This window comes from Ahaetulla prasina, chromosome 8 (genome assembly GCF_028640845.1).
Source record: "Ahaetulla prasina isolate Xishuangbanna chromosome 8, ASM2864084v1, whole genome shotgun sequence".
Lineage (NCBI taxonomy): Eukaryota > Metazoa > Chordata > Lepidosauria > Squamata > Colubridae > Ahaetulla > Ahaetulla prasina.
In genome coordinates this window covers 66,578,689-66,722,867 of record NC_080546.1, presented here as the reverse complement: position 1 = coordinate 66,722,867, position 144,179 = coordinate 66,578,689, and the positions used below count along the sequence as shown (strand labels likewise).

The window sequence follows — 144,179 nt, the reverse complement described above, 5'->3', positions numbered from 1 at the left end:
AACTCCACCCGCTTTTATCCCCTGTGGGGTGTGGCTCAGTGACTCAGCACTCTCTGGGCCTGCCACACCTTTTCCTTTGCTGCGCACGCTTCTCCTTCCGACGCTGCCTGGGATCAATCCAGGATTGATCCTCCTCACCCTCTGTCGGTGAGGGCTCCAACACGCCTTCTTCCTGGCCTTCAGCTGGCACCTGAGGCGTTGCCAGAAAGCAGGGACCTGGAGAGAAAGGCCTTGTCGGCTCCTCCCCCTCACTCTCAGAATCATCCTCCTCCATGAGGACAGGCTCGGGAGCCGGAGTCACAACAGAACCAAAATAAAAAGTCCTTTGAGATGTTGTTTGCCTTTCACTATTTCCTTTGTTCTCTTTAATTTACTTGTATTATCACTTAATCGTCACTTTCATGGTCATTTCCCACCATGTTCTAGTATAATATCTTCTTTCACCAGTAGGTGGCACCCACACTCAAGATTCCAGCATTAAACAGCTTACTGTCAAAAAAAATTCAAGGGAAAAAAAACAACATTCCTTTTTCTTATACAATTTCTTCTGATAACTGTGTTTCCACAATTTAAGACACTTTTCATATACTACCAGTTCCAGTCCAGACTTTCTATATTTTAAAGCTTCAGAATAAAAAAAAAATGTTTCACTTTTGGGTATAATCTTTTTCCGTGTGTTAAATCTCTGCTTTATTAGTTTTGGAGAATCTTTTTTTTAAAATGCTTTTATTCGGTTTAATTCTCGTATAGAAGTTGAAAGTCATCTCACCCAGTTTCAATCCTCTGTCCACAAACTGCTCCTGCTCATAATCTTCTTGTCCCAGTTGTCACAGCTTTGGTCTTGCCAAAATGGCCATCATCTCTGTTGCTGATCTGGAGGGTTTCTTTGGATCAAACAAGGAAATTGCTGTTTCCTTGTCATCTACAAAGTGTCCCTCCTTTCTTCATCACCCCTTCAGGGTAGTTTTGGCCCCATAGGGTCTCCTGGCAAGCAGGTATCGGCTGAGTTTTGTGATCTATTTTTTTCTGCTTGATTTGGTGACCTATAGTATACACCTATGGTCATGTCATTCTTTTTTTCTTTTATATTGACCCATATGCATTCTAGGAGGTTTCCCTTTTTGGTTTCATGCATTTCTGTAGCAATATAGTGGTCCTTTACATACAGTGCAACTCCACCTCCTCTTTTACAAGGTCTGGTTTTTTGACCAGTTTGTATCCTTCTATCAGTATGTATCCTTCTATAAGTATGCTCCAGTCCCACCAAACTTCTCTTATTCCAACTATATTATATTTACCTTCATGTATTACTAGTTTGTTTGTTCCTCCTTTGTACATTTGTATATAGGCGCTTGAGATCTTTATGTCTGACTCTCGGTATGCTTCCTATGTCTCCTATTTGGTGTTTGAGTTTGTCTTCCTTCTCATCTCTCCTTATTTCATTATTTCACTTGCTTTCTAGGGGTTTTTGCTTGGAATTAGGTTTTATATATTCTTTTCTTCCCTATATTTTTAAAAAGTTTTTGACTTCCTATTCTTCTTACCTTATTATTTAAGATTTGCCTCATTTATTTGATTGAACTTTATTAATCTTATTCTCCCTTGATTTCTAATGTTCCACTATTGTCCTTATTGTTTGCCTATTTATTTGTCTTTTATTTTTTGTTCTATGTTTATTTTTATTCTCTACTGGGGTCTTCCCTCCCTTTCTATTGGCACCTCAAGCTTAATTGTTGCCTTTACTTGCGTTGTTCACTGCTCCGGCCTCTTGTCATTTTCTCTGTCAGCTTCTGTCTGTCTTTTGGTGCTCGGGTTTGTTCAGCCTCATCTCTTCTCTGGTTTTTTTTTTTTTTACATTTATATCCCGCCCTTCTCCAAAGACTCAGGGCGGCTTACATTGTGTAAGGCAATAGTCTCATTCTATTTGTATATTTATATACAAAGTCAACTTATTGCCCCCCCAACAATCTGGGTCCTCCTTTTACCTACCTTATAAAGGATGGAAGGCTGAGTCAACCTTGGGCCTGATGGGACTCGAGCCTGCAGTAATTGCAGGCAGCTGTGTTTTAATAACAGGCTATCTTACAGCCTGAGCCACACCACAGCCCTTTGCTGTTTAGGTTTGCTGTTTAGTTATCCAGTTGGACTTCTGGTCTGCTCTTCTTAGCTCGCCATTCAGCTTTAGAGATCAGATCTCTCCAACTCCATATGCTTCTCCTGCTGTGCTGTTTGATTCTGTGTTGTGACTCCAGCTGCTACGATCCCCCTCCGATGATTCTGCTGCTGCTGCATTTCTCGCCTCCTCCGATTCTGCCCCCTCCCAATTTCTCACAGCCACCAGTTCCCTATGCTGGATGAATTGTGCAAGACCTTTTGTCCTTCTCCAGGCGAGTTGCTGGGAAGGGCTGCCAGGCTAGCAGGAGGTGGGAGAACTGCTGGTCTCACTGGGGAGGGAATGTTGATCATCCACCTGGGGCAGGTCACTGGGGAAGGCTGCCAGGTTGGAAGGATGCTGGGGGAGGGCTGTGGTAGTCGGCTACCTCATGTTTTCTAGGCTCTGGGGCCTGCAATGTCTGGCTGCCCTTCAAGCTGGGCTGCCCAGATTAGAATCTGGGTCTAGGCAATTAATATATTGTGACCCACTGGTTTGCTGCCTTGTTCAGCCTTCCTTCTTGTGCGCTGATCAGCTACTGGTTTGCTGCTGTCAGTTGCCTCTTTTCCAGCATTGGGCTCCTGAGCTGGGTCTATTGTTCTGTTGCCAGCTGCCTCTGATTCAATGTGCAGCCATTCATTTGTTGTGCTGCTGCTTTGCTGATGTTTTCCTCCTTAATTCAATTTCTTTCTTTCCTTTATCCTTTCTGTCTTCCTTATCTAACTTTCTGCTCTTTTTCCTCCCTTTTTTCCTTTCCTTATATTTTCCTACTTAATTTAGTAACTTCTCTCCCTGTGATCTGATACTGCTTCCTCCGCTGCTGCCATCTTGGAATAATCTTGGAATAATGTAATAAAGTCTGCCCATTTTGGTGGCTCTTTCATTATCAGATAGGTTTGTCACATGTTAGTCACTCTTCCATTTCACTTCCTTGTAGTATGTTGTTAAACTGTTTGGCAACTAATGGGTATAAACAAGTTGGATGTTTCAGCCAGAAACCATGCAGTTCATCCTCACCTGGTGCTGACCAATTCTTGATCTTCCTTGCTCTTTTCTCTATCATTTCTGTTGTCATTACTACTTCAACTTCTTTTTTATTCTTATCTACTTCTTTTAACCAAGCTGCATCTTTGTTATATTTCTTTGGGTTCTCCAATATCTGCTTCTAGAATTGTACTGTTTCTTCTGTGTTAGGTATTGACTGATTTACTGCAATCTCTCCATTTATGGATTGGTAGAAACATTTCTGATTGGTTTGAAATTGGAGATTCTGCCTATAATTTGCAGTTCAAGCTTCATATCTGCTGATCTTCTTGGCTATAGCTATTATTTGTTATTATTTCCAGTGCTTTCTTGATCTTCCTTGTTTCTAAGTGGTATTTCTTGATTAAGTATTCTTTGGTTTTTTTGTTCTTCAGCTTCTTTTCTTTCATATGTTCTAGCTGGCTTGCATTTGATCTCAACTTGCTGATCTTGTTTTCCAATTTAATCTTTCATTTTGGTGGAGCACTGTTTCACTTTTTTTCTTCTCTGTTGATTTTGCATCTTCCTCAAAACACACAAGCCCCACAACCACATCAAGATAGTGCCTCACTGTGACTTCTGATTGCAGCCACGGTGAGAATGGCTGGAAAATAATGGGCTCTGCTGAGCCCCATGAAAATCCAGCCAGTAACCAGTGCCAGGAGACCCTTGGGGGTCATAGCCTCCTTGTAGGAGAGGTGACAGAAGGAGAGGCACTTCACTGGCCACGAGGAACTCACAAATTCCTTGTTAGGTCCGAAGCAAGCTCTCCTGAATGGCAGCAGGCATGACCACCATTGCTGGCTGTCACAAAGCTAGGACAATTGGGACCCAAGTTTGTGCAGGAGCAGGGTATGGACAGAACATTGAAACTGGATGAAATAATTACCAACTTTTACTCTAATGACTTGAATATGAAAAGAAAACTCCCAAGCTTAAAATAGTGGCAAATTAATACACGGAGAAAAAAAAACAGAAACAAAAAGGCAAAAAAAGTCCAAGAGAAGCTACAGAAATACAGAAAGCTTGGAAAAAAGCCCAAATAATTTGAAAGTGACATTAGGGAGAAACTACTTGTTTATTTGAATTTTTAAACCCCCTGGATTTATTAGATTATCAGCTGTTTTTGACCGATTACTTAATGTTGGATTTGGGAATAAGAGCGCCATCTACTGGAAAAAGAAAAGTATTGCAAGACTATAGCCGCAGTATATTCAATGAAAGCTAACCTAATACATGCAAAGTCTAATACACAGAATAGAAGCAACAACATCTGGTGAACGGTCTGACCTTGACTCTATTGTTAGAAGATGACTGGAAAATCTGAGAACATTTAACTACCCTCTGGATATTGATCCAAGGGATCCTGTTACTGTTGGTACAACCATTGATTTCTCCTTTCACAATCACTCAAGTTCAATTTGCAGATCGCAGTATTTCGTTATTTTTTTCTAGTTATTTTTCTTCAATTTGTACATCATCCAGTATTGCAATCTCAATGAACCACACTTTTATCTTTTCACAATAGTGATGTCAGGCATGTTGTGGGCCTGATGTCTGTCTGTTTGGTTTTGAAAGTCCCTCAAGATCTTGACCTGTTCATTTTCAAGAACTTTGTCAATTTGGTGTTCCCAGTAATTTTTGCTGCATTCAAAATCAAACTTCTAACAAAACTTCCAATGTACGATTTTGGCAATTTGATCTTGACAGTGTAGATAATCTGTGATATTTTTTTTGCAGCCACTGATAAGATGATCCACTGTTTCATCTTTCTCATTGCATCAGCAACATTTGCTGTTGTTACTGACATATTTAATTTTTGCTTTCATGGATTTGGTCTGCAAGGCTTGTTCTTGGGAAGCCAAAATGAATCCTTCAGTTTCTTTCTTCAGCACCCCTGATCTCAACTAGTGCCATGTTAGCTTTGTATCTACCTTTCCTTTAATGTCCTTCAGGTATTGACTGTGCATGGGCTTCTTTTTCCAGTTAAAAGCTCGATGCTCAATTGTTTTCTTTCAATATTCTGCTTTCAATTTTGTTTTCAAGAGGTTTTCCTTATTCACTTCCTTCAGCAGAGGCTCTTTTGACATTTTTATTAGTCATTTAAGCCCTGTTTTTCCACTTCCACAGTTTATTATTATTAGTATGGTTAATCTTCAGTTTGATTCCTGGGACTGGTAAAAATGGGCATTGGCTTACCTGAGACCCCCCTTCTTGGAGAGGGGAAACGCCTGTCAGGTCTGGGAATTCCTCGTCTTGCTGGAGGACCGAATCTGCTGTTTCTTTGATTGTAGTAAGCCCCGCCTCCTGCTGTCACTCTCCAGCTTTTGGCAAGGGAAGGTATGCAGACTGACGTGTCGTACTGTAATGAGAAAGAATTAGTGCTCTCCCACCCCGATGACCCTCGGACCCCCGGTCGGCCTTAGGAAGGGTGGGACTGACTGGCATTTCCCCCTCTCCAAGAAGGGGGGTCTCAGGTAAGCCAACGCCCATTCTCCATGTCGGGGGAAACGCCAGTCAGGTCTGGGACATACCAAAGCTTGATGTCCTATCGGGAGGGAGAAGGCCGACAATGTTCCATTGGCTCCAGGTGTGCAGCCTGAAGCACCCTCCATCCAAACGCAGCATCAGTGAGGCGTAGGAGTCCAGTTTATAATGGCGTATGAACGCCGTTGTGTCAAGGTTCCAGAAAAACCTCTTCTACATAAAAAAAACTCAGAAGCCATTGTCTTTCAGAGTTCTTTACTAGCATGAGGAAACTGGCACATGATGAGTGAAATTCCAAAACTGAAACTTCTGGATTCTTTTCCCAGTTATACAAACCCCAAGAGTCCCACCCCCCTAACCCCTTTGCTGGTCACATGGTCCCACGTTCTCCCAGTTCATTCGAATATCTTCTCGACACTCCTCCTGCAGATGTGAACACCATCCGACCTTGACCGCTTGAAGAATGTTACCATACCCCTCAACCCCCCTTCTTCCCCTCAGGGGAAAAATATGGCAGCGTCTGGAACCCTAAAGTCTAGTATGATTTCCAGGCCTGACAGGCGTCCCTCCTTGGAAAAGAAGCTATATCCTAGGAAAGAAAACAAAGAATTAATAAAGAAGAGTGTCAGTGGTCCACACTTCCCTTCTACCCCCCTCTCCCCCCTCCAAGAGGTTTTTTAGGTTTGTCAGGGAAAGTGTCGTGAAATTGTTTAATCATATTATCCGCATTTACTTTCCAACTTTTGACCCAAGTAGATTCAGATAATGGATATCCCTTCCAGTGGACTAAATATTGTAATTGACCTCTGTATAGTCTAGAGTCAAGGATTTTCTTGATTTCATAGTGGGTTTCACCTTGGATTATCAAGGGTGGTGGGGGAGCGGCAGGTTGAGGTCTCAGACCAGACTGTCTAGCAGGTTTTAATAAGCTGGTATGGAATACCAGGTGTATTTTCCCCAACATTCGAGGGAGCTTGAGTTGGACAGTAACGGGATTAATAATTTTTACAATGGGGAAAGGACCCAAAAATTTTGGACCGAATTTTCTGCTGGGTATTCTCAACCTCAGATACTTAGTAGATAAAAAGACTTTATCTCCAATGCGAAAAGGGGTTTGAAGGGAATGGTGTTTGTCAGTTTGGGCTTTGTAATTCCGAGCTGTCACAGCTAAGGCCTTTTTTGTATTTTCCCAACCTTTTTTCAACGAATTCATCCAGTCCGTTAGGGAAACGGAAGTGGGGGGTTGCACGGGGAGTTCAGGCATTGGAACGAAGTCCATGCCGGTGGTTACTTGAAAAGGGGTTAACCCCGTGCTGCTGTGTACAGCATTATTATATGCAACCTCTGCAAATGGTAACAAATTTGACCAGTTTTCTTGTTGGTAATTTACATAACACCGTATGTATTGTTCCACCATCAAGTTCAATTTTTCAGCCGCCCCATTGGTCTCCGGATGGAACCCAGAACTAAGTCCTTGAGATGACCCAATGGAGCGGCTGAAAAATTGAATTCGATGGTGGAACAATACATACGGTGTTATGTAAATAATGTCAAGGTTCCAGAAAAACCTCTTCTGCATAAAAAAAACTCAGAAGCCATTGTCTTTCAGAGTTCTTTACTAGCATGAGGAAACTGGCACACGATGAGTGAAATTCCAAAACTGAACTTCCGGATTCTTTTCCCAGTTATACAAACCCCAAGAGTCCCACCCCCCTAACCCCTTTGCTGGTCATATGGTCCCACGTTCTCCCAGTTCATTCGAATATCTTCTCGACACTCCTCCTGCAGATGTGAACACCATCCGACCTTGACCGCTTGAAGAATGTTACCATACCCCTCAACCCCCCTTCTTCCCCTCAGGGGAAAAATGTGGCAGCGTCTGGAACCCTAAAGTCTAGTATGGTTTCCAGGCCTGACACGTTGGAGTGGACCAGACCGCAGCCCGACACACCTCCTCCAAGGAGGTGTCCGCAGCCCAGGCAGCTGATGTTGCCGCACTCCTGGTAGAGTGGGCCATGATAGGGTGAGGCACTGGAAGTGTCAGCCGTTCGTATGCAGTGATAATGGTGTTTCGAATCCATCGTGCCAAAACTGACTTGGTAACCCTGGTGCCAATGGAAGCCAGTTGAAAGGAAATGAATAAAGCTTCCATTTTACGGATCGATGAAGTGTGACTGATATAGATTTTTAGAGTGCAATGCACATCAAAAGTGTGCCAAACATATTCCTGGCAATGTTGAGGGTCTGGACAAAATTTTGGAAGCACAAGCTCATGTGTACGATGGAACAGAGAGTTGACCTTAATAAGGAAGGTTGGGTCAAGACGGAGTACTACCCTGTCGCGATGAAACATGCACAAGTCCTGCCGTATCAAGAGTGCTGAGATCTCGGATATCCTGCATGCCGAAGTGATTGCCATGAAGAACACCACTTTGAAGGAAAGAAATCGTAAAGAGACTTCTCTGAGGGGTTCGAAAGGAGCTTTGGTAAGTGCAGCCAGAACCTTATTCAGCTTCTAAGATGGAAACCTGTGAACAACTGGTGGTCTGAGGTTGGAGGCCCCTCGAAGGAAGTCTCGGAGTAAAGGGTTCCTGGACAAGGAATCCGCTGATCCACAGGTGAGTGTTGAAGAGAGGGCTGCCAGCTGCCTTCGTAGCATGTTTGGAGCAAGGCCCGATTCAAACCCGTTCTGGAGAAACTCCAAAATATGTCCAATAGTAGCCGCAGTAGCAACCCTGCCACGTGCATTGCACCAAGATACGAAAATGCGCCACGTAGCCCCGTATATACAGGTGGTGGAGTCTCTGCGAGCTGCTTGAATAGTAGGTATGGCACTAGGGGAACGGCTGCCCATGTTAAGAGGAGCCGCTCAACCTCCAAACGGTTAGACGCAGCCACTGCAGGTCTGGGTGATGAAAGGGGCCCTTGAAGAAATTTGACTTTGGCTGCCGGTATCTTCCATGGTTTTGCCACTGAAAGGGACAGTAGGTCCGCAAACCAAGGCCTCCTGGGCCAAAATGGTGCTACGAGGATCAATTCCGCTTGCTCCTCCATGAGTTTTCTGATCACTCTGGGAATGAGTGGTAAGGGAGGAAAAGCATAAAGAAGACCCCGAGGTCACCTGCTGCGGAGGGCATCTACTGCCTCCGCACCTTGTGTTGGAAATCTGGCAAAGAACCTCCGCACCTGGTGGTTCGTCCCTGATGCAAATAGATCCACCTGTGGTTTCCTGAATCAACTGGAAAGATCTGCGAAGAGAGCCGGAGCCAAAGCCCATTCCAACTGGTCGATTGTGTTGCGACTGAGAGAGTCTGCACACACATTGGAGGTCCCCGCCATGTGGTCTGCTTTCAACGACCGCAGATTGCATTCTGCCCAGTGGCCTAGGTGAAGCATCTCTCAGAGGAGTGCTTGAGAATGTGTGCCCCTCATTCAATTCACATGGGCTTTTGCTGTGGTGTTGTCCGTGAGGACTAAGATGTCTTGCCCTGACACATGTTGCAGAAAAGCTTTTAGTGCAAGGAATATTGCCCAGAGCTCTAGAACATTGATGCTGTGGCAGGATTCTCTGTCTGTCCACTGACCCTGCGCCAGATGTGGTTCTAGGTGTGCCCTCCATCCAAAGAGGCTGGCATCCGTGGTGAGGATCAGATGGGAAGGCTCCCTGAAGTAAGATCCCTTCAAAATAGCATTGGAAGTCCACCAATCTAGAGACGTCCTCATGTCCTGAGGCAGGGTTATTTGAGAGAGGGATGCACTGATGCATTTTTGTTGGTATGGAAGCAGGAACCATTGGAGGGGTCTGCTATGTAATTGAAACCAGGGAACAATATCGTAGGTAGAGATCATTTTCCCCAGTAGTTGGGATAGTTGTAATAACTCCTTGCGACATTGAACGGTCATATCAGAGAGACTGGCCTGTCTTTCTTGTGATAAGGAGACTATAGACTGAATGTGCCCGCAGATGGACTATATGCGTAGAGGGAAACAAGTGGCTTTTGGCCCAATTTACTGAAAAACCATGATCCTGTAGGATTCGAATGGTGATAGAGATCTCCCTGTTGGCCACTTCAGCGGAGGATGACATGATTAAGATGTCATCCAAATAAGCTTGGAGTCTGATCGGTGTGCTACAAATGTGTGCCAATAAAACTGAAAGGACCTTGGTAAATACCAGAGGAGCTGAAGACAGCCCCAAAGGGTAAGGCTCTATATTCATAATCCTTGCCATTATAGTAAAACCATAGAAATTTACAGTGGTCCGGAAGGATAGGGATATGGAGATAAGCCTCCGTCAAATCTATAGAGGAAAGAAAATCCCCTGGGTGAATGCATTCCAGGATGGAACGGAGGAAATGCATTTTGAACCGGTGATAGGCTATGTGTCGGTTCAGCGCCTTCAAGTCAAGAATCGCTCTCCAGCCCCCCCAATGATTTGCTCACCACAAAAAGGCGGGAGTAAAACCCTTGGCCATTTTGGTCGAGGGGAACTGGCTCAACGGCTCTTATGGCAATCAAATGTTGAATGGCTAAAGTCACCAGAGATCGTTTTACCGGATCCTGGGATACTGGGCAATGTAGGAAAACTGTCAGAGGGCTGGAGAGAAATTCAAGCGAAAGGCCATGATGTTTCTGACCCAAAGATCTGATGTAGATTCTTCCCATTGGGCATAAAAAAGACTTAAATGCGCTCCAATGGGGGATTCCTGTATTGAACTACTTGGAACGTCTAAACCCTCTGCCCTGTCCCCCCCGAAAGGGCTTGCAGCCGGGGAAGGAGGAGACTGATCTGACCTGCCCATCTTGTGGTTGACCTGGTCTGGCAGCAAAGTAGCATTGACTGCGAGATGAATCCGTGTTCCGAAAGGACTGCGGGTGAGAATAAGGGTGGTGACGAAACTCTCCCCATCTGGAAAGCGATGGAAGTACCTTCCTCTTGTCTCTGGTCTCAATGACTATGAGGCCCAGAGAAGACCCAAACAGGTTGGACCCTGAGAAAGGGGAAGAAGTTAAGCGCTATTTACTTCTGTTGTCCGCTTCCCAGTGTCACAACCAGAGAAGCCGTCTGGATGACACTGATGAACCATAGCCTTTGCAGAGAACCTTGCCACGTTCAGGGTGGCATCCGCCGAGAATTCCAATGCGGCTATGATTTTATTCAGGTCTTGATGTGATCTAACATCTGACGATGGTAGTCTGCCTTGAAGCTGTTTCAATCATAGTAAGGATGCTCGGTTGAAAAAGGAAGCTGCCATTGATGCGCGGACTGCCCAAGCTGCAGCTTGATGGCCTTTAACTAGGGTACGTTCAGCCCTCCTGTCTTCTGGGCGGAAATATTCATCTGCAGGCCCCGCCAGGTGTGAAGGCGTTGTGAAAGCGGTGACAGGAGGGTCAACTGTTGGTGTCTGTAGTAGTTTGTCAATATCCGGAGCCACATTATAAAAATTTTTATCCAATGTGTTTGGATTGGAGCCCAAGCTTGCAAACTGCCACTGCCTCTGCACCACGTCTAGAAAGAGCTTAGGTGCAGGAATGGCGTCTGAGACCACAGTTGGTTCTGCAAATAAGGTGCCCGAAGGGTTCTGGTCATTCGTGGTGGGCACTGTTACTGAAGAAGTCACTCCCAATCTGGTAGAGGTTTGGGCCTTGTACAGGAGTGACCTGAAAAGGTGCAGTTTAAAAAGGCCCACAAATGAGGGTTGGTCTGGGGCCAGACGCTCATCATCAAAGAGAGCCGCCTCTCTTTCAAATTTATCATCAGAAATGGAGCTCTCCGAATCTATAGACTGCTCCTTTCTGTCCCCCTGACCATAGTCCCTTTGCAGATTAGTAAGGCGATCCTTGTAACATGAAGTCTGAGGACCCTCCAAGGATGCCTGTTGTTGAAAACATTGTGTCACCCCCTGTCTAATTGCTTCAGAGAGCATGACACCAAAGGATTCAGGCAGTTGGATGATAGGTTGTTGTATGTTAGGAATATTGGTCTGAGTGAGAGAGATCATAGTCACCTGAGGACCACTTATATCAGACTGTCCTGCAGAGGGAGATATATTAGAGGGAGGAACTTCCCGTGAAGCCTGAAAGTCTGAATCAGACAGGGTTCTGAATAAAGGTGTGGTCTCAGTTAAAGGAGGAACCACTGTAGGTCGGTCTGGGACCAAGAACCCGGTTCTGGACCTGAGGATGCCCGGTGTTCTGGGCTTCTGGGTTGATCGGTGACTGACCGGCCTGCCTTTACTAAGGCCTTGTCAATGGCCTTCTCCAGGGCTCTGTGGCGACAAACCTCCGCCTTGTCCTTTTTTGATAAGTTGGACTTAGATTTTGCCTTGGAGGGGCTTTGTGAGTGTGCCCACAAGGTTCCTTCCCCGGGGTCACTAAGCTCCCTGTAACTCATTCCCTGAGAGTGAGAGGAATTATCGTTGTCCACCATTTTGGAGGAACCGTTACTTTTCCCGCCAAAATTCTCTCAACTAACTGTCAGGGAAGAAAAAAACGTTTAAAATTTCAAGCAATTAAAACTGCTACTTACTGAGCCTGTCTGGTAGGGCTCTCCGACGGTCAATTCCTTTTTCTGTCCAGTAGGAAAGGTGATCGCTAGCCGCAGCGTCACAGCGATTACAGCCTTTTATTTTTAGCCAAGGCACTGTGGGTGGCCCGCTCACCAACTGGTTGCTTGCACATGCAATTCAATCAGTGGAAATGAGGCGAAACAGGCTGAGAATCCTTCAGCGAACCGAAAAAAGGTGAGCCTCGCTGGTCGTTAGCCCAAAGCCTTCAAGCGCAACTTTTTTTTTTTTTTTTTGAAGCCGGAGAGGCTTGGCGGCCGATACAAACGGCTATTTCACTTCAAGCCATGTCCGCTTGTCCATTGCAGCAATCGGCAGCGGACCTTCTGGGAGCACGTCAGGGCGAGCCCATGATCGTTTCCCAGGATGATACCGGTCAATCCGATGTCCAGGGACCGGTCTTCAGCGGGCTCAGGTTAAAAACCCTTCTCATTGGAATTGAGCTGGCTGTAGAAAGAAAGTAACCTGAGGAAAAAAGGGGAGAAATTCCCGACACATCTGGTCCTAGCAGGACCGAGTCGAAAGCTGGAGAGTGGCAGCAGGAGGCAGGGCTTACTACAATCAAAGAAACAGCAGACTCTGTCCTCCAGCAAGACAAGAGGAACTGAAGAGGTACTGAAGAGTCCAATGGTGCCAAAATGAACAGATGTGGTTTATATCCATATTTGGCCATGAATGGGAACATTCACATGGATACATGCTGCATGTTGTTGTACACAAACTTTGCTACAGCCAGAAAATCCACCCAATTTTCCTGTTGGAAGTCACAGAGCAGAGAATGTACTCCAGCACTGCATTCATTCATTCTATGCCTCCATCTGTCTTCAGATGGTGCTCTGACAAAAGGCACACCTATACCTCCAATAGTTTAAGAAGGGCCTGCCAAAATTGGGCCATGAATTGCACTCTATAATCTGTTATGACATGCTCAGGAAGGCTATGCAACTGAAAAATATGCTGAATGAACAGTTAGACCATTTCTTACAACATGAGAAGACCAGCACATGGGACGAAATGCGCCATATTGGAGAGCATGTACACCACAATCATCATGATCTCTTGGGATTTTGGGAAGTCAATGATAAAATCCATGGATGTGCTTCCTCATGGCCTCTCCGACATTGGCAGGGACTGCAACAGACCTGGCAGGGACTTAATTTGATGACAATTTGGACAGGAAGCTACATCGTGGCACATGCAGGGCCACCAAAACACCCACCCCAACAAGTGGAGAGTCTTGAACAGTCCAAAATGTCCATCAGCCATGACATTAATGCAAATCCAAGCCCCATGAAGGTCCCTTAGGCATATAAATCCATCCCTGGTAACACAGCAGGTCACTGGACCAAGACCAAGGGCTCGGTTGCCTTGCAAGTAACTGGTCCACTTCATTTTTGCAGGCTGTCACAAAGAGGTCTTGCCATTGCTCCCCCCAGATCTGCTCCTCGAGATCTACCAGCATCTTGGTCACAGCGAACTTCTCCAGAGGGATCATCATCCAGATCAACACCTTATTCTCTGAATATACCTGGGCTTGCAGGAGCGTGCATTGGTATACTGCTTCCAACCCCCAGGAGTGTATGTCATCCAGAAATCAAAACAAGCAAAAAAAATAAGAACCATCAGATCTGCTTGTCCAGTTGTGGCTGCTCCACCTCACCTGAACTTACAGACCCTGCTCTGGAACATTGGCCGCCTCCTTCCTGATTTGCCTGGGATCATCTCATCCTCCTCTGAACTAACATCTGGAGAGGCATCGAGGAAGCATACAAGGGACTCATCACATGGGCTGCTCAACCTTACCAGGGATTCCTGGTAGTCTTCCATCCCATTCTTAACTCCATTGCACTCAAAATCAGCTAGGATATACTTTATAACTATGGAGGTGGATATTTTGGCATGGATGAATTCTGAAAGGTGGCTTATAGAATCATCAATAAAATATAAAAACAAGCTACCACAAGAAAGCTATGAATGGTTCCTGAAGTTCTTGAACTTTAATCAGAAAAAAGTCCCACTGAGTTTAATAGAACATATTCCCAAGTAAAGCCATATCAGATTGCAAGCTGCTCTCTCTTCCTCTTGAAACTGACAAAACAAATGTTTTACTTCAATCCATTCAGAACAATCAGAAAGTTCCCTGTTATTTCTGTCATATTTCTCTCTCATAGTCACTCTCATTCTCTCTCATGGTCATTCTCACTCTTTCTCTCATATGCTCTCATATGTCTCCATGTGATTAAAAGGAGAACAATTCTTACTGTATAAAGCTGGATAGAACAGGATAGATCACTCTTCTTCAGTAAATGCTTCGTGGGAAGCTCCTCTTGAACTGATCAAATATATTCTGCTAATCGAAACAAGATTTGGAAGAACAGGGGATTGAGTAACATTGGTATATGTATTTGCAAATACAAGCAAGATATCAGAAAGATGTTAAACTCTATGGTTTTTATTTAGAAAAGACTGAGCTGGATAGGATTCTCACAGGAACGGAGGACAAATTAATCAAAAAAATGTATAATTTTTTGTTGGGGGTTGAGTTAGAAGAGGAACAAGTAAAGGAAACTATGGTAGCTTGGGCTAAAAATTTTGGATATTCAATAGACTTAGACAAATGGCAACATCTATGGGAGAGGAATTATAAATTAATAATGTCCACTGCATATAAAGAAAATAAATATAAAATGTTTTATAGATGGTATATGCCACCTGAGAATCTGGCAAAAATGTTTAAAGATAAATCAGCTAAATTTTGGAAATGTCACCAGTTACCAGGATCTTATTATCTTATGTGGTAGACATGTCTGGAAGCCAAAAACTATTGAGAAAATAAAAGGTTGGTTAGAGGAAATGACCCAACAACATATTGATTTAAAACCGGAGTTGTTTTTATTGGGGATCCTACCAGAGAAAATTAGTAAAGAAAATATTTATTTGATTATACATGTAATTACAGCAGCAAGAATTGTTTTTGCACAAAATTGGAAAGCGGAGAAAATACCCTTGGAAGGAGAAATTATTAGAAAAATTTTAGATTGTGAAGAAATGAACAGATTAATGATGATTAAAGAGAGAGGATTCAGAATATTTTAAGATATGGGATAAATTTTACCATTGGTTAGAAGAAAGGTACAGCTAAGCAATGGATAATTATGATAATAATTAAAGAAAATGATAATAATGTATTTGTGGAAAAATGGTAGTAGTTTAAATTGAAGTGAAGAAAGAAGAAACAATAAAATGATGGAGCCAGGAAGAAAACACTGAGACGTCACACGGAAGGAACTGATGATGTTTTAAATGCATGTTTGTCTATAAAATAAAAAACTTTTTTAAAAAAAATTCTGCTAATCAAATCTTGTGTCAGGAAATAAATATATCCTGATTAAATCCCATCCCTCCATTTCTCTCTGTCTTGTTTCATTCCTTTTGCTGGTTTTCCAGATAGTATGGGTGCCACAATCCACTTCCACCTGGCTATGCCTATTAAAAATTGTATGCTTAAAAAAATTGGAGTGTGTTTTATAGCATTGACTGTTTATAATATTATCCAGTGGTGGGTTTCTACCGGTTTGCCCTAGTTTGGGCGAAGTAGTGGCAGTGGTGGGAGGCTCTGCCCACCACCTGGACATCATCATGGATGCTCTGAAGCGTCGCACACGAGCAAAGCAAGCACGCACTCACAGTTCCAAACCAGTAGCGAAGGTAAGTGGTACCCATTACTGATATTATCCTCAAGAAACTTCCTTCATATCAGTTAAGAAAATATGAAATAGAACAGAATAAATTTTTGAAACAAAAGAATGGGGAAAAAAATTACCCTCCAAACATATGGAAAGTTTTTCATTAAGAATTGAAATTGAATTTGGGGAAAATGTTTTAATATTATACTAATTATCTTGTCAGCTCACTTTCATAGTTTACATGATTCATACATTCAACAGCTTTGCATCAGAGGTGTTCTGTTCAGGAGTGGTCTTTAATTGGATTCTACTGAAAGCTGCAGCCAAGGCTAATAATGGTAATAATTTAGCAGACAACTCAGAGCAATCTTCTACAGTCACAGACAGGTCTGAGCTACAGCAGTTTCTCTGTTCAAAGCTCATAAATTCAAAGTAAAACCTTTGTATTTCTAAGAATGTACTGTTGTGTTAACAAAATAGAGGGAAAAATCCTACTTCCAAAATGTTCACTGTGTTTGAGGTATTGAAACTGGCATGAGAAATGGGACTGTTCAATAAGCCTATCTTAAATTACGTGTTTGTCAGTCTTTTTGAGCAATTATTTTTGGCTGGAGCATGTTAACAAAAGACTCCAGATTCAGTCATAGAATGTGTCTGAAGAACTTTCTGTCCTGCTCAATAATCTAATCTTGTAGATGGAAATAAATGTCACATTAATCTGATTTGTTGGAAGAGGAGCCCTTTTCTATTACAGTGGCCTACTTCAGTTTAGGCACTGTCTCTCTGAATGTAGATAAAGTTGAATGTTCTTATCTGCTTCCAAAGTTTTGAATGACCTCTGTAGATGTGGTAGGATCTAAACTAAGTTATGGTTCAAGGAACTGGGTGCTTTGAGAAAACTGATGAGAGATAAGACAGCCATCTTCAGTTACTTAAGGAGCAGCCAAACAAGGAAGGGATCAAACTTATTCTCTGCTGCCCCAGTGGAATAGAGCCAGTGGGGTGAAAATACAAGGAAGTAGATTCAGTTAAATATTAGGAGAAATTTCCCATCAATAAAAGCTATCAGGCATTAAGCAGTCTGTTCTCCTTCACTGGAAGTCTTCAAACAGAGCCTGGCTAGTCATCTGGCTGGAATGCATTAGCATATCCTGCACTGAGCAGAGCTTGGATGGCCTTGTGATCTCTTACAAATCTCTGATTATATGAGATTAAAAAAACAGGGGACAAGATGAAATTCTGTAACACCTCATTAATCAAACACCATGCTTAGACGTGTTTCTTTCTTTCTTTTTTACCTTTATTGTTAAAAAAAATTGGACATGGTGGAACTGTGTATATTTCCGCCATACAAAGTATAATACAAGTCTCTTATGTATTCAATATACATTACTACTTAATAATTATATACACATACTTAACTTCTTCTACATGCTTACAATTACATAATATATTACATATATTGCCTCTTGTTTCAATCTACGCATCCTTGTTCTTATCCGTTCTGACTTCCTTAAGTCTAACCATTGATAAAATCTATTCCAAATCTCATAGTATTCTGCCTCTTCTTTATTTTTCAGTTCTACCATCAGTCTATCATATTCTGCACAGTCAAGTATTTTCTTTATTATTTCCATTTCTTTAGGTATGTTTCCACTCTTTCATTGTTAGGCATAAACTATTCACAGCTATTAAATATGCAGTATTAAATATGTTAACCCTTTACTTATATCTTCTTTAATAATTCCTAATAGGAATAGTTCTGGTTTGAGTTCCGATCTCTGTCTGGTCATTTCTTCCAACCACATTCAAATCCTTTGCCAGTATTCTTTTGCTTTTCTATATGTCCACCTCATGTGGTAGTAGGTGCCCAGTAGCTTGGAAATGCTTCTGTAGCAAGGAATACATGGAATTCTTACCATGACATAAACCCCAAGTTTAGGTACTGCAGATAAATAAACAGAAAAATGAGCAGGCTGGATTTTCAGGAACTGAAGTCAAATGAAAAAAAACCTTCCCCTCTTCAAATGTCTGTCATTCACTTCTATAGGGAACCAGTGAGAAGTGCTTCTTTTGGAATCCCTGTGGTACAGAAAATAGTTTGCCTGCTTCAGACAGAAAATAACTCTCATTGAGAAATCATAGTATTTAGATATTGTATCTCACAGAGAGTTGCAATACATATTTCACATCCCTTGGAAATCTTTGTGCAGTAGCATCATCCACAAACACACAACATAGTATGGGAAATTACTGCAAGGCACAACCTTGCAGAGCTTGCCAAAATACGTATTTGCTAATTAGTTATTAGTTTATCATTTTTCCTTTCTTTTCTCCATTATTTCTTAGCCTTATTGCTCAGCATTTTTCCAAGGTTGTTCATTTCGGTGGTAACCAAGGGACTGTCAGCCTCCGCTTTAATTAAGTTTATTTCTCCTACTAGACTGTTTTACTGTTTTATTACCTTGTTAAAAGTTTGCTCTACTGTGTGTCTTACATGATTTATGGAGGAGGGGAGAGGCTTTTACTGTTCCCAGCGTTCGGCTTGACATTGCATGTGTGGGGGAGGTAGATGCCTTTTTAAACAGATGTTTGAACTGTTTTGGCGTGTGAATGTAACGGCAGCTGCTTGCTTCACATTCCATCCAGAAGATTGACAGAGGGAGAATATTGGAAGTGATAGGAGGAAGACGACATTGGATTATTACTGTATGACCTCTAGTAGGGGGAGGGTTCAGGAGAGGATATGTCTCTGTGGTTTTGATTTACTTCCAGTTCTGGCTTTGCTTGTACAGCATATAGACTTGTTTAGTATAAATTACCAATTTCTTCAAAATGATGGAGTTCGGTCTTTATTTTCTTAAACACTGATCTGAGGCAGGTTGACAGGGGCCTTTTAGTTGTGGAACTTGTGCCTTCAAAGAGTCTACCAGATTGCTGCATGGGTGAAGGGTTCATTCATTGTCATTATTTTTCTAGTCTTCCTATTTGGAGCTTTTAATTGTTCTTGAGTTCAGTCCACTATTCCATTATTATGTAATGTCTGGAATTGTCAGGTCTTAATTGTCTTGATGGTATTTCCTTATTACCTACTCACAACAATATGAAATCACAGCTGCCAGTTCTTTAGCTGGTGTTGACCTTCATATGCATCAAGTTCTTCCCAAGAACCTAGAATGTCATAATGTATCTGTTGCAGTATATATATATATGGATCCAAGCAGTGTGATCTTTTGCAATTGACAGATGGAAATTCTATCAATGTGCAAATTTTGTAAATGCCATCCAAATTTTTTTGGGTATGGTACATAGTGTATAGGCAACCACTGGGAATACCAAACCGATTTATCTTTCAGTTTTGATTTTCAAATCTTGATACTCTGTGATCTCTAATTTTTTTGTCTTCTATTCTATTATCCCCTGGTATTGCCACATCAATTAGCCACATTCTTCATTTCAACCAGTTATATCTGGTGTAGAGCCAAGACTTTATCAGCTTGTATTTGGAAATTCCCACAATATTTAATATGCTCATTTTTACTACTTTCTCAACTATGATCCTGCAACAGTAATTTTTATTACTGTTGCAGGAAAATATTTACTGAAGTTCCAATGAATCATTTTGGAGACTGTGTTATGTTGCTTATATGTCTTCTATCATGAGCTGAGTATTTGATCTACTGTTTTTTCTGCTTCTTTGTACAATGTACAATATGAATCATTTGATAATTTTTCAATTCTGACCTTGATTATTATTATTAAACAATTATGTATGTTATGAATGAAACAGGATGTTGGTGCCCTTTTTACTTAAGAACAAATGGCAGTCTGAACAAATTACTTTTTAAGAAATAGGAAGAAGCTGCAGCTGTCTCCAATACCCCTCCCACCCCAGGCCCCTTCTAACCTTCCCTCCCAATAATTATGTAGGCAGAGGTGTGGTTGGATCTTCACTTTCTGCTTGCCACCTTTGCTTGAGTGTTGTCTGCATTGTCATTCTCCATCTACTCCCAGTTCACCATAAATTCTTCACCCATGTTTTGAAGCTTGCATTATTTTCCATCCTAAACCATTTACTGCCCTTTTCAGATCCCTATTGTAATGCTGCCATTCTTCTGGGGAAGTGGGGGGCCATGGATGTATTTTTTAGTTTATTGCTTTCTTCCTCACACCCTCACAACCTGTAACCTTTTGTTTTATAACCTTTATTCTGGCGCCTAGCCGTCTTGAGATTTTCTCACCTTTGGGGGAATGTAAGGGGAGGGAGGGCCATGTGGATTGTATCACTCTGAAAGCCAACATTTACCATGTTCTCAGGACAGCCATTACAGTAACATCTCCACACCTGCAGATTGGCTGAATCCACATCAGACTTAATCTGCTTTTCTTTTGTCTTGCTATCACTCCTGTTCAATAAAAGGTTCCTTTTGAAATGCTAAAGTTTCAAGAGTTTTTACTTTCTTGAACATGGAGAGGCTGGACCTTACAGCCCTTCTGCTATATTTTATTCTAGTCTGGGGATGTCCCCAGGTCCAATTAGCACCCCTCCCCTTCAATAACTGGTCACTGTCCCTTATGACCAATTTTGTTCTGGGCTGCTAAGTTCTTACTTAATCAGCAGCTTTCTGGTTTGTTTATTTCTTTGTTTCCTTGCAGTCAGTCCAGTGACAGCCCATAAAGACCTTGGAATTCAGTAACTTGAGTGTCTCCTATGTGAGATGGGTAGGCACATAAATTGATCCAATAAATAATAAAATGTCTCCTGGCCATGTTTTCCTCACTGCTTCTCCATCCCATCCTTCCATCTCCGTGCAGTGGATGAGATGAGAGTTTATTTCTTCCTGACACTGTAACCAGGGCCAGGTTCAATTCCCCATTTGACATAATCCTGCTAGACCCAAAGGAACCATTACTGCACCTAAACAAAGAAGCCTTCTCCCCCCCCCCCCGCCAATTAATCCTTTATCTACTGAAAAGAAAAAAAGCTTTGCTCATCCTTAACTAGAGCAGGTTGACTAGAGCCAAATGTTTGAGAGTAAATCAGAGCCCTAGAATTTCCTGCTCTACATTTTTAATACAAAGTCTTGGATTTCTATTGTTCCCTGTTCTCTTATGTATATTTTAATAGTTTGATCTCTCAGAATTTCATCTTTCACACCTATGACACCCTTTTATATCTTCCCAGACAATTTTTCAGGGAAATTAAATATTTATTTGTAATAATTTGTAAATTTTCAGACAAGAGAATTCCTATATGAATCATCTTCTGGATCTGAAACCATTCAGTAGCCAAATTTTGTGTGGCTGCAATGAAAATAAGGCATAACTGATCTCAGGAATAACCTCTTCTGTTTTATTCAACCCTTCAGGTTTAATATATGGATTCTACAATTATTTATGAATTCATCATTTAGTGATGGAAATTCTGATATCAATAGTCATCATAAGTGGACAACCCCTTTTGGCTAATGGTTATTTACTGCATTGCTTAGTGCACACTAGCACACTAGCTAGCACATACAATTTTATACTCTGCTAATCTTCATGTGTGCAAAATGGAGAAAAGAAGGTTCTCTCAGAGAGAGACAATGTAAAATTTTAAAACAGAGGCTTCTCATTTACATATGATACAACTGAAAGAAGTTAAATAGGATATGTTGGAATGCCTAAATCTATGATAGAGTTGTGTTTATGTTGCTTTCTAGAATTATTCTGTAACTTTATTAACCATAAATTTAAATTATTAGTATATGCTTTTTATCCTTTACTGTAACATTTCATAGAATAACAGAGTTGAAAGGGATCTTGGAAATTTCTAGTCCAACCCCCTGCTCAAGCTGGAGACCCCATACCATTTCAGACAAATGACTAACCAGTCTTTTTTTGAAAGCATCCAGTCATGGAGCATCCACAACTTCTGAAGGGAAGCCATTCCATTGGTTGATTACTCTCACTGTTGCGAAATTTCTACTTAGTTCTAGGCTGCTTCTCTCCTTGATTAGTTTCCATCCATTGTTTCTTGTCTTGCTTTCTAGTGCTTTGGAAAATAATTTCATCCCCATATCTTTGTAGAAGCCACCTCAACTATTGGAACACTGCTATCATGTCTCCCCTAGTCTTCTTTTCACTAGAATAGACATACATATAAAAATTCATGTTTAAAATTTTCATTACCTACTTGTCAAGCTGGAACCAATTATCTTTTTTCCATAGAAATATTAGTTTCAATAGTGCAAATCTGAATACTACAACCATTTCATGGGATACATTAACAGTGCAAAATGAGAACTATCTATATTGATTAGGGTGACAAACAGCAACAAAATCCCTAATGCTTTGCTGCCATCTAGTGGCACTCTTGCAGCCACAACCTGATTCCATGTACTTCTTGCTTCACCTCAAACCTCTAAAGCAGGAGTTGCCAATGATCTCAGGGACCACTAAATTCATATTTTAAATCCCACAGACCACTAATACGAATTTTTTAAAAAGATAAATAGTATTTAGTACAATATAAAAAAATGCAAGTAACTTTTCTGCAGACCACCAACATTTTCTCATGGACCACCAGTTGGTGACTGCTGCTCTAAAGCATCTTTATTACAGCTCCAGCTGTAATAAGCATAAGGTCTGGTCTGCTGCACAATTGTAACCATTGCTTTCTTTGAGTAATGCTTTGCTGGGGACTTCACCCAAGACATTTGTCGTGGTGCCTCAAAATCTCTTAATATTTGTGTTTGGAATCCCAAAAGTGCTTTTTTCAAGAGGCAACTGGACTTTCTGTTTTTTCTTTGAAGACATTTCACATCTCATCCAAGAAGCTTCTTCAGCTCTGCCTGGATGGTGGGGAATGGAGGGATTTACACTCTTTGCAGACAGCTGGTCATTTGCATTCTTTTAGCAGGTCATTAAGGTTACCTGGAGGATATTTGTATGATCAGGATTATCTGAGTGGTGCAAATTGGTATGGAGCCTTCTTGGAACCCTTGAAAGGACTGTTGTAGGTTGGAGATCGATGATGTCATATCCCTCCCCCTCTGTTTAATTTTGACATAAATGACCTCTTTAACCCGTCAAATCAGTGATCTTCTCTGTCCAAAATGAGTCCTTCGGGAGAAGGGCGGTATACAAATTAAATTATTATTATTATTATTATTATTATTATTATTATTATTATTATTATTATTATTATTATTATTATTATTAAAATATACTTTGTTGTCTTCAAAAGAGTGGCCTCGGCCTTTTAAATGCAGATGGATGGCTGAAACTAGTCCTGATGTGTTTGTTCTCCTATGTTGTGCCATGTGTTTATGTGTTTAGTGGTTGTTTCGTTTCTGCAATGTACAGATCTGCACGTGGCTCACTGCATTGTACTGCATATACCACATTACTCAGTTTCTGTCAGTTTCTGTCTGGGTGTTTTATTCTTGGGGAGGATAAGCTTCTGTCTTAGTGTATTCTTGGGTTTGAAGTCTGCACGTATGTTATGTTGGCTGAAGAACCTTCTGAGCTTTTCTGATATATCTGCAACGTACAGAATGACAATGTTGCCTCATTTATTATTCTCGTCATTGTCTGTTATAGAGGAGCTCCTGTAGGGTCTTATAAGATTTGATGAAGTCCCACTTGGGATAGCCACACATTCTGAGGGCTCTCTTGATGTGTTTATGTTCTTTTTCTTTCCCATCTTTGCTGGCAGGCAGGCCTTCAGCTCAATGATGTAAGATTCTGATAACTCCCATTTTGTGCTCCAGTGGGTGGTGGTAATCAAAATGTAAATATTGATCTGTGAATGGGTTTTCTGTAAACTTCAATGTTAAGGCTTCTGTCTTCCTTAATGTGTACTGCACAGTCCAGGAAGGCTAGACTATTTTCTTTTAACTTAATCTTCCCCTATGAATTTGATGTATCTGTCCACAGTTGATATGTTTGGTGAACACTTACAATTCCTGTGTTTTGATCTTGACCAATATATCGTCCACATATCTATACCAGTGAGTGGGTGGAATTCCTGTAAAGGAGTCTAGAACTTTGGTTTCTACCTCTTCCATGTAGAGATTGGGTACAATGGGGGAAACCAGTGAACCCATGGCGCAGCCATGTTTTTGTCTGTAGAAACCTTCATTGTATTTAAAATAGGTAGTGGTTAAACAGAGGTCCAGCATGGCACATATGTGGTCTGGGCTGAGGTGGGTTCTGTCACCTAAAGTGCTGTCTTATAGCAATCATTTTTTCACTACCGTGACAGCTTCGGTAGTTGGAATGCAGGTGAAGAAAGAAGTCACATCATAGGATGAGACACAGGACTATGTCTCATCTGGGTCGTTCTGATTTCCAAACCTTGCTGGCAAAGTCCTGTGAATTGTTGATGTGATATGTGGTGTTGCCAACTAGAGGAGCTAATAAGGCAGTTAGATGTTTTGTAACCACCTTATTAACTCCTCTAGTTGGCAACACCAACCATCAAACATAACAACTCTGTGGACAGATACATCAATTTGTCCACAGGAAGATTTTTTTTTTTTTATTACTTTTTTTACAACAAACAAACAAAAAAAAATACATTATTACACCCTTGTGCTATACATAAAAGGAAGATTTGGGTCTTCGGATATATCCTCATGATTGCCAAAATCCACGTTCTCGAGGTACAGGTACTGAAGCGTCCAATGTTCCAAGCGCAAAGTCCACAAATGGTTTCCAAGTCTTCCAGAAAATATCTTCTTTATACACACCACTTCTAATTTTAATATCACATGTCATTTTATCATTTAAAGCTAATTTCCACATTTCAGAATTCCACTCTTCTATTCTAAAAATCACATCTAGTTTCCAATATCTAGCTATTATAATTCTACCTATTATAATCATAATTCTAATCAATTCTTTTTCATATTTTGTTAATTCTATTTCCTTAATTACCAACAATAATATAGTTTCCACTCTCAATGTTATTACTTTCCCCATCATTTCAAATATCATTTTCTCCAATTGTTGCCAAAACTTTTTAACCTTATCACAATTATACCACATATGTTCATAAGTCCCCAATTCCATCTCACATCTCCAACATTTTTTACTAGTTTTTTTATCCATTTGTGACAATCTTACTGGAGTCAAATACCATTTCCCCCGTTATCATTTAATCTCCAACTTTCCTCCAGTTTTTTAAGTATCCATTTTTTATCCTTTTCATTTTTATACAATTTCTCGTCATATCTCCAATAGCTTCTTTTTTTCTCAAAATTAAAATCTAAGTCCACCATAACTTCTGCATGATCAGAATCTTTAAAAATTCCCACATCTACCTTATCCACATTATTCAACAAATCTTTAGAAAGAAAAATATAATCAATTCTAGAATATGTATTATATATCTTAGAGAAAAAAGTGTATACTCTCTCAATTCCTTTAACCTCTCTCCACACATCGACCACGCCGTTTCGAAGCATCCACATATTTAAAATCCCCATTTTATTTGCTCCTCCACAGCGGGTGGGATTAGTACTATCTATTTTATCTCTGATTAAATTAAAATCCCCAGCCACAATTACTTTCCCTACACTTTCATTCTCCAAAATTTTTGTTATTTTTTCAAGAAATTCTCTTTGTTTTTCATTCGGTAAATATAAATTAACAAGTGTCACTTTTTCCTCATTAAGATTTCCAACAATTATTACATATCTTCCATCTTCATCCAAAATTACCTTATGTTTTCAAAGTACACCCTATCTGATATCAGTGTTGCAACTCCTCTAGCTTTTGAAGTTCCAAATGCTTTTTCATATATTTGCATACCTTTTATATACATTCTATTTGAATCTTCAGATTTCTGATGGGTTTCTTGTAAAAATAAAATGTCTGGCAAATCCCTTTTAATCTTAAGCTCCAATCTTCTTCTTTTAATCTGGTTCCCTGTACCCTTCACATTCCATGACATTATTTTTATAACTCCCATTTAAAATATAAATTTTTTAATCCTATCCCCGCATCTTCCTTTCTGTGCCCACCACCCGACATTAAACTACCATATTTAACATATAAACAACAATAAGAAAACAGAAAAAAAACAAAAAACAAAACAAACAATAAAGTACAAACAATCTTCTTCCCCCACATCCTCATCGATTTCGCCTCTATAAAGAGAATGGGGGAGAGGGGACGTGCCAATGCCGGGCCACTTCTTTCGGGCTGTCTATTTAAATTCATCACTCAAAAAAAAAGATAACGATGACCCGCATTCAGCTTCGTATTTTCCAAGACTCTTATCTGCTTCTTCTCTTACTGTATCCTCACGACTCTTCTTCTGTTCAACCAACACAGGTGATATTTCTTTCCTCTTTAACCCTTTGGAGTCTTGCCCTCCAATAGCCCCTTTTTCTTCTTCTGGGATTGATGTTTTCCCCTATGGTCCACCCATCTGAAGCATTTGATCTTTTATCTCCATTAAATCCTCCATCTCAATCAGTCCAAGCTCCGTAAATATAATAATGCATCTATATCTGGGGTGATTGTACGCATCCTTCCTTTATAAAAAAATTTCAATTGTTGTGGTGGCCTCCAATTGTATTTAATTCCATTATCCCTCAAAACTTTTGTGATTGGTTTTAAAAAAAATCTCCATGCCCTTTCTTCTCTTGATATATCCGGGAAGACTTGAATAGTCTTCCCTTCGAACTTCAAAGCATCTCCCAACTCTCTCACCTTGGCCATAACTTCCAACTTATCACCAAGATTTGCGAACCTGACAAGCACATTTCTGTTAGAACCATTTTGCCTTCTATATCCAATTCTAAAAACACTTGCCAGGTCTGCTATTGTGAGCGTAAGTTGCGTATCAAATCATTAATCCATTTCAAAACCCGCTGTTTCAATTTATCCTCCTTTTCTTCTGAGATTCCTCTGATAACTAAATTATATTTCCTCATCTCTTCTTCCAAAAGACAGATTCTCTTATCTTGCTGCTCATTTTATAAAATATTTTACCAATTTGCCGATCTACTTTTACTTCATGCACATGCATCTGCTCCATTTCATCTTTAATCATTATCATTTCCTCTTTTGTTTTGCAAAGTTTTCATTCATCTCTTGCTTTAAATTCTGCATTTCAGATGTCAGTTTCAATGTCAAATTATCTATACGCTCTGATAGTCCTGCTATTTTTCCCCAATTTTATTTAAAGCTGCAGCAAGTTGCTGCGTTTCTGAAAGTTGTTGAGTCATTTTGAAAAAACCAAAAATTTCCCAAACTAGGATTCCAAACCAATTTTACAGAGGGTCTTAGTGAAGATCAAAGGACGACTGTCTTTTAATTGAAGCGAGCGGCTTATTTGCACTGTTATCTCTCAAGTTCAAGGATTCTCCACAAAGAAACACAAAACTTCACAGCTAACATTAATCAGCGCCATTTTTCCTCCACGTCAGCAAAGCAGAAAGGAAGACAAACCAACTTAAACGAAGCAAAATCCTTTTTTTTTTTTTGTAATATAAACAAGCTATCAATTTGCTCTCCAGAGAAAAAAAAAATAAAGAAAAAATTAGCTCAGTAAAATCCTCTTACTACCAAACAATCCAATAAAAAATCAGTTTCTCTTCTCTTCAATTAAATTCTTCTTGGCTGAACTTCCGGAAGGCTCAAAAAAAAAAAAATCTTCTCATTATCAAATTCAGTCCTTCACTTAGCCTCAGCAATAGAAAAAAATTTTTTTTAACACAGAACAGGATAGTTAATTTTGGAAAAACAAAACACAGCAATTTATTCCAACTTACTTATCTTGTCTGCCGGCTTCGGTCAACCCACGCTGTAGAAACTCCTTAATTCAAGCCGTTTCAGATGACCTACCAGTTTTAAATTCAATCTGCTGGGCTGTTAACACTTTCAGTTCATGATTTATTACTCCACAAAGAAACACAAAACTTCACAGCTAACATTAATCAGCGCCATTTTTCCTCCACGACAGCAAAGCAGATAAATTCTTCTTGGCTGAACTTCCGGAAGGCTCAAAAAAAAAAAAATCTTCTCATTATCAAATTCAGTCCTTCACTTAGCCTCAGCAGTAAAATAAAATTTTTTTAACACAGAACAAGATAGTTAATTTTGAAAAAACAGAACACAGTAATTTATTCCAACTTATCCTGTCTGCCGGCTCGGTCAATCCACGCTGTAGAAACTCCTTAATTCAAGCCGTTTCAAATGACCTACCAGTTTTAAATTCAATCTGCTGGGCTGTTAACACTTTCAGTTCATGATTTATTAACTTCGTCCATAACAGTGCATTCCAAACGGCATAAATTCTCATAAATCTTCATTAATAAGCCCTGTGAAGTGAAGGAAAGGTCCTTACCCCACCACGGTCATGGCCACGCCCCCCAATGTTAAGGCTTCTGTCTTCCTTAATGTGTACTGCACAGTCCAGGAAGGCTAGACTATTTTCTTTTAACTTAATCTTCCCCTATGAATTTGATGTATCTGTCCACAGTTGATATGTTTGGTGAACACTTACAATTCCTGTGTTTTGATCTTGACCAATATATCGTCCACATATCTATACCAGTGAGTGGGTGGAGTCTAGAACTTTGGTTTCTACCTCTTCCATGTAGAGATTGGGTACAATGGGGGAAACCAGTGAACCCATGGCGCAGCCATGTTTTTGTCTGTAGAAACCTTCATTGTATTTAAAATAGGTAGTGGTTAAACAGAGGTCCAGCATGGCACATATGTGGTCTGGGCTGAGGTGGGTTCTGTCACCTAAAGTGCTGTCTTATAGCAATCATTTTTTCACTACCGTGACAGCTTCGGTAGTTGGAATGCAGGTGAAGAAAGAAGTCACATCATAGGATGAGACACAGGACTATGTCTCATCTGGGTCGTTCTGATTTCCAAACCTTGCTGGCAAAGTCCTGTGAATTGTTGATGTGATATGTGGTGTTGCCAACTAGAGGAGCTAATAAGGCAGTTAGATGTTTTGTAACCACCTTATTAACTCCTCTAGTTGGCAACACCAACCATCAAACATAACAACTCTGTGGACAGATACATCAATTTGTCCACAGGAAGATTTTAAGAAAAATAGTCTAGCCTTCCTGGACTGTGCAGTACACATTAAAAAAGACAGAAGCCTTAATACTGAAGTTTACAGAAAACCCACTCACACAGATCAATATTTATATTTTGATTCCCACCACCCACTGCAGCACAAAATGAGAGTCATCCGAATCTTACATCACCAAGCTGAAGGCCTGCCTACCAGCAAAGATGACAGAGAAAAAAAATAAATACATCAAGGTAGCCCTCAGAATGTGTGGCTTTCGCTAGTGGGCCTTTATCAAATCTCAAAAAAGACCCTATAGGAGACAAGACCCTCTGTAACAGACAATGACGAGAACAATAAATGAGGCAACATTGTCATTCCGTACGTGGCAGGAATATCAGAAAAGCTCAGGAGAATCTTCAGCCAACATAACATACGTGCAGACTTCAAACCCAAAAATATACTAAGACAGAAGCTTATCCACCCCAGGAATAAAACATCCAGACAGAAACTGAGCAACGTGGTATATGGAGTACAATGCAATGAGCCATGTGCAGATCTGTACATTGGGGAAACAAAACAACCACTTCATAAACCCATGGCACAACATAGAACACACACATCAGGACTAGATTCAGCAGCCCATCTGCATTTAAAAGGCCCAGGCCACTTTTGAAGGCAACGAAGTCCATATTTTGGACAGAGAGGATCACTGGTTTGAAAGAGGGGTTATGTCAAAATTGAACAGCCCTCTCTCAACGGGGAGGGGGGGGACATCTATCTCCAATCTACAGCACAGTCCTTTCAACAGTTCCAAGGCGGCTCCACATCACAAGTGTCAAATTTGCCGCATCAAATTACCATCACTTGACGTTTCACAATGTTTTTCCAAACACGGAGTTGGGGTGGGTGTGGCATGCATGTGACGCATCTGGCCTGTGGGTCACCAGTTTGACACCCCTTCTCCACACCAATTTTTGCACTACTCAGGTGACCCTGATGACACAGATAAATCTCCAGGTGAAAACCAAGAAAGTCCAGTTGCCTCTTGAAAAACACCTTTGGGACAACCATGACCTGGATGACTGAGAATCTCCATAGACATTCTGCTTGGAATGCTTTGGATACACAGAAACAACTGAGCATGTGCTTCTTCAGTGCCTGTACTCCTGAGATTCATTTTACTGTTGCTACAGCATAAATAGCATACAGGACAATTTGAAATCACCCTGTTGCTTTCAGATGCTAACTCTGCTACAACATAGACTTGACAGGTTTTATGCAGAAGCGGCCAGCATTTACTAGGTGAGGAGTTCTGACTTTTAAGAAAGTAAGAATAATCAGAGGACTAGAAATTCACTCTTACGACACATCACTAAAAGAATTGAAGAAGGTTAGTCTTCAGAAGAACTGCTAAAAAGAGGTCACATAGAAAATCAAAACTTGCTTCCTCTCCTTTTCACAATTCAGGACAGGCAATTATGGACTTAAAGCACCGAAAGACAGATTTTTATTGAATCTTAGGAAAATGCTCATGGTCAGAACAGTTGAAACATGGAACCAAGTTCATTGGAGATCTTAAGGGGGTGCAGGTACTTATTTGAGCAGCAGATTGGACTCCTTGACCCTTCCAGCTATGCTCTAAAGCTATAAAGAAGATCTGTATTGAGAACATGAATTTCGTAAGGTCATTCAATTTCACTGGGCTTGAATTGATCTTCGCAAAGAGAAGTTCAAAACAAAATAATGATTTGGTTTATTTTAATAATTAACAACAAAAATATTTTTTAATCCAAGTTTTCTTACATCAGCATCTTTCTCCTCATGAAAAATGTATATTTAAAGCTGATCTAGAAGCATTCTTTTTCCAAATAAATCATGATCAAATATTCTCATTTGTGCAAAACAGTAACAAGTGTCAATCTGAAAAAAAAATGCCTTTATCTTAAAAATAACTACAAATAAGCACAGGAAATACCAAAAACTTTATTATGGATGTACCCCACTGTTGTTGTTTTTTTGAAGGAAATCTGAGACCACAGTTTGGGGGATTACAGACAAGCCCATATACAGTAGCTGCACATCACAATTCATTTTTGTGGATCACAACAAGCATTCTTATGACTTAGTACAGAAATGTTCTGTAAGTAGAAAAAATGAGAGTTCTCTCATGCTGTACAAAGATCAGGTGAATATGTGTTTTACATATAGTATTAAAAATAGGGAACCAAATCAGTTCTATCATCCTGCTAAGGTTGCAAACTCTGGAATGTTCAGCACACAAAAGATTTTTTAAACTCCAAATATAATTTAAGTGCTTTTCATGTGCAAACTGTAACTGACTAAAGCTTTTCAACAGTTATGTAATTACAGATATAAACACTGCCTGCAAAGATAGTAGAATATGCTATAGAATCCCATTATACATTTGCTAAATTTTCAGAAAAAGAAATGCTTTATTTCACTCTAGTAGTCTCTCCTGATGAAGTTATTCTGATTGAAGGTATTTTATTTGTAGGAAATAGACCACTCTTTGACTGACGCATCATGTGATGTTGTTACCAAGGTATTTTCATCCAGCCATGCTAAACCGCTAATGTGATGTAACCTGTGTGCATCTTAGCAAAGAGAAAATGAAAGAGAAATGTGAGTAATTACAATATTATCCAATTGCATTCTGAAAAAAAGCTTAGCATTAATAAGATTTTCAGTCTGGCTAGCCATATAATTGCTTCCTTGGCGAATACTGTTTGCTCATCTGTTTGCACATCAATGTTCTAAAATATTGCATCTGGTATTTAATTCCTTTCCTGAAGCTCTTATGGTTCTTCTCTTTTAACATTAAATAGATTGCAGACTTTCCTTAAACATCAAGTCTCACGAAAAGAGCAGGATTTTAATTTGCCAGAAAGCAGCTTCCAAATGAAAAAAGGGAAAAAATTCCTTACAGAAACTGCTATTTCATAGCAGGACCAATGGCTCAAAAAAAAATGGCAGGAACTCCTTCCTTGGACATTTCAAAGCTGAAACTGTATGGCATCTATTATGGATTTCTATGCTGAGAAACAGCTCTACAAACTGAATGAATAAATGAGCATACTGAATAAAATGAATGAATGAAAGAAAGAATGAATGAATGAATGAATTACTCCTTTGGTCGCTCAAATTCTGCAATTCTTATGGGAGAAGACACAGGGTAGATAAAAATGCATGGACACTCCTCCAATTAAGTCTTGTAAAAACAATTGATTTTAGACTTTCCAACTAATTGCGGAAAATTTTATTTTCAAATTCTAAAATTTCTCCTGAAAACTTCAATATTGTCTATCAAATAGAATGTAACCCAGATAAGTAATATAGACTACCACACCTTCTTTTTCAATCAACTTCAGCATTAATTCTTTCAAAGGAAAAAAAGCCTGAATCACCTGGTATTTTTACTCGGGTTTCTGGGTCACTTAGGGTCCACACGTTCACCAACATGTCCATGCCACCAGTAGCAAAGTGCTCATTATCAGGGGACCAGGCAACACAAACTATTTTTGCATGATGGCCATAGAATACATTATGTTCCTATTCAGAAAAAATATTTATACAATATTTGTAATCCCCAAATTAAGTTAATTATTTTTATTATTATGGTTATCACACAATCAGCGAGATATTCATACTCGATTTGGCATTTTTGTCTACCTATCTAGTCCTTTCCAAGGACCTGGGATAAGCAGATGTGGATGTTTGATGGTGTTAAAGGTATATTGCAGGATGTAAGCTGTTCTGAATAAAGCTGCCTTTTGCAATTTACTGATGATTAATTATTTAATTATTCTAATAATTATTCAACCATTTATGTACTTTCATGTTCTAATTACACCAAAGCTATAAGTGAAATCAACATAGGGGAATAAACAATACAAGATTATATTTGATAACTACATTTAAATGGTTATGCATTTTTTTTTAAAATGGGGCAATAGGTTCCAACAATAAAGTTTTATTTGATCATTTCAACCTATCAATACTTTCATTAGGCAACATAGTTCTTCCAAAGTGCAACTTAATTACTAAAATTATAGGCTAGCAGCCTTTATACTATTAATAAACCTGCTTATGAGGACTGACCATAAACTACCAGATGCCACTGCAAACTGATTAGAATTGAGACATATATCAGAACTATTATTATGCTTTCTATTTAAGACATGAAACTAAAAACCAATAGGAGATGATTAACATAGTTCTTACCCCATAACCATCAGCAATGCTGAACACTGTGACTACTTTGTTTGCATCTGTCACAGCCAGGAAAGCTCCATCAGGAGAATATGCCAGGTCAGTTACTGGTCCTTTGGCTTCCAGAATCTTCTCTTCACTTTTTAAAGAAGCTCCATGAATTGCATATAAATGCACTTTCCCATCCTGGAGATACAAACGTAACAAGGATAAGTTTAAGCATGAACAAAAGAAACAGTGGCTTTTACTGCATTTCTGCATGTATCTCAAAAGCTTGAAAATTAGATGATTTCATGAGAAATATTCTTACTGTTCCTCCAACTGCTGCTGTCCCACCTCCAGGGTGAACTGCCACTGCCTCCGGTTCAAAACCAGGGTTATCAATTGCAAGACACTTCTTCTTATCCTTCATCAAAATAATCTATAATTGAAGAAATATATACATGAACTTTTGCTTATAGTTTTTTTCCCCCTAACATTTCCTCCAATCAACTTATTTCCAATCAACTGAGTGTTAATCCATTATTTGCAACAGAAAGTGATTGACCAGTTGTCAGGCCTGATCTCATGGTCTGGCCCAAGGTCACCTAACAAGCTTTCATGCCTGTGTCCTGTGACTAGAACTCATTGTCTCTCAGTTTCTAGCCTGGTGTCTTAACCCAGAATTCTCCAACCTTTCCGGCTTTGCAAACCAGACCGGGGGGGGGGGGGGAGAGGGCATGGTTCAATGCGAGCAGCATGCAAGTGCACACATCACTCACGCAAATGGAGCAGACTTGACCATGCTCACCTGCTGCTCATGCAAGTGCATGTGTGCTCATCCACCATTTCTGCAGCCCATTTCAAAGGGCTCAAGGCTCGATAGTGGACTACAGCCCAGGGGTTGAGGATCCCTGCCTTAACCGCTAGACCAAATTGGCTCTTGCTCTTTTGCCTAGAGTGCAATGTTCCAATCAGGGATTTCTGCAACAGATTTTTCCCCTCTGAGTTCAAAACAAGTGCCACAACCATTTTCCTTCACATGCTCATTGCATGTTCATACCTCTTTCCCTACTCTGTTATTAATTTGTGGGGAGGAACTCCCTAAATCACTATTGCTGCATTCTAACAACATCTAACAGCATCTAACAACATTGGCTTGGTTACTGAATTATGTTTTTACAGTTTACACAATACAATGAAATGTCAACTGCCCAGAATACTAAAAGCACAAAGCAACAGGATTAAAATAATTGAATAAAAGAATGCACTATGATTTGTTTTTCTGAATTTACTCACTTCTCCAATGCATGTGACCACTGCATATCCTCCAGGTCCAACTGCCACACATTTTGGTTGAACATCCATTTTTATAACATCTTGGCTGCTAAAAAAAAAAAAAAAGCTAATTTTCCCAACTGAAGAAATACAAGGAGGTGCATAGTATGAAGTATTCAAGCTGCTTACAAAAGCAGCCAGAACAATTATGGCACAGGTCTGCAGACGTTATAATAGCTTCTAAATATATTTTACAGGTTTATTGCCCACTCCAAATACCACTGACTCTGACCAGTACTTGTTCTTTAAGCATTGTTTGGATTAAAACAAACTAAATACAATCCACCAATCAGAACTATTAAACTGCACCTGAAGACCATAAAAAGGGTTGTGATCTATCCCTCTGTAATTAGAATTATTTCCATTGGTAGTGGATAAACATCTTATTCAAATTATAGATTTTCTAAATGTCAAAAGAAAAGAGACCATTCAAATGTTTGGGGTGTGCTTTTCCAAAAGAGGGGGCAGCAATAGAAAAGGCCATGTTTCTGTCGCCTCTTGAGCAAGTAGATGGACCTTCTCATCCAGGCAGATACCATTGGGAAAAGGGGGTCCCATAGACATGCAGATTCTGAACTGTACATGGGTTTAAAGGTGACAACTAGCACCTGGAATTCAAATGGTTAATCAGTTTCTTCTCCAGAAGTGCTACACAGAATGAAGAACCCCATGATTACTTGTAGTTTCTGAATACTTTTCAAGAACACTCATGTACAATATACTACAATAGCTCAATCAAGATGCATGAATGACTATGAGTAAAGCCTCCCACTCCAAACAAAGATGCAAGTGGTAAACGAGATGCAGATGTGGCAATAGTTTTCTGGGCCACAATTGCCACCTTCTACTTGTGGATCCAGAGTTATGGATTTAGAGACAACCTGCATTACAAGCCAGTTTGTCATGAGAAAAATATGACCAAAGCCAAAACTAAATAGAATAGAATAGAATAGAATAGAATAGAGTAGAATAGAATAGAACAGAATAGAATTTTTATTGGCCAAGTGCGATTGGATACACAAGGAATTTGTCTTGGTGCATATGCTCTTAGTGTACATAAAAGAAGATACCTTCATCAAGGTACAACACTTACAACACTTAATGATAGACATAGGTTAAAAATTTAACACTTAATGATACAACACTTAATGATAGTCATAGGCTACAAACAAGCAATCAGGAAACAATCAATATCAGTATAAATTGTAAGGATACAAGCAACAAAGTTACAGTCATACAGTCATAAGTGGAAGGAGATGGGTGATGGGAATGATGAGAAGATTAATAGTAGTACAGATTTAGTAAATAGTTTGATAGTGTTGAGGGAATTATTTGTTTAGCAGAGTGATGGTGTTTGGGAAAAAACTGTTCTTGTGTCTAGTTGTTCTGGCGTGCAATGTCTTATAGTGTCGTTTTGAGGGTAGGAGTTGAAAAAGTTTACGTCCAGGATGTGAGGGGTCTGTAAATATTTTCACAGCCCTCTTTTTGATTCGTGCAGTATACAGGTCCTCAATGGAAGGCAGGTTGGTAGCAATTGTTTTTTTTTTTGCAGTTCTAATTATCCTCTGAAGTCTGTGTCTGCCTTGTTGGGTTGCAGAACCAAACCAGACAGTTATAGAGGTGCAGAAGACAGACTCAATAATTCTTCTGTAGAACTGGATCAGCAGCTCCTTGGGCAGTTTGAGCTTTCCAAGTTGGCACAGAAAGAACATTCTTTGTTGTCCCTTTTTGATGACATTTTTGATGTTAGGTGTCTATTTTAGATCTTGCGATATGGTAGAACCTAAAAATTTGAAGGTCTCTACTGTTGATACTGTGTTGTCTAGTATTGTGAGAGGTGGAAGTATGGAAGGGTTTCTCCTAAAGTCTACCATCATTTCTATGGTTTTGAGTGTGTTCAGTTCCAGATTGTTCTGGTTGCACTACGAGGATAGTTGTTCAACCTCCCATCTGTATGCGGATTCATCATTGTCTCGAATGAGACAGATCACTGTTGTGTCATCTGCAAACTTCAGTAGTTTGACAGATGAATCGTTGGAGATGCAGTCATTGGTATACAGAGAGAAGTGAGGAGACCACACAGCCTTGGGGGACCCCTGTGCTAATTGTACAGGTATCTGATGTGATTCTGCTTAGTTTCACCTGCTGCTTCCTGTTTGTTAGGAAGCTTGTGATCTACTTACAAGTCTGTTCCGGTACCTGTAGCTGGTTTAACTTAGTTAGAAGAGCGTCTGGAATGATGGTATTAAATGCTGAACTAAAGTCTACAAAGAGGACCCTTGCATAGATTCAAGATGTTGTAGGATGTAGTGCAGAGCCATATTAACAGCATCATCTGTTGATCTATTTGCTCGGTATGCAAATTGCAAGCAGTCTAACAGCAGATCCGTGATGGTTTTCAAGTGGGATAGCACTAGCCTTTCATAGGTTTTCATGATTACAGATGTTAGAGCAATTGGTCTATAGTCATTCAGTTCCTTGATGGTGGGCTTCTTTGGCACTGGGATGATAGTAGAGCATTTGAAGCAAGAAGGAACATAGCACCTCTAGTGATTTATTGAAGATACGGGTGAAGATGGGGGCCAATTGGCCAGCACAGACTTTTAAGCAAGAAGGAGTTATCTTGTCTGGGCCTGGAGCTTTTCCTGGCTTTTGTCTGTGGAATAGATCTTGCACGTCCTTTTCTGTGATCACTAGGGGTTGTGAACCCAATGGGATGGAGTCAGTTGTAGGAGGCTTAGCTGTTGTTGGTGTGTCTGAGATGTGGGTTGTGGAGATAGGTGGCTGTAGTTTCCTTTCAAACCTGCAGTAAAACTCATTCAGGTCATATGCCAGTTGTTGATTTCCTTCAGCCTGGGAAGGAGGTTTGCCATAGCTGGTGATATTTTTAAGAGTTTTCCACATGTTGCTGGTTCATTTGTTGAGAACTGTTTCTTTAGCTTTTCAGAGTAGCCTCTTTTTGCTGCTCTGATCTCCCTTGTTAATACATTTCTGGCCTGATTGTACAGCATTTTATCACCTTTTCGGTAGGCTTCCTCTTTGGAACAATATAGCTGTTTAAGTTTAGCTGTGAACCAAGGTTTGTTGTTACTGTATATTCGCAAGTTCCTTGTCGGTACACATAGGTCTTCACAGAAGCTGACATATGATATTACAGTATCTGTGTTCATCCAGGTCTGCAGAGGTATCTTCAAAATATTCCTTGCAGTCAGAGCAAGCCTGTAGCTTTAAGTTTGCCTCCTCATTGTTGGTTTTGTGGTTTTAAGTCTTTGCCTATAAGCAAGTACAAGGTGAATCATGCAATGATCAGAGTGTCCTACAGCTGCACGTGGTAAAGACCAATAAGCATCTTTTAGTGTTGTGTAGCAATGGTCTAAAGTATTCTTGCCTCTAGTGGGACAATTGACATGCTGAAAGTATTTTGGTAGCTCTTTCCTTAAGTTTGCCTTGTTTAGATCTCCCAAAATAATGGCCAATAAATCAGGGTATTTGGCTTCAGCCTCCATAATTTGGTCAGCTAGAGTTCGTAATGCCTTGTTTACACAGGCTTGTGGTGGGACATAAACAGCAATTAGAAGAAATGAGGAAAATTCACGAGGCAAATAGTATGGTTTGCAGTTGATAATTAATATCTCTAAATTTTTGTCACAGAATTTGTAAATTACAGTTAAATCCTGACACCAGCTGTTGTTAATATATAGGCATAAGCCTCCCTTCTTTTTACCAGATGTTTCTGTAATTCTGTCTGATCGTTCAATCTGAAACCCTGGGATATGGAATCTTTCTCAGATTCAATAGCATATAAATTCAGAGCCAGTCTGCCTTGCTGGGATTGAACATCAACTTATTTTCCCCTATCCAGACTCAATCCAACTCAAGGTCAGGACTGAGTCCTGTAGTTCAGACTAGGATGTGCTATTTGGTATCTTACACTGATGTTATCTTCTAGTGATTTCATGTGAGTGTTGAATAAGAACTGGAAGATCATCAAGCCCTGCACCTGCAACTGTGCAACTGTGTAATCTAGAACCTGATCTGTGTAACACAGCCAACTGGAAACCCCTCTTTAAGAAAGAGAAGAAACACTGCAGATCTTGAAATATACCATGACTAGTGGTATCCAAAACCTCTAAAAGTTCAAGCATCACCACGGCTGTTGCACTCCCCAATCCCAGTCTCTCCAGGGTCATTGTCATTTTTACAGTGTGTCTTGACTTGAAACCTGACTAAAATGGATCCAGATAATCAATTTTCTCCACGGTTCTCTTCTACTGCAACCCCATCACTTTCTCAACCTTTTCCCAAAAAGGAATGATTTAAGTTAGTTAATAACTGCTCACATATCCTGTGATGGATATCAAATCACTGCCTCCTTTAAGGAGGACAGTAGAATCCCCTTATTGAAGGATGTATTTACTAGCATCCTAAACCAGGCCCTTTCACCTTTCATCAACCAAGAAGGGCAAAGATCGAGATTACACTTGGCAGAACCAAGGCTGTAGAGAACCCTGACCACTTCCCTCAGGGTTCACACAATCGAACTAGACAAGATATAACCAAGTTGCATTATTCTTCAGCAATTCTGGAATATGAAAACTGGTTTCAGAATCAATTTACTTTAACATAACAACAACAGTGTAGATTTTTTTCTATTCTTTTACCCTTAGAAATTTCTTCTTCAGTATTAATTATTTCATTTCATCTTCTAAAATGTGCTTACATTTGGATAAATACAATTGTTCATGAAATGGTTGTATTACATGACATGGTAACAAGGATGCTACTGAAACATTAATCACAGTATGGGAAAAATGCTATTGTTGCTTGTGAAAACTGCTTATCGGATACAGATTTTCATATAACACACTAAATTGTCTACAAATTGAAATAGATATTTTAATAGTATGATGACAGAAAAATTTGTGATGAAAGCTTAAAACACCAATACCTGTATTCCTTTTTGTTAAGACTAGTATAACGCACAGTATCATCCATACTACAGCTGACCAACTGCTCAAAGTCATCCACAGCCATTCGGGAAACTAAATTTGTGTGTCCTTTCCCACCAAATCCATCATTTTCTCCTGTTTCAGAATCCCAATAATGTACAAAAAAAAATTTAAGGAAATTCTATTCAGGACGAGGAGGAAAAGAAAATCCAAAACCTAATCCATGTAACAAGTTATATCAAAACTTCTGCCACATACATTTAGACAGTGAACAATAAACGCCTACACTAAATAATTATTATTCTCCTAAGGTTTTAAGAAACCAGTGCTGATATCAGCACTGTAAAACCTGGAACGTGGAACATGTCAAGTCAGACACTTTTTTGTAAGAAGGACTTTCATAAATTCAAATTACTGATAAAGAAATGCATAGAAAATACGTTAGTTGTTATTGCAAAGTGCTGGAGTGTTGATGAAAATATATTTGGATCTTGGGAGAGAAAGTCACTTGAAGTTTGAGAAGCTAGAAATGCTGCATGGAGGAGGTTCTATGCTAACTTTTATTCAACTTAAATAGAACAATTTTAAATTATATTGAATGTAGCAATCTCAAAAAAGGATTAGATTAGACTTTAAGATTTTCATTCAGTAATTAAAATACCATATATTTCTGTGTATAAGACGCACCTTAATTTTGGGAGAGGAAAACAAGAAAAAAAGAATTCTGCCTCTGCCTATCAGCATCAGGATCAGCCATGTCCAGACTTCCACTTGATTTTGATAACGAGCAGCACAATTATCTGTTTAAAACAAACCCTATAACTCTACATGCGTTTAACTGGAATGAGTGGGGTAGGGGATGATTTTCATGGGGGCAGAAGAGGGACTTGGCACCGAAGGCTCTGCTCCCGAGATGCCCCCATCTTCCTACCTATAGCTCTGGGGGGAGGGTCGGAGCACAGCCTGAGGAACAAACCTCTTCAGGATGGTCGGGTGGGGGGATCTGCCCAACAGCTTTGGCAAACAAGGCGGGCCCCATGGTTCGTGGCTGGTCACCCTTCTGGCCGCCCAGTGAGCAGCTCAGGCCAGGCAACAGTCGCGATGACTTCACTCCCCAGCAACGTGAGGAGCCACTGCTGGCGCCACCGCCTAAGCCCTCTCTATGCCCAGGAGCCAAATGAGCCAAGCCAAGCGGAAGCCGTGAAACATCCCTCCTTTCCAGCCTTGTTCACCAAAGCTGCCGGACAGTTCCACCCCCCACCCCCAGTGTCCCAAAGAGGTTTGTTCCTCTTCAGGACAGGCTGTGCCCTGGCGCAGTTCCTCACCGCCTTGAACTGCCCGAAAATGTTCAAAGGGTGGGGGCCGGCGGGTAGGCGGGGCTACATTCGGAATATAAGACACACCCAGATTTTCACCCTCTTTTGGGGGGTAAAATGGTGCATCTTATACACCGAAAATACGGTAAGCATGAACTGTATTATATCCTGTTTGTTAATAATATTTCAGTGACAGCAGAAATGACAGAAAAATAATAATGAGAAATAGCTATTTAGCCACCTCAGGTTAGCACAAAAATTGTTAATCACTTAAAGGATATTAATATGTCCATCATGGCTTCCAGAGTATATATAGGATTTCCCTCCATTTTTATGCACTGTAAGACACTGTATTGATTTGCTGTGACCCTGCAAGAAAGTAGATATAATTATTACAAAAACCACATTTATATTTTTTTTAAAAAACAAAACCTTTAACTTCTTCACATCAAAAACTAGAGGTTTAGTTACAATGGAGCAGGAATAACTCCCATATTTGCAACAAAACTACCTGGCCTTTTCTTAGAAAAGGGTTTTCTAAGCTTCAGCTACTTTAGTGGTAGCCAAATAGCAGTTTATGGACCATCAGAAAAACTGCCCAACTTTCTTTCACTTGAATATTGACTACTGAAAAATAAGGTAACTATATCTTATTATATGCCAAAGACTTTCTTTTTGCCATTGTAACCTTCTAAAACATTAAAAAGTTCACAAGATTCCCTTCACTTCTTATGAAAAATCCCTTTTCAGACATTTCAGATCAAAACACTGCGATGCTTACAGGCAGTGGTGGGATTCAACTGGTTCACACTGATTTGAGAGAACCAGTAGCTAACTTTCTGAGCAGTTCAGTGAACCAGCTGTTGGAAGAAATCTCTTTCCAACAGCCTTTTGTTTTTCCCATTTTACGGGGTTAATCCTGTCAGGAAGGCAGGAAGGAGGCATTCTAGTGTGCCTCTGAGTTGTTTCTAGCCTAATTCTACTTATCTTTATTGCTCTGCTTAAGTGTTTTCCAAAACTGCCTCTGTGGTTAAGCCTTGTTACATTGTAACAGCCGTTAACAGTTCTTGGTAGTGTGCCCAGACTTTCTATAACCTGAATGGCTTCTCTGGAGGTTTTTTTTCCCCTTTGCTGGTACTTTTATTCAAGGGCTTGACTTTCTTAAAGGGGAAGGGTTGTTTTAAGCTTTTTGCACAGTTTTAGTGGTTCCTGGCACTGCCCTTTGGGGGTGTACTTCCAACACAGCTGAATCCCCTCCCAGACACTCCTTGCCTCCTCCGTCCCCAATTAAGGGAAGGGACAATTACAGGTCTCTTTCTTCCCTGGATCTGTAATCTTCTCTAAATGGAGTGATCCAGCTAGTCTTTGGCTTGTTACAAAAAAAAGGGCTTTGGGAGGTCTCCCCCCCACACTGATGGGAAAGCGATGAGGTATTGTTTTCAGACCTCCGCTGCCTGCTTGATCGAGTTAAGCACTGGCTAAGAGGCAGGATGCAAGCTTGGCACTCTGTCTGATTTTTTTTACTGCCTTTCTGGGGGCATGTGATCTTTCCTTAAATCTGGATGATTTCCTCAGGATATCTTGTGAGGTGAGTGAGACCAGCCTTTAAATGGTGCACATTGATCTAAGGATTGCTTCTCCTGGGTGGGAAAGGGTACTTTGTCAGTTCACTGAGCACAGGAGTCTCTTGTCATTCAGTCATTCAGGTTATGGTTGTCCCAAAGGTGCTTTTTTCAAGAGGCAACTGGACTTTCTTGGTTTCCAGAAAGTCCAATTGCCTCTTGAAAAAGTACCTTTGGGAGGTGTGGCCAGTGTCGTGACAACATGGACACGAACCCCGAGAGCTCTGGGGTGAGTGCTGATAACCCTCTCAAAATGGGGTCCGCTTCGGACTGTAGCTGCCCTGCAGGGGCAGCTAAGAATGAGGGAGCCGCTGGAGCAGACAGGGAAGTTGCAAATTTCCTGTAGCTCTGGCTTTTTTCCCTCGACCCATCAAGGAGGACCGCAGCCATCACCAGCTGCTTGAAGTCGGGACGGCCACAAGAACGGGCAGGAGGATAAAGCACAAATATTGAATAAGATATTGAAGCAGGATGAGTCAATACCAGCTCACGAAGAGGCACTTAAGGCAATTTTACTAATAAGCATTTAAAGAAAAACTGAGAAATAGCGGCTAATTTAAACAGGAAATGAAAATGGAAGGAAATAATCAAAGATACCTAAAACCTGACAAAAGGTGGCTTGGAATCTATTTCTAGAGTCCTAATTGAATAGAAAAAACAGAGAAAATATCATTTCCATTTAAAATTGACTTTGGAGAATTTTGGAAGCTTTTATCGATTATTTAAAAATTTATAACCAAGAAGGAAAAAGAGTGGAACTAACTAGGACTTTAAAAATTGACTTTAATTGAGTTTTTCCCAGCTCCTCTACTCTTTATAAATTTGGATTTAAAGAATTATAATGTAACTATTTACAGGATTGAAAAGAGGTAAAAAATTGAAACAAAGGAAAGGTTCCAAAATGGATACTTTGTTAATTGTGGATTGTAACTGCAGACTAAAGACTGACACCTAAAGGCAGAAGAAGAAATGCAGGAGGGAAATGTCTTTGTGATTTCAGGACAATTTCAAAGGAGGAACTAGAAGGATGACCTTTAAGACTGATAACACCAAAGAACAAAATAGAAAACAATACTAAAGACTGACACCTAAAGGCAGAAGGAGAAATACAGGAGGGGAATGTCTTTGTGATTTCAGGACACTCCAAAGGAACACTTGCAATTAGATGGCTGACCTTTAAGACTCATAATATCAAAGAATAAAGTTGAAGTAAGAACTGCTTGCAGCAATGATAGAGAAGAATATAAAAAGCATGTTATAATAATGTAAAATTAAAATTTGTATTAAAGATTAGAGGATTATAAAAATGTTGAGGAGAGGAGGAACGGGGCAAACAAGGTATTTAATAAGTTAAGAAAATATGCAGATTTTAAGCACATCCAGTGAAATTGAAATACTTTGCGATAAAACTTCCAATAGAATATTTGAATATGAACATGGAACTATGTGAGAAATGGGATAATGTTTGTTCCTTTTTATTTTGCTCTTTTTATTTAGTTTATTATTTTAATATTTTTTACTTGGAATGGGATTTTGAAATAAATAAGTGATGGGAGACCTTTTAATCAAGGTGAGATTTAAGACAGGATAATTTTTATAGATATTACCTTGTTTTTATTTCTTTTTGTTACTGGTCTTTGACAATATTAGGGATAAATATGGTGTACTTTGTTTAATGAAGGAGGGAGGGGCAAGAAAGGGGACAAAAATGTGGGAACTAGATTTGATTAAATGCTATTCAGGATAAAGGGGTGGAATAGAGAATTTGATAGAAATGGGCAATAATAAAATTTGAAGAGGAGAAGGGAAAATATTGGATAAACAATACAATGAGGGGGTGAAATTTGAAATATGTTTAATTATGTACCTGACTGTTATCTTGTTCAACAAAGATCTGTATGTGGTTTTTTCCCCCCAAAAAATAAAAACTTTTTTAAAAAAGAAAAAGAAAAAGTACCTTTGGGACAGGAGTCTCTTGCATTGCTTCTGAGTGGCCAAAGTACATGATTGTTCAGTGATAGTAAGATTTTTAAAAAAAATAGGAGGTAAGGATGTGGATCCTCTCTCCATTTTAGGTTTCTCTCATGATAATAAGGCTTAAAAACATGGCAACAGGCTTGAAGTTTATTTAGATATCTGTGGCATGTACTGATTTTATTGTAATCCTGACAAGCTTCAGAGAGCAGAGACCTGAACCTGGGTCTCCTATATACTTTGTTAATTTGTCTCTTTAGCTCAACATTTTGTAGCCAAGTATGCCCACCCATTTTCTGGAGAGCTTAAATGACCTCTCTGCTAAAGGATTTCACTTTATGAGCAAGAGTTGGCTGCTGATGATTATCATTGCATTTTCACTCTTTTAATTCCTTAAGGTGGCACCCTGCCTGATTTTTAACTCTGGGTTGCAGGTATTGCTGATGAAAAGGAAGGTGTTTGGACAGAATGTTTTAGGTTTCCATGATGGCTGTGACTATCGTTGATCTTCAGTGTGTATTCCCCCATTTCTAATCTAATGATTGGTATTTAGGGCAGCTTTTTGCAAGCAAAGAAGCTTTTTGTATTTTTGTACAGGTAATCCTTGACTTACAATTATTCATTTAGTGACCATTCAAAGTTACAATAGCACTGAAAAAAGTGACATGACCATTTTTTATGCTTACGACCATTGCAGCATCCCCACGGTCATGTGATCAAAACTCAGATGGTTAAGGGAGGAGTGGATGTAGATAAGAGAAGGAGAGGAAGGTTTGGAAAGTAAAAGAAGGTAGAAGAGGGAAGAGTGTTAAAAAGGGTGGTGGTGACTGGGCAAGCCCGACTAATTGTATATAACTGTACATTGGATGAATTATTTGATATGATTGTAAAAATAAAACTTTTTATAAAAAAAAAAAAAAAAACTCAGATGGTTGACAACTGTCCCACATTTATGATGATTGTAATCTCCCAGAGTCATGTGATCCCCTTTTGCAACCTTCTGACAAGCAAAGTCAATGGGGAAGCCAGATTCACTTAACAGCCATGTTACTAACTTAACAACTGCAGTGATTCACTTAACAAATGTGGCAAGAAAAGTCATGAAATGGGGGAAAATTCACTTAATAAATTTCTCACTTAGCAATGTAAATTTTGGGATCAATTGTGGTCATAAATCAAGGTGGGGCTGGGCAAGGCGAGACAGGGAGTGACAAGGAGTGGCTGAGAGGGGAGGGGAGGGATGAGGCATGACTGGATGTGTTGAGGAGGCAGGTTGAGGCAAGGCACCTCTTGATGTGAGTGACATCTAGTTGGCCACACCCACCCAGTCACGCCTACCCAGCCAGTCACTAGGGTAGAGAACTGGTTGTTAAATTATTTGAATCCTATCGCTGGTTACAGAATTATGGTAATTACAGACACGACATTTCTTGGATAGAAAGAATTTCAACTCCTTTCCTTGGCACAGTGCTATAGGGAATTGCATGCCAAAACAAGTAGATACAGTTATGGTTTTTTCCTTCATGCCATCCATCTGCTGAACAAGTAATCCCCATGGTGCTGTCTAGTGTCTAGATATTTACCCATGTAATAGGGTTGTATTAGGGAGGAAAAGAACAGGAGAGGTAAGCTGGGATGGGAGCTTCTTGCAGCCTTCCACGGGGTTTGGGGCTAAGAAAAGAAACGCCTACCTGAAAGGAACTGAAAAACAGTGAAAGCAACTCCCCAAAAACAGCTTTTATTAGTTTGCAGCCTGCCATTGCAGAAGTTTGAGTGTGTGTGCACACGTGGGGGGGAAGCAGGGGGAAGTGTCTCACCCTTTGTAGCCCCATGCCCTCAACCCTCTGTGATGGTAGGCTGCAAGTCCACGACCTTGAGTTTGACACTCCTGCTCTATTGGTTTTCTTATTTCTTTCCAGTCAAACCCAATTCTCTGTGGTTTTCTGTGGCCTCCATTCCAAATGTTAGCCACATCCAACCAATTTTAAGACCTGGTCAGGAAGAAGAAAAGTACTATTGTTGAGAAAGTATAGGTCAAAAGCTTTGCTGCATAGAACTGATCACATTCTCTGGATCCTAAAAGGGTCCGTATGTGAACATGTGATACTTTAAAGCAGTGGTTCCCAACCTTTTCTTGTTTGAGGCACAACCTTTTCTTGTTTGAGGCACCCTTGGAAAGCCTTTCAAAAGTTCCCGGCACCCTTATAAGGAAATAGATATTTAAAATCTCCGTAGCTCAAAAGTTCCCGGCACCCTCAAAAGATCTCACGGCACCCCTTAGTGCCGCGGCACACTGGTTGGGAACCACTGCTTTAAAGCAAGGGTGTCAAATTGGATTTCTTCAAGGGCTGTATCAGCACTATAGTTCTCCATGGGCTGGGGAAGGGGGAGATGGGACGGATGCCTCCTGCAGCACTTTGCCAGACAAAACGGGGCAGGGGGTGGTGTCTTAACCCAGCCCGTTTTGGTTGCCAGAGGCACCACAGGCCAATCCTTTGCCATTTTCAGGCCAGCCTCGCAAATCAGATTTAAGCAACCCACAGGCCAGATCCTGTCCACGGGCCATGAGTTTGACACTTCTGCTCTATAGGTATCAACATGCTCCAATACAATATTTTTTTTAAAAAAAATGTGTTTCCCATAATGGTATCAACAATATTCACCTAAAATGCAGAATTATTAAAATCACTGTGCTTAAAAACTCAATAATAGTTAACAGAATAATATAATCACTAGAATTCAAACCAGTCTTTCACTGAATTATTTTTCATAGTCATGATTATTATTGCTAAGCAGAAGTTGAAAACTAGAACACACTGCCTTAATTATTCCACAAACCTTTATGACGCGAAGAGGCTTATTAGGATTGTTCTCATCCAGATAGTTGATATATCCAGAAAGGGATAATGTCAATAAATGACCTTTTTGCCACAAACAACCTAATTGCTGGTCCAAAACATCTGATCCCATTTTAAATGTAGTTACCACACTCTGGGAACCGACATCCCAGATCTTAGCTGTTTTGTCCCCAGAAGCAGAAAGAAGGCGATGGCCATCGGGACTCCAACTAATCTGTTAAAAGAAAAGAAGGAAACTTACCAATAGAAGAAACTATTTAAGAAATAAATGATTCCTTTCTTGAGGGTGAAGTTCTTATCAAACAAAAGTAAAATTAAATTCTGGAACAACAGCTTGTTGCTCCAAAGACACTTGGGATACTTGCCCATTTGATGGAATCCATCACAGAAATTAAACTCACAACCTATTTAGATCAAAAGCCTAAGAATATTTTAAGTAGACACCACTGGAATATATCAAACATGTACCGAAGAGTTAAGAGTATCTGATAATGTTCTATCAATGGCTGAAAGTCCTTAAAATCATTAAAATTGTATCAACAGATTTGCAGTAAAAGCCGATTCATTAAAAAATTGAGATTTCCTCTGTTGGAGATGTAAAAAAATCTAAGGGTTCACTGACCTACCGTATTTTTCGGAGTATAAGACGCACCGGACTATAAGACGCACCTAGATTTTAGAGGAGGAAAACAAGGGAAAAAGTATTCTGAACCAAATGGTGTAATAATATATTATTTAATAAAATACCAGTACAGCAGAATAATTTTTACAGCCAATGTACACTTTTTACTACCATGTAAAGTCAGCAGTGGTATTAAGAACCATCATCACTGTCATTAACAAATGAGGAAACACTTTAAGGTTCAAGCATTCCTCTAATTTTCTGGAAACCCCAAGAACGGCCTTGGACCTGATTCAAGTAACTGATGGCCCTACACACATTGGGGGAGGCGCGCTAGACTTGATTTTTATCTCTGGTCAGTGGGTAAATGATCTGGATTTAGGAGATTTAGTGAAAGAACCGGTGTCATGGTCAGATCATTTTCTTCTTCGCCTAGACTTTCAGACCGCCGCTCACCACCGCAGGGAGACGGAGCCAATGCGTTGGTTCCGTCCCAGGCGCCTGATGGACCCGGAGAGGTTCCTGACGGAGCTTGGGCCGCTTCCTGAGGATCTTACCCACGGCACGACTGAAGAACTGGTTGCGGCCTGGGAACGGGCCGCGGCTGGGGCTTTGGACCGTGTCGCGCCTTTGCGGCCTCTGACCCGGCGTAGATCTCAATTGGCTCCCTGGTTTTCCGAGGAGCTGAGAGAGATGAAACGCCGGAGAAGACGCCTGGAGAGTATTTGGAGGTCTAGCCGTTCCGAGGCTGATCGGACACTAGTGAGGTCCTTTACTAGGACCTACCTAGTGGCAATGAAGGAGGCGAAGCGTTCCTACGTTTCCACCCTCATTGCATCGGCAGATAACCGCCCGGCCGCCCTGTTTGGTGACCCGTTCCTCCTCCAGCAAGAAGGACGGGATGACCCCGTGCAGGGACGAGCTGAGGAGTTTAACGGTTATCTATACGATAAAATCGTTCAGCTTCGGGATAGTTTGGACCAAGATTGCGATGATCCAGCTGAGACGACAGAGACACGTCTTGTTGAGGTTATTTGGGATGAGTTCGATTCTGTGGCTCCCGAGGACATGGACAGGTTGCTGGGGAGGTTACATGCAACTACATGTTTACTGGACCCGTGCCCTTCCTGGTTAGTGCTGGCTGCTCAGGAAGTGACACGAGGCTGGCTCCAGGGGATTATAAATGCTTCTTTGATGGAAGGGGTTTTCCCCGCCGCCTTGAAGGAGGCGGTGGTGAGACCTCTCCTCAAGAAGCCTTCCCTGGACCCAGCTATTTTGGGTAATTATCGTCCAGTCTCCAACCTTCGCTTTGTGGCGAAGGTTGTAGAGAGTGTGGTTGCATGGCAGCTCCCCCGGCACCTGGAGGAAACTGTCTATCTGGACCCGTTCCAGTCCGGCTTCCGACCCGGTTATAGCACGGAGACGGCTTTGGTCGCGTTGGTGGATGACCTCTGGAGGGCCAGGGACAGGTTGCTCCTCTGCCTTGGTCCTATTAGATCTCTCAGTGGCTTTGATACCATCGACCATGGGTATCCTGCTGCGCCGGTTGGAGGGATTGGGAGTGGGGGGCACCGTTTATCGGTGGTTCTCCTCCTATCTCTCTGACCGGTCGCAGACGGTGTTGACAGGGGGGCAGAGGGCGTCCCCGAGGCGGCTCACCTGTGGGGGGCCTCAGGGTCGATTCTCTCGCCACCCTGTTCAACATCTATATGAAGCGGCTGGGTGAGGTCATCAGTGGTTTCGGGGTGAGTTATCATCTGTACGCTGATGATCCTCAGCTGTACTTTTCCACCCCGGTCCACACCAACGAATCGGTCCATGTGCTGTCCCGGTGCCTGGAAGCTGTAGCGGACTGGATCGGGAGAAAGAGACTCAAGCTCACTACCTCCAAGAGGGAGTGGTTGTGGACGTCGGCATCCCGGTACAGTCAGCTGCATGCGCAGCCGAGTGTTGGGGGCGAGATAGTCCCCCCAAAGGAGGTGCTTGGCAACTTGGGCGTCCTCCTGGATCGACAGCTGTCTTTGATGAACACCTGGCGGCCGCCGCCAGGAGGGCCTTTACCAGGTTCGCCTGGTTCGCCAGTTGCGCCCTTCCTTGACCGGGATGCCTTATGCACGGTCACCACGCCTGGTTACGCCTAGGCTGGATTATTGCAATGCTCTCTACATGGGGCTGCCCTTGAGGTGCACCCGGAGGCTGCAGTTAGTCCAGAATGCGGCTGCGCGAGTAGTAACGGGAGCCGCTCGTGGCTCCCACGTGACATCGCTGCTCCGTAGCTTGTACTGGCTTCCTGTGGTCTTTCGGGTGCGCTTCAAGATTTTGGTAACTATCTTTAAAGCGCTCCATGGCTTAGGACCCGGGTACTTACGAGACCGCCTGCTGTTACCCTTTGCCTCCCACCGACCCGTACGCTCGCACAGAGAGGGTCTCCTCAGGGTGCCGTCCGCCAAACAGTGTCGGCTGGCGGCCCCCAGGAGTAGGGCCTTCTCTGTGGGGGCAGTGACGCTCTGGAACGAACTTCCCCCTGGCCTGTGTCAAGTGCCTGATCTTCGGACCTTCCGTCGTGAGCTCAAAACATATTTATTCATTAAAGCGGGACTGGCATAATTAGTGATGTATTTTAATTGGGTTTCTTAATATTTTTAACTTTTTAACTTAAATTTTAATAATCAGCCTTTAAAATTTGCTCTTTTTAAATGTTGTTTTAAATTGTATATATCTTTGTTTTTACTCTGGCTGTACACCGCCCTGAGTCCTTCGGGAGAAGGGCGGTATAAAAATTTAATAAATAAATAAATAAATAAAACTCATCATAGTCGCTGGTGTCAAGAGTTTAGGAAGCTCAGTTGCTCACAATCACTTTCCTTGCTACCTTCATAAATGATATCGTCTTCAGTTCCATCTAAGGCATTGCTAATGCCACATTTTTTGAAGGACCGTGTAACAATTTCGTCCTTCACGGAATTCCATGATGTTTTCACCCATTCACAAACTTGAGTGATAGTGGGCCTCCTCATTAGCCCAGTGAATCATGATTACCAGCAGTCATCCATTTGTTCCACTCTTCTCACTTGTAGACTTTGAATGGCTTGTTAATGGAAACATCAAGAGGTTGCAACTGGCTGGTAAGACTCCCAGGAATTACAGCTAGATGAATCTTCAATTCTTTGAATCTTTTCTTTTTCGTTTCACTAATATGTGTTCTAAACTGTTCGAGCACTAATAAAGCTGGTTATTCAGAAGCCCTCCAGAACATTTGGACCACACTCTTTCAATCCATACTTTCATTCCATGTTCATCCATCCATCCTTTCTCATGGGCATGAATAACAACACCTCTTGGAATCACTTCCTTTGGGAAGATTTTTCTTTTGAATATTAACATTGGTGGCAATTTGGTGCCGTCTGCACAACAGGACAACACAACCGTGTAATGTGTTTTCTCATGTCCTGAGATTTTCACGGTTATGGTTTTGCCACCTTTTCACATCAGCAGTCCTATCTGATAGCACATCAAAGGTTAGCGGGACGTCATCCATATTCCCAATCTGGCCAATTTCAAAATTATTTTCTTCCTGGAGTCTATCACAAAAGTATGAAAAGACAGAATCTTACATTCATACTCTTTTGGCATTCTTTGCTTAATTCTAGTTTTGGTGTGCATAGCAAGGCCATATCACCTCATAAATCTGAAGCACCACGATGGTGATCCAGTAAAATCCTGAAAGCCTTTCTGTGTAGCAATGCATTTGGCTTAATACATCACCATTTTTGTTGTGACTGCGAAGCCAATGTTCCAGTGACCTATGATCCAGTCTCTCATGTCCTCCTCTAACTGTGGCCATTTTGCAGGAAGCCCATGAAAGTTGTGCTTGCTTTTATCCTTTACCTTTTGCAGCTTTTCCACCTGTTTCCTCCAATCTCTTATCATTTTTTCATATGTGAAGGTGGTCCAAAAATTTTTCTACTACTCTGTTTCCCTGCTCCTGAGCATATTTCACAACTTCCAGCTTGAAGGAGATTTTGTATGCTTGCCTTCTTGGCTTTGACATTTTTCCACAACGAAGAACAATTGTTGTGGCTCCAGGCACCCCCCGAGCCTGGCCCACTGCCAGAGTGACTCAGAACGTGAGGGGGAAGGGCCGTCAGGGCTCCCCTCTGCAGGGCCCGCTTCTCTGGCTCAGCTCCAGGAGCCAGAGACAGGCCAGGTGGAGGAGTTGACAAGGCCTCTGTCTCCTGTATCTCCCCCCGCCCAGGCCATGCTTCCAGACCCAGCTGTGAACAATCAGTCCTGGTTAGATCCCAGGTTTCGTAGACAAGAGAGGCGGGAACAACAGAAGAAGGGGTGGAGCAGGCCTAGAAAGTGCTAAGTCACGAAGCCACACCCCACAGGGTATAAAAGCAGGAGGGGCTGCTCTACTACTTCGTGACAGACAAATCAAACTGTTTGGAGAAAACTTGAGCTGAACTATTTGACTGAGCATTTGGCTTGGATTGCTGTTTGTTCCTGACTTCCTGGTTACTCCGGTAAGGAGCTTCTGACACGCCAGCATCAAGGAAGATAAAAGAAAACCTTGGCAGACGCTCGCTGGGTTGCTGCCAGATCTGATAGCTGCCGTGGACTAAATTGCCGGCTAATTGAGTCAGTTCACATGCCTCCCAGACTGAGGTGGGGGGACAGAACAACAATACTGTGTCCTTTATAACAGAATATACTTTTGTACTGTGTATTTTAATTTTCAAAAATTTAATAAATATTTTTTAAAAAAAAACAATGCAGAGCACTGTAGCTGAAACCATGTTCATACATTCATACACACACACTAGCTCATTATGCCCCAGCCCTAAACTACGGTAACAATAGTAAGCTGAGAATTTTAGGACATTGGTGATTTGTTTCTTCCCTAACCCTAACCTTAACCCTAACCCTTTACAAACAAGTGCTAACCCTAACCTTAACCCTAACCCATTATAAACAAGTGCTAACCTTAACCCCTAACCCAGGGGTCTTCAAAATTGACAGTTTTAAGACTTGTAGACTTCAACCCCCAGAATTCCTCCTCCAGTTATGTGCTTACCTGTCAGGCGGCTCCACAAGCGGCTACTCAGGTGGCACCAGACTTCAGTAAGCAACAGCGGCTATCGGAGGGGCAGCTCTGCAGACGGCTCCTCATGTGGCAGCAGGCTTCAATGAGCGACGGCAGCGATGGGGAGGCAGCTCACGCAGCCAGCAGCAGGTCAGGAGCAGGTCCGGTGGCGAGGGAGCAATTCTTGTCAATTCCCAGAACCATTTGCTTTTCACCTCTCTAACTGGCGCTTGGATCCCAGAATACCACCAATCAGCTGCCTGTTGCCGCCGTTGTCACCATTGTTGCCATTGCTGCCACTGCACCAACTCCTTCCCCTCTCCCCTAGGTAAGGTTGATGCAACATTTGGTGTATAAGACACACCCAGATTTTCACCCTCTTTTTGGGGGTTAAAAAGGTGTGTCTTATACTCCGAAAAATACGGTATATAATATGCTTTGGTGATTTTTTTTGACACTGTTCTGAAATAGTATTTATATAAATAGATTTATGGGAAAATCTTTAATGTGATATTGAATTATATACCAAAGTTTGGAATGTATCTTTGGCATATATGTTATGATAATTTGCAATAATACTTTTCTCTAATAAAAATACATACATAAATAAAAATAAATATCTGATTACAACATAGCATATATTTTTAAAGTGACTAACTATAAGTTGAATAGTTTTTTCCCCAGTTTTTAATTTTGTTATTGAAACTGCTAGTTTATTACATATTAATGTAATAAGTGTATTGCAATGTATAATCAATGTATATTATATTGATTTTATTATATTATATTGAACTATTGACACAGTTGTTTGAGTAGCAGCCAAGTGCTTGGCAAGTAAAACACCCTAGGACAGTGATGGCAAACCTTTTCGGGTCGCATGGAAACATCGCATATGCGCTCTGGAAAAACTAAAGTTCCGGGTTCTAGCGCACATGCGTGCCCGATCAGCTTGCCAGCGTGCATGTGCAGGCCAGTTTTTGGCACAGCTACATGCATGAAGGGATTGTGCTCCGGAAAAGCCAAACTATTGGGTTCTGGCGTGCATGCACACCTGACAATCAGCTGGCTGGAGCACATGCACACACTGGTTTTTGGCACTGCCATACACAAAGGACAGTTGATTGGTCTGCGTGCCAGACACCCGGAAGACAAACAGACAAGGCCACGTGAGCCAGGCGACATGGCTTTGTGTGCCACTTTGGGCATGCGTGCCATAGGTTCGCCATCACAGCCCTAGGATATGGTTATGAAGGAGATGTGTGATATGAGGTATATAGTAGGAATTGTTATTCCTAAGGGAGACAGAGCTTAGGAGTAATAGATTTTGAAAAACAATAGTAAAAATTAGAGGGAGATATCATAGGCAATAGAGGCAAACTACCTGTGAGCAAGCAGACCTGGTTTTCTAAGACTATTCCCTACTTCAGCTCCTGGCAAGCCAGGTTACCACATATTCAGAGACCTGAATGTAGTATTTAATGCCAGGCCTACTTACAGTAAAGCTTTCTCATGATTTAATTATGGAAGAGGGAGCTGATGTGGATATGCAAATGAAGTCGTGAAATATGCTAATTTGAGTTCTCGATTGGGCATCAGCCATGAACCCAGAGTATGAAAAGTACTGTACCCATTGTTATGCCAAAGGTTTTGGGCAGGAGGACCATAGGCAGAAACCCACAAATAACTGAGTATGAGGTTCTACTACTAAGTGTACGGTCAGGAGATTGAGGCAAGTGGTGCTACTGCACAGCAGCATCCCTCTCTGGAGTTGCTGGAACTTATTACTGGGGTTAGTGGAATACCCCCAATTTTATATTTGGGAGATTTAACCTCCCAAATATAGATTTAACCACCAGGAGTAGGTTCATAAGTGACTTGTGGCTCCTCCCCAAAGATGGCTGCTGAACGATAGGAACTTTTCTTTCTCCTGCCAAAGATCTGCCGATTTTGCTACCAAAGCTGGTTCTTTGGCAATGTTGCTTCCTGGATTTGAATGGGATCACTTAGGAATGATCCAAGATGATTTTCAGATGACTGTGGGAACCATCCCCCTCCCAGAAGAACAATCCTGAAGATGTCAATTCCATGCTGGAAGAGTCAGAAAGCCACTGGTTATCTATCTTTTCTCTCAGCAGTTCATTTTCTTTAGCATGCTTTAGGTTTAACTTCACTATTAAAGCACCTGTTTCACTTTGGTATTTATTCTTTAAAAGTTGAACTAGCTGGTTGAGCGCTCATTTATTTTAACCCCCTGCTGGACTTTATCTGGTTTTTTCTCTCTCTTTGATTTATGATGTTGTTTTGAATAACTTGCTTTTTCATAAGAAAAGGCTTGTTCCTGGTGGTGAAAGCCCCATATTAAACCTAACTTTTTGTCAGGCCCATAGAAGCAAGAACAATGTATTGAGTTTTTTCTGAATAATTCATTTACTGTTTGTCAGTTGCAAATAAAATTTTGACAATTTTAACAAATGAAGCAATTGTCTGCAAAAATGATGGAGCATACAGCTTCTGCTTTCACTTTTCAGCCCCAATCCATGAGCCTTCGCTTTTGCGACAAACTATTTTTGTGTAGAATTTTTATTTTACCAATTAAGAAATAAAGGGAGATAGATAGAATTTTTTTATTGGTAAAATAAAAATTCAACACAAAAGTTCACAGTACTTGCAAGTAAATTAGATTTATTTGATAAGTCCACCCTCGATCTCTCTTGAGGACCTTCCAGATGATGCTTAATGAGTTTACCAAGGCCCTTGTGCACAGTTCTATTGGAATCTTGAGACAGTGACAGCTATCAACAAAATTGTACTTTAGCAGTGCAAAACTGTTAAACTCTGACAATCCAGAGGAGTTTCATTTATCAAGAAGCTACAAGACATGAAGCAACAGAAGAGATGCCTAGGAAAACACTGGCAGAACTCAAGAAGCAAATATGTCCAGAGACAGTAAGAGAGGCCTACATGGGGCTGATAAAAAAACAGCAATATTTTCCTTTTTTATTGAATCCACATATTGTTGGCCAGCAACCATCTTTAAAATTACCTGCAACCATTACAGGGAAGGATGGGCTGGAACACAATCTGGGTCTTTGCAAGTTTTCAAGACATCTAGAGAATAAAATTCCTGAAATTCACTTGAACTTGGATGACAACTGGGTAGGTCCTACTAAAGATAACCAAAGATGCATTTTGTACAGTTATCTGGGAGAAGTTTGAACATATTAATTATGAAGAGAAGGACTGAGAGTTGAGAAGGGAAGTCACTGTTTTGCGATTGTCACCTTCTTCTTGAAAGAGATTCAGGCTATGGGTTTGAAAGCCATCTAATACCAGAAATATTCCATCTGACATCTGGACAGGTTTCCACTGTCCCATGCAGAACTGGTCCATAACATGGGGTCTTTTGAGACTGATATCTCCTACCAGAAGAGCAGGAGACAACTATGGTTATATCTTTTGCATACCTTCAATTTGTCTGCTTACAGACAAAGACTTAAAACCATGAAACCAACAATTAAATCAGTAACGACTTAGACTGAGGAGGCAAGGCTAAAGCTACAGGCTTGCTTTGATTGCACTGACTGGAATGTTCTCGAAAATACCTCTGCAGACTTGGGTGGACTCACAGATACTGTAACATCATATGTCAGTTTTTGTAAAGACCTATGTGTGCCAACCAGAAACCTGCTAATATACAATAACAATAAACCTTGGTTCACAGCTAAACTTAAGCAGCTACGTTGTACCAAAGAGGAAGCCTACAGAAAAGGTGATAGAATGGTGTACAATTACGCCAGAAACATATTTACAAGGGAGATCAGAGCAGCAAAAAGAGGCTACTCTGAAAAGCTAAGGAATCTGTTCTCAATAAATGAAGCAGCAAACATGGAAAACTTTTAAAAATATCATCAGTTATAGCAAACCTCCTTCCCATGCTGAACGAAATCAACAACTAGCAGATGACCTGAATGTGTTTTACTATAGGTTTGAGAGAAAACTACCACCACCTATCTCCACAATCCCCATCCCAGACATACCAACAACAGCCAAACCTCTTACAACTGACCCCACCCCATTGGGCTCACAACCCCTAATGATCACAGAAAAGGAAGTGCAAAACCTATTTCACAGACAAAAGACAAGAAGAGCTCCAGGCCCAGACAAGATAACTCCTTCTTGCTTAAAAGTCTGTGCTGACCAGTTGGCCCCCATCTTCACCCGTATCTTCAATAAATTGCTAGAGATGTGCTATGTTCCTTCTTGCTTCAAATGCTTTACCAAAGCATTTCCCAGTGCCAAAGAAGTCCACCATCAAGGAATTGAATGACTACAGACCAATTGCTCTTAACATCTGTAGCCATGAAAACCTTTGAAAGGCTAGGGCTGTCCCACTTGAAAACCATCACGGATCTGCTATTAGACCCTTGCAATTTGCATACCGAGCAAATAGATCAACAGATGATGCCGTTAATATGGCTCTGCACTACATCCTACAACATCTTGAGGCTCCAAAGACCTACGCAAGGGTCCTCTTAGTAGACTTTAGTTTAGCATTCAACAGCATCATTCCAGACATTCTTCTAACTAAGCTAAACCAGCTAGAAGTACCTGAACACACTTGTAAATGGATCATAAACTTCCTAAAAGACAGGAAGCAGCAGGTGAAGCTAAGCAGAATCAGATCAGATACCTGTACAATTAGCACAGGGACCCCAAAAGGCTGCGTGCTCTCCCCACTTCTCTTCTCTCGGTATACCAATGACTGCTTCTCAAACGATCCATCTGTTAAGCTACTGAAGTTCACAGATGACACAACACTGATCGGTCTCATTCGAGACAATGATGAATCTGCATACAGACGGGAGGTTGAACGACTAGCCTCATGGTGTGTCCAGAACAATCTGAAACTGAACACATTCAAAACCGTAGAAATGGTGATAGACTTTAGGAGAAACTCTTCCATAATTCCACCTCTCACAATACTAGACAACACAGTATCAACAGTAGAGACCTTCAAATTTTTAGGTTCTACCATATCACAAGATCTAAAATGGACAGTTAACATCAAAAATGTTATTAAAAAAGCACAACAAAGAATGTTATTTCTGCACCAACTCAGAAAGCTCAAACTGCCCAAGGAGTTGCTGATCCAGTTCTACAGAGGAATTATTGAGTCTGTCATCGGCACCTCTATAACTGTCTGATTTGGTTCTGCAACTCAACAAGACAGACACAGATAATACTTAGAGGATATTTAGAACTAATTATTTCTAATTATCAGAGGATAATTAGAACTGCAGAAAAAACAGTTGCTACCAACCTGCTTTCCATTGAGGACCTGTATACTGCAGGTGTCAAAAAGAGGGCTGTGAAAATATTTACAGACCCCTCACATCCTGGACATACACTATTTCAACTCCTACCCTCAAAAGGATGCTATAGAGCACTGCACACCAGAACAACTAGACACAAGAACAGTTTTCACCAAACGCCATAATTCTGCTAAACAAATAGTGTTTGACAACACTGTCAAACTAGTTACTAAATCTGCATTACTATTAATCTTCTCATCATTCCTATCACCCATTTCCTCCCACTTATGACTATAACCTTGTTGCTGGTATCCTTAAGATTTACTTACTTATTTGTTCCCTATGACTATCATTAAGTGTTGTACCTTATGATTCTTGACGAATTTATCTTTCCTTTTTTCTACACCGAGGCATATGCACCAAGACAAATTCCTTGTGTGTCCAATCACATTTGGCCAATAAAGAATTCTATTCTATTCTATTCTATTCTATTCTATTCTATTCTATTCTATTCTATTCTGTTCTGTTCTGTTCTGTTCTGTTCTATTCTATTCTTTGCAGGTCATCTAGTCCAACCCACCCACCCAAACAGGGGACCCTACTCCATTTCTGACAAATGGCAGTCCAATCTCTTCTTGAAAGCCACCAGTGATGAAGCTCCCACAACTTCCAAAGGAAAGCTGTTCCATTGGTTGATTGTTCTCACTGTCAGAAAATTTCTCCTTATTTCTCAGTTGAATCACTCCTTGGTCAGTTTCCATCCATTATTCATTGTTTGGCCTTCTGGTGCCTTGGAAAATAGCTTGACCTCTTCCTCTCTGTGGCAGCCCCTCTAATATTGGAACACTGCTATTATGTCTCTCCTGGTCCTTCTCTTCACTTAGATTAGCTATGCCCGGTTCCTGTAACCATTCTTCAAATGTTTTAGTCTCCACTCCTCTAATCATCTTGGTTGCTCTTCTCCGCACTTTTTCTAGTGTTTCAACATCTTTTTTATGACCAAAACTGGATGCAGCATTCTAGGTGTGGTCTTACTAAGTTTTTATAGAGTGATATTAGTACCTTACTTGATCTTGTTTGTATTCCTCTGTTAATGCAATTTAGGATTGCATTGGCTTTTTTGACTGCCACCACACACTGCTGGCTCATGTTTAACTGGTTGTCCACTAAGACTCCAAGAACCCTCTCACAGTTACTGCTATTAAGCCCGGTTTCACCCAATCTATATGTGAACTTTTGGTTTTTCTTTCCTAACTTTTCTCTACACTGAATTTCATTTTGTTAGATACAGTCATGGCCGAAATTGTTGGCACCCCAAATTTTTTTCCAGGAAATCAAGTATTTCTCACAGAAAAGTATTGCATTAACACATGTTTTGCTATACACATGTTTATTCCCTTTGCGTGTATTGGAACAAAACAAAAAAAGGCAGAAAAAAAAAGCAAAATTGGACATAATGTCACACAAAACTTCAAAAATGGGCGACAAAATTATTGGCACCCTTTCAAAATTGTGGATAAATAAGATTGTTTCAAGCATGTGATGCTCCTTTAAACTCACCTGGGGCAAGTAACAGGTGTGGGCAATATAAAAATCACACAGCAGATAAAAAGGAGAGAAGTTCACTTAGTCTTTGCATTGTGTGTCTGTGTGTGCCACACTAAGCATGGACAACAGAAAGAGGAGAAGAGAACTGTCTGAAGAATTGAGAACCAAAATTGTGGAAAAATATCAACAATCTCAAGGTTACAAGTCCATCTCCAGAGATCTAGATTTGCCTTTGTCCATAGTGACATATGATCAAATAAAATAAATAGTGCGCAACATTATCAAGAAGTTTGCAACCCATGGCACTGTAGCTAATCTCCCTGGGCATGGACAGAAGAGAAAAACTGAGGAAAGGCTGCAACGCAGGATAATCCGGATGGTGGATAAGCAGCCCCAAACAAGTTCCAAAGAATTTCAAGTTGTCGAAGAAGCCAAGACAATTCCCCGTTACTTTGTAACAAGCTTGAAAATAGCAAGAAAATGGTGGCGAATTGTTAACAAGCTAAGGAGTGGAAAGCTAAAGTGACAGAACTTTTACTGCTTGCCATCTGCCCCTGGTAAATTGCATGCTGTTTGCTACTTTAACTCCTTGCTGCCTGCTGATAGAATCTAGGGGAGATTTTTAAATATTGTTTTAAAAGACTGTGTTTTTAGGAGGTTAAGAAGATTTAAAGTGAATTTAATATTCACTTGGAAATAAATAAGTAAACAATTTTATAGAAGATGGCAGCCAAACAATTAAAGTCTACTGTAACAAAGGGCTTGGAATTTCTTCAGCTGGTGCCTCTCCAGCTCATACAGCAGATACTAGAACATTGAATTTGGAGACGTTACAGGAGAACTTGAAGGATTTTATACAAGAAAAAGTTAAAGTAATAACTGATGAGATGTCTGAAATGAAAGAGCAAATACTACAAATTCAAGTGGGAAATAAAGAAGTTAAAGAAGGATTTGTAATTGCAGTACAAAGTTTGGCAACAAATGTGATTTTATTAGAAGAGGAAGTTGAGGAAATCAAGCAATTTAATTCAAAATTAGAAAATAAAATGGATGAATTTCAAAGTAAAATGGAAAAAACAGATGATGAAATAGTTTTGATACAATACAGAAATATGGAATTTGCTTTAAGAATCCGTGGCTTAAAGGAGAATAGACAAGAGAACTTAAGGGAAATTTTTTCTGAAGCATTTGCTGAGATACTAGTAGCCCGCCCAGCAGATGTGGCTTATCAAATTGACAAAATATATTGTGTGAATTCTTGGATAGCAAGGCAAAAAAAGTTGCCAAGGGATGTTGTTATTTATTTTACAAACAGAACAGTGAGAAATCAGATTCTGCAAGCTTCATATAAGGGGGAGAAGATTCAGGTTGCTGGTCAAGATATCTTAATATTAAAGGAAATTCCACCAAAAATGTTAAGGGCTAGGAAGGAATTTGCCTTCCTGGTGAATGAACTTAAAAAACGTCAGATTGAATATAGAGGGGATATTCCAACTGGTATAATAGTATATTATGCAGGGAAAGCACATCATCTCAATACAATTGGAAAAGCAAGAGAATTTTATGTTGAGACATTAAAAGCTGGAAGTCTTCCCCCTTTGGAAGCTAGAAGAAGGGAGGCTGAAGTGAAGGAAAGAGAAGTGAAGCAGGTACAAGAACAGATTGTGATGGAAGAAGATTTATTACAAGTGTTGGAAATACCTATGACGGGTTCAGATCCAAAGGAACAAAGGCTGACAAGAGCTGCTGCTAAACGCAAGGAACAAGATGTAAAGGCACAACAACAATTGGCAACTACTACAACGGAAACAGTGGGAGGAGCAAGGCCTAAAGCAAAATGTGATCTGCGACTGTGTTCCAAAAGTTTCCTTTGGCCGATAATGGCAATTAAACTATTATCTTGGAATGTTAATGGTTTGAATTCACCACAGAAGAGAAGGAAAGTATTTCATTATTTGAAACAATTTAAAAATGACATTATCTGTTTACAAGAAACATATATTAGATCTTTAGACCAGAAATATTTGATAAACTCAAACCTGGGAGTACATTTTGTTGCCTCCGCTTTCGAAAAAAAACACTGTTTAGTTATATATATAAAGAAGGACATATCAGCAAAATTAATTGAGGTGGATAAGCAAGGAAGATATATTGCTATTGAACTTTTGTTGGAAGGAAAGAAGACATTATTAATAGGAGTTTATGCTCCGAATCAACAACAAGAAATTTTTTTCAAGTTTTTACATAAAAGAATAGAATTTTGGGATTATAAATCATATATATTAATGGGTGATTGGAATGGTGTGTTGGATACTCGAAAAGACAAAAAACGTTTAAGGAAGATTTCAAGCCGGGCGAAATTACCAAAGGCTTTTTTTGAAATGATGGAGGACTTGGAATTAAGAGATATTTGGAGAGAACATAATATAGAAGAGGGGGATTTTACCTTCTTTTCTGACAGGCATCAATCATTTTTGAGGATTGATTTTATTTTGATTTCTAATGATTTGTACTCCAGAGTGAAGAAGACGAAGATTTGTTCAAGAACTCTATCTGATCATAGTCCGGTTTGGATTGAATTTGATCGGGAAAAGGAGGCTAGGAGATCATGGAGGTTGAATGAGAATTTGTTTAAATATGAACAAAATGTAAATGAATGTAAAAAGCAAATGAAATATCTTTTTATTATGAATATGAAAAAAGAGACATCTATAGAGATGATTTGGGACTCTAGTAAAGCTTATATGAGAGGAAATCTTATACAAATGAGCATTAAATATAAAAATAAATTACAGAAAAAGAAAAAGGAATTGGAAGAGGAAATTAAAAAGAAAGAACAGTTATTGATAAATAGCCCAGGAAATAGTAAAATAAAAGAGTCAATAAATATATTAAGAGGTCAGTTTAACATGTTGATGGCAGATCAAGTAGCAATTAATTTACAATATGTAAAACATAATACATTCAATAATGCTAACAAGCCAGGAAGATGGCTTGCCTATTTAATAAGGAAAAAACAGAAATCATGAACGATTGATAAAATAGAATATAGGGGCAAGGAAGTGTATCAAAAGAATTTGATTAAAAAAGCGTTTTTAGAGTATTATACAAAGTTATATACTAGGGATATGATTGATGATACAGAGATAGAAAGATATTTACAACAACAAGATATTTGTGAGCTTACAGAAAATCAAAGGGAAGAATTGAATCAATTAATTACTTCAGAGGAAATTTTGTTAGCAATTAAGCAGCTTAAAATTGGTAAAGCACCAGGTACAGATGGTTTAACAGCTGTTTATTATATAAATTTACAAAATGAAATGGTTGAACCACTTAAAGAGTTATTTAATAAAATTCAAATGGGAGGGGATGTTCCCCCTTCATGGAGGACAGCTTTTATTTCATTAATACCGAAGGAAGATCGAGATGGTATTAAAGCAGAGAATTATAAGCCTATATCACTTTTAAATACTGATTACAAGATATTTGCTAAGATACTTGCTAATAGATTAATGCCAGTGATGAATCAAATAATTCATAATGATCAATCAGGATTTATTAAGGGTAGGCAGATGAGATATAATGAGAGGCAAATTGTAAATTTACTTGAATATTTGGAACGAAACAACCAAGTCTCAGCGGCACTCTTTTTTCTGGACACTGAAAAAGCGTTTTTAGAGTATTATACAAAGTTATATACTAGGGATATGATTGATGATACAGAGATAGAAAGATATTTACAACAACAAAATATTTGTGAGCTTACAGAAAATCAAAGGTAAGAATTGAATCAATTAATTACTTCAGAGGAAATTTTGTTAGCAATTAAGCAGCTTAAAATCGGTAAAGCACCAGGTACAGATGGCTTAACAGCTGTTTATTATAAAAATTTACAAAATGAGATGGTTGAACCACTTAAAGAGTTATTTAATAAAATTGAAATGGGAGGGGATGTTCCCCCTTCATGGAGGACAGCTTTTATTTCGTTAATACCGAAGGAAGATCGAGATGGTATTAAAGCAGAGAATTATAAGCCTATATCACTTTTAAATACTGATTACAAGATATTTGCTAAGATACTTGCTAATAGATTAATGCCAGTGATGAATCAAATAATTCATAATGATCAATCAGGATTTATTAAGGGTAGGCAGATGAGATATAATGAGAGGCAAATTGTAAATTTACTTGAATATTTGGAACGAAACAACCAAGTCTCAGCGGCACTCTTTTTTCTGGACACTGAAAAAGCTTTTGACAGATTGGATTGGTAGTTTTTGTTTAAAGTAATAGAAAAAAATGCAATTTGGGGATTATTTTATCCATGCAATTAAAACAATATATCAGAAGCAAACAGCACAAATAATAGTAAATGGTGGTTTAACAGAAACTTTTAAAATTGGGAAAGGGACGAGACAGGGATGTCCCTTGTCTCCATTACTTTTTATTTTAACTTTAGAAATTCTATTGAATAAAGTAAGTGTTCCGATCGAATAAAGGGAATTAGAATTAAACATCAAGATTATAGATTAAGAGCCTTTGCAGATGACTTGGTTGTTACTGTATCTCAACCAATATATTCAGCTATTGGCTTAAAAGAAATAATTGGTCAGTATGGTAAAGTATCTGGATTTAAGGTGAATCAGCAAAAGACAAAGATGATAACTAAAAATATGAATATACAACAAAAAGAAGAGTTAGAAAGAACTACAGGTTTTGAAATCGTTAAAAAGGTTAAATATTTAGGAATATATATTACAGCGTCAAATGTCAAATTATACAAAAATAATTATGAGGTATTGTGGCAGAAAGTATGGAAAGAAATGGAGAATTGGAAGAAGTTACAACTATCCTTGCTGGGAAGAATAGCGGCTATAAAAATGAATGTTTCTATTGCCCAGGTTTCTATTTTTGTTTCAAATGATACCGGTACTTAAGAATGATATCAAATTACAGGAATGGCAAAAGGGGGTTAATAATTTTGTATGGATGGGCAAAAAACCAAGAATAAAATTAAAAATAATGCAGGACACAAGGGAAAGGGGGGTCTTAAAATGCCTAATTTAAAATTGTATTATGAAGCAGTTGTCTTATCATTAATTACTGATTGGATTAATTTAACTGAGGAAAGAGTTTTGAATATAGAAGGTTATGGTTTGTTATATGGGTGGCATGCCTATTTATTATATGATAAGAAAGTAGATAAAATATTTAAAAATAATATAATTAGAAATGCATTATTGAGGGTCTGGAGGAAATATCAATATAAATTAGATGGAAAGATTCCAATATGGGCAATCCCGAGACACATGATAGAAAATATAAATATATATCAAAAGATGGAGGTAGTTACCTATAAAGAACTCCTTTGTATGGAAAAGGGGGAATTACAATTAAAATCCAGAGAAAAGATGGGGGAAGAAGGGAAAAATTATACATGGTTCCAATATGGACAATTACAAGCTAGATGGAAATTAGATCAAAAAATAGGTATTAAGCAAACTGAGGATAATTTGTTAAAACAAATGAGAGATCAAGGTCAACAGCATATTAAGAGGTTGTATAATGTATTAGTAGAAATAGACTCAGAGACTGAATTGGTTAAGGATTGTATGATTAAGTGGGCACAAAATTTTCAGCAACCAATAATGTTGGAAACTTGGGAAAGAATTTGGGTGAGGAATGTTAAATTTACACAAGCGCAAAATATGAGAGAAAATTTTTATAAGATGTTTTATAGATGGCATTTAGACCCAAAAAGTTATCATGTATGTATCCTAATGTACAGGCTAAATATTGGAGATGTGATTGTGAAGATGCCACTTATTACCATATATGGTGGACTTGTAAAAAAGTTAAAGCATTTTGGATTAAAGTATGGTGGCTCATGCAGAATATTTTTGAAAAGAAGATTAAGTTTACTCCACAGTTCTTTCTACTAGGAATAATTATGGATTGTACAGCTATAGAGACTAAATTGATTTTGAACTTAATAACAGCCGCAAGACTTTTGATTGTTCAATATTGGAAGAAAGAAGAATTACCTACAATTGAAGAATGGACTCTCAAAGTATCAAATCTGGCAGAAATGGCAAAAATTTCTGCTTATTTGAAAGACTATTCACAAGAAAAATATATTTAGAATGGAAAATGTGGATTGATTATATTCAAAATAAGTATCAGATAAAAAAATATCGAATAGCATATGAGTAAATTTAGGAAATATATTTTTGAAGGAGAAGGGAATTGAGAGTGTGATTATGTGTGGAGTGATTAGAGATTATAATTTAAGATTTATTTTGGATTATGATTGTTAGTTTTGATACCCTGCATTTTGTTCTGGGAAGTCGGGGGGGGGTAAGGGGGAGGGGAACTGGGGGGATGTTGAGGGTAGAGGATGGAGTGATGGTTAATGTACAGGGATTATTGAAAATGTATAAATATAATTAATGTAGGGTCGGGTCCGCCCAGCTACCATTTTAGAATGGTGGGGAGGGAGAAAGGAGGAGAGAATAGGAGGTAGGAAAGAGGAGAAGAGGGGTAGAAGAGGGAGAAGAGGAAGGAAGAGGGGTAGAAGAGGGAGAAGGAAGGTATAGGGTGGAGGGAGGAGAGGATGTAGATAAGAGAAGGGGAGGAAGGTCTGGAAAGTAGAAGAAGGTAGAAGAGGGAAGAGAGTTAAGAGGAGGGGGTGGTGACTGGGCAAGGCCGACTAATTGTATATGACTGTACATTGGATGAGTTGTTGGATATGAATGTAAAAATAAAACTTTTTTATATAAAAAAAAAAAAGAATTTCAAGCTGTCCTGCAGGCTCAGGGAGCATCAGTGTCAGCGCAAACTATCCATTGACATTCAAATGAAATGAAACGCTATGGCAGGAGACCCATGCTGACATAAAAAAGCAAGACTACAGTTTGCCAAAATGTACTTGAGTAAGCCAAAATCCTTCTAGGAAAACGTCTAGATGAGACCAAGATAGAGCTTTTGGGTAAAGCACATCATTCTACTGTTTACTGAAAACGGAATGAGGCCGACAAAGAAAAGAACACAGTACCTACAGTGAAATATGGTGGAGGTTCAATGATGTTTTGGGTTGTTTTGCTGCCTCTGACACTGGGTGCCTTGACTGTGTGCAAGGCATCATGAAATCTGAGGATTACCAAAGGATTTTGGGTCGCACTGTAGAGTCCAGTGTCAGGAAGCAGGGTTTAAGTCCGAGATCTTGGGTCTTCCAGCAGGACAATGACCCCAAACATACGTCAAAAAGCACCCAGAAATGGATGGCAACAAAGTGCTGGAGAGTTCTGAAGTGGCCAGCAATGAGTCCAGATCTAAATCCCATTGAACACCTGTGGAGAGATCTTAAAATTGCTATTGGGAAAAGGCGCTCTTCCAGTAAGAGAGACCTGGAGCAGTTTGCAAAGGAAGAGTGGTCCAAAATTCCGGGTGAGAGGTGTAAGAAGCTTATTGATGGCTATAGGAAGTGAATCATTTCAGTTCTTTTTTCCAAAGGGTGTGCAACCAAATATTAAGTTAAGGGTACCAATAATTTTGTCCAGCCCATTTTTGGAGTTTTGTATGACATTATGTCCAATTTGCTTTTTTTCCTGCCTTTTTTTGTTTTGTTCCAATACACACAAAGGAAATAAACATGTGTATAGCAAAACATGTGTTATTGCAATACTTTTCTGTGAGAAATACTTGATTTTCTGGAAAAATTTCTGGGGTGCCAACAATTTCGGCCATGACTGTAGGTCCGAGTGTTCAAGTCTGTCAAGATGCATCTGGATCTTGAGCCTATCATCTAGGTGTTAGCTATTCCTACCAGCAAATTTTGTAAGTTCCTGTTCTACTCCCTCATCTTAGTCATTTATGAAGATATTGAAGAGTACTGGGCCTAAGATGGAACCTTGTGGTACCCCACTGCTTACTTCCCTCCATGTAGACTTAGTACCATTAAGAACTACTCATTGAGTACAGTTTGTCAGCCAGTTGCAAAACCATCTGGTAGTGATGCTATCTAATCCCACTTTTTTCTAGTTTACCAAGAAGTAGGTTGTGGTCTACTTTGTTGAATCCCTTGCTGAAGTCTAAATATATTATGTCCACAGTATTTCATTGGTCTATTAATTTAGTCACTATGTTGAAGAATGAAATAAGATTGGTTTAAAATGATCTGTTTTTAACAAACCCAAGTTGACTGCTAGTTATTACTTCACTTGTTTCTAGATGTTGGCACATCTTTTTTTTAATTATCTTTTCCAGTAGCTTCCCGGGTATTGATGTTAGGCTGATTTGTCTGTAGTTTGTTTTGCTATCAAATCACAGGACTGATAGTATTTTTTCTTGCTCACTATTTTTAGCATTAATACTACATAATGCCTTCCACTGAGAACCTGTATACTGCATGAGCCAAAAAGAGGGCTGTGAAAATATCTACAGACCACTCACATCCTGGACATAAACTGTTTCAACTTCTACCCTCAAAACGACACTATAAGACATTGCACGCCAGAACAACTAGACAAAAGGACAGTTTTTCCCCATACCATCACTCTGCTACACAAACAATTCCCACAACACTATCAAACTATCTAGTAAGGCTGTATTCTATTATTCTTCTCATCTTTCCTATTACCCGTCTTCATATTTTCTTTCGACTATAACTTTGTTGCTTGTATCTTATGATTATATTGTTTACTTAGTATCCTAGTATGATTTATGTTTATTGCTTATTTAGAATTCTATGACTATTACTAAATGTTGTATCTTTTTATCATTTATTTTTACAATGACTATGATAATGATTTATCACTTATTGCTTGTATGTGCACTGAGAGCTTATGTACTGGAGACAAATTCCTTGTGTGTCCAATCACACTTAGGAAGAAGATTTTTGTGAACCCTACACTATCCCTGAATTTTGCATAATCTCCCTCTCACCTCTGCTTACCTCCACCTATCCTCTCCAATCCCTGCCACACCTCTGGGAAACTTCTCTGACCCTCTCTGGCACTTTTCCCACATTCCCAATTATAGTTGCAAGTCAAGCCCCGTCTATATGAAAAGCCTGTCAGTTTTTCACTAAAATCCAGACACTGTTCTAACAGGATAATGACCTTGACACAGCTCATACTTGATCCCTCAAATAATGTAATCCTGTGAGAGTTCTGAGTTTGGTGAATTCAGGAACTTATTTGTCTGTACCTGACATGAGATATGTTGAATTCTGGTATAGCTGCCCAACCATACCATTATGATGCTGTTGTGGCTATTACAAAGTATAGTAATAGTTCTGCATCTTAATAAGTCATTTAAACTGATATAAATCCATAGAGCATAATTGGAATATACTTACTGCATAAATACCTCCATCGTGTGCTTTGTTTCCACCAAGAGCATCAATTTTTTCTCCAGTTTTGCCATCATAAATGATAATCTGTTCAGAAGTTTAAAAAGAGACAACTATCTTGGAAGAATTAATTTATGGATTGCATTAAAGTAAAACACTAATATTTCAAGAAAAGAACACCTTAATATAGCAATAGCACTTAAATTTATATACTACTTCACAGTGCTTTACAGCCCTCTCTAAGAGTTTACAGAGTCAGCATATTGCCCCCAACAATCTGGATCCTTATTTTACCAATCTCGGAAGAATGGAAGGCTGAGTCAACCTTGAGACTGGTGAGATTCAAATTGCCAAATTGCAGGCAGCGAGCAGTCAGCAGAAGTAGTCTGTAGTACTGCATTCTAACCACTGCACCACCACAGCTCAAATCAATGAGTAAAAAATTATATTTCTTTGTAACACAAGAGCTAAGAAGCATGCAGGCCTTGCTAAACATAAAAAGAATCCCTTTTCCACAGCTACATATGTTTCTTTTTCATTGTGGTCACTGCCATATTTATTTTTGGAGAGAAGCAGTAGGAATCAATACTGGGTCAGCATTGGAACTCTAGGCATCTCTGATTGCCACTTTTAAAAAGTCTGATTTCAACCACTGCACCATCAATAGTGATTACCGGTTACCATTTGAGTATCTCAGAGGGCCAAAGAAAACCTTCCAAAGCATAAATGGAAAGTACGTCAGCCTGAGGAAGACCTCCTCCAAATGGTAATACCACTACTAGAGATAAACTTTGGTTGAGAAATGAGCCCAAGATGGTGCACTCAAGGGTGGCAAGAGAACTTTTGTCTACAGGTAATCCTCGATTTACAATCACAATTGAGCCAGAAATTTCTGTTGCTAACTGAGACATTTGTTAAGTGAGTTTTGCCCCATTTTACGACCTTCCTTTCCACAATTGTTAAGTGAATCACTGCAGTTGGTAAGTTAGCAACACGGTTGTTAAGTGCATCTGGCTTCCTCATTGACTTTGCTTGTCAGAAGATTGCAAAGATGATCATGTGACCTTGGGACACAGCAACTGTTATAAATATGAACCAGTTGCCCAGCATCTGAATTTTAATCACATGATCAAGGAGATGCTGCAAAGGTCGTAACTGTGAAAAACTGCCATAAATCACATTTTTCAATGCCACTAAATGAACTGTTGTAAATCGAGGACTACCTGTAGTTCTTCTTTCTCAATCTCTCCTTAATGCTAGTCTTTCCACCATCGGTACAAGGCTCCCATCTTTCTAGGTATTATTTTTTCCCTTCTGCCCACTTTCTCACTTTCTTTACTACTAAAACATTTATGCCTATCCACACTGTGATGGCGAACCTATGGCATGCGTGCCAGATGTGGCACACAGAGCCCTCTCTCTGGACACACACACCATTGCCCCAGCCCAGCTTCAATCACGTTTCTCCATCGCATTTCACTCAATCAATTCCAACTTCTCGCGAAAGAAAAAGATCTCACAAAGCTGGAATTGATTGAGTGAACTTTTTCACTCGCCCGGTTCACAATGGGGGAGGCGGGGTCCTGTCCTCCTCCTGAAGCCCATTACAACGCAGAGCCACAATGTGACCCAATGTGACCCATTGACTCTTTCACCCCTCTGCTGCGGCTCTGTCACCCTGTCAGGGAAGAGGGATGAAAGAGCTGTCACCCTGTCATGGTGGTGGCAATGGGCGGAGCCTTAGTGCAGGAGTGAAGCGCCCCTGCACTTGCCTTTGCGCAGCAACAGTATTCCGCCTTCATCACGGTATATTTGCTGTTGCCGCCAGCAAAGAGGGCTGGGAGAGAACAGTGGGGGTGGATCTTGCTGGGTGGGGGCCATCCCTCAAACCTGGCCTTCCTCCTCCCTCGTCAGTAGGGCCAAGAGAAAGACGGGGGCAGCATAGGGAAGTGCTTCTCTCCTCTGGTGAAGCACTGAGCACAAAAGCCCAGCGCGGGGGGACTGGCCCAACAGAAGCACCCCCACTGGCGAGTTGGACGGTGGAGAGGTCTGGGCCGGCTCTCATAGCGGGACACTGTTTGGCACATCCAGATGCAAGCTGCTGCCTTTAAAATGTGCCGCGGCTTTGAGGAAGCCGGGAAGCGATGGCTGGGGCTGGGGGGGGCAGCGGAGGCGTCAGGGCTGCTCCCCCCCTCCTCAGCAAGCCGGGCCTGGAGGAGCACAAAGAGTTGTGGGCTGAGCACCGGAGGGTCAGAAGGCACACTCCCACATCACCCCAACATATGTTTTCAGCGTGCACTCCTCTGTCCCGAAGTGTGATTGAGTGGGGGGTATGGGGAAGGTAGCAGGGGGAGGGTGGTGAGGCTTCTAGGAGGAGACACCAGCTGGCTTTCCTTTGGGCATTGGGTGGGGGGAAGACCCAATAAAATTCCAATTTCCCCCAATAAATGGGGAAAATAAAGGCCCGGCGGCCTACAGTCCAAAAGGGGGGGTGGGGTCTGTTGGTCGGAGGATCAGAGAGGAAATCAGTTGAAATCTGGGCAGGAGGTTATTCAGAGAGGGATCTGCCTGGGTCTCTTCTTCCCTCCCCCTTAGGTTCCCTCCTCCTGGCTTTCTTCCCTAGCCTCATTTTAAGGGGAGGGGGAAACAAGGTGGGACAATAGAAGCTAAAAGGCTGCAAGGTGGGTTAGGGTTAGGGTTTATTAAAGACGGGGATAGAGAAAAGAAGCTTCAAGGTTTTGGTAATGATCTTCAAAGCGCTCCATGGCATAGGGCCGGGCTACTTACGGGACCGTCTGCTGCCACCGATTGCCTCTCACCGACCGTGCACTCTCATAGGGAGGGACTCTTCAGGGTGCCGTCGGCTAGGCAGTGCCGATTGGCGACACCCAGGGGAAGGGCCTTCTCTGTGGGGGCTCCCACCCTCTGGAACGAGCTTCCCCCAGGACTTCGTCAACTTCCTGACCTTCGAACCTTCCGCCGCGAGCTTAAGACACATCTATTTATTTGCGCAGGACTGGACTAGAATTTTTTAAATTTTTAAAGGTTTAAATTTTAAATCTGGTTTTAATGGGGTTTTATTGTTTATATTCCTATTTTAATATTCGGCCTTGTGTAATAAGTTTTTTAATTTACTGTTTTATTTTGTATATATTTATATTTTTATATGGCTGTAAACCGCCCTGAGTCCCTAGGGAGATAGGGCGGTATAAAAGTTTGAACAAATAAAATAAAATAAAATAAATAAATAAATAAATAAATAAATAAATAAATAACTTTCCCAAGGACACAGGGAAAGTGGAATAAAAATAGGGGTGTATATGTGTGTGTGGGTGTGGGTATGGTTGTAAATAACAGCCCCGGGCTTCAGCTACAAACAACAGTTGCTATTATTTTTGCTGAGAGCTTCTAAGCTACACAGCATTCTTTAATTACTAAATACTAACAATAACAAACCTGTTGTTCCTTGTCCTCCCTCCTCTCCTCAGCCGGGCCCCTCCCATCTCCTGCTATCCGATTCAGAGTCTGATAATGAAGAGGAACGGCCTGGCATGCCTCCAGCCCCCAAACCTCACTCCTACAGCGTGTGAGCACGAAGCCAGTCACGTGCTAGAATTGCCGGCAGCAGATCAGGAGGGAGTTCACAGTGGACGGATCCCCGCTTCCGGAGAATTGAGAGACGACGTCAGCAAAAGGGAGGGGCAGGCCTGGATAAGTGCTGAGTCATGGATCCACACCCCATGGCCTATATAAAGGATCTGTTTTTTGGCATTCCTTGAGTCAAGCAAAGTCTCATCTGGTTTGCTGAAGTCACACCTTGGATTCCTGCCTGCCCTGAGAAATCTGAAAGGAATTTGGCAAAGTTGCAGAGGCTTCATGGCCACGCTTGATACAGACTTCCCAGACCCGCCCGTCGGAGGGGGAGTGGGACATGACAGAACCATAATATACAGGGTTAAAGGAAGGAAGGTGAAATCAGAGAGGGGAAGGGAGGGAGGGAAGGAGGAAGGATGTGATGGTCCTCCAGGTGCTACTGCACTACACTCCCATCATTCATGAGTTGTGCTGTTAAAGAAATCCAGTGTCCAGTGTAAAGAAGTCATGTTGTGAAAGAGTGATTTAAATTCCTCTCAAAACCTCATTATTCAGGTTCACTTTGTGATAAATAAGTGGGTTTTGAATTGCAGTATGGGCACTCAGTCCCTAAAAGGTTCGCCATCACTGCCCTAGCAGTATTTCATAAGTACTTCAGACAGAATAATTGCTTTTCTGTAAATTCAGGCAAATATATTCATGGGAATGTTTCTATTTCCATGTGAAATGCTTTTCACATGAAATGCTTTTAAAACTCTGATTTTTTTGTTGGTGCTGTATATATTTTTCTAAAAGGAAACTATTGTATATAAGAGGCATCAGATATATCCACCTGCAAACATTAAATGTTCCATTTTATTGCATGTGAATTAGAACCCAGACCAAGGTGAGTCATGTGCTCTTGAAAATAGGTCCAATAACTTATTAGGGTCTACACTGACACCTGTTTCATTCAAAGCATGCCTTGCATTACATTTTTTTTACCTGTCCATCTGCACTTGCTGTAGCAAGTCTATTTCCATCAGGAGAGAACCTCACACAGTTAACAAAGCGGCTGTGGTCCTAAAGGAGAAGAAATACACAGTATGAACATTATACTTGGTGAGATGTGCAGCAAACAAGTCTAATAAATAAATAAATATACAGCAGAGTATCCTGCTTCCACAGCTCATAAACAGCATCCTCCAGATGGACAAGATATCTGATATTTCAGTCTTGTCCATCAAACTGCTGAGAATGATTACTGGCAGTTCACGGGAGGACACTAAGAGATCATATTCAGAGGATAGGAATATACAAATTATGTTGTTTGGAGAAATGTTTGGAGAAACAGGGAGAAAAAGGGCGTCTGGTGGCGCAACAGGCTAATGCAGCCTGTTATTAACAGCAACTGCTTGCAATATTGCAGGTTCAAGTCCCACCAGGCCCAAGGTTGACTCAGCCTTCCATCCTTTATAAGGTAGGTAAAATGAGGACCCAGATTGTTGGGGGGCAATAAGTTGACTTTGTATATAGTATACAAATGGATGAAGACTATTGCTTGACATAGTGTAAGCCGCCCTGAGTCTTCGGAGAAGGGCGGGATATAAATAAAAAAAAAAAAAAGGATTTAAGAAAAGTCCAGAATATGATTATCTCTGTGTATCAGGCACATTATTGGTGGAGATGCAAGCAGTCAGTGCTAAATCTTATTTAGCACTTCATAGGCTGAAACAGGAGGCTAGTTTGTGGCCAGCTGGTTCCCAGACAAAGCATGGTACCCATTTTCAACTGCAATAAAGTCAGGAGCCTGCTTCAAAGATGGCAAGGACTGAAGCTTGCATGTTAATCTACGTTATTTCCTAAGCATGGGAAATAGTGAAATACTTTTAGGATGTTGAAAAGGTCTAAAGTTCAAAAATATGCAAATGCTGCTTATATCTAAAACTACTGCATATGCTTGAGATGTGCCTTGTGCTTATACAAAATGTGGGAATCAGGCAGCTTAATCTAGTACAACCCAATCTAGATAGCTTGTTATGTCAGTTTCATGCATGATGCTATTGAGAAACTTTTATGAAATGACTCAGTGGACATGGAGCTGCAATCTTGATTCTCTTCTATACATGAACCAATGCTAGTAACCATATTAATATAGTATAAAAAAGAAAAAATATATAGCTGTGCACAAGCAAGGGAGTATCTGTGCAGTTTGGCTTCAATTTTAGCTTCAGTGAACCAAGAGAGGGAGAAAAAAGATGAGCAAAATTACCTCATTGCTAAGAGTTATACCTCCCTGAACCTTCTGGACAGGCATTCAGAAAAGATCATTGTAAGAAACTATGTTTTTCCTGTGTTGATGTCTTTGTACGACCAATATTACATGCTTATATGTATCTCTATCCTTAACATCAGTGTAGATTTCCACATGTGGAAAAATCAATATACATGGCTTCTCTGCAGGCTTCTCTGAGACTTTTAACATATTTACTACAAATGCTTTTCATCCTGTTTGTACAAAGGAGCTTTCAGAACCCTATTCCAGAAGCAAACCTCACTGACATACTGCAGTTGCAGACCCTCTACAACAGTCCTCCATAAGTAAAGTTGCCTATTTCTCAAGATGTGGAAACTGCTTTCAACTACCACAGGAAGGTAAGAGAAGATTCTGAAAGAAAACAAACTCACACTAATGGTGAACTGGAACTTGAATGGTGGTCCTTCAAAGAAAGCAGCACAGTTGTCATCGCTGCCTGTTGCTAAGCGATAAGGCCTCGTCTGCTTAATGTCCACTGTATTTATTACTTTGTTGTGACCTGCAAGCTCACCTACTGAAGAACCAGTATCCCACAAGAAGACTGCTCCAAATCTATTTATACAAAACAAAGACTTAATATTTTAAAATACACATTAAAGCAACTAATTATGCTCATGCAATTTCAACTTTACTTCTTATGATATAATGTAAAAAATAATGAAATCAAAGGTTTAAAAAAATAAATTTCTATTTGTTCCTCTTAATTTTTTTCTTCCCACAATGTTTTTATCATGTTATTTAGTGTAATTTAAGAATAAAATAAAAAGATTCTCAAAGATGAACAAAAATAGGCTGCAATACCAACTGATTTTCTGCAACAACTGCTAAAGATATGATTAATTCTACACTTCAAGAACACACAAAAAATATTTGTTATCTATAAGCAAATAATAATTTTAAATAAATCTTTGCATGGTGAATACCAGCAAAGCAAAGCATGTATTTCTTATTGACATAATAATGTCTTAAATTATTGCTTTATTTACAAATAACTAATTCCTAAAAAGATATATTCTGTGTATTTATATAAGGAAGCTGGAAGGAAAAATATAGTATTTCTTAGTAGAAGCTCCATATATGGAAAAAAAAAATGTTGACAGCATTCGAAACTAGAGAAGAAAACATGGTGTCAATATTTCTGGACATAAAGGCAGCAGATCTCACTATGGCAAAGCTGAAATCACTTCTCTGTTTTCCTAGATTTTCTCCACCTTTTGACATATAAGAGCTTTATACTCATAGTAACATAAAGAATGGTTGATGCTGAACCACAGTGAAAAGATAAAATGTACATACAACAACAAAGGATTAGATATGACTGCTCATAAAATTCTGTTATATACAGAGATTTCTTAGAATTAAAGGTAAAAGGTAAAGGTTTCCCTTGCACATATGTGCTAGTTGTTCTCAACTCTAGGGGGTGGTGCTCATTTCTATTTCAAAGCCGAAGAGCCAACACTGTCCAAAGATGACTCCCTGGTCATGTACCTGGCTTGACTAAACGCCAAAGGTGCACGGAATACTGTTACCTTCCCACCAAAAGTGGTCCCTATTTTTCTACTTGCATTTTTTACATGCTTTCGAACTGCTAGGTTGGCAGAAGCTAGGACAAGCAATGGGAGCTCATCCCATTACACAGAACTAGGGATTCAAACTGCTGAACTGCCGACCTTTCAATTGACAAGCTCAGCATCTTAGCCACTTAGCCACCATGTCCCTAATTAGAATTGAAATTCTTTAAAACTCTTTAAAGCTTTGGATGTGGAAATTTAAAAACAAAAGCTAGAATTTACAAAATAATTCTTGCACCAACCACTTTCCTGTATTGTCCCACCTCATTTTAAACAGGGATAAGTTTTGATATTTTGAATTCCAACGGAATGAATCCCATTAATTACTGATAGTGAGGATTTAATACAACAAACCTTTTCCAGTAATGCCATTAAAAAGAGAATGTTTTGCTTAGTCAAAGGGGATGCATTCTCAAGAAAGATTCAGCTCTTAAACAAGTAGATTTCATCTGGAAATTCAAATCCCAAAGAAAGAGCTAAGAATAAAGAATATAAGGAATTGAATAGAATTTGGGCTTACTCACTTTTCCCTTCCTTCTCCAACAGCAGCAATTCTCTTGCTATCTTCAGTCCATGCAATATCTTTTATTTTTCCTGCAAATGGCTGATACTCGTATTTTAATAGATGTTCCTTCTGTGTGGTGTCCCAAATTCTAAGCTTTCCAGAGATATCTGCCAAAGCACAAACACATAAAAAAATAATTTGTCAAGCAAGATTAAAATACTGCATATCTATCAGATCCTAACTTACAAAATTTAAGATATACCAGTTCTAAAGTATTCATTTGACTACTATTGAACAAATATTAGTTTTGCTTTTATTTCTGCTTATGAAATCTTTCTGTCAAACTGAAGGCCCACGGGTGACATGCGGCCTACGCAGCCGTCTTGGAAACGGTAAGGGTCGGCCCTTGTAACTTCAGGCCGACCCATCCCATCCTGGTGGGTGTGCATTTCTGCAGGAGACGGCAAACGCACGTGCGCACAGGCCCACCCCATACCATCCTGGCAGGTGTGTGTGCACACAGGAGGCAGGCGCACATGCGCATGCCAGGATAGGGTGGGCTTGTGCACGTATGCGCCTGCCTAGTCCAGTGGGCACATGTGCACCAGCAGCAGGCAGAGTCGGGGGAGAGGCACATGATGTGCAGCACCGAACATGCCTGCTCCCATCCCATCTGTCTGGGACAGGGCAGGTAACTGCCTGGCATATCCCCCAGGCGGGACCACATACCTCTCCCCTGCACCTCTGTCTGTGGCTACTGCTGCCACCGCAAGCCAAGACAAGGTGAGGAGGGTATGGGGCAGCAGCTGCCAGACACCATCGGCCCATCTACTCCATCCCACCTGTTTTTGCTTGCAGTTGGAGAATAGGTTGCCGTTGGTCATCTCGTTGGACCACATTCCCCTTGCGTATCCAATGCACTTCAGAACTGCTGTGGGCTGCTTCCACCACTGAGACAACCAGCAGCTCACGCAGGTCCATTAGGCCACTGCCATCATCACCTGGAGCACCAGGCCCGCCCAGCACGAAGGAGGCAAAGCAGCCAGCTTGAAAGCTTGAGTAGACGTGGTAGAGCTCACCCAGGCCCAGCAGGCAAAAGGCAGCCACCACAATCAGAGAAACCTAGGTTCCCATCGGTGCTATGGCTGCCCAGGCCAAGCCAGGATCGTGTGCCTCCCCCATCTCTGCTAGGCCTGGGTGGCCATGGCGCTGATGGGGATCTGGCTTTCTCCACTCGTGGCCTTTTTACCTGGCTGCTTCACCTCCTTCAGGCTGGGCAGGTCTGCTGAACTGCAGTGGGGACAAGATGCATCAGGTGCACAAAGGGAACACGCTCCACGCACAGGCCAAGGGAAAGACCCACAAGAGGGCCAAGGAGGAGAAGACCAGTGGCGATTTGCTCTCCAACTGCAAGCAAAAACGGATGGGATGGTGTCTGGCAGCAGCTGCCCCACATCCTCCTGTCTTGACTCGTGGCGGCAGCAGTAGCTGGAGGCAGAGGCACAGGGGAGAGGCACGCAAGTCCAGCCTGCTGGATGCGCTGGGCAGCCACATGTCCAGTGGTCCGCATCACTTGCCTCCCCCTGCCTCCATCTGCTGATGCTGCTGTCACACATACTGCTGAGACGGAAAGCCCGGTGGAGTGGACTCCAGAATCACAGAGTGCACCAGTTGAAGGGCTGGAAAACATCGCCCCCCCCCATGCACAAAGGGCAGCAAGCGAGCGATGACTGATGGTTTCTGACACCAGCTCCTCCACCCCTTGCATTGCCTCGTGGCAGCAGCACCCCCACCCCACCCAATGTTGCCTCACCTCACCTCCTGTGGGATGAGTCTCCCACCCACCACCCCACCCGCCAGAGACCTCTGAATTCCTTCCCCAACACTGCCTGGCCCACACAAGTGACGTCAAGCTGGCCATGCTCCTCAGGCCATTTCCAGTCACCCATTACCACCCTGGCCACACCTCCGGTCCCTTGAGGACAACCAAAATGCTGATGCGGCCCACAACGAAATAGTTTGACACCCATGATGTAAATGTTAAACAAAAGAAATGAGAGCATTAAGTCCTGTAGCACTCCACAGGTGAAAGCCCATAGACTCCATCACTTCCCCATTGCTAATGCCAATTGAAACCAGCATAAGGAAATCTAGAGAACCACTGTAACATGGTGACCTTCCCCTCCAAGCTACTGCAATCAACAATATTGAAAGCTGCTGAGAAATCAGGGAGCATGAGGGCAAATGTATTAGCCCTATCCTGCCAGATGGCCTGGACCTTTATATAGATATTAAATAAAATCTCCTTAAAAAAGAAGTGTTAACTAAAATCCACTTCATTTGTAAAACTAACCACTTTTTGTCACTTCACCATGCAGGCACTTTTCAAAATTTACAAACATGCAATTACTCCCTCAACCGCAGCTTTATTTACATTTTTTTGGTCAGATCCCTATTGTGATACTGCCATTCAAGTGGGGAGGGGACCCCAGATCCTTATAAAAGTTTATAACTTTTACCCTGTCACTATTCTGCCCTGTGCTTTGATTTACCTTGGGGGATGTACAAGGGGGGAAGGCCATCTGTTCTCTTTCAGTTTGGAAGCCTCACAGAAGAAACACATGGGAATGAATCCTTATCTCTTTCTCAAGATCACCATTTCCACAACATCTTCCCACCTGTGGATTGGCTCATTCAACATCAAACTGAGGGGAGGGGTTTCTAACCACTTTATCCTAAGGGAATTGCCTAGGGGGAACTCAGACCTTGCTTTGCTTTTGTCTTGCAATCACTCCCTTTCAGTAAAAAGTTCCTTTTGAAATGCTGCTGTCTCAAGAGTCTGTACTTTCTTGATTGGGGAGTAGAGGCAGGACCATACACTTTCACTGCCTGGGCTGAATCAATAAAGCATCTCACTGAGAATAATCATATGCTTTTATCTTTAGAGCTTAGAAGAATAAATTCCTATTTAAGCATATACTTTGTGGATGAAATTAAAACATTTATCTATTGTTTTCTATTTAAAAAGTTAAAATAATTCTCATTTAGTTACAAATTGGAGGAAGTTGACAACTTTTCTAATGGCAGAAAGGAAGATTTGAACATCTGCTTAATTTACATAATTTATAAAGCGCCCCAAATTCAATTTAATGCAAAATGTATGTAACTGTGGTTATATTATTGCAGGAAACATAAATAAAACTGCACTGCTGATTTAATAAATAAGCAAAAGAAGCATGTCAATTCTTGGATTTACCGTATATACTCGAGTATAAGCCGAGTTTTTCAGCACGTTTTTTGTGCTGAAAAACGTCCCCTCGGCTTATACTCGGGTCTATACGGCTTATACTCGAGATTTTTTTTTTTTAAGCCCCTCGGCTTATACTCGAGTATATACGGCTTATACTCGAGTTTTTTTTTTTTTTCTTTTTTTCACATTTTACCGGACGGCGCGGGGAAGCCCTGCCGGTGCAGTGAGAGGCGGGCGGGGAGCCGCCAGCCTTCTCAGCTGAGGGAGGAGGGGTTTCAACCGGTAGGTGCCTCATTTCCCACCCTCGGCTTATACTCGAGTCCCCAGTTTACCCCAGTTTTTGGGGTAAAATTGGGGACCTCGGCTTATACTCGGATCGGCTTATATTCGAGTATATACGGTAATTTGTTTTCTTTATGGTAAGAGAAAGAAAATCACTGCAATTTTTAGAAGGCAATTTCATTCTGGGGCTAAAATACCCCAGGGACATTTTGCACCAAGAAGGAAGCTATTATGTAATTTTTATACCACAACAATATCTGCATGTACAGTGTGCTTAAATATCTATGAATCTTTTTGAATTTTCAATATTTCTGCATAAATTTGACCAAAAACATGATTTGTTCTCCACACAAGTCCTAAAACTAGCTAAAGGGAAGAAGAAATCAGTCAAAAACATTAAATGCCTTCACTTATTCATTGAGGAAAATGATTCAAAGCCACATATTTGTATTTGGCAAAAGCATGTGCAATGTTCAGTTCAGCAGGAGGGAAAATTAAGAGTTGGGGGTTTCAATCAATGGAATAATAATAGGTGGGAGGATGCTTTATTTAAAGAACATCATTCTGGGTGTTCATTATCAAAGTCTGAACTTTACAATACAATACAGGGATGTGGGAGGCTTAGGAGGTCTAAGGACCAGTGATGAAATCCTACTGGTTCGCACTGGTTCGGGCAGACCAGTAGTGATAAAATCTACTGGTTTGGTGAACCAGTAGTAAAAAAAAGCTACTGCTTGGTCTGAACTGGTATTTCTGACGATCAGCTGTGCCACATGATTTATATTCTAAATAGTGCAGCACAGCTGTTACCCCCCCCCCCACTGTTCTACTTACCTTGTTAAGTGTCCTTTTTCCGAATGAAGCGTGCGTTCTGCGCACACTGCGCATGCACGTGCAGGTTTGGCAAACCGCAGAGGATTTCACCCCTACTAAGGACCTCTGAAAACTTCTGAAAAAGTGTTTTTGGTGCTCACCAGGCTGGAAAATCTATTTCTAAAGAGTTTGAATTTCAGTCCACTGCCAGGCAGATCATGTACAAATTGAGGCAATACAATAACACTATTAGCCTCCCAGGAGTTATAGGAGTAACCAACCAAGATCACACCAAGAGCAAGGCATGTAATACTCTTGGAAATCACCAAGAACCCAATAACAATGTCTAGAACAGCAGTCACCAACTGATGATCCATGAGAAAGTTTTAGTGGGCCACAGAAAAATTATTTGCATTTTTTATGTTGCACTAAATCAGGGGTCCTCAAACTATGCTCCCTGGGCCAGATACGTGCAATGAACACTTCTGTTGCTGCATAGAGTCTCCCCCTTTGGTGTCTTTTTGTGCGGGTTGGAGGGGGGCAGAAATTCCAACTTGGGGTCTGTTTCAGCCTCCTGATGCGGGGCTTTGGGTGAAGTCTGGGGGGAAGTGCCACTGGTAGTGAAGAGTCGGAGGGCCTTGTTCCAGTGGGACTGCATCATGGCCTGGAACTGGCTGACCATCTCAGCCCATTGAGGCTCCAGGCGCTGGTACCTGGCCTTGCACTCCCACAGGTCTTTCCTCTGCTTGGAAAACCTATGCTCGTACTCCTCAGTGAGGTGCTTCTGCTGAGCCTCCTTCTTGGTCAGATCCAATTTGAACTGAGCTGTTTTGCCAACTCTTTCTCGTGGCGATTGCTTAGCTCCAACAACTGCTTCCTACTGGGGCCCTAAGGAGCCTGGGCAGGGAGGCAAGGAGTGGCTGGCAGAGAAGGAGCGAATAGAGCCGGCCAGGCGCCCCTCGACGTGAGTGACATTGGGTTGGCCAGGTCCACCCAGTCACATGACCACCTAGCCATGACCACCCAGCCGGTCATTAGACAGATCATATTAGTGGTCCGCAGGATTTAAAATTATGAACTTAGTAGTCCTTGAGGTCCGAAAGGTTGGCGACCCCGGTCTAGAAAACTAATGTCTTGTCTTGCATTGGCAAATGTGAGTGTTCATGAAACCCCCATCAAGAGAACACTGAACAACAATGGTGCAGATGGTAGGGTTGTAAGGAGAAAGCCACTATTTTCCAAAAAGAACATTTCTAGCTGAGTATAATTTGTCAAAGACCACAAGAATAACTCAGAAGGCTGCTGGAAAAACATTGTGTGGACACATGGGACCAAAATCGAACTTTCTGGCTTAATTGAAAAATATTATGGTGAAATTGGTTGAAAAGCAGCCTGTTGTGACCCAGGTTCCTGGACCCGGACTCCTGGACTCGGATGATTCAGAAAGTGAGGGAGACGACCTGGCAAGCCCTGCTTCTCTTGGACCCTCTCCCTCCCTGGCACCCACTCAAAGGGAGGAGGAGGGGCCAGCAAGGCCTGATTCTCCCAAGCCTTCTTCTGATTTGGCAACGCCCCAAGAACAGTTTTGGAGTGATGCAAGACTGCGCAGACGTGACCGGCGCGCACAGCAGAGGAAGCGTTGGGATAAAGCCAAGGAATGATGGTCATGCAGTGACATCTGCAGAGACTATAAATAGGAGGCGGGACTTCCTGGTTTTTTGTCTTGGACAAAGCAATGAATTTGCGCGGGCAAACTGTATCAATGGAGGGAAGAATATATTCGTGAGTAATTCTGGCCTTATCTATAATTTCCTCGTTATCTCCAGAAACTTGGCAGGCCCGTGGGTAGACGTGGCCAGGACATTTATCTATGTAAATAAAGTAGAAGAGAAGGCCTTTGACTGACTCTTTGTTGGGAGTATTGGGGGAGGAAAACAGAACACAGCCACTGCATTCCAGCATAAGAACTTTATCCTATCTGTGAAATATGGTAGTGGCAGTTCCATAGTTTGGCCCTGCTCTTCTACTTCTGGAACTGGTTGGCTTGCCATCATTGATGAAACGATGAATTCTGAATTATACCAGCAAGTTCTACAGGAAAGTGTCATTGTATCTGTCATGAACTGCTTAAGAGAAAGTCATGCAGCAAAACAGCAACCTAGAGTATACAAATTATAGGATCAAAGAATGATCAAAGCAGAAGAAATTTAATGTTTTGGAAAGGCAATTCAAAATCCTAACCGTAATTCCATAGAAATGTTGTGGAAGGACTGAAGCAAGCAATTCATGTGTAGTAAGTTAGCACCCACCCCTCTCCTAGAAGAATGAAATATTTTAGGAAATATTTAAAAGGCAGAAATGGACAAACTAACAAAGGAACTCAAGGAGGAAGAGGATACAGAATATTATAAAGTGTGGTGTAGATGGTATGAATGGTTGAAAAATAGGAAAAATAATAAGAAGAAAGATGAATATCATGGTAAAATGTAGATGAAATAAAGGACAGAGAATAAAAGTAGATTAAGATAAAGTTAAAACATGTGTAAATAGCAAGAACGGACCACTTTGAATGAGCTGATAAGAAAAAATGATATGTATATATGTTGTATGTTTGTGTGTTGTTTTAATGTGTTTAAAATAAAAAACTTTTAAAAAATAAATAAAAGGCAGAATATTATCTTTCCCTGGATGAGAAAGTGAGAAATATGCTCTTGGAGACAAAAACTCAGCCCCAGCTCCCTGCCCCCAGCAGATATTTTGGTGCCAGTTTATCTACAAGACTAAAGACTGGGCCAGCCTAACTACAAAACAAAAGACCTTCAGCTCCAGGATGATGGGATTATCCTTCAGGGAAAAGCCCTTCAGCCGCAATAGGAATGGGAGTCGTTGGCACAGCAAAAGTTCTGAACACCTTGGACCGCTGTCTGGTGGGAGGAAAATTTGTCCAGCATGTTTGCATTGGTTGTCTTGTAGAAAGTAATTGCATACACAAACACAAAGACACACCATTCAGAATTACACCGAGGCTATCCCCTTCACCTACCTCCACAGAAAGCTTCTCCTAGCTTGGTTTTTTTTTCCTTTTTGCTCTGTGTCATTAAGGCTGAAGCAGTCATACCTCTCTGCCAATTCCATGGTGGGAGGGGGCTTGTCCCTCGGCAATTCCATCACTTGAAGAAGTAGCTGAAAAGAGATCTCCAAAACCAAAGCCCTGATTGTGATGCTGCTCAGCTGCCCAGTAAAGCAGGATATGTTGCACTGGTGATCTCATTAGTAGGAGTCCCAGGGTTCATTGTGTGTAATTTTTAAAAATACTAAATAGCCTGGATTGCACAATGGCTAATCTCAATTTCGCCTCAAAAAAACCATGGATGCGCACACACACACACAAAAAAAGAGCTAGGGCAGGTTCAAGAAACAACCCTTTGGAAATGGGCAGCCTGTAGTTATTTAAAGGAAAACCATGGCTGTGAAGAATTTTGGGGCTTGTGCTTGCTTGATACCTGACTGTAAACTCACAGAAAGTCAAATCTCTGAAAATAATTGACATAAAAAATTGGATATTGTAGATTTCTTTCCAGAACTTCTGCCCTGGTTGCTAGACCTTCATGACTTGAAAGCTCTCCTTTTGGGAGCCACTGAAGGAATCCTTTTCTGCTACCTCTATCAATGCCTTCCCCTTTGCATCAGAAAAATTAAAAACACCAATCAAGTCTCCCTGATCAGATCAATTCCTAATCTTGGGCCAGAAAAGGTATTCAACCCACACTTTTATGCCCCAAAGGGGAGATTGTAGAAAGTTAGCACCCACCCCTCTCCTAGAAGAATGAAATATTTTAGGAAATATAAAAAAGGCAGAATATTATCTTTCCCTGGATGAGAAATTGAGAAACATGCTCTTGGAAACAGAAACAGCTCCAGCTCCCTGCTCCCAGCAGATATTTTGGTGCCAGCTTATCTACAAGACAAAAGACTGAGCCAGCCTAACTACAGAACAAAAGACTTTCAGGGAAAAGCCATTCAGCCACAATAGGAATTGCCCTTCACTGCATCACCCAGCAAAATTCAACCAAGCCTGGGACACAGACAGCCTACAAAGTTAACTATAACCCCCGAATAGCCCCCTGGGAGTCTGACAACCAATAGAATATATTTCTTGCACAGGAACAGAAAGCTCAAGGGGAAGGCCCAAGAGAGAGTGTATATATATATATACATATATATATACATATATATATACATATATATATACATATATATATATATATATATATATATATATATATATATATATATATATATATATATATATATATATATATATATATATATATATATCTTCCATGTGTTCAACTGCACCAGGACCATGTGCTTAATGGTTCTGCTCCATTAAACCAAACCATCTTTCCAATGTTTCCAGTGCCTTTCTCCCCACTTGGAACTGAAACCAGATGGATATTTTTTCCAACACATATGAAGAAGTTCCCCAACATCCCTGAGAAAAAAGCTGTTCTGCAAGGAGGATATGGGTTAAAATTTTTCCAGTTGGTATGTAGGACTAATCAACAGTTATTGGAAATATTTAATTGAAGTTATTGCTGACTGGGGTAGGGGTATTGAAAGCAAAGGTTCATATACTTTGCCATATACAAATATGTATATTGGATCATTTTCCTCAATAAATAAATAAATTTGTGCGGACAACAGATGATATTTTAGGTCGTATTTATGCAGAAATATTGAAAATTCAGAATTTTAAGCACTACTGTTCTTGTCCTTGTCTCCTCTCCAAGATTAGCTGATAGCACACAGAAGGGGGGGGGGGGTGGAAGGAGAAATATGGCTTAGAGTAGGAGCACATCTAAATCAGTGGTGGGTTCTAAAAAATTTTACTACCAGTTCTGTGGGTGTGGTTAGGTGGAGGGGCATGTGACTGAGTGGCCAACTTGACATCAGTTGCACACTCAGTCACATGACCTACCATCACCAAGCCACACCCATCGAAATGGTGGCAAAAAATTTTGGGACTTTTCGACACTTTTTTTTTTGACACTGGCCCCATATCCAGGTCGGGATGCAGTGAGGTGGCACTGGTCATCTCGGCTTTCCCTCCATTGCCCTTACTGGCCAAAAAGTGCCCCTTCTCACCTCTGATGGGCCTTCCCCATGGTTGCAGTCGGAGCACCCCACTCCTGCTGGTGCGCTGAGCTGGACCAGCCGGGTCCTATCCGCAAGATGAGCGTGCAGGAGAAAGGCTTCCCTCTGGACCTCAGGGGTGGTTTCACTGAGGAGGTGCCCAGGCACCTAGTCAAGAGGGTGACCCTGTTTCCATGGCTGGCAGGCCAGGCTTTTCGGCCAGGAAGGGCCACTGAGGGAAAGCATGAAGCAGCTTCCTTCTTGCCAGCCGACCGGAGAGCTTTTTGGCATTGTTGTTGCTGAGCTCCTGGAGACCCACACTCATGCTAGCCCGCATGAGTGTGAAACCAGCCAGAGGCAAGCTGGGCAGGCCAGGGGCAATGGCAACAGCAGAGTCCAGCACTCGGGGAGGGCAAGGTTAGTGTTGTGTCTGCGCCCCCCGAGCCGGGCCTCCTGCCAGAAAGTGACTTGGAAAGTGAGGGGGAAGGGCCGTCAGGACTTACCTCGGGACCACCGGCTTCCCTGGCTCAGCTCCAGGAGCCAGAGGCAGGCCAGGTGGAAGAGATAACGAGGCCTCCGTCCCCTGACTCTTCCCCCCCCCCGGCCACGCCTTCAGACCCAGCTGATGGCAATCAGGCTTGGTTGGACTCTAGGTTTCGTAGGCAGGAGAGGAGGGAACAACAGAAGCAGGGGTGGGGCAGGCCTAGGAAGTGCTGAGTCATGGAGCCACACCCCACAGGATATAAAGGCAGCAAGAACTGCTGTGCCTCTTCGTGTGCCTGATTAACTAAGAGCTGAAGTTTGTTCCTGGGTGACTCATCGGCATCGAGGGAGATAACAGAGACACTTGGCAGATGCTCGCTATTCTGCTGCCAGAGCTGCTAGTGCCGGCTAATTAAGCCATCACTCGGACGGAAGCAAAGGAGGACAGAACAGTTAGCATGCTTCCAGCCCTGCGCAGCCTCTGCCAGCTCAAGGCAGCGGACTCAGCTACAGCCCAGACGAGCTGAGGAACTGCGGGGGAGCCTCCCACGTGTTGCACCCCACACACTTGTTTACCCGTTCCAGAGAGCTCGGGCTACGCCTCCCTCCAACCCAGCCACCTCCTTGGTGCCGTCGCTCCTGAGCAAACTCTTCCATCCTCAGCTGTTACGAAGAAGCAGCAGCTCCGGTTGCACCATGCCCACTTCATTCTCTTTGAGAGCTGCTTTGCACCTTGTTTGCTTCTTTTCCACCCAGCCGCAGGCGCAGGGTGCTGCCACCATCTTCGCACATGCACAGCTTTCTTTTCACCAGCTGAAGGACTTTTCGGTGCCTTGCGGCCAGATGGCTGAGAGGCTCTTTTGCCAGCCAGCCACTTCCCAGCTCCGGTCAGTTTACCGTCCGACAGACACATTGGATGGGTGGGCAAGCGAGCAATGACCGGGGGACCAGTTCGGGGGTGTGACCAGGCTGCCATTAGTACCCATTCGGAGAACCAGTCCCTAAAGTTACTACCTATTCAGTAGAACCGAGCCGAACCAGTAGGAACCCACCTCTGATCTAAATCCACGAATGAAACAGTAAAAGAAACGATAACTTGGGCAAAAAAACTTCGGTTGTACCATAGAATTAGACAACTGGGAAAAATTGTGGGGAAAAAATTATAAATTGACATGTTGGCAGCATATAGAGAAAATTTATATAAAACGTTTTATAGATGGCACCTGCCACCAGCAAGACTAGCAAAAATGTTCCCAAATAGATCACCAGAATGTTGGAAATGTAAACAGACACAGGGAACATATTTCCACATGTGGTGGACTATTCCATCGGCACAAAAATATTGGATAAAGATAAAACATTGATTAGAGGAAATGGTAAAACAGCAATAAAAGTTAAAACCAGAGCTATTTTTATTAGGCATACTAACAGGGAAATGCAACCAAAAAATCCCATATTTAATCCTACATGTAATAATGGCAGCCAGAATTGTATATGCACAAAATTGGAAAAATGGAAACATATCCTCTGAGGAAATGGTAATAAGGAAAATATTAGATTGCACTGAGATGGACAGGTTGACAATGGAAATTAAGAACAAAGGAGAAACAGAATATTATTTAATTTGGGATATATGGCATAATTGGTTAGATAGTAAACAGCAGCCTGCATATCCCATGGTTTCAGATTGAACGATCAGACATAATTACAGAAACATCTGGTAAAAAGAAGGGAGGAAGCTTATGCCTATATATTAACAGCAGCTGGTGTCAGGATTTAACTGTAATTTACAAATTCTGTGATGACAATTTAGAGACTTTAATTATCAACTGCAAACCATACTATTCACCTGGTGAATTTTCCTCATTTCTTCTAATTGCTGCTTATGTCCCACCACAAGCCTGTGTAACGAAGGCATTACGAACTCTAGCTGACCAAATCATGGAGGCTGTAGCCAAATACCCCGATTCACTGGCCATTATTTTGGGAGATCTAAACAAGGCAAACTTAAGGAAAGAGCTACCAAAATACTTTCAGCATGTCAATTGTCCCACTAGAGGCAAGAATACTTTAGACCATTGCTACACAACAATAAAAGATGCTTATCGGTCTTTACCACGAGCAGCTGTAGGACACTCTGATCATTGCATGATTCACCTTGTACCTGCTTACAGGCAAAGACTTAAAACCACAAAACCAAAAATTAAATCAGTGAGGACCTGGACGGAGGAGGCAAAATTAAAGCTACAGGCCTGCTTTGACTGCACTGATTGGAATATTTTTGAATATACCTCTGCAGACCTAGATGAACTCACAGATACTGTAACATCATATGTCAGCTTCTGTGAAGACCTATGTGTACCAACAAGGAACTTGCGAATATACAGTAACAACAAACCTTGATTCACACCCAAACTTAAGCAGCTACATCATTCCAAAGAGGAAGCCTACAGAAAAGGTGATAAAATGCTGTACAATCAGGCCAGAAATGTATTAACAAGGGAGATCAGAGCAGCAAAAAGAGGCTACTCTGAAAAGCTAAAGAATCAGTTCTCAACAAATGAACCAGCAAACATGTGGAAAACTCTTAAAAATATCACCGGCTATGGCAAACCTTCCCAGGCTGAAGGAAATCAACAACTGGCAGATGACCTGAATGAGTTTTACTGCAGGTTTGAAAGGAAACTACAGCCACCTATCTCCACAACCCCCATCTCAGACAAACCAACAACAGCCAAGCCTCCTACAACTGACCCCATCCCATTGGCTTCACAACCCCTAGTGATCACAGAAAAGGACATGCAGGACCTATTTCACAGACAAAAGCCAGGAAAAGCTCCAGGCCCAGACAAGATAACTCCTTCTTGCTTAAAAGTCTGTGCTGACCAATTGGCCCCCATCTTCACCCATATCTTCAATAAATCACTAGAGATGTGCTATGTTCCTTCCTGCTTCAAATGCTCTACTATCATCCCAGTGCCAAAGAAGCCCACCATCAAGGAACTGAATGACTATAGACCAATTGCTCTAACATCTGTAATCATGAAAACCTATGAAAGGCTAGTGCTATCCCACTTGAAAACCATCACGGATCTGCTGTTAGACTGCTTGCAATTTGCATACCGAGCAAATAGATCAACAGATGATGCTGTTAATATGGCTCTGCACTACATCCTACAACATCTTGAATCTATGCAAGGGTCCTCTTTGTAGACTTTAGTTCAGCATTTAATACCATCATTCCAGATGCTCTTCTAACTAAGCTAAACCAGCTACAGGTACCTGAACAGACTTGTAAGTGGATCACAAGCTTCCTAACAAACAGGAAGCAGCAGGCGAAGCTAAGCAGGATCACATCAGATACCTGTACAATTAACACAGGGACCCCACAAGGCTGTGTGCTCTCCTCACTTCTCTTCTCTCTGTATCCCAATGACTGCATCTACAATGATCCATCTGTTAAACTACTGAAGTTCGCAGATGACACAACAGTGATTGGTCTCATTCGAGACAATGAGGAATCCGCATACAGACGGGAGGTCAAACGACTAGCCTTGTGGTGCAACTTAAACAATCTGGAAATGAACACATTCAAAACCGTAGAAATGGTGGTAGACTTTAGGAGAACCCCTTCCATACTTCCACCTCTCACAATACTAGACAACAAAGTATCAACAGTAGAAACCTTCAAATTTCTAGATTCTGCCATATCGCAAGATCTAAAATGGACAACTAACATCATGAACTCCTGTGCCTTTTCCAATGTGTCGATCCAAAAAAATTTTTAATGCCACGATATCAACATCCCCTCTGGGATGAGCCATCAGAACATCACTCTATATTTTAGTAATTGTGAAGATAGGAAGTGATAACTTCGCCTTTGCTCTCTTACTCTTTTGGGAATCTGTTTTAATACAATAATCTCCTTTCCATTAGACATCAGTGGTTCTTCTCGTGGTTTGGTATAAACTTCATCTATTTTCTTCCTAACAAATTTAACATGGACTTCTCTTGGAAGTCTGTTCCTTCATGCATAGTTAGTATGGATTCTGAATGCCTCATCAATTTCATTTTCTAGTTCTTGTTTACTTTTTTGTACTATTTCAGCTAGTAGCTCAGCCATCAATACTGGGAGATTTTCTTCTTTGTTTTCAAGAATATTTTGAAAGCAGAGGTATACCATCGATTTCTCCATCTCCAGATCTATTATAGCTCCTTCCAACTCCCTATGTTCCGCCATCATTCTATTCATTTCCATGTCCATTTTTTCCCCATATGCTCCTAGTTTAGCCTCTACCAATTTTTTCTTTTATTTGTTCTTATTTATTGTCTCTTGCATTTTACCAATCTTATCATCAAGTTTTCTTATCTCCTCCTTTATCTCCCCCTTTACTTCTCCCATATCATTTTTAATGTCCTCGTGGTTAGTTGTCATAACCTCCTGCACTTTTAGCATTGTTTCTTGTTTCGCTAATAGAGTTCACTGCATCTGTTATAAATTAACAGTAGAACCAACTTTTTCACCCCCCCAACATGGCTTCCGCCTACTTTGATCCTGAAGGGGAAGCTGACATTGAGGTTATTTTTTTTCCCCTGCTTTAGAGATTGTGGTACTTATGCTAGTCATTTTAATATTCCTGAAAAAAAATTTCCACTTGCCATATACTTTTTTCACCTTTTTTCTTTCCGTTATGATATTCCTAAATAATCTCTTATTTATAGTATTATATAATAATATAGTATTATTATATTTTATATTATATTATATATTATTATACAGTATATATATATTATATATACACCCCAGGTCTGTGTGGTCTCCCCACTTCTCTTCTCTCTGTATAGCAATGACTGCATCTCCAATGATCCATCTGTCAAGCTACTGAAGTTCGCAGATGACACAACAATGATTGGTCTCATTTGAGACAATGACGAATCCGCATATAGACGACTAGCCTTGTGGTGCAACCAAAACAATCTGGAACTGAACACGCTCAAAACCGTAGAAATGGTGGTAGACTTTAGGAGAAACCCTTCCATATTTCCACCTCTCACAATACTAGACAACACAGTATCAATAGTAGAAACCTTTAAATTTCTAGGTTCTATCATATCACAAGATCTAAAATTTATTTATTTATTATTTAAATTTTTATACCGCCCTTCTCCCGAAGGACTCAGGGCGGTGTACAGCCAAGATTAAAACAATTAAATATACAAAATTAAAATATCAAATAAAATACATATTCAATAATGGCCAAATTAAAACCGTCAGATTGACCCAAACTAAAATACCCCATATAAAATTATTAAAAATTCCAAAATTTGAAAATTTAAAAATCAAGCCAGTCCCGCTTGGATAAACAAATAAGTTTTCAATTCACGGTGAAAGGTCCGAAGGTCAGGTAGTTGGCGCAAACCGGGGGGAAGTTTGTTCCAGAAGGTAGGTGCTCCAACAGAGAAGGCCCTTCCCCTGGGGGCCGCCAGCCGACATTGCTTGGCGGACGGCACCCTGAGAAGACCCTCTCTGTGAGAGCGTACGGGTCGGTGGGAGGCATAAGGTAACAGCAGGCGGTCCCGTAAGTACCCGGGCCCTAAGCCATGGAGCGCTTTAAAGGTGGTAACCAGAACCTTGAAGCGCACCCGAAAAACCACAGGTAGCCAGTGCAGACTGAGCAGGAGTGGTGTTACCCGGGAGCAATGTGAAGCTCCCACAATCACCCACGCAGCTGCATTCTGGACTAACTGGAGTCTCCGAGTGCACTTCAGGGGTAGCCCCATGTAGAGAGCATTGCAATAATCCAGACGAGAAGTGACGAGAGCATGAGTGACCGTGCATAAGGCATCCCGGTCCAGAAAGGGGCGCAACTGGCGAACCAGGCGAACCTGGTAAAAGGCTCTCCTGGAGACGGCCGCCAGGAGGTCTTCAAACGACAGCCGTCCATCCAGGAGAACGCCCAAGTTGCGCACCCTTTCTGTTGGGGCCAGTGACTCGCCCCCAACAGTAAGCCGCAGTTGCAGCTGACTGTACCGGGGTGCCGGCATCCACAGCCACTCCGTCTTGGATGGATTGAGTCTGAGTCTGTTTCTCCCCATCCAGACCCATACGGCCTCCAGGCAACGGGACAACACTTCGACAGCTTCGTTGGGGTGGCCCGGGGTGGAAAAGTACAGCTGAGTGTCATCAGCGTACAGCTGATAACTCACCCCAAAGCCACTGATGACCTCGCACAACGGCTTCATATAGATGTTGAACAGGAGAGGCGAGAGAATCGACCCCTGAGGCATCCCACAAGTAAGGCGCCTCGCGGTCGATCTCTGCCCTCCTGTCAACACTGTCTGCAACCGGTCGGAGAGATAGGAGGAGAACCACCGGTAAACGGTGCCTCCCAGTCCCAAACTCCCCAACCGGCGCAGCAGGATACCATGGTCGATGGTATCAAAAGCCGATGAAAGATCTAACAGGACCAGGGCAGAGGAACAACCCCTATCCCTGGCCCTCCAGAGGTCATCCACCAACGCGACCAAAGCTGTCTCCGTGCTATACTCGGACCGGAAGCCGGACTGAAACGGGTCTAGATAAGACAGCTTCATCCAGGTACTGGGAAAGCTGCCACGCCACCACACTCTCTACAACCTTCGCCACAAAGCGAAAGTTGGAGACTGGACGGTAGTTACCCAAAATAGCTGGGTCCAGGGAAGGCTTCTTGAGGAGGGGTCTCACCACCGCCTCTTTCAAGGCGGCGGGAAAGACCCCTTCCAACAAAGAAGCATTTATAATTCCCCGGAGCCAGCCTCGTGTCACCTCCTGAGTGGCCAGCACCAGCCAGGAGGGATACGGGTCCAGTAAACATGTAGTGGCATGCAACCTCCCCAGTAGCCTGTCCATGTCCTCGGGAGCCACAGAATGAAACTCATCCCAAACAACATCAACAAGTCATCTCACCCGGATCATCACAATCTTGGTCCAAACTATCCCGAAGCTGAGCGATTTTATCGTATAGATAACCACTAAACTCTTTGGCATGTCCCTGCAAAGGGTCATCCCGCCCCCCCTGGTGTAGGAGGGAGCGGGTCACCCGAAACAGGCCGGCAGGGCGGTTATCTGCCGACGCAATGAGGGTGGAAACGTAGGAATGTTTCGCCACCCTCAGTGCCACTAGGTAGGCTTTCGAAAAAGACCTAACTAGTGTCCAATCAGCCTCGGAACGGCTGGACCTCCAGGTACTCTCTAGGCGTCTTCTCCAGCGTTTCATCTCTCTCAGCTCCTCAGAGAACCAAGAAGCCAATTGAGATCTACGCCGGGTCAGAGGCCGCAAAGGCACGATACGGTCCAAAGCCCCAGCCGCTGCCTGTTCCCAGGCCGCAACTAGTTCTTCGGTCGTGCCGTGGGCAAGATCCTCAGGAAACGGCCCAAGCTCCGTCAGGAACCTCTCAGGGTCCATCAGGCACCTGGGACGGAACCAACGCATTGGTTCCGTCTCCCTGCGGTGGTGAGCGGCGGTCTGAAAGTCTAGGTGGAGGAGAAAATGATCTGACCATGACACCGGTATCGTCACTAAATCCCCTAATACCAGATCATTAAACCACTGTCCAGAGATATAAATCAAGTCCAGTGTGGACCCCCCACCCCGGTGTGTGTAGGGCCATCAGTTACTTGAATCAGGTCCAAGGCCGTCATGGAAGCCTGGAACTCCTGAACTACCGTTGACGACAAGCCGGCCGATGGCAGGTTGAAGTCCCCTATGACCAAAAGTCTGGGGATCTCAACCGCCACCCCGGCAAGCACCTCAAGCAGCTCAGGCAGGGCTGTAGTCATGTAGAAAGGAGCCAGGTACGCGATCAACAGACCCATTGTCAGGCTGCCTCTGATTATAACTAGGAAAGAATACACCTTGACTTCATTTGCAAATAAAGAAACGTACTTTTACTAATTACATCTGGATTGCAGCAGGGTTAAGTTGAATCTGAGACAGAATATGGCTGACAATCTGTATCACCCTATTCCTCCCTCCTCTGTCCCAAAAGGTCATCAGGTCTGGTCCAATGCCAGCTCCTTCCCAGGGTCCCGTGGTAATCTTCTTCCACAGGACTCTGGTTGTCAATCAAATCAGGAATGCAATGTCCATTAGCGTTCGCGCCCAAACATTCCTGTGAATTCAAAACATTAATCTCTCCTCCCACCTTAATTATGTCAGACCGACACTCTTAAAGGCCCCTCTCTTCTTAACTTGAATCCAATAGCTATTTATATTAGAAATACAATCCCATTCTATCTAACAACTGAAATACAATCCCCTTCTATCTAATGACTGAATATAAGGAGTACAAAGAGATACGAAGATTGGAGTGGAGGCTGACACCCATCTGATTCTTATGGCCCCACTTCACAAGAAGGGATTCACAACCGGCTATCTGAGGCACAGTGGACTCTCTCGGCTCCAGACTTTCTCTCATCACAACCGCCACCCCTCCACCTCTACCCTGGGCCCTCGGTTAATGGAATGCTCGGAAACCGGAGGGCACAGTTCAACCAGGGGCACACCCCCTTCTGTGCCCAACCAGGTCTCCGTAATGCCCATAAAGTCCACGGACTCCCCCTGAATAAGATCACAGATCAGGGGGGCCTTATTGACCAAGGACCGGGCATTGCACAACATCAACCGGAGGCCTGGGCACTGAGAATCCTGACCTTCCGGGGAACAGGTAAGAACTGAGGGGCCGGAGCACGTTATCGCTTTTAAACAGTGAGCCCGTGCTCCCAGAAAATGATACGGCCCCTTGCTTCTGCCATATCTGCCCCTCCCACTTACCGTACAGATAGAACCAACCTCTACGCCTGGAACGAACCCCTCACCCCGCTCCCTCGGACCAGATAAAATGCCATGAACAAACCCCGGGACTGGACCTACCCTCCCCGACGGGTTTCCCCCCCCTCTTCCCTCCCCCCCTTTAAAAAACACTTATCCCTCCCCCCCTATTTACAAAACCCCAAAGATTCTTCTTCCTCGCATACCACCTCTCCGGGTCCCAAGACCCCTCGTTAAGGCAGGCCCTTGATAACCCAGAGGGCCATTCCTGTGAGGCGGGGGAACCTCGCAGTCGGAGAAGGTCAGCAGACTTATATTTCATGCAAAAGATTATAAATAACAGCAGGAGAAAAGGGGTTCCCTAGCCGCTCGATGATATCGCGGCCTACGGACAAAGTCAGGACAGTCACAAAACCAAGGCCAAAATGGCCGGTAGGGGCAATAGTCAAGATGGAAGTTCGGCTGATGGATTCCGCCCGTTAATGCCGCCCATAATAAATGCAGCAAAGTTTTTGCCCACTAATGCCGCCCATGACCAAATCCAAGGCCGTCCAAATTTGATGCTGCCAGTACCGGAAGCAGAAAAAGGTTTTCAGCCGCAGATGTCGCACGATGTTATATACAAAGTCAGCTAAAATCGAAATCCTGCCCGCCTGAGCTACCTGTGTCCAACGCCGCTGGTATTAATGCCGCTGAAAATAATACGGCAAACAGTCCAGCCGCCAGCCGCTGATGACAAATGTGGCCATAACGAGATCAGACGGTCCCAGGTGTTACCGATGGTACATTGAAGGTATCGCTGATGTAAAATGCTGCTAAACAGTGCCAATGATGGACAAATGGCCAATACCCAGCCGCCGATGTCACATGCGGCCTACAAGCAGCAAACCGCGATCCGGCACAGCCCTTTCCAGCAGGCATCACTCCATACCCCTCTGCGCCCCACCAGAATGGACACCGCCCTCTGCCATCAAATGGAATCGTAGGTATCAATGCCGCTGAGCAATGCCGCTGAAGGACAAAGCGACAAACATCCAGCCGCCGATGACATATGCGGCCGACAGCAGCAAACCATGATCCAGCCCGGCCATTTCTAGCGAGCGACGCTCCGCGCCCCTCCAAAATGGCCGGCGCCATCTGCCGCCGATGGTATCAATGCCGCTAATGGTATCAAAGCCGCTGATGGTATCAATGCCGCTGAACGATACAGCCGCTGGCCAACGCGTCGAACACCTGGCCGCCGATGTCCTGTGTGGCCGGCTAGCAGCGAAACCGCGATCCGGCCCGGCCCTTTCCAGCGGGTGCCACTCCGCGCTCAGCCAAAATGGCCGCCGCCATCCGCCGTCCGCCTTTCCAGCCCCGTTCCCGGCAGCAAACCCCAAAGATCCCAAACAACAACAAGACCCCAAAGATCTCCTTTCAGCTGTCGGAAAGATGACCTACGGGGCGGCGGGCCCAGGCAGCTCAGCATCCGCCTCCACGGCATCGCAGCCAGAAAAAACCCGACTCACCGTCTGCATGGATCTCAAGATGCCACCATTCCCGCGCATGCGTAGTAGAAGAAAATGGACAGCTAACATCAAAAACATCATCAAAAAAGGACAACAAAGAATGTTCTTTCTGTGCCAACTCAGTAAGCTCAAACTGTCCAAGAAGCTGCTGATACAGTTCTACAGAGGAATTATTGAGTCTGTCATTTGCACCTCTATAACTGTCTGGTTCGGTTCTGCAACCCAACAAGAAAGACACAGACTTCAGAGGATAATTAGAACTGCAGAAAAAATAATTGCTATCAACCTGTCTTCCATTGAGGACCTGTATACTGCACAAATCAAGAAGAGGGCCATGAAAATATTTACAGATCCCTCACATCCTGGACACAAACTGTTTCAACTCCTACACTCAAACCGATGCTATAGAGCACTGCACACCAGAACAACTAGACACAAGAACAGTTTTTTCCCCAAACACCATCACTCTGCTAAACAAATAATTCCCTCAACACTGTCAAACTATTTACTAATTCTGCACTATTAATCTTCTCATCGTTCCCATCACCCATCTCCTTCCACTATGACTGTATGACTGTAACTTTGTTCCTGATAATCCTTATGATTTATATTGATATTGTTTCCTGATTGCTTATTTGTACTTTATGATTATCATTAAGTGTTGCATCATTAAGTGTTAAATTTGTACCCTATAACCATTACTAAGTGTTGTACCTTGATGAAGGTATCTTTTCTTTTATGTACACTGAGAGCATATGCACCAAGACAAATTCCTTGTGTGCCCAATCACACTTGGCCAATAAAAAATTCTATTCTATTCTATTCTAGTAGATGCAAAGATTAGAAAATAAATGAGGAAAGAAAATTAATGAATTAGAAATGAGAAATAAGTATAAGAATAATGATAGATGAAGAATATTTATTGTATGTATTATTATATCATGGTAAGATGTTACAAAAATGTAAGTTGTAAAAAATATTTAGAATCATAATTATATACTGTATACATCTATAAGTATAAAAAAGAAATACCACTCATGTATCATCACAAAATCTCCAGAACCGTAAAGCCTACAAACTTGAAATTTGCCATGTATGTTCCTCTTGGCTTCTAGATGCTAAGAAAGGATTTTTCAAAATGACCATCAGAGCATTAGTATTTCCTATATTATTATTAACAGGCTCTGATGCTAAGGAGTTCTACTCCCCCTCCGCACCTGAAAAGAAATCTGTTCCAAATGCAAAACGCAAGCAGAGAAGTTTCAGTTTCAGTTTTACTTTCACAGCAGCAAGCAGCCTTACTACAGACCAGTTGAGCTAAGCCATGGCCAGGCTACTTCCTGTCTCCTTCTTGCTCACACAGCAAATACCGTTTCACTTTCCGAACAGCCAGGGGTGAAATCGAGCAGGTTCTGACAGGTTCTGGAGAACCGGCAGCGGACATTTTGAGTAGTTCAGCGAACTGGCAAATACCACCTCTGGTTGGCCCCAGAGTGGGTTGGGAATGGAGATTTTGCAGTATCCTTCCCCTGCCACGCCTACTAAGCCACGCCAACCAAGCCACACCATGCCCACCAAGCCATGCCCACAGAACTGGTAGTTTTAAAAAAATTGATTTCACCACTGCAAACAGACCTCTGATGCTAAAGAGTTTTACTCCCCCTTCCCACCTGAAAAGAAATCTGTTCCAAATTCAAAACACAAGCAGAGAAGTTTCAGTTTTGCTTTCACAAGCAGCAACCAGGGGATAGGATAGGGGAGGCTTTTCTGGGGAAAGGCTGAGGGAGAGAAGGGGAATGGGATAGGAGGTTTCTGTGGGGCAAGGCTGAGAGAGAGAAGGGGGACAGGATAGGGGAGGTGCTGTGGCTCCAGCCCACCTCCGGGCCTGGCCCCCTGCCAGAGAGTGACTCAGAGAGTGAGGGGGAAGGGCCTTCAGGACTCCCTTCTCAGGGCCAGCTTCCCTGGCTCAGCTCCAGGAGCCAGAGGCAGACCAGGTGGAAGAGTTGACGAGGCCTCTGTCTCCAGACCCAGCTGAGGACAATCAGTCCTGGTTAGACCCCAAGTTTCGTCGACAAGAGAGGCGGGAACAACAGAAGCAGGGGTGGGGCAGGCCTAGAAAGTGCTGAGTCACGGAGCCACACCCCATAGGGTATAAAAGCAGGAGGGGCTGCTATACTGCTTCGTGAAGAACAAATCAAACTGCCTAAAGAGAACTTGAGCTGAAGTGCTGTTTATTTCTGACTTCCTGGTTGACATGCCAGCACCAAAAAAGATAACAGAAAAACCTTGGCAGACGCTCATTGGGTTGCTGTCAGAGCTGATAGCTCCTGTGGACTCAATTGCCGGCTAATTGAGTTATTTCTCGTGCCTCCTGGACTGAGGTGGGGGGACAGAACAGGAGGCTTCTATGGGGCAAGGCTGAGAGAGAGAAGGGGATAAGATAGGGCAGGCTTCTGTGGGGCAAGGCTGAGGGAGAGAAGGGGTTAGGATAGGAGATGTTTCTGTGGGGCAAAGCTGAGGGAAAGAAGGGGGATAGGAAAGGGGAGACTTCTGTGGGGAAAGGCTGAGGGAGAGAAGGGGATAGGATAGGAGACGTTTCTGTGGGGCAAGGCTGAGAGAGAGAAGAAGAATAGGATAGGGGAGGCTTCTGTGGAGAAAGGCTGAGGGCGAGAAGGGGATAGGATAGGAGACGTTTCTGTGGAGCAAGGCTGAGAGAAGAGAAGGGGAGAGGAGAGGCCGAACATATCTGCTCATTAATTTTCAAGCTGCAAGTGTCGATTTATCAAGCCCAGTCACATATAAAAGTAAAAAACTGTAGAGATACACCGGTACAGAGTTGTTGCAAAGTGGAAATTTTAAGGTAAAATGAAGAAAATTGTATAATAAAAATATTTTTTAAAAGAAGAATCATGAATGAAGGTAAATATATGTGTTCTAGGACAAGGTTCAGGATCCAATTTGGGTCAGACACTGGGATCAGAGGTTTAGTCTTCCAAGCTCTCGGACTTGTGCTAGAGACATCCTCAGGGATCTTCTCTCTACCAGAATGTGTGCTTTGGGCTATTCTATATGCAACATTTATGCAGTGCCTGGTTGGGTGTGCCTTTCTTTTCAAATAGTTGATTGGGGTGTTGCTGGCTGATTATTAAGTTGTTGGCTATTGTTTCCTTATGTTGCCAAGTCACCGGCTCCTATTCTATGTGTTTCTTCCTTTCTCTTCCTTGCGTGTTGCGCAGGCATTTTGTAATAAATCCTGGTGGGTACACTTTGTGCCTGAATAGTTTACGGAGGTACCTTCTGGTCCCAGTGACAGACCCAAATTGGATCCTGCAATGAAAGAACCATTCAGAAGATTCACACTGCAGTTTCTTAGCCCCAGGATATAATATTGATACAGTATTATATCAATAACAACAAATTAAAAGAGCCCTAGTAGAATGGGCTAGATTGCAGTACTGCAGGCTAGCTCTCCCAACAACCTGCAGTTTGATTCTGACTGGCTCAAGATTGACTCAGCCTTCCATCCTTCCAAGATCAGTAAAATGAGGATCCAGTTTGTTGGGGCAATATGCTGGTACTGTAAACCGCTCAGAGAATACTCTGTATAAGTGGTATTGCTGTTGTTAAGTATACAACACTGAAAGTCATAGAAAACCGTAAGGAAGCAGAGAAACATACTTCCTGATGGGCATAAGTGAGCATGACCTTGCATCGGATTACAGAGAAATGCATATTTACACTTTTACACTCTACCTCCAGATGCGATATAGAAGCCACTGGGTGCATACTTGGCCACCACAACCTGATGGGCGTGTTCAGTATAGATGTCAGCAATTGCTGGGTTCTGTAAGAAAAAATAGAATTTCAAAATGTAACTTTTCAAAGAAGTTTACCATCCATTGTCAATTATCCATTTTTGCCAGCCAATCTGATAAAAGATTCTTTGCTAATATGGGATAGCATCACTATCTGGCTTGTGATAGATTCAGATCTTTCTCTACTAATTAGATGGTGCCTGTCCAGGGAGGGCATTTGGAAGGAGAGGCAGCCAGAAGGTTAATGGGAAGATTAAAGAGATGGGGCAAATGGCTGGCTTTCTCAGGGGCAGTTCCCAACCTAGAAAACAGTTTGTTCCTGAGGAAGGCAGAGCTCCTACTTTTCTACTTGATTTCTGCAAAGTGGTCAGTACATTTTTATTTTTTAATTGGATAAGGTTTTTGAGTGCTGTTTTTGAGTGCTATGCTTTTATGTGGGGGGAGGGGAAATGGTTCTTATCCTTTTATTTTTTTAAGCCATTTTGACTCTCTGGAACTGAATAATTAAAAATAATAATGTACTATTACTACTATTATTATTTATTCTCAGAAAAATGACAATAAATCATGCCCATCATCCACGCAGTGATGTTGACAGACTCTATTTACTAGAAAAATAGGTGAGCATGGAACGTTGCAAGTACCTCAGATAGTTGAAGAACAAAAAGGGCATCGGAAGAATAACTGAAGGACAGTGAAGAAGATGCACTTGAAGCTCGTACATCAGGAAGGCCAACTGAATAAGGAGACCAAGCTGGCTTACAAGAAAGACCAAATGAAGAAAAGAAAGGAGGCATGGAAAGACAAAGCATTACATGGTTAAAGAAAATGGCAGGGAAATCAGATAATAACAATGGCTACAATGGCTAAGAGCAGCAAGGTTGAAGAAAGAAGGGCTAAGACACAAGACCAACCCGTAAGAAAAAATGCATACAAAGACAGAATTGAGAAGATAGCAGCAAATAACAAGTGCCGTCCGTACAAAAAAGCTGAAGAAACAGTGGATTATCTAATTGGCTAATTAGATGGTGCAAGAAGATCACACAAACAACAGCATAACAAAGTAACAACAATAGTGCATTGTAAGATCTGCAAGAAATACCAATTGCCTGCTAGCAAAAAGTGGTAGAACCATAAAATAGAGAAAGTAATAGAAAACGAAGAAGCTCAAGTGCTCAGGGACTTTAGAATTCAAATTGCCAAGCATCTGCCACATAACAGGTCAGACTTAACAATTGTCGATAAGACAAAAAAGTCTAGATGGTGGACATAATAGTACCTGGAGACAGAATAGACTAGCAAAGAAAGAACTGGAGAAGGTAACAAAATATAAGACCTGCAAATAGAAATAGAACGACTGTGGCAAGAGAAAGCAAAGATAGTACCTATAATAATTGCCTAGGGTGCAATCCCAACACAACTGGAACACCACTTGAATACCATCAGCAATAACAAATTCACCATCAGTCAATTGCAAAAGCCAGCTTTACTACGAATAGTTTACCTCCTGCAACAATACCTCTCACACCATCAAACATCAACATCTGCCTATCCCAGGTCTTTGGGAAGGACTCAGTAGGTGGATAAAAATGCCAAATCCAGTTTAAATATCAGGCTAATTCTATTCTATTCTCTAAAATATCTCAGAACCATATACCAGAGAGAGTTTGAGAAGGATTCCATGGATGAAAATCCTCAAGGGGAAAGCTTGAGAAATTTTGAAAAGTGAGATTATAAAAGCCAAGTCTAGCACAATACCAATGAGGAAGAAAAATAATGGTTTCAAAAAAATAATTCAGAAAAATAATTCAGAAAAATAATGGTTTCAAAAGAAACCAGCATGGATGCATAAAGAACTATCTGACAAACTGAAAGACAAAAAGGACAAGTATAAAAAGTAGAAAGAGGGGCAAATAACTAAGGCAGAATATCAGCAAATAGCCCGAGCCTGTAAATATGAAGTGAGGAAAGCTAAGGCTCAAAATGAACAAAGGCTAGCGACAAAAGTAAAAAATAACAAAAAAGCTGAAGAAACAGTGAATTATCTAATTGGCTAATTAGATGGTGCAAGAAGATCACACAAACAACAGCATAACAAAGTAACAACAATAGTGCATTGTAAGATCTGCAAGAAATACCAATTGCCTGCTAGCAAAAAGTGGTAGAACCATAAAATAGAGAAAGTAATAGAAAACGAAGAAGCTCAAGTGCTCAGGGACTTTAGAATTCAAATTGCCAAGCATCTGCCACATAACAGGTCAGACTTAACAATTGTCGATAAGACAAAAAAGTCTAGATGGTGGACATAATAGTACCTGGAGACAGAATAGACTAGCAAAGAAAGAACTGGAGAAGGTAACAAAATATAAGACCTGCAAATAGAAATAGAACGACTGTGGCAAGAGAAAGCAAAGATAGTACCTATAATAATTGCCTAGGGTGCAATCCCAACACAACTGGAACACCACTTGAATACCATCAGCAATAACAAATTCACCATCAGTCAATTGCAAAAGCCAGCTTTACTACGAATAGTTTACCTCCTGCAACAATACCTCTCACACCATCAAACATCAACATCTGCCTATCCCAGGTCTTTGGGAAGGACTCAGTAGGTGGATAAAAATGCCAAATCCAGTTTAAATATCAGGCTAATTCTATTCTATTCTCTAAAATATCTCAGAACCATATACCAGAGAGAGTTTGAGAAGGATTCCATGGATGAAAATCCTCAAGGGGAAAGCTTGAGAAATTTTGAAAAGTGAGATTATAAAAGCCAAGTCTAGCACAATACCAATGAGGAAGAAAAATAATGGTTTCAAAAAAATAATTCAGAAAAATAATTCAGAAAAATAATGGTTTCAAAAGAAACCAGCATGGATGCATAAAGAACTATCTGACAAACTGAAAGACAAAAAGGACAAGTATAAAAAGTAGAAAGAGGGGCAAATAACTAAGGCAGAATATCAGCAAATAGCCCGAGCCTGTAAAGATGAAGTGAGGAAAGCTAAGGCTCACAATGAACAAAGGCTAGCGACAAAAGTAAAAAATAACAAAAAAAACTTCTTCCAACATGTTAAAAACAAGAAAAAAGTCAAGGAAACAATTGGCCCATTGCTGGGAGAAAGTGGCAAGAAGGTGACAAGCAACAGGGAGAAAGCAGATCTACTTAACTCATTTTTTGCATCTGTCTTTACACAAAAGGAAAAAACAATCCAACCTATCAAAAACAGCACCACAAAAAAACAGTTTAGGAACACAAGTTAAAATAGGGAAAAAAATGGCAAGTGAACATCTGTCTACCCTAGATGAGTTCAAATCACCAGGACCGGATGAATTACACCCAGGGTTCTGAAGGAACTGGCAGATGAAATCTCAGAACCACTGAACTATATCTTTCAAAGATCCTGGAGCACAGGGGAACTGCCAGAGGATTGGAAAATAGCTGATGTAATTCCCATCTTCAAAAAAGAGGGAAAAAACAGATCCAGTAAACTGCAAACCTATCAACCTAACCTCAATACCAGGGAAGATTCTGGAAAAGATAATCAAGCAACGAATCACCGAACACCTAGAAGCAAACCAAGTAATAACCAAAAGCCAACATGGGTTTGTCAAAAACAGATCATGCCAGATTAATCTTATTGAATTCTTTGACAAAGTTACAAAATTAGTGGACCAGAGGAATGCTGTTGATATAATTTACTTGGACTTCAGTAAAGCATTTGATAAAGTAGACCGTAACCTACTACTAGATAAAGTAGAAAAATGTGGGTTAGACAGTACCACCACCAGATAGATTCGCAACTGGCTGACGAATCGCACTCAACGTGGATGTAGTCCTCAATGGAACTACAACCACATGGAGGGAAGTATGCAGTGGAGTACCCCAAGGCTCTATTTTAGGCCCAGTACTCTTCAACATCTTCATCAATGACCTGGACGAAGGGATAGATGGGGAACTCATCAAATTTGCAGATGACACCAAGCTGGCAGGAATAGCCAACACTCCAGAAGATAGGCTCAAGTTACAGAAAGATTTTGACAGACTAGAACATTGGGCGCTATCTAACAAAATGAAATTCAACAGTGAAAAAAGTAAGGTTCTACATTTAGGCCAAAAAAACAAAATGCACAGGTACCGGATATGTGGTACCTTGCTCAATAATAGTAACTGTGAGAGGGATCTTGGAGTCCTAGTGGATAACCATTTAGATATGAGCCAGCAGTGTGCAGCAGCTGCCAAAAAAGCCAACACAGTTCTGGGCTGCATAAACAGAGGGATAGAATCAAGATCACATGAAATGTTAATACTACTTTATAATGCCTTGGTAAGGCCACACTTGGAATATTGCATTCAGTTTTGTCACCACGATGTAAAAAAGATGTTGAGACTCTAGAAAGAGTGCAGAGAAGAGCAACAAAGATGATTAGGGGACTGGAGGGTAAAACATATGAAGAACGGTTGCAGGAACTCGGTATGTCTCATTTAATGAAAATAAGGACTAGGGGAGACATGATAGCTGTGTTCCAGTATCTCAGGGGTTGCCACAAAGAAGAGGGAGTCAAACTATTCTCCAAAGCACCTGAGGGTAGAACAAGAAGCAATGGGTGGAAACTAATCAAGGAGAGATGCAACTTAGAACTAAGGAGAAATTTCCTGACAGAACAAATAATCAGTGGAACAACTTGCCTGCAGAAGTTGTGAATGCTCCAACACTGGAAGTTTTTAAGAAGAGGTTGGATAATCATTTGTCTGAAGTGGTGTAGGGTTTCCTGCCTAAGCAGGGGGTTGGACTAGAAGACCTCCAAGGTCCCTTCCAACTCTGTTGTTGTTCTTCCAACTCTGTTGTTGTTGTTGTTGTTGTTATATGTTGTTGTTGTTGTTATTATTATTATTATTAAGAAAACAAGCAGGAATGGGGTGGGCAGATTCTTATTAGGCAAAATCACATTTTTGAAGTTCAATCCAGCAAATCAGTGCTGGGTTCTTTAACCCGGTAACAAATGCCTCTTGATCATTTTTTGAAGAACTCAGTGATTCCTTCCAGCCCATGTAACTACTCAAAATACAGAAAAGAGGCCAAAAAGAAGAAAATGCTTTGGACTTGTTGCCCCCAACCTTCAATGTCTGGTATCTCCAACAGATCACTTTTGTGATTCCCCCCATTCCCACGACTGGAACTCACTTTCTTACAGCTTAATATTACTTTGAATCAGGGCACAGTTGCTTAAACAAATTATGGTTAAAATACTGGTTAACTGTATCTAGTCCTTGAGTTAGTTTTCTCCATTGACTCCTCTTGTTGGAAGCCAGCTGGGAAGATGGCAAATGACAATCATGTGAATCACTGCTACAACCATCGTAAATACATGCTAAGCACCCAAATTTTGATCATTTGACTATGGGGATGCTGCAATAGTCATAAGGAATTTTTTTCAGTGCTGTTATAATTTTAAAATGTTGCTAAATGAATGGTTATTTTAAGCTGAGGACTCTCAACTTAACTGTAACAACAAAGTAGAGCGCTGAAGCTGTTACATCGCTGTTTCTGCAAGTATCTTAAGACAGCCATTTCCAGCACCAAATGCACAACTCTGCTCACGTGCATAGGAAAGAAAATGCTGAACATCTAGAAGCATACTGAAGCCCAAAGAACCTGATTGAGAAAGCCAAATGTCTTCTTGCTGAACTCAGGGAGCTTTCTATAGTGCAGGTAACTAAAGGTGGCTTCTTTTTAAAGGTTTTCATAAACATATTTTTAAAAATTGTTTTGAAGAATATTTTTCATTTTAAAGTTGTTGTTTTTTGTGGGAGTGTTATGTAATAATTTATTAAAGTTGTAACTTATTCTGGTAACTTCTTCAAAAGTATATTTACATTCTTTCAAGCATGCTAGAATGCATTTGGGTCCAGTTGAATAGAGTCCCATTTTGGTTATGTAACTACTATATCTGGTCACCATTTTATATTTCATATTTATTTTTTAATTAAATACCAATGTATGAGTCGAGCACTTCTATAATCTATTAAATAAGATGAATAAGTAATGTAAAATATTACATTATGATACTTTAAAAGTAATCCTACTATTCTAATAAAACTATTTCTAAAAATAAATTATCAGTTTGCATAGAGCATTAAAAACCAAAAAAGAAGCACTTTTCCTTATTGAAATTTAGGTTTTAGCAAATTTTCAGATTACATTTTGTCTTGAATTACATTTTGAGACAAAATGTAATCTGAAAATTTCTGTATTTAGCATACTAAAAATAGCATGCTAAAAATAGGAGGCTTAGGGGCTTTTTAATTAGTTGTTTTAATAGATTTTTTAAGGGGAGTTTTAATGGGGATTTTAAGGGTTGGGAGGGGGGGAGGGTGGAGATGGGGGGGGGAGGAAAAACCCATTGGGGTGGGAGGGGAGGGTATGTCCAGTCCCAGTGCGTGCTCACGGCTTTATTTCATTGGGTCCGAAGACGGGGGGGAGGGGGATGTTCAGAGCGTAGAGTGTCATTCCATCTGTACGGTAAGTGGGAGAGGCAGATATGGCGGAGGCAAGGGGTCGCATCGTCCCCTGGGAGCACGTGCTCGATGTTTAAAGGCGATCACGTGCTCCGGCCCCTCAGTCCTTACCCGTTCCCCGGATGGCCAAGATCCTCAGAGCTTGGGTCTTGACTGATGCTGTGCAATGCCCGGTCCGTGGTAAATAAGGCTCCCTTGATTTACGATCTTATACAGAGGGAGTCCGCGGACATTACGGGCATTACGGAGACCTGGTTGGGCACAGAGGGGGGTGTTCCCCTGGTTGAACTGTGCCCTCCAGGTTTCCGTGCATTTCATCAGCCGAGGGCCCAAGGTAGGGGTGGGGGGGTGGCGGTTGTGATTAGAGAAAGTCTAGAGCCGAGGGAGTCCACTGTGCCTCAGATAGCTGGTTGTGAATCCCTCCTTGTGAAGTGGGGCCATAGGAATCAGATGGGTCTGTTGATCGCGTACCTGGCTCCTTGCTGCGTGACTACAGCCCTGCCTGAGCTGCTGGAGGTGCTTGCCGGGGTGGCAGTTGAGACTCCCAGACTTTTGGTCATGGGGGACTTCAACTTGCCATCGGCCGGCTTGTCATCAACGGTAGCTCAGGAGTTCCTGGCTTCCATGACGGCCATGGACCTGATTCAAGTAACTGATGGCCCCACACACACGGGGGGAGGCACACTAGATCTGATTTTTATCTCTGGACAGTGGATTAATGATCTGGTATTAGGAGATTTAATGACGGAACCGGTGTCATGGTCGGATCATTTTCTCCTTCGCCTGGACTTTCAGACCGCCGCTCACCACCGCAGGGAGACGGAGCCAATGCGTTGGTTCCGTCCCAGGCGCCTGATGGACCCTGAGAGGTTCCGGACGGAGCTTGGGCCATTCCCTGAGGATCTTGCCCACGGCACGACTGAAGAACTCGTTGCGGCCTGGGAGCGGGCCGCGACGGGGGCTTTGGACCGTGTCGTGCCTTTGCGGCCTCTGACCCGGCGCAGATCTCACTTGGCTCCTTGGTTCTCTGAGGAGCTGAGGGAGATGAAACACCGGAGAAGACGCCTAGAGAGTACCTGGAGGTCTAGCCGTTCCGAGGCTGATCGGACACTAGTGAGATCTTTTACTAAGACCTACCTAGTGGCAATGAGGGAGGCAAAACGTTCCTACGTTTCCACCCTCATTGCATCGGCAGATAACCGCCCGGCCGCCCTGTTCCGGGTGACTCGCTCCCTCCTTCATCAGGAGGGGCGGGATGACCCCCTACAGGAACGTGCTGAGGAGTTTAACAGTTATCTATACGATAAAATCGTTCAGCTTCGGGATAGTCTGGACCAAAATTGCGATGATCCAAGTGGGATGGCAGAGGCACGTTTTGTTGAGGTTATTTGGGATGAGTTTGAGACTGTGGCTCTCGAGGACGTGGACAGGTTACTGGGGAGGCTACATGCGACCACATGTTTACTGGACCCGTGTCCTTCCTGGCTGGTGCTGGCTACTCAGGAAGTGACACGAGGCTGGCTCCGGGGAATTATAAATGCTTCATTGATGGAAGGGGTTTTCCCCGCTGCTTTGAAAGAGGCAGTGGTGAGACCCCTCCTCAAGAAGCCTTCCCTGGACCCAGCTATTTTGGGAAATTATCATCCTGTCTCCAACCTTCGCTTTGTGGCGAAGGTTGTAGAGAGTGTGGTTGCATGGCAGCTTCCCCGGTACCTGGATGAAGCTGTCTATCTAGACCCGTTCCAGTCCGGCTTCCGGGCTGGTCACAGTACGGAGACAGCTTTGGTCGCATTGGTGGATGACCTCTGGAGGGCCAGGGATAGGGGTTGTTCCTCTGCCCTGGTCCTATTAGATCTCTCAGCGGCATTTGATACCATCGACCATGGTATCTTGCTGCACCGGTTGGAGGGGTTGGGAGTGGGAGGCACCGTTTATCGGTGGTTCTCCTCCTATCTCTCCGACCGGTCGCAGACGGTGTTGACAGGGGGGCAGAGGTCGACCGCGAGGCACCTTACTTGTGGGGTGCCTCAGGGGTCGATTCTCTCGCCCCTCCTGTTCAACATCTACATGAAGCCGCTGGGTGAAGTTATCAGTGGTTTCGGGGTGAGTTATCATCTGTACGCTGATGATACTCAGCTGTACTTTTCCACCCCGAACCACCCCAACGAAGCTGTCGAAGTGCTGTCCCCGTGTCTGGAAGCTGTACGGGTCTAGATGGGGAGAAACAGACTCAAGCTCAATCCCTCCAAGACGGAGTGGCTGTGGATGCCGGCACCCCGGTACAGTCAGCTGCAGCCGCAGCTGGCTGTGAGGGGCGAGTTATTGGCCCCAACGGAGAGGGTGCGCAACTTGGGTGTCCTCTTGGATGGGCGACTGTCGTTTGACGATAATTTGACGGCCATCTCCAAGAGGGCCTTCCACCAAGTACGCTTGGTGCACCAGTTGCGCCCCTTTCTTGACCGGGTTGCCTTATGCACGGTCACTCATGCCCTTGTCACTTCCCGCTTGGACTATTGCAATGCTCTCTACATGGGGCTGCCCTTGAAGTGCACCCGGAGGCTGCAGCTAGTCCAGAATGCAGCTGCACGGGTAATAGTGGGGGCAACTCGTTGCTCCCATGTAACACCAATCCTGCGCAGCTTGCACTGGCTTCCTGTGGTCTTTCGGGTGCGCTTCAAGATTTTGGTTACCACCTTTAAAGCGCTCCATGGCTTAGGACCCGGGTACTTACGGGACCGCCTGCTGTTCCCTTGTCCCCCCCACCGACCCGTACGCTCACACAGAGAGGGCCTTCTCAGGGTGCCGTCCGCCAAGCAATGTCGGCTGGCGGCCCCCAAGGGAAGGGCCTTCTCTGTTGGAGCTCCTACGCTCTGGAATGAACTTCCCCCCGGTTTACGTCAATTGCCTGATCTTCGGACCTTTCGGCGTGAGCTGAAAACGCACCTATTTATTCAAGCGGGACTGGATTGAAATTTTATTGGGGTATTTATGTTTTAAGATTTTAAATGGTTTTAAAATTTCGGCCACATTATAATATTTCTTTTTAACTTCTTTTAATGTTTATATATTGAATTTTTACTTGGCTGTACACCGCCCTGAGTCCTCCGGGAGAAGGGCGGTATAAAAATCGAAATAAATAAATAAATAAATAAATAAAATAAATACAGAGATCTATCTGATTTCGCACGCTGTATATCATAATAAGCCCAAATATTGCTACTACCATATTGACGTTAGGGCAGGGGTGTCAAACTTAAGGCCTGCGGACTCCATCTGGCCCATGGGCTGCTTAGATCTGGCCCACAGGGCCACCCTGGAAAAAATAAAGGACCAGCCCATGGTGTCTCTGCCAGCAAAAACGGAGGTTGTGAGGCCCTCGCAAGCTCCATTTTTGCTGGCAGAGAGTTGCAGGAAGTCATCACAACAAAAAATGGAGCTCAGGAGCCCATTTTTGCTGCCAGAGCACTTGGGCCACAGGCACCCCTGAGACAAGTGACTTCAAGCTGGCTATGCTCACCCTGGCCACGCTTCCCCTGCCCCAATGTCAAATACAACCCTGATGCGGCCCTCAATGAAATTGAGTTTAACACCGCTGTGATAGGGTGTTCTTGTTGTGGTCCATCAGCAGCCTACAGAGCTGGCAACGGAGTTGCACAGCGATGAGGCTGAGGTGAGGCCAGGGCCATCAGGAAGTGAGGAGTTCACTCCGCAGTTCTTTCTACTAGGAATAATTATGGATTGTACAGCTATAGAGACTAAATTGATTTTGAACTTAATAACAGCCGCAAGACTTTTGATTGCTCAATATTGGAAGAAAGAAGAATTACCTACAATTGAAGAATGGACACTCAAAGTATCAAATCTGGCAGAAATGGCAAAAATCTCTGCTTATTTGAAAGACTATACATAAGAAAAATATATTTTAGAATGGAAAATGTGGATTGATTATATTCAAAATAAGTATCAGATAAAAAAATATCGAATAGCATATGAGTAAATTTAGGAAATATTTTGTATTAGATATATTTCTGAAGGAGAGGGGAATTGAGAGTGTGATTAAGTGTGGAGTGACTAGAGATTATAATTTAGGAATTATTTTGGATTATGATTGTTAGTTTTGATACCCTGCATTTTGTTCTGGGAAGTCGGGGGGGTAAGGGGGAGGGGAACTGGGGGGGTGTTGAGGGTAGAGATGGAGTGATGGTTAATGTACAGGGATTATTGAAGATGTATAAATATAATTAATGTAGGGTCGGGTCTGCCCAGTTACCATTTTAGAACGGTGGGGAGGGAGAAAGAGAGAGTAGGAGGTAGGAAAGAGGAGAAGAGGAAGGAAGAGGGTAGAAGAGGAGAAGGAAGGTGTAGGGTGGAGGAGGAGGATGTAGATAAGAGAAGGAGAGGAAGGTTTGGAAAGTAAAAGAAGGTAGAAGAGGGAAGAGTGTTAAAAAGGGGGGTGGTGACTGGGCAAGCCCGACTAATTGTATATAACTGTACATTGGATGAATTATTTGATATGATTGTAAAAATAAAACTTTTAAAAAAAGGAAGTGAGGTGCGGACTCCAGAGCTTCCAGAGACTGATAGTAGTGAAGCAGAGGAACTGCATGCATGAGAAGAGCTGCCAGAAGGCAAGAGCAGCTCAAGCAACTCGGGAGTAGGCCAAGAGATGATTGGCCCCTCCCATAAGGCTTAAAACAGACCAGCACTGGCATTTGAGCTTTGCCGGAAAACAATGTTGTAGCTGCATCTTGTGCTTTGTCTTTGTGGCTTCTGGGCATTTGCCAGGAAGGGCCTTTGGCAGTTTGCCTAATTGGACCAAGGTTTGCGAGATAACTGAGGAATTTGTGTTGGGAGGCATTTGTTTTACTTTGTGTTGAACGACGCTGGGAATGAAGCAATTCCCAGCTGTTTGAATAAAGTTTGTTTTTCCACGGACTAAGTTTATTACAACCTACTTGGCCCTGGGTCACAACAGTTCTTGGGAAGGATGAAGGCAGGGAATGCCTTCTGCAACAGTACAGAATCCCAGTGATGTCACCAATGTTCTGCCAGCTACCCAGCTGAAGCAAGCAGGTACCTCTAATGGGCAGTACCCATCTATATGGGTACTGCCCATATCCAGCAGATGCTGGAGGCAGATGATCACTTAAGCGATAATGGCAAAGCTTCAATAGTGCATAGAAGGCAATAGTAAAACATTGCTATATTTAACCTAGAAAACCACATGGAAAGGCAAGATAAAATCACTGAATCTATAGTGCTGAATGATGAACCCCTCAAAATAGATGGCCCTCAATATGCTACTGAAAAAGATGCGAAGATATTTGGAGTACTAGTGATATTTATGTTGTGGCTAGGTTAAATTCAGGACATCTAGTTTCCGATGTTGCCATCAGATAAAGTGTAAGGTCTTGCCCCTCCAATCTTCCCAAGAAAACAAGAATCTTGAAACTGCAGTTGTTCCAAGAGGAGCTTTTATTGAAAGGTTTGTGATAACGAGATCTAGGCAAGAACTGAAACTTCTCACTTAAAATCTATTTAAAGCAATGCTAACCAAACCCCTCCCACACTGCATCATTGCAGGGAAACAGAAACAGAATCTTCATACAGAGATTAATATAGTAATGCAAGAAACAGAAACAGAAATTTCATACACTGATCACTCCATTCCTCCCCTCTTCCTCCCACCTAAATGTCAGCGTCCCTGTAGAAATATCTGGGACCTGACATGCCATCCCCGAGAAAAATGGGAAGTCCACCTGAAAGAAAACAAGAAGGGGAGACAAAGGAAACAAAACCAATGAGGTTTGTCATTGTACAATTGATGAAATAAACACACTCATTTAGGGACATGCACATGCTTTTTGTGAACCCATTCATTGTGTGAGAAGCAGAGGTATTTCCAAGCCACCAGGTACTGAGTCGTCCCATGCAATTTCCTAGAATCAAGAATTTCCTGAACCTCAAAATGTTGTTCACCGTCTACCATAATAGGGGTCGGAACAGGGATAGTAGCCGAACGAAGATCAGAGGTGACTTCAGACTTCAATAAGCTACATTGGAAAACAGGATGGACTTGCTGTAATGACTTAGGGAGTTGTAATTCCACCGTGACAGGGTTAATAATATGAACTATGGGAAAAGGCCCAACTTTTTAGACTGCTGCCAAGATTTTAGAAACTTGGTGGAAAGGTAAACTTTGTCCCCTCACTTTATAAGCCTTAAGTTCTGTTCTTTTGTCTGCTTGTGCTATATAGGCAGCCTTGGCTTCATTCAAGGCTTTGTGGACCACCGGCCAAATGATTTGCAAAAGACTGATCCACTGTTTCAAGGAGGGTATATCTGGTTCATGTGAGGGTAACTCAGACATAGCATTAACTCAGGCATAGCCCTGTGGCCACTCTGAAAGGGGTAAAACCTGTGCTAGCATGAACTGCATTATTATAAGCTACTTCTGCAAAAGACAGTTCGGTCCAGTTGTCCTGCTGGTAATTAATAAAACAGCACAGGTACTGTTCTGTGGCCTCATTTGTCTGCAGATGATGACTACAACTAAGTCCCTGCTCAGTTCCAAGTACAGTAGAACCTCTGGTCATGACTATAATTCATTCCGTAACTTTGGTCGCAACCTGATTTGGTCATGACCCAAACTAACCAAATCAATGCAAAATTAATGCAGCGGCCACACAAGGTTGCTGTTGTTTTGCACTTACAAAAAAATGGCATGGAAGGGGAAATCAGCCACAGCCAAATATGTGTTCAGGACCAGATTCAAAAATTTTGCAAATTTTTTGGTCAGAACCTAATTTGTTTGTGGTTAGAAGTGTTCGTGACCAGAGGTTCTATTGTAGATTCAAAAAAGCTTTCCAGAACTTGGACATGTATTGGACCCCTCTGTCCAAAATAATATATCGTGGGGGCCCATGCAAGCGGTAAATGTGGACCAAAAACAGTTTAGCCAAGGCTTTAGCCGTAGGGACCTTTTGATATGGGATGAAATGAATCTGTTTTGAGAAAAGATCTGTGACAAACCAGATCACTGTGTTTCCAGAACTCTCGGGCAATTCAACAATGAAATCCATGGAGATCTCTCTCCATGATCCTGAAGGGTTGGCCATCGGCTGCAGTAGACCGGGGGTTTTCCCGCCTGCATTTAGCAGCAGCGCAAATGTGGCAGCTTGCTACATAACGATCTCCTTTTTTAATGAGGGCCACCAGAATTGCCATTTCAGTAACTAAAATGTTTTTACAAAACCAAAGTGATGAGCTAATCTAGAATTGTGACAAGCTTGCATAGTCCTCAGTCTTTCCCTAAGTGGGACATACAGCTTGTTTCCCACTCAAGCTAACCTCTCTTTTATTATGCAAATATGTTTATTGACACTAAACCACTCATCCATTTCTAAGGTTTTGAACTCTGTGGTGGTGGCATTGTGTAAGGTGGAGGAGTCATCCTTCGCCTGAGAGTGTGTGACAATCTTAACTGCTAATTGGGAGGTTGGGATCATGGGCTTAATTACTTCCACCTTGACGTTGTTGTATTGTAGACAAGGCATCTGCCAAAAGGTTTTTTCCCTCCCAGTAAATACTTCAAAGTGAAATTAAAGTGTTGCAAGTATTGTACCCACTGGACTGGTTTTGGAGACATTTTCCATGTGGTTTTGAGTGCTTCCAAGTTCTTGTGCTCGGTCCATACTTGAAAAGGCATGGTACTTCCTTCTAAGAAATGTCTCCAAGTTAGGAATGCCCATCTAACTGCAAAACCCTCCTTTTCCTATATTGCCCATCTCTGTTCAGTTTCAGTTATCTTCCTATAGGTGTATGCACATGGTTGTAATTTGCCTTCTTCAGTCTCTTCGATAAAACAGCACCGACTGCCACATCATTGGCATCAGCCTGGATTACAAATGGTTTTTCTGGGTCTGGGTGTTTTAATACAGGTTCAGATGAAAAGAGTTTTTTCAGTTTTTCGAATGCCACTTGGCAGTCCATAGTCCAATTCAGTGGTTAGCTAGGTTTCGGTTTATCTACCCACTTGGTTTTTAACAGATTTGTAATCGACAATGGGCAAAAGAGGGGATAAACTGCCTATAAAAGTTAGTGAACCACAGGAAGCTCTGCAATTGTTTATAGGGAGTACAGGGAGTTTCCCACTTGAGGACTGCTCTGACTTTTGCGGGGTTCATTTCCACCCCCTGGTGAAATAGGTAATCTATCTTATCTTGGTGAAAATCACATTTGGGGAGTTTGGCAAACAACTTTGCCGCCCTCAATTTCTTCAAAACCTCCCACACCAATTAACATGTTGAGTCTTAGTTTCAGTATAAATCAATATATCGTCAAGGTAAACCAAAACTTCCTTATAAAAGTGCTCATGCAGCACCTCATTAATTAGCTGCATGAAAATGGTGAGAGTCCCTTAGAGTCCAAATGGCAAAACCCTGAACTGAAAACATCCTAGTGGACAATTAAACATTGTTTCACATTCGTCCCTTTCTCAGATCCTGATCCGGTAATAAGCCTACTGCAAGTCTAGTTTAGAAAAAATTCTCCCCTTCGCCAGATGGGCCATATGTCTTTCATTAAGGGTAGGGGATAAAGATTTTCCTTGCAAATAGTATTTAAATTTCTATAATCCACACATAAACGTACTGGGACTGCCACCTTGGGTTTCACCGGTTCAATGAACCCACACTCAAGGTTTTTGTCTATGAATTCTCACAATTCATCCAGTTCCCAGGAAGTCATAACATAAAGTTTTGGCTTAAGTAGTCTGGCCCCCAGTAAAATCTCAATGGCAGAATCCATAGACCTATGGAGGGGAAGTTTGAAGCCGCTGCGTTGAAAACATCTATCAAATCCTGGTATTCCCAAGGGGACACCGGTAGGGATACATTCGCCGCAGCCACAGGTACCTCCTCCCTCTGAGGTATTTCAATCCGGTGGGGTTCCTCGTTAAGAATTAATTCATCATTAGGGAATTGGAGGATTCTCTCTGTCCAGTCCACCCTTGAGTTCCATTTCCTTAACCAGTTTTTTTTTTTTTTTTTTTTGTTTGTTTGTTTACATTTATACCCCGCCCTTCTCCGAAGACTCAGGGCGGCTTACAGTGTATAAGGCAATAGTCTCATTCTATTTGTATATTTTTACAAAGTCAACTTATTGCCCCCCCAACAATCTGGGTCCTCATTTTACCTACCTTATAAAGGATGGAAGGCTGAGTCAACCTTGGGCCGGGCTCGAACCTGCAGTAATTGCAGGCTACTGTGTCCTTAATAACAGGCTTTACCAGCGTGAGCTAAACCGGCCCTTAGTTTAACCGCAGAACTAAGGCCCAGTCCATCCCTGGTGTCACAATGAAAGCAATGGTTTCGGAGTGATTTACCATTGTTAGTTCAAATAATTCAGTGGCAAACATAGCCGGGGCACCCCCAGCAATGGACCCATCAAGGTGGCAGAACAAGACTGGGGTTTTTAGTTGAATGCCCAGTTCCCTGACCAGAGTCGGGCTTAATAGGTTTCTCGTGCACCCCAAATCTAGCAATGCCTTAAGTTTCCTTTTTCTCCCCATTACCAGAATTAACAGTTCCATTGCTGTTGTGAAGGATTTGACAACCCCCACTCACCAAAGGATCTTTGTAGTTGCTCTCCAACTGACTGGGTTTCTCCACTGGAGGGTTTGGAATTCCTCACACTGTAATTGATTCTGGTTGGAACTCAATGATCACATATGTCTTCAGGGTAATATCTTTGGAACATGGTGGTGGCTTTGAGGGTTTCCCTCCAAATTGTTGTGTCCCCCTCGCCCTCCGACGGCCGGGTCTGGGAAGTCTGTATCAAGTGTGGCCACGAAGCCTCTGCAGCTTTGCCAAATTCCTGTCAGAGTTCTCAGGGCAGGCAGGAATCCAAGGTGTGACTTCAGCAAACCAGATGAGACTTTGCTTGACTCAAATTGCTTGACTCAAGCTGGTCTTTTATATAGGCCATGGGGTGTGGCTCCATGACTCAGCATTTATCCAGGCCTGCCCCTCCCTTCCTTTTGCTGATGTCGCCTCTCCATTCTCCAGAAGCGGGGATCCGTCCACTGTGCCTTTCCGTCCTCCTGATCTGCTGCCAGCAATTCTAGCACGTGGCTGGCTTCGTGCTCACATGCTGTAGAAGGGAGTTTTGTTTGCTCATTCCTGACATTCTGTCCGGGCATGGTGCCAGGGCTGGGGGCTGGAGGCATGCCAGGCCGTTCCTCTTCATTATCAGACTCTGACTCAGATAGCAGGAGATGGGAGGGGCCCGGCTGCGGAGAGGAGGGCGGGCGAGGCACAACACAAATGTTGTGATCCATCAGCAGCCTGGGGAGCTGTCGGCGGAATCGGACTGTGATGAGCCTGTTCCTAATGCCCGCATGAGGCGAGCTGCCAGAAGGCAGGAGCATCTCAAGCAGAGAGGTCACCTCGGGAGTAGGGCCAAGAGATAATTGGCCCCTCCCATAAGGTCTAAAAGGAGACCACCTCAGGTTGCCAGAAAGCAACATTGCAGCTGCGCTCTTTGCTCTGTTCTCTGCTCTGGACGTTTATCAAGAAAAGACCTTGGCAGTTATCCAGATTGAACCAGGTTTGAGATAACCAAAGACTGTTTGTTTGTGAAGCCTTTGTTTCGTTTTGAGTTACCCGGCGCTGGGAATGAATTAATTCCCAGCTGTTTGAATGAAGTGTATTTTTACTAAGGACCGCGTTTGTTGCTACCTGCTCGAGTCGGGGTCACAACAGATTGCTTTCCAGCCCACGAGAAGTAGTCAACAAACCTCTAAGAATGGAGGAGCTCCGTGCTATGACTGCACAGCTTCAGCAGCTAGTAGCTTTGTTATCTGCACAGATGGCTCAGCTCCAAGCTCCAGCTCCTCCCCCTCCCCCTCCCTGTAGCAGAGCTCATGCTGCCGTGCCAGACAATTTTGATGGTACTCAAGTCATGGTTCCTGCTTTTATGGGACAATGCCAGCTTTTTATCAGCCTGAAAAGAGAGGACTTTCCCACTGACCGGGATAAAGTGGGGTTTGTACTCAGCCAGCTTTCAGGCTCTGCAGCTTGCTGGGCCATGCCCCTGATGGTGCAGGAAAGTCCTCTGTTGGATGATTACAAGGGGTTTTGTGATCATCTCCAACTGTTGTACGAGGATCCCATCCACATGCAGACTGCCACCACACGACTGAAGACGCTGAAGCAGGGCCAGAACCCACTGCAGGAGTTTATCAATGAGTTCCGGCTGCTTAGCCAGGATTCAGCCTGGAATGAGGCAGCCCTTATGGATGCATTCCAGGATGGCTTATCGGAGGAATTGCAGGATGAGCTGGCTCGGGTAGATATCCCTCCAACCCTCAACGTGCTGGTACATTTGTGCCTCCAGAACGACGCCCGATTGCAGAGACGGACCAGTCGACGTGCCCGCCAGCAGACCAATGTGGTTCCAGTCAGGCGGGAGTCCCCGGCTCCACGGGTGAAGCCCATGGAATTAGGTGCAGCCAGACACCTTCTGTCGGTGGCTGAGAAAACTAGGCGATGTTCGGGGGGGTTGTGCTTGTATTGTGGGGAACCTGGGCACATGGCCGTCTATTGCAGAAGCGACGAGGGGAGCCGGTTCTGGTGCCTGCCCCAAAGCCACAGAAAACCTTGTCGAGAAAACGCCCTAAGCCTGATCTAGGGGAGACTCTGGACTGGGCACGCACCAAGACCAAGGAATGCCCAGCAGACATGGAGCCCGGACCCCCTCCCCAACACCTGATTTTGGCAGCAAAGGTCTTCTTGCCTAATAATCAGCAGGGGATTCCGGCTCGCCCCTTGGTGGATTCCAGAGCTACAGCTAACTTTATGGACGTGACGTTTGCAGCCAAGTATTTAATCCCTCAGTGTCCGGTGGACCCTCCCATCCTTGTGGAAACCATTGATAGCCGGGCACTTCTGTCTGGGCCTATTACGGCCACCACACAACCCTTGTGCATGATCATCGGATCTCATGAGGAGGCCATTCAGTTTTACATTACCTCCAGCCTGCATTTTCCAGTGGTTTTAGGCTTGGCTTGGCTCCGGACACATGACCCGCAGATCTATTGGACCCAGAATCCAGAACTTCATTGCTTTTCCGAGCCTGCAATGTGTAGACCACATCCGCCAAGTGTGCACCAGCCAGCTGCAGAATCCAACCAGGGTGTCCTTGCCTTCCGACCTCGAGGACTATGCGGATGTTTCCAGCGAGAAGGAAGCAGGCCAATTGCCCCCACACCAGCCATACAACTGCCCCAGTGGTCGCAATCAAAGGACGGATGCGCTCTTGAGTAAACCAGAATACCCCCACATCAAAGACCCGCTTCTGCTCCGGATAGTGTTGCCTGTAGAACCTGTCCCCATGGGTCAGGAAACAGTGGATGTACGAGCTCCGACAGGGAAAGTGCAGCAGCCCGCCTGTCCACTCCGCCAACCTGACCGTCCCCAACTGGCACCACATGATGGAGTTGAACGTGTACGAGGTTGCCAGCCTTCGGGACTTCCCGAGGCTCAAAAGACAGTTGCAGCATCTCGTGGCATGGAAGGGATTTGGGCATGAGGACATCACCTGGGCGGATGTAACATCCGTGCATGCACCTGCCGTAGTGACCGCCTTCCATAACCGATTTCCATCCTGGCCACATCTGAATCATCAGCCCCGGGGGAAGGGCCCTGCGGTGGAGAATAGTGTTGTGATCTGTCAGCAGCCTGGGGAGCTATTGGCGGAATCGGACTGCGATGAGCCTGTTCTTAATGCCCGCATGAGGCGAGCTGCCAGAAGGCAGGAGCATCTCAAGCAGAGAGGTCACCTCGGGAGTAGGGCCAAGAGATAATTGGCCCCTCCCATAAGGTCTAAAAGGAGACCACCTCAGGTTGCCAGAAAGCAACATTGCAGCTGCGCTCTTTGCTCTGTTCTCTGCTCTGGACGTTTATCAGAAAAGACCTTGGCAGTTATCCAGATTGAACCAGGTTTGAGATAACCAAAGACTTTTTGTTTGTGAAGCCTTTGTTTCGTTTTGAGTTACCCAGCGCTGGGAATGAATTAATTCCCAGCTGTTTGAATAAAGTGTATTTTTACTAAGGACACACGAAACTCTTCTATGTACTCGGTGACTGGACTGTCTGATGTGCCTTATGCAGTCCCTAGCCTTGCGGTTGACTAGGGGGTCCTCAAATCTCAGTTGTTGCTACCTGCTCGAGTCGGGGTCACAACACCAAACTCCTTTTCTCCCTTTCAGGTGGACATTCTCACACAGCACTCATTTGCACGTTGACCTTCCTTCCTGCAACGGGGCAAAGTGAGCTTTGGTTTCCTCCCTTCTCCCTTCTGGTGGGGATCTCTTCCAGGAATGGTTTGCGCACTACTGATTCAGAGCTTGGTTAATTTCCATTTCCTCAGCCAAGACACACCAGCTGTGCAGGCAGATTGGGGCTCTACGGGCAATGCAGGCATTGTACAGGTCATTGTTTAAGCCATCTTTGAACCAAATTACGATTATTTCCTCTGGCCAATCTACATGGCAAGTCAGATCACGAAACTCTTCTATGTACTCGGTGACTGGACTGTCTGATGTGCCTTATGCAGTCCCTAGCCTTGCAGTTGACTAGGGGGCCCTCAAATCTCAGTTTCAGGGTTGTCATGAAGCCGTTGAAGTTGCAGAGCTCCAGTGCATCTGCATTATGAAAGCTCACCATCCAACGTGCAGCTGATCCTTCTAGAGTCAAGGTGACAACCCTGACTTTGGCGCCTGCTGTAGAGAGATCCCTCCCATACTCCTGCATTTAGGTCAGTACATAAGAAAGGAAAAATCCCAGTTGCTGGATTTGGTCATCAAATTTGACACCTTCCATTCTAAGGAAGGAAGCCTCCTCTCGTCGAGTTGCAAGCCTTGCTTTGCATTGAGCTGTCTCCTGGGTGGAACTTCCATGGTGGAAATGGATTCATCAGTAGCCCCCGCGGTTTCAGCCGATGCCCCTGGGGTTGGGGATCTCTTTCGTTCATCGGTAGTTCCCTTTTGTACTCCTAACTGGCCTGCAGCGCAAGCCTGGGTGTCCTGGATCTGCATGCCATGGATGGCATCCCTCATGAGGTTCATGGCTTCCCACAGGAGTTGGTTGGGCCCGTCTGGGTTGGGCCCGTCTTCCAGTCCATCATTGTTGTAAAGGTCTGCCATCTCCTGCTTCTAAGAAGGGTGAGGGTGATATCTTTTGTTCTGCCACCCCAGCCTTCCATCTTCCCAACACCAATGGATCACCTCAGCTTGGCAGTGGTGCTTGAGGCGATGTTCTCCTCGACCCAGGCACCGAGGGCCTCAATTGAGATTTTGGGGGGTGGCGTTCTCAGTCTTCAGCCTCTTCGTGGTTATTGCCCTGGGCAGACATGGTATGCACGGTCCCCACAGTAGGGCTATTACCTCTCCAGGTTGACCAGTTTGCAGTTCTTGCCTAATGTAAGGTCTTGCCCTTCCAATCTTCCTAAGAAAGCAGGACTCTTGAAACTGCAGTTGTTCTAAAAAAACTTTTACTGAAAGGTTTGTGATAACAAGAGATCTAGGCAAGAACTGAAGCTTCTCACTTAAAACCAGCTATTTAAAGCAATGCTAACCAAACCCCTCCCACACTACATTATTGCAGGGAAATAGAAACTTCATATAGAAATTAACACAGTAATGCAAGAAACAGAAACTTCATATACAGATCACTCCATTCTTCCCTCCCACCAAAATGCCAGCGTCCCTGTAGAAATCTGGGACTTAACATAAAGACAGTTTTCCTGAATGGAAAAATCTGCAAAGACAAGATTACAGTGGGAATGTTGAATGAATATGACACCTATATACATGGGTATCACAGGGTAGAATTTGAAGAAATCAAACTGATAAAGCAAAAAGGTAATGGCAGGTTGATTATATAACTGAACACAAACTGCTCAAGTGCAAATTCCAAGTTAAGTTAAAGCAAAAGAACATCATCAAAGAACAAAGCCAGTTTTATTTTTTCTAAATAGTTTTTATTCAGTATTTACACTGTTAAAATCATTGTTATATTTTTGCAGCTTTCCTATACCAGCATCTTTGATAACATACATTTAATCTTTTAACTAAACTATATACTTATACATTTCATATATTGCTAACTAATTTCTATACTCTTTACACTTTATAGCTATCTATTACACATTATCTATTTCATTCCTCTATAATATCTTCTCTTATGTTTATACATTTATACATTAATTTTAGATTCTTTCTCCAACCAGTTATACCATCTATTCCATGTTTCGTAGTATATCGTTTCCTCTCGGTCTTTTAATTCCATTGTTAATTTATCTGCTTCTGCACATTCTAGCACCTTTTTAATTATCATTGAGTTTGATGGAGCAGATTTTTGCTTCCAATTTTCTGCAAATGGAATTCTGGCGGTAAATTTCTTTTCTGATCTTCTGTTTGATAATTCCCAATAAAAATAATTCAGGTTTCATGGCAATTTTCTCCCCTGTCATTTCCTCTATCCAATTTTGAATTTTTAACCGGTATGCTTTTGCTTTGGGACATGTCCACCACATGTGGAAGCATGTCCCATGTTGACAATTGCATTTCCAGCAATTTGGTGTATTTTTCGGGGATATCTTAGTCAATCTCACTGGGAGTAAATACCACCTGTAAAACATTTTGTAAGTGTTTTTTTATAGATGGCCGACAACATCATCTTATAATTTGTTCCCCATAATTTTTCCCAATCATCTAATTCAATATTATACCCAAAAATTTTTGCCCAAATTGTCATTGTTTCCTTCACTGTTTCCTCCTCCATTTTAAACTGAAGGAGGCATTTATATATTTTGGTGATTATTTTCTCTTCAGTCCCCGTTAATATCTTATCCATTTCCTATTGGTCAGTTTGGAATCCATATACTTCTAAGTCTTTTTGTATTTTGTTTGAATTTGTAAATAGGGCCACCAGTCAATTTTTTTTTTTTAATTTGCATTTATATCGCGCCCTTCTCCGAAGACTCAGGGCGGCTTACACTATCTTAGCAATAGTCTTCATTCTATTTGTATATTTATATACAAAGTCAACTTATTGCCCCCAACAATCTGGGTCCTCATTTTACCTACCTTATAAAGGATGGAAGGCTGAGTCAACCCTGGGCCTGGTGGGACTAGAACCTGCAGTAATTGCAGGTTCTGCTGTTAATAACAGACTGCATTAGCAGTCTGAGCCACAGAGGCCCTATTTTGAATTTTAATTCCTTCTTTTAATAAGTTTCGTCTAAATTTCGAATTCCCTAATCTCACAGTTCCTTGTATGTCACTATTTTATTCAGATCAATTAAATTAGGGTAGACCAAGGCTTCCATTGTCGACACCTATCTTGGAATTTTTGGATAGAAGTTCCTTTTAATTTTTGTCCAGGTTTCTAATAGCACTTCCCTCACTTGATGCTTCTGGAAATATTTATGGGCTTTGTCTTTTCCATCCCAGATAAACGTGTGCCAACCTCTCTACAAGTCGTGGCCCTCTATTGTTAAAAATTCTTCCATTCTTCAAATTTATCCATTCTCTTAAACATGACAATATTGCAGCCTGGTGGTATAGTTCCCAATCTGGGAGGCCAAATCCACCCTTACTTCTGTCATCTTGTAACATTTTAAATTTGATTGGGGTTTTTTTCCCTAGCCATATAAATTTACTAATAATTTTATTCAATTTGTCAAAAAATATTTTCTCCAGTTTTATAGGTACTGTTTGAAACAAATATAAAACTTTAGGTAAGATGTTCATCTTTATTGTGGCTATTCTTCCAATCAATGAAATTTGTAGTTTTGCCCAATTTTCTAAGTCTTTTTGAATTTTGCAATAATTTAGAGTAATCCTTTATTCCTTTATTGAGGATATTTTTGCTTTAAGCCAAATACCCAGGTACTTTACCTTTTTGACAGTTTGAATTCCTAGTTTCTCCTCTAATTTCTTATCCTGTCTTTTCGTAAGGTTCTTTATAATTATCTTTGTTTTGTTTTTATTTATTTTCAGGCCTGCTACAGTTCCAAATTTCTCTATTTCTTGTAAAAGCTTTTCTCCTGTTTCCAAGGGGTCCTCTAATATAAATGCCATGTCATCTGCGAAGGCCTGTGTTTTATATTCTTCCTTTTTTATTTTTAACCCTTTAATTTCCTTATTTCCTCTTACTTGCAACAATAATATCTCCAATGCCAGGATGAATAAGAGGGGGGATAATGGACAGCCTTGTCTAACACCTTTATTTATTTCAACAACTTCTGTGAAATCTCCATTGACCATAATTTTTGCTGTTTGCTTTGAATAAATTGTCTTAATCATTTCTATAAATTTGTCGCCAAATTGTATCTCAATAAGTTGATTAAATGCCTTTTGTGCATCTACCATTATCACTGCCAATTGTTTTTCTGGGTGCGCCTCATAATATTCTAAAATATTCATTATCATCCTTGTATTGTTTTTAATTTGTCGTTTGAGTAAAAACCTGTTTTGATCTGAATAATTTTGTTTAATATCCTTTTTAATCTTTATTTTATTTATTTATTTATTTTATTAGATTTTTATACCGCCCTTCTCCTGAAGGACTCAGGGCGGTGTACAGCCAAAAAGTAAAAAACCCACAATATACACATTAAAACAAAACTAAAACCAAGCATATTACAGGAATGGCCAAAATTTAAAACAATTTAAAACCCTAAAATTCATAAATAGCCCAAATTAAAAATTTAATAAAACTTTTAAGCCAGTCCCGCTTGAATAAATAGATGCGTTTTCAGCTCACGGCGAAAAGTCCGAAGATCAGGCACTTGACGTAAACCAGGGGGAAGTTCGTTCCAAAGCGTAGGAGCTCCAACAGAGAAGGCCCTACCCCTGGGGGCCGCCAGTTGACATTGTTTGGCGGACGGCACCCTGAGAAGGCCCTCTCTGTGTGAGCGTACGGGTCGGTGGGAGACATAAGGTAACAGCAGGCGGTCCCGTAAGTAACTGGGCCCTAAGCCATGGAGCGCTTTAAAGGTGGTAACCAAAATCTTAAAGCACACCCGAAAGACCACAGGAAGCCAGTGCAGGCTGCGCAGGATTGGTGTTACATGGGAGCAACGAGTTGCTCCCACTATTACCCGCGCAGCTGCATTCTGGACTAGCTGCAGCCTCCGGGTGTACTTCAAGGACAGCCCCATGTAGACAGCATTGCAATAATCCAAACAGGAAGTGACAAGAGCATGAGTGACCGTGCATAAGGCATCCCGGTCAATAATTTCTGCAATTATTGTTGCCAGGATTTTATATTCGGCATTTAACAGCGAGATTGGCCTATAATTTTGAATAAATTGATTATCTGTGCTTTCTTTGGGGATTAATACTATATACGCTTCCCTCCAACTATTGGCATTTTGGCTTTCTCTAATACCTCATTATACATATCCAATATAGTTTCTCCCAAAACTCCCTGAAATTCTTTATACATTTCCACCGGAATTCCATCTGTCCCTGGTGTTTTGTTATTTTTCTGTTTTTTAATTGCCTCTCAACTCTATTAAGGTAATTCCCCCATTCAACATTTCCTTGTCTTCATCTGTTATATTTGGCAAATTCTGCTCCTGTAGGTAATTTATAATATTTTCTTCTTTAATATTTCCTTGACTATATAATGTTTGAAAGTAATTTTGGATATTTTTTTTCTCCTCGATTCTGTGGTGGAGGTTCCCTTGTTCATCTTGTAGATGTTGTATTAATTTTTTGGCTTTTTCTTTTTTTCGATTTATGGGCGAATCATCTCCCTGGTTTATTCACTGATTCAAAATAATTTTGTTTTGCCAATTTTATATTCCTTATCATTTCTTTCTGTTGTAGTAGATTAATTTTATGTTTCATTAGGTCTATTTGCTTTTTATTTCCATATTTTGGGGGTTGTTCTGGAGTGATAGTTCTAATTTTTTCAGCTTTTCCAATGTTAGTGTTTGTTGCTCCTTCTTCTCTTTATTTCTCCTTGGGATGTACACAATAGTTATCCCTCTCATGTAGGCTTTGACGGTGTCCCATAAGTTTTGTAATATAGTGTCTTCATTCCTATTCTCTTTAAGAAACATCTTTAATTCTCTTTCCATTATTTGTGAATATTGTTTTTCTTTAACAATTCTTTGATCTAATTTCCATCTCTTCTTTTTTGCCCTACCTTTCCATTTTAATACTAAGGGACTATGATCCGCCCAGGTATTCAGCTTGATGTCCATCTCTTCTAGATTATTGATCAATTCTGGAGTCATCCAGGCCATGTCTATGTGAGACCATGAGTTATGCGGATGAGAGAAGGTGTATTGTTTTTCCTGTTTGTTTAATTGTCTCCATGCATCACCTAGATTAAATTCTCTTACCATTTCAAAAAAAGCATTTGGTAATTTTCGACTTTTATTTTTAATTTCTTTCATTGTCTTGTAGTCCAATTTATCTACCACTCCGTTAAAGTCCCCTATTAAACAAATATTTTTGCCCTCTAGTTCTGATAATTTACTATGTAATTTATTATAGAATTTTTGTCTTGTTTTATACTTGGTACGTAAATTGTTACTAACAATATTTTCTTATAATTTGTACTTATTTCCAGTGTTAGAATTCTTCCAAATATTTTTCTGGGATTTAACCAACCAGCTATCCCTCTTTTTTTATTTTGTGCCAATGCCGAAAATACTTCCCCTAATTTGGGACATCTTATGAGATCACTATGTTTTTCTTTAATGTGTACCTCCTGGAGGCAGATGATATCCATTTTTTCTTTTTGTAGTCTTAATAATGTTTGTTTACGTTTGGTAGCTGAGTTGATGCCGTTTATATTTAATGACAGCATCTTTATTTCATTTTCCATCTTCTTACTTCTCTGCTAATTTCAGTCTTCTCTTTGCTCTGTTCTCGGTCTGTGCTCTAATTCTAGCTCCTTCCCTCTCTTGTCAGTCTGTTTCCTACACTTTTTTCTTCCGATGTCTGATCTTCCTGACCTTTACTTTTTCCTTCTTCTGTACTGTCTTGCTCGTTTTCCCCGCTTATATAGTGATCATAGAACTCCTGTGCCTTTTCCAATGTGTCGATCCAAAAAAATTTTTAATGCCACGATATCAACATCCCCTCTGGGATGAGCCATCAGAACATCACTCTATATTTTAGTAATTGTGAAGATAGGAAGTGATAACTTCGCCTTTGCTCTCTTACTCTTTTGGGAATCTGTTTTAATACAATAATCTCCTTTCCATTAGACATCAATTTCATTTTCTAGTTCTTGTTTACTTTTTTGTACTATTTCAGCTAGTAGCTCAACCATCAATACTGGGAGATTTTCTTCTTTGTTTTCAAGAATATTTTGAAAGCAGAGGTATATCATCGATTTCTCCATCTCCAGATGTATTATAGCTCCTTCCAACTCCCTATGTTCCGCCATCATTCTATTCATTTCCATGTCCATTTTTTTCCCATATGCTCCTAGTTTAGCCTCTACCAATTTTTTCTTTTATTTGTTCTTATTTATTGTCTCTTGCATTTTACCAATCTTATCATCAAGTTTTCTTATCTCCTCCTTTATCTCCCCCTTTACTTCTCCCATATTATTTTTAATGTCCTTGTGGTTAGTTGTCATAGCCTCCTGCACTTTTAGCATTGTTTCTTGTTTCGCTAATAGAGTTCACTGCATCTGTTATAAATTAACAGTAGAACCAACTTTTTCACCCCCCCAACATGGCTTCCGCCTACTTTGATCCTGAAGGGGAAGCTGACATTGAGGTTATTTTTTTTCCCCTGCTTTAGAGATTGTGGTAGTTATGCTAGTCATTTTAATATTCCTGAAAAAAAATTTCCACTTGCCATATACTTTTTTCACCTTTTTTCTTTCCGTTATGATATTCCTAAATAATCTCTTATTTATACTATTATATATTATATATTATTATACAGTATATATATATATATATATATATATATATATATATATATATATATACACATATACACACCCCAGGGCTGTGTGGTCTCCCCACTTCTCTTCTCTCTGTATACCAATGACTGCATCTCCAATGATCCATCTGTCAAGCTACTGAAGTTCGCAGATGACACAATAGTGATTGGTCTCATTTGAGACAATGACAAATCCGCATATAGACGAGAGGTCGAACGACTAGCCTTGTGGTGCAACCAAAACAATCTGGAACTGAACACGCTCAAAACCGTAGAAATGGTGGTAGACTTTAGGAGAAACCCTTCCATATTTCCACCTCTCACAATACTAGACAACACAGTATCAACAGTAGAAACCTTTAACTTTCTAGGTTCTATCATATCGCAAGATCTAAAATGGACAGCTAACATCAAAAACATCATCAAAAAAGGACAACAAAGAATGTTCTTTCTGCGCCAAATCAGTAAGCTCAAACTGCCCAAGGAGCTGCTGATTCAGTTCTACAGAGGAATTATTGAGTCTGTCATTTGCACCTCTATAACTGTCTGGTTCGGTTCTGCAACCCAACAAGAAAGACACAGACTTCAGAGGATAATTAGAACTGCAGAAAAAATAATTGCTACCAACCTGCCTTCCATTGAGGACCTGTATACTGCACGAATCAAGAAGAGGGCCGTGAAAATATTTACAGATCCCTCACATCCTGGACATAAACTGTTTCAACTCCTACCCTCAAAACGACGCTATAGAGCACTGCACACCAGAACAACTAGACACAAGAACAGTTTTTTCCCGAAGGCCATCACTCTGCTAAACAAATAATTCCCTCAACACTGTCAAACTATTTACTAAATCTGCACTACTATTAATCTTCTCATCGTTCCCATCACCAATCTCTTTTCACTTATGACTGTATGACTGTAACTTTGTTGCTGGCAATCCTTATGATTTATATTTGTGTTGTAAATGTTGTACCTTGATGAACGTATCTTTTATGTACACTGAGAGCATATGCACCAAGACAAATTCCTTGTGTGTCCAATCACAGTTGGCCAATAAAAAAATCTATTCTATTCTATTCTATTCTATTCTATTCTATTCTATAGTCCTTATTTAAATAGATTTCAATTCTTGAGCATCAATTTATAAGTAAGCTAGTAATATTTAATTAATAATTATATATATACACTTGTGAGAATCTATTAGTATACCAAACTAAATACATAATAGATACAATATAGATACACAGAAATTATTATGGGTTAGTACAGATTGTAAATATTTCAATATAATTATATAAATAAATAACAATAAATATCTCTGGGTATATAGTAAATACAAATATAAATATTGATTGATTATAATTAACTGTAGATATTTCAGTTAATTTATTTATATGCGCATGTGTATGTGTGTGTAAGGAGTCCTAAAAGTTCTTCAGTAAATTATTATCAAATATAAGGATGTTTTTTATTATTTGTTTTTTAAGAAAAGTCTTTTGACCCCTTCCTTCAAGATGTCTCCTTTATTCAGAACTGCAGTCACGCTCATTGTCAGTAGCTCAACAGTAGCTCTGTTTTACTTTGTTGCTCCAGCATATCCTTCAAGTCCAACACTTTCTCTTCTTACTCCCTAACTGCAACAACTAAAGTCATAGTTTCTTCTAGCAACAAAAAAAAGTAGTGAACACATTCCAATCCTCGTTTGCTCCACTCACCACAATAAGTTCCTTCCTGTTTGATAGCTCTCGATCTCCACTCCCACCACCAACCTGCCGTTCAAACTCCTCCTTGGAGTCTCACTTTACCGCTTCTCTTTCAAGTCCTTTGACAATCTCTGAGAGTTTCCCCTTTCTGGCACTTTTCTTCTCTCTCTGGATCTTCAAGCTGCTTTCCACTATTTGCTCCCTGAATAGCTCATCGGGACCTCACGCCTCTGGATCTGCCATTCTTAAGCAGATTTCTCTTGCGCTTATCTGGAGGGCTTTTCTCGCCAAACGGGGGCTCGAACTGCTCCACATTCAGCTCCAAAGAAACCCCTCCACCTCATCGATCCCTCCAGGATCCGACCTGTCTTCAAAGGCTTCAAAAGCACGAAAATTTGGGCACAAACGAGTGACGCTTGTTTGCCCTGCTGCAGCATGACATCACCGCAGAAAGCCAGTTTTCATAATACAACCCACCATTCTTAAAGAAAAGTCAAAGCCTAGAAAGGCAAAGACGTCAGGAAAGAATTTAACAGTTTCAAAGACTTTTTAGAAAAGACAAGAAGCAATATTACAACATCTATGATGGAAACAGGTATACAAAGTATCTTCTAAAAGATCTCTGAACTCAGGAGCATAAATTACTATGGTATAGGACCATGATGGTGAACCTGTGGCACGCACTGTCATATCTGTGGCATGTGACTGTTGCACTAGTTCAGCTCCAGTGCGCATACATGAGCTGGACAGTTGATTTTTGGGCCTTCTGGGCCCACCGGAAGTCAGGAAATGGGCCGTTTCTGGCCTCCGGAGGGCCTCTACGGGGAGGGGAAGGCCGTTTTCACCCTTCCCAGGCTCCAAGAAAGCCTCTGGAGCCTGGGGAGGGTGAAAAACGGGCCTACCGGATCCACCATGCCATCATGCATGCATGTGCAGGGCGCACCAAATTATGGGTGTGGGCACGCACACGTGCGAAACAACACACACCACACTCCCCCACTTTTTGGCATGCGATGGCAAAAAGGTTAGCCATCACTGGTATAGAATGTACAAAGTAAATGATTCAGAAAATATCAAAGATAGAAATATACTAATTCTATAGAATAGAGATGTCCAGATCCAAGATACCTTAGAACAGGAATGTTAAACTCAAGGCCCACGATGTGGTTAGATCTGGTCCACGGAGCTGCCCTAGAAACAGCAGAGCACTGGCCTGCAGCACCTCAGCCCAGACTGATTGGGCGCTGATCCTGGCAGCGGCCATCCAGACCAGAAAGTGGGGCCAGAGGGCTTGGCCAGAGGCATCCGCAAGCAGGGCTGCAAACCATTGCATCTGGAGTGTGCCACAGGGCGAGGTGAGTTTGGGGTGAGCTGGAGGGGCTACACCCCAGCCTGGTGCTTGGGTGGGTAGTTCAGAGAGACTGCAGCCTGGCCGTCTGGTGAGGAAGTCTCTGGGCACATGCAGAGCGCCCCTTGTTTGCTTTGCCTGGGTCACAGTTTGCAGCTAAGAAGCCCATCTGTGGCTTTCCAATGTGGGGGGTGGTCCCAGTGAAAGGGAAGCCTCTCAGACTGCGAGGCTAGGCCAACAAGCAGGGGATGAAGGCTCTGGTGTGGGCGCAGTACTAATCTATTCTACAACCTGGTAGCGGACATCCGGGCCTGAATGTAGTCAGCCTTAGCTCTAACTCAAGAGGCTGCCCTGCCAGCTTCCTCAATGTGCTCACAGGAGGCGGTGAGCATACCCAGGCCCTGGCATCCCTGGGGACCCGATTTGGCCTGCAGACTACGTTCTGAGTGCTCCCCTTTCATCCAGGACGCATGCACTCACTGTCTCCTGTGTGCATGCCCAGGGGGTGGGGCCAAGGTGGTGGGGTGGTCTCTCTTGCTGGCTTCAGGGCAGCCATGTGGGTCAGATCTAAGACTGACCATGTTATGGCCCAAAAGGCCGCAAAGTTGTAAATCAGGCCTCGCAACCCCCTTTCACTACCCACGCCGGTGGCTGTGATGCCAATCTCTCCCCCTGGCCTCGTCCCTTTCTGAGTGAGGAGAAAGATTCGGACAGCATGAAAAGTGTTTGCAAGCTGACAAGACTTTGAGGCAGTGAAATCCCTTGCTTTAAGTCTCCCATCGTCTTGCAAATGCCTTTCACACTGTCGCAGTCTCAACGCAAAGAGCATTTACAAGCCGACAAGACTTGGGGCAGTGAAATTGCCTTGCTTGAAGCCCCCCATCAGCCTGTAGAGGCTTCAAGCACGGCGATTTCACTGCCCCAAAATCTCGTTGTCTTGCAAACACTCTTCAGACAGATCTGGTACAAGCCTCAGTTCACAGAGAACAGAGGCCTAAACTACTGTAGTGTGAGATCAGCAGCGCACAATCTCGTACTACTGAACTCCTGTGATCTTGCTCTAAAGTACTATACGAACTACAGGGCATCACTTGTGCGCAGCTGAGGAGGGTCCCCGGGGGGGGGTCTGCAAAGGGGAAGAGGGGTGAAAATGGGAAGCGACCTCAGACAATGGGCAGGCAGCAGTAGACAGGAGCTTCCCATTTTGACCTCTCCCCACTGCTGCTGCCTTTGCACCTGGACTCCAGCGTAAAACCAAATGGGCAGTTTCTCTTCCCCCAGAACCATTCTACCCTTCCCCAAGGCACTCTCCTCAGCTGTGTGCAAGCCCCGATGCTCAGCTGCCCATCCCCCAGACTTTGGCGCTCACCCTGGATCACCCCTCCCAGCCTTGTCTGGCCCATCACAAGTGCCCCTCGATGACACAGACCAGGTCAAGTTGGCCATGCCAACCAAGTATGATTTTAAAACTGGACCAAGAAACATCAATAACATTACTCTGATAGCTGAAAATGTACATTTGCAAGCTCAAAGTCAAGGAACACAGTGAAAAATTGTGACTAAGATTAAATGTGAAGACCAAACTAATAACAACAGGTACAGTATTGCAAGCAGCTTTAGATTAACAATGAAAATACTGAAGAGGGATAGAAAGAGTATTGACACTTTTGAACTTTGAAGATGGGGAAATACCATACTATGGATAGCCAAAAAAACAAGCAAATGAACAAATCAATCCAGTTTTCCTTCAAGGCATGAATGGCCAGGCTCCAATTTAGACACAATGCAAAAACCTAGATAGTTGTCTTAAGACTACAACGCAGGGGGAAACGGAAGGGGAAAAAAGGATGACCAATAACAAGATGAATGGATGCAATTATAGAAGCAATGAGTACACTGTTGAAAAACCTGAAGGACCAGGTTGGGGACAGATCATCTCAAAAATGTATGTGGCCAGTAAGTATTGATAATGATTTGATGGCATGTAATTAATCAATAGTTTAACGAAGTAATTTTTCCATAAAATTTTAAATCAGTAGTTCACCCATTCAAGACCGTGGAATAAATTCTTACTTTTAAAGTTTTACATATCATAAAAACAAGCAATTCTTAGCACAAGATTCAGAAACCTGATGCAATCTAGATAGGTTGGATTTGGCTGAGAATTTGGGGACTTATATGCATGTTCCTTGCTTAAGGACTACTTGTTCAGCAACCATTCAAATTTGCATTAGTGCTGAACAAGTGGTAACTTATGACTAGTCCTCGAAGTTTCAGTCATTACAGCCTCCCTGCAGTCATGTGATCAGGAATGCCAGAATTGCCATTGTTAAACAGCACAATGGCATGATATTACACTTTATGACAGCAATTCCAAATCCCACCTGGCATCAGTAACTGATACCTCTTACAATCTATATATCCAGTGTGGTCAGGATGGAGGCATTTATGTTCATGGAAGAAAATACCAGCTGTTGAAATTGTACATTCCTTTTTTTCTCAGATAACAGGTAGTCCTCAACTTACAGTAGTTCATTTAGTGACAGTTCAAAGTTACATCACTGAAAAAGGGACTTATGTGTTTTTCGCACAACTGTTGTAGCATCCCCATAGTCACAAGACCAAAATTCAGATGCTTGACATCTAGTTCATATTTATGATGGCTGCACTGTCCCAGGATCATGTGATCACCTTTTGTGACCTTTTGACAAGCAAAGATAATGGGGAAGCTAGATTCACTTAACAACCATGTTACTAACTTAACAACTGCACTGATTCACTTATATCTGTGGCAAGAAAGGACATAAAATGGTACAAAATTCACTTAACAACTCTCTCAGCAACAGAAATTTTGGGCTCAATTGTGCTCATAAGTCAAGGACTGCCTGTAATGTGGCTGCACTGCACTTCATGAAGGTACATCATAGTTTATTTGCACTGTAGCAAAGCTATACTGCTCCAACCCCTGGAATGCTTCTCCCCTGGAATCCCCTAACAACATGCAGAACTAGAAAGGAAGGAAGGATTTTAGCTGCAAGATATGATAGGATGTGATTCAATGAATGTTGCCCACAGGTACGAAAACATTTCTAACAGGAATACAATTCTAGTTTCCACCTCTTCCAGTAAACGGTAAAATCAGGAGAAAAGATGGGTCTTAGTGGGGTAATATAGAAAGCTGCCATGGCAAACAAATTTTTAGAAAACCACTTAATTTCTACTGTGTTTCTCCCAAAATAAGACTGGGTCTTATATTAATTTTTGCTCCAAAAGATGTATTATGGCTTATTTTCTGGTTAGGTCTTATTAGGGCTGATGATCGTAACTGGAGCTTATTTTTGGGGCAGGGCTTATATCCTGAAAAATCATGCTAGAGCTTATTTTCCGGTTGGGTCTTATTTTTGGGGAAACGGTATTATCAGTTCTTCCGTTTCTGCTAAAGTCTAATGAGTAATCCAAATATGGAGATTTATATGACAATTGAATAGTAACCTTTTTCATACATGTAATTTCAGCTACTCCAATGCCCAATTAACTCTCACTGCTAACTAGACTCTCATCCAGAAACTGTTCTGAAAGTCTTTCATGTAAAAGTGAGTCCTCTTGCAACTTTCAGTTCTGGTGAGGTGGCTATATAAATTTGATAAATAAATTTACCAACTATTTTTTCTTTTCTTTCCCCAAAAGTCCAGATGTTAGAAGAGTCCCAATGCTTTTAATGAACGTACTGGGAGAGCTCTGTATGGGAAGCGTGCTGACTCGAAGCGCAGATCATCAAAAAGGATGATTTATGTTTATTTATTGGCTGGGCCTATTTCTCCTTTCCTGTTCCCTTCCTTTCTAAGTCCAAGATAGCACTGCCAGGGCTCCTGCCTGCCAGTGGACCCGGCCCTTGAAGGATGCTCCTACTCTGGCTCTCTTTCCCCTTTTTGTAAAATAATAATTTTATACACTCTGAACATGTGATCTCACAACTCATGAAACTAATACAGGAGTTCTGCCACATTGGTTACAATATTAAGGAAAATACAACATGAAAGGTCTTAATATTTAATCATTTAATTGGTCTTTTGTTCAATGTATCTAGTGCTTTGCATTTTTATATATAAATAAATTAAGGGTATGCATAGTTTCCAAATTATTCTGATAAATTGCTTTGGACTTTATGAAAGTACAATCACAGCCCTTCTCTGCTAAGTTATTAAGGCAGCCCCTCTTTTCTCAACTTCCACTTGAGTAGGAGGGAAAAGGAAGAAAATCCGCTTTAAATTGCCGGGGATATGAAAAAGAGGGGCTGCCTTCATGAAGCATAAGGTGGGAGGGCTGTACTTGCAATCCAACACACTTATTCTGGATCTTTTATTAACTGTGCACACACACAAATTAACTATATCTTACAGTACTTATAGCCACTGAACTATCCTTTGTTTTTCGGATTTTCGTGCTATTTAGAACAGCTGCCCTCCACCATTCCTACTCTGGATTTCATAGCAGCAGCCCTAAAGGCAACCTGGCTGTTAGATATTCTTAGATCTCTTGACTCATGGGCTAAGGCGGCTTCTCCACGCCCTCCTAGATAGGCAGAGATATTTCTTCCCCCAGTTACACAGAAATTACAAAGTCATAAGTGGCTTTCACACAAAAGCTTTAAAATGAGTCAATATAAAAACTAGAATACATTACATCTATGTTTCGAATGATGACAGATTTTCCATTGGTATATAAGAAATTGTTGCCTCTCGGATCTCCGCCAATGATTTTGGAGATCCCCCTTTCGACCTGCGGGAGGCTGGCAAACACTGTTTCTACGAGAGAGAAGGGGACACACATAGCGTTAGCCTCTGCGGAGGAAAGAGGGAGGCAGTGGGGCCCCCAAATGTAACCTGTTGGTCCGATTCAACCATGAAGCGGCAAGCGGCTCCAGCCAGCCAGCCCTCTCTCCTCCTTCCAGATCAAGAAACCCGCCTCTGCCCGTCGATTTACGAGTGGCTGGGAAGGTTTTCCGGGCAGACGGCAGATTCCGAAACGACCGGAGCTACATTTTTCGGAGGTGGAATCGTACCACTACACCACCACCCCCGCCTCTCCTCTCCCATTCAGCTTTCCGGGCCCCTCCCAAGAGAGGCCCGCCATCTCATTTTATCGAAGGGAAGCGCAAGGCGCCTCGGACCGACAGTAAGGGGCCAGCCGGGACGCCGCTCTTCGTCCTCCGCCTCCTCCACTTCATCATGGAAGGCAGACCTACGTTCCCGCAGCCCCCGGCCTATCTAACAGCCTCTCAGCGAACAGCGGCAACGCCGCCACTCACTCAGCTGGTAGGGCATCGTGGTTGCCTCTCGCTGCTGCGGCGGCTTCAAGGGCGGCGAGTCCGCGGCGGGAGCAAAGGCAAGGCAAATCAAGTCCCCTCTCTTCTTCCACCTCCTCCTCCAACAGCGGGGGTGAGGGAAGCGACGTCAACTCCCGGCTGCGCAAAGCAGGAAGCGCAGCTCACCCAGCTCTCGCTTATCTCCCAGCTTTGACCATATATAGTCAAATCTGTTCGCGCGACGGACGGGCGGAGAAGGAACGGCAACCGCGCGGCGCGTCGTGGCGTGGCTGGAGGGGCTCGGCCGGAAGCGCCGCCGGGAGGGAGAAGTCGCGCGCCCTGCGTCTTCCTCCGCGGCCCGACGCAGCGGGAAAGGGTTGGGTTGGGGGGAACTCTGGGCCTCGACTGTTCCTCCCTCCAGCCTGGAGGTGACGGCTGCCCGGGATAGCACAAAGGGGAGAATCCGCGAGTTATTCTTACGCTTCTCGCGGCGAGTCTGCATGGATTCGGACTGCCAACAATCCAGCTATCCGTTGCTGCCCTGTGGCGGTCGCCCGCATCTGCCCCACCTTTTTTCCGTTTCCAACGTTTTTTAAAAGCCGAGTACAGGGTTTGCAGGGTGCTGAAGCCGGAAGAATTAGAATCTGGCCGAGAGCAAGGTAGATGCAGACAGTTAGCCTTTCAGGAGAGACGCCGGGTTAGAAGTGTCATCCTGTTCCTGATTCGCAGAGTTAAATGTCAACTTGCGTTTCAGGACTATTCATATTCATGCACAGGCAGTGACATTTAACTTAAATTTAGCACTCTTAATACCTAGGAAGCCAACTATATTAGTGAAGAACATCTTGGAATCTTCCTGATGAGGGGTATTAAAAATATTAGCGAACTCCAGTTGATGGATAGATTTGGATGCATGTATTGCATTTTTTGTTTTCAACTTTCTTTCTGTCTTCAAAATTCTTCAAAAAAATCTGTGGAGATTCTCTGTCGTCCAGATCATAGTTGTCTTGAAAATTCTTTTTCAAAAGGAAACTGGACTGTTTTTTCCTTGAGGAAGATATTTCGCTTCTCATCCAAGAAGCTTAATCAGTTCTGGCAGGATGATGGGGGCGATGGAAGGATTAATTCTGACAGGATGGTGGCGGGGTTGGAAGGATCATATTTCTTTGCAAATATTTGATCCTTAGCATTTTGCTCCTTAGCACTCTCCCTGAGAGCTCTTGAGGCCACTTGGGGGTTTAATCTTCAGAGAAGAGTTTCTCAACCTCCGCAACTTTAAGATGTGTGATTTTCAACTCACAGAATTCAGCAGCCAACTACTTCTGAGCATAGGCAAATACTGCATGAAAACTGTTTTCATCAGTCCTGGAAGCTTAGCAGTCCTTGTGTCAGCAGAAAAGCATGCTAACATACATTTTTTTTGCTTTGAATAGTGGGATACAACATAATAAAGCAACAACTGTAGCATTTCTTGTAGCTGTACTAAAGGACAAGCTAACAGAAACAACTGATGGCTTTCTGCTGCCACCAAGCATGACCTGCTGGCAGGAAAACCATCAGGCACTCTCATCAATATGGAAAGCTGTGAATTGGGAGAGTATTTGACAAAACACTAACAAAGCATTAAATCCTGGTCCAAAAAGACCAGGCACAGAGAACAGATTGAAGTGGGAGGGAGCAAGTGACAGTAGCCAACCTCCATCCTTGGGCTCCAAGGGAATGTAACATGACCTGCAAATTTATTTAAAGTATTTATATAGCTAACCAACTCTGGATGGCTCCCAATCTAAAGTTGCTGTATATGGCAATCCCCAGAAGTAACTCCAAAAGATAAAAAAATTGGTTTCGGGCACACAAAATGGTTACAAAACAGGCAAAACAAAAGAGTGTAATGGAAAACCTGTTATGTGCTCATTGAAGAGCCAGCATTGTAGAATCCCAGGGGGACAGGAATCCACACCATTCTGAACAAATGGCTGCCTAGTGTTTCCTTGAAAACCTCCAGTGATGGAACACAGAGAACTTCAGGAGACAGCTACTGTACTTCATAAAGTTAGGAAATTCCTACTTAATTCAAGCTTGAATCCCTTCAAGCTTGGTGTAAAGCTTTCACCCGTGTGGAGAATCTTTCCAAAGGAGTGCTAAACCTGCCTTTAAGTCAGGTACTTTGTGAAATTTGAGATGCACTTTTATATAAGTAAGGTCCTCTCCTGCAGTCCAAGCCAAAATGGTGATGGAGATGACATCCAAGCAGTTGGAGGAGACTAGTAGTGAACAGACTAAAATGTGTATATTCAGTATATACTATGTATACTATGCTTCAGTGTATATTCAGTGTATATTCAATATGCTTCCATCTCATCCATTATTCTTAGCAAATCTAGGGAAAATAGTCCTCAGAAAAATAGATTGGACTTTTTTCCATACTTTTATTCAATCCTAAATATAGTACCAAAGTGAAATATCATGCAGTGATAGAGTAAGAATCTTAGTTATCAGACTGGAGGAAGATGTCTTTCTCCTTTTGTATTTAAAAAAAAAATCCATAACATAGCTGCACAGAAGTATCTGCACAATCTCAGCCTGATCATAAAAGAGGAGTTGACATGTCCCTTTTGTTCAATTGAGTGCCCAGTCACAATCCATTTATATCTCTCTGCTATTATTGAAGCATGTATTTTATAATCAGCATTCAGTAAAGATATGGGCCTATAATTTTTTATCTGCATTAAATCTGAGACGTCTTTTAGAATCAAGGTAATATTTGCTTCCATCCACAAATCTGGTACCTTCACATCAATCAATACTTCATTATAAACTTCCAACACTGATGGGCCTAGAGTGTCTTGTAAATATTTATAAAATTCTGTCGGTAGTCCATCTGGCGCTAGTGTTTTATTGTTCTTTTGTCTCTGAATCACTTCTGACAATTCCATCATTGATATTCGTTCATTTAACATAGCTTTCACTGCTTCTGGTATTTTAGGTAATTCCACTTTTTCCAAAAGTTTAATGTTCTCTTCTGAAACTTTCTCTTCTTCATACAGCTTTTCATAATCGTCTTGAATTATTATTTTTTTATGCTCATTTTGATAATGTAAAGTTTCTTTCTCATCTACCAATCTATGTATCCATTTTTTCTCTTTCTCCGTTTTCAATTTATATGCCAGCCATCTTCCTAGTTTATTCGTATTTTCAAAGAAATTCTGTTTAACATTTTTAAATTTTTGTGTCAATTCCTCTTTAGTAGATTCATTTTATGTTTTATTAGTTCCATTTGATTTTTTAAATATCTTCTTGTTTGGTTCTTTCTCTAATTCTAATTCCAGGCCCTTATGTTGTACTAACATCTTCTGATTTTGTTTCTTTTTCTTGTTTTTCCCCCTGTATATGTTATAGCTAATCCCTGAATATATGCCTTAGCAGTGTCCCATACATTTTGTAATGAAGTTTCTTCTTTCCTACTCTCTTTGAAGAAAAAATCCACTTCTTTTTCCATACTTAGTGTAAATTCCTTGTCTTTTAATATTCAATGTCCATCTCCATTTTCTCTTTCATCCATTCCACTTAACTCTGATTCTTAACTCAGAACTCTGATCTGCCCAAGTACTTGCTTTATTTCTATTTCTTTCTTTTTTGACTTTTAACTCCGGTGACATCCATATCATATCTGTTCTTGACCAAGACACATGTCTATTTGAATAAATTGAGTATTGATTTCTTTTAGGATTTATCTCTTTCCATATATCTTTTTTTTTATTAAAAAAGTTTTACAAATTTTTTCCCCATACATCCCTCCCACCCTAACCCTCTTCCCTCCCCCTTCCCTCCTTCCCCCCCCTCCCCCCTCCCCCCCCAGACTTCCCAGAGCAAATAAAGAGGATAATGTCAACAATCACAAACTAAAATATACTAATCATCCAAAAGCTCCCACCCCTCTCTAAGCCCTTAACTCCCCTATTCCATAAAAACGAAGAAGAGATTGTAGCAATACGATTTACGGCCATTCCATTCATAAACTATTTGACTTTTTAGTCTTTCAGTCCAATTTTTAAGTATCAGTCTATCTTCTCCTTTCCTGTATATATCTTCCATAAGCAGTCTTTCAAATATGATATTTCCACGTTGCCATCTAAGTTCATACATTTTACTGTCCATTCTTCAACAATAAACTGTATTCCAACTTCCAATATTACACCATCAAGAGTTATTCTTCAATATACCTTATAATCCATGTTTACTTTCTAAAATGTATTTGGTGACCAAAAATCAATTAGGGTTATACCTTATAGTCCATATTTGTATGTCCATCAAATACATCCTTCTAATTGGTTTAACATTTAACTCCAGTTCTTTCCCATATTCCCAACATTGTATTCTAAACATTTTCTAAACAATCTCGACATATATAGTTCCAACATTTAAATTAATAAGCATTTTCTAAATCCTTAACCAGTTACTTTTCTTAACAATAAAATTCCAATTATATCTCTCACTCTTAATTAATCAAATAACATTACTAAAATTACATCTCCAACTTATATCCAAAATAAATCAATTATTAACAATTAAACCATATATAAACAAATAACATAATTACAATCGCATTTCCAACATTTAAATTATTATTTTGACTTTCTTCTTTTATTATATTCAAAAAAAATTTATCCTTTCCCATAGACAGAAATACCCTTTAATTTAGAAGCTACACGAATCTCTTGTTCTTTTAATTCCCCTGTTTTCTCCAATATTTCTCCTCCCCTCCCCTTATCTTGTATTTGTATTACATCCTTATCCCATTTTTTTGCCATCTCGACATCAATCAACTTAGCTTCTAGCAACAAAGGATTTCCAGCCTTTAATACATTAATATAAAAGTCTCTTGCTTTAAGAACTGTACTAAGGCAATACTTTCTTCCTTTATAATTCACTGTTAAACCAGCTGGAACATCCCATCTAAACTGTATCTGATGTTTCTTAAATTCATCCACTAAAAAAGCAAATTCTTTTCTCTTTCTTAACATTTTAGGAGGAATTTCCTGCATCATTTCATCATCTTGTCCTAATATTTGAAATTTATTTTTATAAAATGCTTGTAAGATTCCATACCTAATCATCTTAGTTGTAAAATAAATCACCACATCTTTTGGTAATTGCCTCTGTCTAGCCAGCCAGGAGTTAACACGATATATTTTTTCAATATTAACTTCAAAATTTTCTGGATTCTCTCCAGTTATCTGTGCAAAAGCCTGTCTAAAAATATTTTTTAAATTCTCCTGCTTACATTCCTTCAGTCCTCTCACCCTTACGGCATACTCCATTAACCTATATTGTAATATAGCCATTTCTTCATCTGTCCTATCCACCTTAACCTGTATTCCCTCTATTTTGTTTTCTAAATTCAAATTAACTTGATTCATTTGAACCTCCTCTATTTTCCTTTCCAAATCCAAATTAACTTGATTAAGTTCTTCCATTCTTTCATTCATCTGAATAGTATAATCTGATAAGTGTTTAACTGCATCCACTACACTTTCCAAATCCTTATTCCGAATTTCCACCGTATTTTTAAAATCCAATATTTCTTTTTCCATTTCATTAAATTTTTGATCTATTATAGAAATCTGAACCTCCCAGAGTTCCTTTAAAAAAGTCCTTAAATATTCCTTAAAATTTTCTTTAAACTTCTGTATTTGAACTAAAGAGATTTCACAGTCCTTGATATCATTTGTCTTTGTTTGCTTAAAAGCCATTTCCTGTTAAGCTATAATCTGCCAAATGGCAAAGAGAAATAAAAAAATGGAAAAATTCAGTAAATCTTCTCCTCTTGAACACTATAATAAAAAATAAATCAGTTCTTGTTCATTCCATTTACTTAATCTCTTCTTATATACTTCGTGTAGCTTCATCACCAGCAGCTTTAACGAGCACTTCCTTAATTTTCGCTTTCAAAGAACAAAACGCCATTTCCTTTCTTTGTCTCTGATCTTTCCAACAAAGTATCCTCTGGTTAGGGAGTTAGAATTTCCTTACAAATAACTGCCAGTACTCCTTTTGCTCCGTCCGCGTGAAAAATCCATTCACAGGTCCATATCGATCGCAAAAGTGGACACAGCGTTTTGTTCTGCCATTAAGGCAGAAGCACTCCAGATCCGGAGCTTTTCCCAGCTTGAGAAGGAGCACTCACCCTCAAGCCTCCAGAAACTTTCCGGGGGGGCTCTACTTCAGCCCGAATACTCACCTTTCCCTCTTTGCCCGAGGGAAAGGTTTCCAAGCTGCCAGACAGCTGATTTACACTGTCTGAGCAGCTCTAGGCGATCACAGAGCTAGCGGTCTAAAAAAAAACTGCCATCAACGCAGCGGAGCCACCAGAAGTCCCCTGTCCATACATCTTGAATACCTATTTCTTTCATCATTTTAAGGAAAGTTTTGGAAAGCATTTTTCTAGCTTTTTTACTTGCTTTATTACTTTTATAGTCGTATTCTGAATTTACAATTGCATTAAAATTTCCTGTCACACAAATATTCTCATATTCCAATTCTATAATTTTCTTATGTAGTTTTTCATTTAAAAAAACCCTATTTATTATTTGGTGCATGTATTGCTACCAAAAGTATTTGCTTATATTTCATTGTTACTTCCACCATCAAAATTCTCCCCTCTTCATCTGCAAATTTTGTCTTGCTTTTATTGTTTAATATATAGAACCACGGGGCTTCCGGTGGTTTCGTTTTCCCCGAGAAGGACGCCTGGAATGGCGTCCCGAACTGAGATTCTGTAAAAGCTGGTGAAACAGCGGGAGAACGGCTGTTAGCCAGCTTCAAAGCTTTTCTCTGGGTGAAAGAGAATTAGCCAGAGCGACTGGAGAGCAGAAGATTGCCCCAGGGGCTCTGCTTTCTTATGCAGAGTCTCGGAGGGCTGCCTGCATAACCCAGCCCCACTCCAGACTCGGCTCGATCCTGTTAATTAAGCAGGACAAGAGGAAAACGCCCACCTCTGCTCAATTGATTCCGTTTTGAATAACTTCAAGCAGACGGGGACAAATACAAGCGATCGATTACTGGGGAAGCAAGAAGAGAGCTGACTTCTACTCCTTTTTAAAAGG

At 41.7% G+C, this 144,179-nt stretch overlaps 1 protein-coding gene across 3 annotated transcripts; it reads right to left on the bottom strand.

Moving 5' to 3' along the window:
• Positions 1-30,913: 30,913 nt before the first annotated feature.
• On the bottom strand, positions 30,914-137,710 carry WDR1 (WD repeat domain 1). 3 transcript variants are annotated; one of them, XM_058191986.1, is made up of 15 exons: positions 137,554-137,710; positions 136,452-136,573; positions 101,144-101,234; positions 77,125-77,272; positions 75,401-75,581; positions 73,718-73,795; positions 69,146-69,226; positions 47,197-47,430; positions 41,044-41,131; positions 39,446-39,602; positions 34,459-34,543; positions 33,491-33,601; positions 33,193-33,366; positions 32,376-32,520; positions 30,914-31,565 (listed from the first exon to the last, which is right to left on the bottom strand). In XM_058191986.1, exons 1-15 carry the CDS (start codon positions 137,573-137,575, stop codon positions 31,456-31,458), a joined length of 1,827 nt encoding a protein of 608 aa, XP_058047969.1. In that variant the 5' UTR covers positions 137,576-137,710; the 3' UTR covers positions 30,914-31,455. The 3 variants fall into 3 exon arrangements, with proteins under 3 accessions (XP_058047969.1, XP_058047968.1, XP_058047970.1); XM_058191985.1 differs by having other exon boundaries at positions 34,459-34,546; positions 137,554-137,708; XM_058191987.1 differs by lacking the exon at positions 137,554-137,710 and adding an exon at positions 137,077-137,337 and having other exon boundaries at positions 34,459-34,546.
• Between the last annotated feature and the right edge of the window lie 6,469 nt (positions 137,711-144,179).

Coding starts and splice junctions, on each gene's coding strand:
- WDR1 (XM_058191985.1), bottom strand. CDS start 137,575: ATGCAGACTCGCCGCGAGAAGC. Junction 136,574..137,553: donor GCAGACTCGCCGCGAGAAGC/GTAAGAATAACT, acceptor TCTCTCTCGTAG/AAACAGTGTTTGCCAGCCTC. Junction 34,547..39,445: donor CTTAACAAAAAGGAATACAG/GTATTGGTGTTT, acceptor TTTTTTTTTTAG/CAGCCAAGATGTTATAAAAA.